This window comes from Stegodyphus dumicola, chromosome X2 (genome assembly GCF_044657685.1).
Source record: "Stegodyphus dumicola isolate Sdum_Otavi_A_Nest chromosome X2, ASM4465768v1".
Lineage (NCBI taxonomy): Eukaryota > Metazoa > Arthropoda > Arachnida > Araneae > Eresidae > Stegodyphus > Stegodyphus dumicola.
The window spans coordinates 117110460-117254638 of record NC_140781.1 but is presented as its reverse complement, the minus strand read 5'-3'; the positions used below and the strand labels follow the sequence as shown (position 1 = coordinate 117254638).

The 144179-nt window shown below is 35.4% G+C and overlaps 2 protein-coding genes across 2 annotated transcripts; both read left to right on the top strand.

The window, feature by feature from the left end:
• Positions 1-14373: 14373 nt before the first annotated feature.
• On the top strand, positions 14374-14733 carry LOC146992893 (protein GVQW3-like). The gene has a single exon (XM_085808823.1). The coding sequence runs from the start codon at positions 14374-14376 to the stop codon at positions 14731-14733; it is 360 nt and encodes a 119-aa protein (XP_085664949.1).
• A 60279-nt stretch (positions 14734-75012) lies between these two features.
• LOC118181704 (agrin-like) lies at positions 75013-139619 on the top strand. The gene is made up of 3 exons (XM_085809145.1): positions 75013-75538; positions 105793-105828; positions 138561-139619. The coding sequence occupies exons 1-3, from the start codon at positions 75124-75126 to the stop codon at positions 138776-138778; spliced, it is 669 nt and encodes a 222-aa protein (XP_085665271.1). The 5' UTR covers positions 75013-75123; the 3' UTR covers positions 138779-139619.
• The last annotated feature ends 4560 nt before the right edge of the window (positions 139620-144179 follow it).

The following is a 144179-nucleotide window of genomic DNA, read 5'->3' as shown; positions in this document are numbered from 1 at the left end:
CATTTAACTTTCTCATAAGCAAGATGAGACAATGAAGAAAGTAGTGCAAAATTAAGGAGTTGCTGAAGTGTCTATAACAGGTTGGAAGAAGATATAATAATGAGTATAAATTTTCACTCGTTAGTTAACTTATTACACCAATAAAAATTAGAGAGTGTTAGAAAGATTAAAAATTATGATCAGATATTTCATAAACACAATTTAAAAAATTCGAAACGAGATACAAATGATAGAAAAAAGGTAAAGCCAATGAAATATTAACTATATTTTAACATACAATACATTAATTTTTACATACAAGTCAGCTAAACAAATACACAATCGCAAGATTAGGTTAGGTTAGGTTATTTAATTACGACAATACCTCGAGGGCTATCTGCTTAAGGGGAGGGATGCCTTCGTGGAGGACTTTCTAAGGGGAACTGGCTCGTATACACGTTACACATGGGGAAAACCACGAAAACACCCATGCAGCCAGCCCGTTCGCGGGATTCGAACCTCGGACCGAACTACCAGTGTTTAGCGACTTTACCGCTCGGCCGTTGGTGGGCCAATCGCAAGGAAACAGTGAGTAAAGAAACACAGCTAAATGTATCACCAAAAACAGGAAAGGTTCGAGTAACTCAATTTTTACTGAATAAATTACCTACAGTTATGAAGATGAATTTAAAGATACCAATAATTATCATTATATTAAAAAAAATTAAATCAAACGGGTACAAAACTGAGTCCATTTAATGAACATAAAGCAAATATTTCATAAGGCAAAAGACATTGGAACAGATAATTATGTCAATATGATTTTGAGTTTTATTGATTTTTTTATCAGACAATATTTCTGTAAAAAGTATAAAAAATAGAATCAAATACACAAAATACGACGGTTTCGAAGACCCAACTTACGCGCAGAAACACTGAACGCAGCTGATAAACAACTGATTTAAACGAAGCCAAATTTGGCTAAGTAAGATATGGTTGCCATTTACATTTCTTTTATCAATTATGTACAAAACTTAAAAAAACAAAGTAGAAAGCTAGCTCCCCTCTCTCTCTCATGGAGGTAGGAAATATGAAGGGAGAGGCCCTAACCGGTTTTCCCCAATCGGGTCCGTGATACTTAGCCGACGGGACACTTAGCCGACAGGACATTTAGCCGACAGGTCATTTAGCCGACACGGACAGTTAGTCGACAAGAGATTTAGCCGACAAGGAACGCAGCTGATAAACAATTGATTTGTTGATAAACGACGCCAAATATGGCTAAGTACGATGGTTGTCATTTACTTTTCTTTTATCTATTATGTACAAAACTTAAAAAAAAAAAAGTAGAAAGTTAACCCCTCTCTTTTTTTTTCGGGGGGGGGGAGGGTCTGGTTGCACTATTCTAATGAGGTTAGGCTGAGAATATTTTCAGGTGCGGATGGCAGGAGTGTCCATCCGAAGGATATATGTATATGTTCTCATTTGTGTCTGTAATTTCTGTTAACAGAAGCAAGGCTAACTGCAACTCAAGACTGGACGAAACTGCGGTTCCCAGTTTTCAAAAGGTTTTGCAAAATTTATCAGTAGGTGGCGCTCGTGACCCTCTATACTTTTGCTATACATTCACCATCTGTAACATAGCTTATTAATAACAAAAAGTGTATTTTATTAAAAAAGTATCGCTGTTTGCTAATAGTAATACAGGACGGTATAGTGTTGCATGCCATACTGCAAAGTTTTCTTCCTTTTAATAAAATTTTAGGGTTGCATTTAAATAATTATTCGCAACATATAACTGATGGAAATCCTATGCATAACACAAAATTTCTTAAACAAAAACTATCATCACGTACAATTTTAAAGCTTTAAAATTCTTTTGAAATGTTCCCCCCCCCCTCAGCTTTTCTACATGAAGAAGCTTAATATGTGTTGTATGTGTTCAGCTCTCATCTTAAAGTTTTATTGTACTGACATTAGGTTATTTCCAAACAGGAGAAATGAAAATGTGAAATGCCCTCGCCGGGACTTGAACCGCGGTCTTCTCGAATACGTGTTGAGTGTGCTGACCACTACACCACGAAGGCATGCTTAAGAAGGCGGGAGAAATATATAACTATTCATCATATTACGAATTTGTATTAAATATTCGTATATCATCTCCTCGAAACCTCAGTTTATACTATTTATCATTTAATAATAATAATACTAAAATCCAGTAGCATAAAAAATGTATGTACATAAGGATACTTCTGTATGTACATAAGGATTTCAATTGTCTTGTGAAACATAGTCTTCCTCGATATGCTTCAATAAAATGTTATCATATGTAAAAGCGTTTTAAATTCTAAAAATGCATAACATTGGTTAAAAACTAATTAAACAAAATGTCAGATTTGAAAACAATTAAGCTGCCTTATTTTAGTTGACATGAAATTTTTAGAAGACATACAGAAGTTCTCATAGTAGGGATCTGGGTAATTTCACTCAAGAAAAATCCCGGGAAACTTTAACCTTTCAGAAGAGTTTTATGACCCTAATTTATAGAAAGAAAATAAAAAGTTTCCATTTCATTTACAGAAGTTACATTTTTTTTTCCTGAAAACTGTTATTGTAATTTTTCCTTAATTTAAAAATGCCAAACTTTGGTTTGGGATTAACATTAACTATGCAGTGAATTAATTATTAAATAAAATTCTCTAAATATTCATGAAAATTACCCAAACTAAACTATGCTGATTTCTTCTAAACTATTGTATCTCACGTATGCCAAACTTCTAAAGTCACGAAAATATTGCATGCTCATGAATTATTCGATTTAAAAAAAACTTTTTTTCAGTCTTTTAATGTTTTAGGAAACTTATGGAGTTTATCCAAATAGTTGAATGTTGAACGTTTCACTTTTCTCTAATTTTGGAAGGGGTATATCTGTGCAGCTTCTAAAATAGGCATGCTATAAGTATTGCTGCAGTCGATAATTATTATTATAAAGAATACTGCATTACAATGACCGATACAAAATGCCCAATGACGTATTAAAGCAATTTTTGCTATAATGGCCACACGTTACAAAGTTAAGCCACACGTTAGACATGGAATGAATTACAGAGGGCCCTAATGTTCCATCCTTCCTTTCCTTTTCCCACTATTGCCATGTGTAGCTTGCAGATAGCAAGCTGTATACTGGCTGTAATGAATTAATAAGTACACTGCAGGTATAGCAAATGCGTGAGTGTGTTCGGAGGACAGGATGCAAGTGAAAGAGAGCTGACTACTTTTTCACGAGTAGCGGCATCTGGTAGGGTGGAGAGATGCTGGTCCAAGTTTCAAGAACATTGTGCATTTTTACAAATATTGAGTGCATAAACTCATCATTTCTCAGACTTGGCTGAGCTAGTTATATTCATCAAGAGCGCTGGATTTCTCCAGCTTACAGAACAGGTTAGAGAACTCAATAAAAACAATCACGAAAACACCTCAATAAATTCTAATAATGGGTCCAAGCAAAATTAATAGGTATACAGATTACGACGTGGAATGCACGAAGTGTGCATAACAAAATTCAGGAACTTCACAATTTTCTACTAGTACACGATATTGATATAGCACTAATTACGGAGACGTAAGCCCTTGTCTAAATATTAGGATCGCAATATAAGTGTCATCGCGGCGATAGGTTGAGTCACATAGGTGGGGGGGGGTCGCCATTTACGTGAAAAACTGCTTACAATCGTGTCTGATTAAAGAGGACCGACGCAACGGGCACGAGTCCTTCACTATTTCGGTTCTACTCCCACTGTACGGCATTGTGTATTTTGTCGCACTTTATAATCCGTCCACTAATAAGTTGGACGAAAATGTGCTTACAGACTTACTTCCAAGTAACAAGCACATTATTATGGCTGGCGATCTTAACGCCAAGAACGCAGAATGGGGATGTTGAAGAACAAATCGCAATGGAGATATACTTCTGGATTATATTAACAAAAATCCAATTTATTTCTACGTCCCAAATGAATATACTTATCTCTCTGACAACTTCAAGAATGCGGAGATATTCTCGATGTTTTTCTAACTACTACTTCTATCCCTATGTACCTGGAACTAAAAGTTGAGATGACATCCGACCATGTACCCGTAATTGCCACTTTGGGTACTAACAAAAGCAAGGGTACGAAGCATAGAAAATGTACGAACAGGAACGTTTTTAATGACGTCATCCTCCAAAACGCACCGGACTTTAAAAATCTAAAGACTACCTATGATATTGACTATACTAATCGGAAATCTTACGAACTGCATACTTAGCGCATATAATGCCGCCACTAAGAAAATCCTCTAGGATCAAAATTCTGATAGATTGCCGCAGAACTTTCGTAATAAAATTAAAGAAAGGAATAAGCTCCGCAAAAGGTTCAGCATCTCATGGGATCCCAATATTAAAAGAAACATGAACAATTTCAATAAGGAGATCAAAAGCTGTATCAGCGCCTATAGAACTGAGAGATGAAACGAGAGAATTACTAGTTTTAACGAACCGAATAACTTATTCTGGTCATCTGCTAAAAACCTCAAACGTAAACAGACGTGCAATAAACTCCTCTACGGTAACAACGCTATTGCTCTGACTAATAAAGACAAAGCTGATGTCATGGCACAGCACCTCGAAAAGCAGTTTATGCCCAATTTTGATACATGAGATCTCGCCTTCTCATATGATACTCGTTATTTTATCATAGACTGGGTTAGCGGCCCAAGAGCGAAAAATAAGATTGAGTACATTACTCCTAAAGAGGTATAGGAAATTATCCGCAGATTGAAGAACAGAAAAGCCCCGGGCTTCGATGAGATTAATAACGTCACAATTAAGAACTTACCTCTTAAAATTATTATCAAGTTTACTAGCATATTAAACGCATGTCTAGAGAATAATTACTTTCCTAGCAGATGGAAAACGGCTAAAGTTATACTCTTCCCAAGCCAGAAAAGAATATCACCAAACCAGACGAGTTCAGACGCATTAGATTTCTCCCTGGTTTTGGAAAAATCTTCGAGCGAGTCATAATAAAGAGAATAGAGCCGTACCTAAGTAAGATTCCTCCCGAGCAATTCGGGTTCATAAAAAAACTCAGTACTACTAAGCAACTGGTCAGACTAACAGAATTCGTCGGCGCGGCGCTCCATAACAATCAAATTGTAGCCTTACTCATGCTAGACGTGGCGAAAGCTTTCGACCGCGTCTGGCATGAGGGGCGAATTTTCAAGCTCATCTCCCTCGATTTCAATCATGACCTAATTCTGCTCATCTACTCTTTTACTAAGAATAGAAAATTCTTCATTAACATCGGGAATGACAAGTCAGATTACAAGAGGCTTAACGCCGGAGTAACGCAAGGTTCGATTTTAGAACCAATTCTTTATATTTTCTACATTGCAGACTTCCCCAGAATTTGTACCGACATGAATTCATTTTTAGGATGCTATACGGATGATACGGCCCTGGCGAACAACTCATTAAACTGAGAACGCTATGAAAAATTTACAGAAAGTTATACCCGAAATAGAAGATTGGTGAACGAAATGGCGTATTGCAATTAACGCACAAAAATTCCAACTTATAATCATTAGTAAAAAACAATCTAAGACTCCTCTTCGAAATAAACTGAAAATCTTTGACGTTGTAGTTCCGATAGTAAAAAAAAGCTACCTATCTTGGTATTGTAATAAACAGCAAATTTAAGTGGAAGGATCATGTATTAAAAGTTCGAAGCAAGGCGCACACAGCAATCACCAGTCTTTTGCCTCTAATTGGCAAATCCTCTAAGTTGGATTTACTTCGCAAAAGACACTTGTATATTGCTATCATACGTCCAATCTTTTCCTACGCCTCCTTAAGACCTTAAGCTCGATACTGATACCAGAGACCTTAAGCTCGATACTGTAGAAAAATTTACCGACTTCTTCGATAAGGCTCTTAACTGCGAGCATCTCTAACATTTTAAAGTTTTCGATTATGTTCCTCTTAGAGAAGATTGTAAACTCCGACCATATGTGGCTCACCTCACCCGTGACTCAATCTTTCGGACTTAAATTCGCAGCATTTTACTGTTTCTCGTATGTATTGTATATATTTTCTTATTTATGTATTTATATTTATATTTTGTGTATTTATATTATTTTATGTATACTTATCTGACGTTTAATTAATAAAATATTGTCACTGTAATGTTTCATGTACCCTTTACCACCAATACATCACGAACACAACTAATCACATTCTCACTTCCTCTGAGACTCTCCTGGTTTTTCACTTCTTACCATCGCTTAGCTTTCGCCTTCTGACGCCGGTCACTCCTCTCTTCCCACTTCTGACATCCTGTTACTCAGCCCAGACTTTCTATGTTATGCGCCCTTATGTCTTATCTGTCATGGAGCTGGCAACGTCGTGTTAAAAACAGCGACAGCCCGGCATAAATGGTATTGATCGATTGAAACTCATCAAAGTGCATTTTACTTACAATTAGAAAGACTATATACAAAAATAAAATAAGTATTTATAAGGTAAAAGTATGCAGAGAGTCCAGCAGAAGAAGTCAAAGATATGTCCTAGTAGTGGTTTTCTGATTGGCTTGAGACGAGTATGCGAAAATCATGGAAAATTTGCTATTTACAAAATATTCATTGAATACGCCATTGAAGTTTTCGAAAGAACTTGATTATCGAAGACACACATAAGAAGAAGATGAAAGATTACAAAAACGAGTACAAAGTACAATTAGAAATTCAAGAACGCTAAAAACGAATACAGTCAGAAGTTGAAGATCGGGAAAAAACAAAAGAATTTTTAATTACAAAAACTAAAACATTTAAACGAAAATAAATTAATATCTGGAATATCAACGGGAAGTAATATAACCCACACGAAAGGAAAAAAAATGTATCGATTTGAGTCTTACGCAAAAACTCGATTTAAAGGGTGGAGATGTATCTTCATTCTTAATAATATTTGAATATCAAGCCAAACGGGTGGGGTTAAATGAAGAAGATTACGCTTTTCATTTATTAAGGCTTCTATCTTTCGAGATCCCACAAATGATCGCCAAAGAATCTGAAGAACAAGCTAATGAGTACGTATTTGTTAAGAATTTATTATTAAAACGTTTTAAGCCCAAAAAAATTTCGCCGTAAATTTGTTAATCATATTAGGGATTCAAAAAATGCATGGACAGATTTCGTTTTCGAAATTCGTAACCTTTTAACGAATGGTTAGCAGGATTAAACATCGAAATCAACAAGCAAACCTACAAAAACTCAGCCAAATTACAGAAGACCCTTGATTGTGACAGAAGTCCTCCCCAATGATACTTACAGAGTGACCCAACTGGAGGAAAAAGAACGTGGTAGACTGAATACAACAGCCCACGTAAGTGAGCTGAAGTTTTGGCATACTAATAACCTAGATGAGTTGGATGAAAAGGAACCAGGTAACTCGGTTATTAACTCGTGAAGCAACAGGTAATGTGACTTTTTTTCTTCCTGAACCTACAAAGAATTTTACTGGAAAATCTTCGTTAAGATTTTCTAGAGCTTTTCACTTCTTCTAGAACTTTAAATTATGATGATACTGTATGCAAAAAAGTGGGTTCTTATGGAGTTTGCACAATTATGTACAGCAAACGCGGAATGTGTACGGGAAAGTGTACTTTGCTGTGATTGGTTGGAGGGTTATCATTTTCACGCCAAACTGGACACTGGCGCCAAATACGTAAATGTAGTAAAAACAATATGTAACGAATCGTATTCCGCCATATTCGTCGATGAGTGTGTTTATTTGACGTGCTAATTCTTTAATTTGATTTTGTTATTTGTATTATTTTTATTATGTTTTTGTCTAAGCAAACAGGAAAAATGAAGATACTTATAATCGGAGATTCGATGATAAAATATTTAAAAGAATATTTATTGTTGAATTTACTGGATTACGAAGTTCATTTTCATTGTTTTCCGAGTGCTACGATTGAAAGGTTGACACGCAAGATAATCTTGATAGACAATCAATTTGAGATAGTTTTGGTTCACGTTGGTACTAATAACTCTTGTGACGCCTTGGATGATATTCATCATAAATATGATTGTCTGTATAAGGTTATTCAGCGCTTAAACCCGAACATCATTCTCTTTTCAGGTATCCTCCCGCGGGAATGAAATTTATTCGAGAATAGTTTCAACCGGTACAGTTTAAAGAAGCTTAACAGAAAACTAGCTCGGATAAACACTAATCTTTTCGAAGCATTCAAAGGCCGAGAAGCTTTTTTTTTTTTTTTTTTTTTTTTTTTTGCAGATCTGGTATTACTATTGGAATACTTGTCTGTCAAGAGACGGATTGCATCTGAACCGTAAGGGTAATGCACAGCTTGGGAGAAATTTTGTGAAAGATATAAAGAGATTTTCGAATGTGAAATACCTTCCAAAGGTATGTGCTACATCTTTTTCCTCTGTATCTGCTATTATTGAGTTTCCAGCTTTATCCACTGTTTCAAGAAAACATCCTTCTGTACCTATCACGGTTTTGGATAATTATCCTCGTGCTTCTGTCATGTCAGATACTTCAAGTACTCACTCTAAACCTCTTTATTCATATGTTTTGAAACGGGTGTCTCCTGTTACTTTAGTCTTATCGGATTCTAGTGTTTCCGTTTTGTGTGTTCCTTCGAAACTACTTTATTCAAGTGTTTTAAAACGGGTTTCGCATGTCTGCACTACATTGAATAGTCGTCCTAATGCAGCATTACCAGGTGTTTTGACTGATTTGGATAACCATCCCAGTATTTCAGTACTGTTGGATTCTCCTGATGTTCTTTCTAAATCTCTTTATTCAAATGTTTTAAAATATGGTTCTACCAACACGTTCTTTGAATAATCATCCCGGTGGTTTCTTGTTATCGGATTTCACAGTTCTTGAGCCTATAGCCAACACTGTTTCGAGTATTCTTGACATCACTGCACTTGTTTCTCAGGAGTTCAGTACTCCATCTGTTTCTCATTTTTCTGTTGATCCAAGTGTATCTGTTTCTCAGCTTTCTGGTTCTTTGTATCCGGTTACAGTTGCTTCTGATCTTGCAAGTAATTCCATTTCATCTGCTTTATCAGATTTTCCATTTCTTGAAAGTGCTGTTTACACTGGTCCAAATAATGTTGATGCTATTGCATCTGTTCCTCAATTTTCTGTTGCTTCTGTGCTCAATTCTGAATCTTCTGGTTATTTAGGTTCTGCTTTTCAGGTTCTTACCTATTCTAGCTCTCCTCCTGTTTCAGGCTCGGCTTCCTTCATCTCATCAGATCTTACAGTTGTTGATCTTCGATCTGTCGGCTGTATTTCATGCAGTTTTAATACCATTGCATCGATTTCACTTTTTGAAGATGATAATGAATGTTCTAACTTTAAGTTTGAGGGTGCTAACAGTTCAAATAAATCTGAAGATAACAATAAAAGTGAACTCATGAGTAATTATGATAAAGAAAATTGTGTTTAAAATGGGAAATCTAAGATTTGCCCTAGCTGCCCTTTTTCTTCTAAACAGTCCTTATCTAATCATAAACGTAACTGTAAAGGTATTGTAGAAATGAAATATCCCAGAGTGTGTGAAGTTTGCATGAAGTTGTACTCCACTAGATAATCATTTTCCAATCATAAAAAATGTTGCAAAGCACCATCAACTGAATGTATTCTAAAGGCATATATTTGTGACCGGTGCGTCCGTCCCAAATTTCACAAATGGTATGAGTTGTGGAGTATTTATATGCTATTTTGTGCATCAAATTAGCCGACATTTGGATATTTATCAGCTTTTAATTTCAAAAGGTTTATTTATACTACTTTAGGTGGGAAGATAAATGAAGGAAAGTAAGTTCAGGAAATAATTTTGCATGTTTTAATGATAATAGAAATAGAAGACCAGGCTTTTTGCGTTTTTATTCCTGCTCCAAAGTATTTGAGTAAGGTTATACAGTCAAAAGAAGTTAATTCGGACACCCATAATCCGGAATGATCTATAATCCGGACCTCAGAGCTACAAACGTTCTGCGCATGCATCGCGTTGACGCGTGCGCGTAAGACCTTTACCGCTGCGAATATGCGTGTGCGCATGCGCATAATACGTTCACGCATGCGCGTTAAATGTATAACGGACGGTTAAGCTAAGCTAAAGTTATCTAATTCAGTTAATGTTTCAGATTGCGTTGTTCCTTAATCTTCGAATTGGATCCGGCTTATTATTTTTTGCAGACTGTTAGAGCAATTTTATAAAAGTAAGCTTGAACTTTCGATTATGTCAAATAGAATTTCCGATATATATTTACTAATATGTAAAGGATCTACAAAGTGAAAGTATGTTTCGAAGTCCATTAATCAAAAAGTGGAATTGCTGCAAAAAATGGATAAAGGCATATCCTTTGTTTGTCTAGCCATTCCGAAATCTGTTTATCAATTTCACGCTGCTCTGCGGCGGGAGGGGGGAAAACGCCGCGTCGCGCAATGAATTGGAAGTTGATCTGTCAGCACTATCCTTACCTTCAGAGCAGATGTTTTTATTTTATTTTGGCTTATAATTCCTTACTAAATGTAGTATTTCATCTCGATGTACTCCGTCTTTGATATGATTTAAATCAAATTCCTCATCATTATAATTCGCTTCCGATAGTGAAGAAAGTGACAGAGAGGTTATTGAAAATGAAAAAATTTCGATTGACAAATTAGTCGGTATTCTCGACACAGCAATTCTAAGACTTGAACAGCGGAACTTTGTAACTAAACAAGAAATTATATCTGTTTAATAGAATTAAAGAGAAAGTATTATCACATGAAACGAAGCAACTTAAACAACTTACATTGAAAGAAATGTTTAATAAAGTAAACAAATAAATACTAAGCTTTTTCTTTTTGTAAATTTTGATACCCTTTAGATCATAATTGTTCTTTATTTCTTAAATTACGGTTTCATATTTTTAATTTTACAATTTCTGCATGCCATCTTACCAGATTTAAACTCATGATCGATAATCGGGAATCGCCGAAGTCCCGACGAGTCCGGATTAACGACTGTACCAGGTTGTTCAATAAGTTCGTGGAACGGAAATGAAGAAACCAATTTTTATTTGTAAAAATGACTTTATTTTTCAGCGTAGTTTCCCTCAACTTCAATACACTTATTCCAACGGTCTTCTAATTTATAGATCCCTTGACTGTAGTGGTTTTTCAGCAGCTCTGCAAAATATCCCTCTACGGCAACTATTACCTTTTCGTTTGAAGAAAATCGTTTTCTATGGAGATATTGTTTGAGGTGTGGGAAGAGCCAGAAGTCGGAGGGAGCTAAATCTGGCGAATAGGCTGGATATTGCAACAATTCGTACTTCAATTCAGTTATTTTAGCAATGGCTTTTTGAGCTGTGTGCGCAGGAGCATTATCTTGATGGAAAATGATTTTCTTCTTCTGTAATCCGGGTCTTCTTTCACGAATTTTTTCGTCTAATTGATTCAAAAGGTTACAATAATAATCCGAATTAATTGTTTTGCCAGTCTGAAGGTAATCTATAAACAAAATTCCGTTCGCATCCCAAAAAACTGATGCTAACACATTCTTGGCTGATTTTTGCATACGAAATCGCTTCGGTGCCGAAGAGCCGCGTTCACACCACTCTTTAGCCTCCTGTTTTGATTCAGGATCATGATGGTAGACCAAAGTCTCATCCATTGTGATAAATCGATGGATAAAGTCGCTTTTATTCTTAAAACGCTCCAAATGTTGCTGGCAAAGTCGCATCCGAATGTGTTTTTGCTCCATCGTAAGAGAATGAGGCACCCATTTTGCACAGAGTTGCTCACTGTGCCCAATGAAATGCCTAAAGCCTCTGTTAAATCTCTTTCAGTCAATCGACGGTCTTCCAATACCATATCTTGTATTTTAACGATCATTTCCTGTGTTGATGCAGTTTTTGGACGTCCCTCTCGCGGATCGTCTTCAAGGTTGGTACGACCACTTTTGAATAAACTAGCCCACTTGCAAACCATTGTTTTTGAAGGAGCACATTCACCCAACACGTTCACCATTTCGGTATGAATTTCCATTGCCTTTAAACCTTTCTTTACAAAGAATTTGATAACTGCACGTTACTCAATTTTATCCATATCTGGAAAAACCCACAACACGTTAGATATAAAGGGCGATTAAACAATGAATAAATTAACAGATCGAAATGAAACTTTTGACGTGTTCCTAAGAAAGAACAAATATGAAAATGGAGTAGAAGTTTTAGGTCTAATGTTGACGAATAGATGGCGCTCCGCGAACTTATTGAACAACCTTGTATGGTTCCATCTTATACAGTTTTAAGCACAATTTGATATTCATGTAATAAAGTTTGTTTTAAGAAAATTTATTTTTGCTTTATTTGTATAAAAATACTGTGTCTGTATAAAAAACCATGAATCTGTTTAATCGTAGTTCTATTGTTTGTATCCTTTGTTTATAAGATTTTAGTTTTTTGTAATTTTTTGTTAAGCCATTGGAAATGATAAAAAAGAATTTAAAGAATGAAAACTCAAGTAAATGGATGTGTCTGAGATAATGACAGCTAAAGTTTTAACTAGTCTGGTTTTGAATGGTATATATAGTATATTTGTTTTTTAAAAATTTTAATTCTCTTGTAGTATTAAATATAGGTAAGTGATGTATTTTATTCTGTATTTCATATTCAAAATAATTAATATGTCCTGAACTTATTTTTTCGATCAGTATTTTGTATCATTTAAGTAAACACTTTAAAAAAAATTTAAACGGCTTAAATTTTTTTTTCTGAAACTTGCATCGTAACCTATCTCATGAATTAGTTTATTATATTCCTTTCACGAACATTTTTACTTTGACTAGCTACAAACTTTACTTTTAAAACCTAAATTATAGTAATTATGTAGAACTGAATGTAAAAATGCAAGTTTTGGGGAACCATTTTGGTAACGAGCTGACACACTACCTCCTGGGTGGCATGGAAACCTGTGTATTTTTATGCTATGCTATTTCTAAACATTAAATTTTGTAAAAGCTATCTCTACTTTTCCACGTACACTGACATAGATCCTATAATGAACCTGGCGAATTCTCGCTCAGGTGTGAAATAAATACCAGCATAGAGGAAGGGTGCAAAATAACCCTTTATTAACTCGAACTAAAATAACAGACAGCACAGGCTTCGTGCGTTACATAAACACCGTTCACTTGCAGCGATAACTTAAATGTAGACAAGAATACAAATCAAATCTTAAAAATAAATGAGTGCAAGAACGCACTTCAAAATTACTCCTAAGAGATGGACTCGCAGAAATCTAATCGGCGTGATGCTAAACAGATAAGGCCAAAAGGCTTACTCGAGTGACCGTGAAATAACAACGAAACGTGCGCTAGGCTAGCGAAACACGCTCTGAATAAACTGATATGATCACACGTTTAAATTGCACTTTATATTTACATCCTGATGAGAGAATGTGAGGGGAACTTTGGGAAGTTGAGAACAGGAAAACTTAAAACATGTTTGTTATGCAAATTAAGAAAACCCTACAATTTGATACATTCAAATTTTTATATATTGAAATTTAATAATTTAATTGCTGTGATGAAATCTTAATTTCTTTTTCTTTGTTAGCCATTAAAATCTCTGCTGAATTTTTTTTTATTATTAATATTGAAATAAAAGCTTACATGATGTTTTTGTGTCTGTTTAAAGATATAAATGTAAATTAATTTATGTAGGTTTCAATATAGTTTTGACCATATTTCATGAAGTCCCAATGGCACTTGTTTTTATGCATGTCTATGTAGTACATTTGGATAGCTTTCAGAAAATAAGTGCTTTTAGGATATTTTCAGATTCCCTTTTCTGAAAATTAGGACATCTTAGTTCTATGTGGGTTGTATACCCTCCTTATGATAGCAAGTTCACCTATGCTATCCTAAGGTTTTGCTTTATTATAGTTTTTCTTGAGTGTTATTTTATCATCTGTTGATTATTATATGAAATAAAAATACTTTTTTTAATATAATGATATTTGTCAAAACATCAGTTACACATGTGCATTTATTAGTAACAGCTGTGTTTTATACAGAAATTTTAGTACTGTTCTGGTATCGGGACTGGATTCAGAATTGTACATGTATACACACATAAATTCATGTGTACATATACGTAGGTTGATCCAAAAAAGTTTACAAGCAGAAACATTTGAAACGTAATAATTGTGGAGCGAATATTTCCACCCAGGGTGGTTGACAGATGGCGCTAGTTGTCCTACAGCGGTTCTACGAGTAAGTAGCGTCAGTACGCAGACACTTAAGAGCGACAGTAATGGCACGACATCTAGAAAAGTGGTCTAGCATAGAGGTGCGAGCCGTAATTCGATTCTTATGGGCGAAGAATGTGGCCGCATCCGAAATTCACAGACAAATCGTTGAGGTATACGGGAACAAAGCAATGAGTAGACAACAGGTAGCAAAATGGTGTCGTTCTTATCAAGCGGGCAGGGAGCATGTGGAAAACCGCAATATGGAAGCGAGCGGCCGTCCAAGTTCTTCAAGGACGGATATCAACACAGCACGTGTTGAAGAAATCATCCAAAGGGATCGACGAGTGACCGTGCGTGAGATTGCCTCAGAGTTGGACCTGAGTTATGGTAACGTTCAGCGTATCGTAACCGATGAGTTGTGATATTCCAAAGTTTGTGCCCGCTGGGTTCCACGTGCGTTGTCCGCGGAGCATAAGGCCACTCGAATGATGTGCAGCCTCACATTTCTTCAGCGATACCATTCAGACGGTCAACACTTCATTGATCGCATCGTTACCGGTGATGAAACATGGCTTCATCACTTCGCCGCCACATCCAAAAGAGCCACGATGGAGTGGAAACACGCTGGATCACCGACGAGGAAGAAGTTTAAGGTCACACCCTCTGCCGGTAAAGTGACGGCTACCGTTTTCTGGGATACGACTGGTGTTATCCTAATCGAGTATTTGGAGCGTGGCCATACCATTAAGGCCGATCGTTATTGTGCCACCTTAACGAAATTGCGTAAAGCCATCCGACGCAAACGGCCTGGATTACTGAGCAAAGGCGTCATTCTTCTGCATGACAATGCCGGGCCCCATACAGCTCGCCAGACTCAGGAATTGCTGCAAAGGTTCAAGTAGGAGGTCTGGAATCCCACCCCATACAGCCCCGATTTGGCTTCAAGTGACTATTTCATTTTTCCGGCGTTGAAGCGATACTTATCCGGAAAACGGTTCACCTCAGACGAAGCAGTGAAAACAGCTGCCGAGAAATGGCTCAATGAGCAGGGCCCTAATTACTACCAAAACGGGATAAAACCAAGTTGGTCGAACGTTCTGACAAATGCCTAAACAGGTTTGGCGACTATGTGGAAAAGTGAATTCCAGATGTGTCTCTTGATTCCCATTTGTATCTCGTTTCTATTGTTAATAAATACTTTTTCATTTGCTTTGTAAACTTTTTTTTGGATTACCCCTCGTATATACGCATACATGAACACATACATCCATGCATACATTTCTGAATTTGGTCCTGATAACAACACAGTATCGAAATTTTTGAAGGAATTGAGTTTAACAGGTAGGATGATAGACAAATAAGTATGTTATTTTTTGCATGGGGCGAAAACAATTCTTTGAAACAATCTCTTTGAATATTTTATACCCTAAATTAATTAATTTTCTTATTTTTAGAGTAGAAAATACCTTAACTAACTACTCATTTTCCTATGCTATTATTTTTTGAAAGAACTGTTAGTTTTCCATCATTTGTTGAAAATCGTGAATATTTTTTTATTGGCTTAACAAAACTGCATTCTTCTGAGGCTTTATATATTGGGATGCACTGATTCGCACTAGAGGAAAAGTTTCCCAAATTATTTTCATATTTGTAATGTAGTACTGTTAGACAGCTGCTGATAATTTATTGAAATATTGGGGAAAACAGTCTTAATTCATCTGCAAAATCTGATACATTTTGGTGCTATGTTTTTGTTTTTTGTCTTTTATGACCAGAATTTAGTTTCTAAAATTTCTAATGGAAATGTGTAATCACTACTTTCAATTAAACTAGCACAAGGGAAACACTACATTTCAAGACATAAAAGAAATGGTAAGTAAGATTCATTTTATAATTATAATATGTTTTGAAAATTACATAATGCATTATTTTTTGACATTCTGCCAAGGAATTGCAGATATTCCATTTTAAGTGAAGACAGTTTTTTTAAGATTGCTTGGATGTTATTTGCTGTGTATCTTTGAAAACCCATTGTTAACAGCTGTTCTGACATGAGAGACTGGATTGCTGTGATGGTGCTAAGACTTTTGGTGTAATGAAATGAATGGCTCAGGACATTATTAACTAAGGAATAATTTTTGCTGTACTAAACAATAGTTGCAATGTCAGAGTCTAGTTATGAAGAAAAAGTGAATCCTGTTGCAACTGTCCAATGTATTGGTGATCAATATGATATTAATAGCCAGTCATCTAATTCATGTAAAAAGTACAAGATGGCATACTGGTATGTGGCTGAAAAGCTGCATCTAATCACATTTCCCTGCTTTCCAGTTGCAAATTGCTGTTGTGCAACAAGGTAGTGAAATAGCATCTAATGGAAAATATTTGTAGCAATTAATAAATCTCAAAATGTCTGGCATACTTTTTGTATAATCTAGCAAATCACAATACATGCTTTTGATCAATTTGCATTAAAATCTGTCTTGTTCATTCACAAATGCTACATAGTTTTTTTCTTTCTTTTCTCTTTGAATATTTTATACCCTAAATTAATTAATTTTCTTATTTTTAGAGTAGAAAATACCTTAACTAACTACTCATTTTCCTATGCTATTATTTTTTGAAAGAACTGTTAGTTTTCCATCATTTGTTGAAAATCGTGAATATTTTTTTATTGGCTTAACAAAACTGCATTCTTCTGAGGCTTTATATATTGGGATGCACTGATTCGCACTAGAGGAAAAGTTTCCCAAATTATTTTCATATTTGTAATGTAGTACTGTTAGACAGCTGCTGATAATTTATTGAAATATTGGGGAAAACAGTCTTAATTCATCTGCAAAATCTGATACATTTTGGTGCTATGTTTTTGTTTTTTGTCTTTTATGACCAGAATTTAGTTTCTAAAATTCCGGAGCCCTATGCAAGACCATCAGGAAAAAGGAACAAAAGTAAATAAATAAATAAAATGGCTATGAGAATCATTAATAATTTAAAAACTAAGTAGTTATAATAATAATATAAAATAAATAACTAAATATCTCGGATAAGCTGGACCCAACTAGAATTTCTAGTTATAAATTTCGATAGAAAAGCTGTAAATAGTTTTGTGGAAATAATCCACGCCTCTCACCTGCACGTCCATATTCATATTGTCTGTCTATATCAAATTTGCGGCTCCCTTTGGTAAGAGTGGGATGACAACTATAATGAGTGTTACATCAGGAAGCAGGCAGATGAATTAGACTACAGACAGTAACTTACCAAATATGTAACACGATACAAACATTATAAATAAATAATGCAGTGTGGACTGCCAGACAAACAAAACGATAGATTATAGTACTGGTTTGCAGGATAGCAGATAGTAGTGAATAAGGTAAATTATTAGTAGTAGTACAGTCAAAATCTTTAATCCGGACCTCAAAGCTACAAACTTTCTGCGTTTGCGCATGCGCACAATACCTCTACGCATGCGTATAATACGTTTACAAATGCGCTTTTAATGTATAATGGACGGTATAAGCTAAGATAAAATTATCTATTTCATTTAATGTTGCAGATTACGTTGTTCCTTAATCTTCGAATTGGATCCGGCTTATTATTTTTTGCAGACTGTTAGAGCAATTTTATAAAAGCTTGAACTTTCGATTACGTCAAATAGAATTTCAGATTCTGGAGATGCCAAAGGATCTACAAAGCGAAAGCATGTTTCGATGTCCATTAAACAAAAGTGGAATTGCTGCAAAAAATGGATGAAGGCATGAAGAAAGTGACAGAGAAGTGATTTGTTTCTTAAACCATTCCGAAATCTTTTTATCAATTTCACGCTGCTCTGCGGGGGGGGGGGGAAGTGAACGTCGCGGCGCACAATGAACTGGAAGTTGATCTGTCAGCACTATCCTCATCTTCAGTGCAGATGTTTTGATTTTATTCGGCTTATAATTCCTTACTAAATGTAGTGTTTCATCTCGATGAACTCCGATATGATTTAAATCAATTTCCTCGTCATTATAAATATCACGAATACACATCAAATAGTTTTCTGGTTGCAATTTTCTAATTTCGACTATGCGTAATGTATGCTTTAGGCATACACGCGTTGCAAGAAATGTTTAATAAAATAAACAAATAAATATTAAGCTTTTTTTTTTTGTAAATTTTGATACCCTTTAGATTTACATTTAATCTTTATTTCATAAATTGCGATTTCATATTTTTAATTGTATAATTTCTGCATGCCATCTTACCAGATTTAAACTGATGATCTATAATCCGGAAAAACCGATAATCCAGAATCGCCGAAGTCCCGACGAGTCCGGATTAAAGACTTTTCACTGTACTAGCACGGGATTTTACAGTATTTATCTTAAAAAGTTTTTTTAAGTATATATATATTTCATAAAAGTATTGCTTCCTTTAATCTGGTTACAATAACTCCTTATAAACTACATTTGTAATATGTCCTTTTGAATCTACGGGCAACGCGATTTTTAAATTCTCTCTATTTCTTACTCTACTTAATGCGACAAAAGGTTCAGGTAAGTATATACCTACACTTTTTTGAATGATTGTCCTTGTGCTTTATATGTAGTCATAGCGAATACTGGTATAATTATTTTATTTATTGGTTTTTATTTTTCATATTTTTTATAAGAGTACTGTTTTTTTGAATGATTGTCCTTGTGCTTTATATGTAGTCATAGCGAATACTGGTATAATTATTTTATTTATTGGTTTTTATTTTTCATATTTTTTATAAGAGTACTGTTTATTTTTATATATATTTTTACTATAAAAATTTAAATTTTGTTTCATTTGTTATTGCTCCTCCTTGGTTCCGCCAGTGCCAAGGCCCCCCCCCCAGATCTTCTGCGCCCAGGGCCGGAAATGAGCTTAAACCAGCACTGAAGTGTACAGAGATTAATTAAAATTTAATAAGCGTTTTTTAATATAATTTTATTGCTAACAATAAAATTTTCGAGATCATACTTCTACTGAAATTGTTGTTCAGTTACATAGAAGTGCCGGAGCGTTCTTATTTATTACACCGGTGCGCTCCGTCCAGAATTATGATTTATCTCAAAAACCAAGCTCACGCGCAATTTTAGATCTGTTTATGACCATATGCTGTTGGTTAATTGGTGGATATTTTGGCACATGACCATAATGCGCCAAAAGCATGATAATCTATTCTCTCCCTTAGAATTGGTATGAAATTATAAAAATCAACTATAACGTGTTGAAAATGCATTATGTAATGAGAAAAATGCGAAACAACATAAAAGCAACAAAATAATGAAACGCCTTGTAGTAAAACCGTGATGTGAAGGGATGCATAAAATTTACAAGATCAAATAAAATATAAAACCAAGTAAAATCTCTAATTATTAAAGTACATTAAAATGCTTTACAACCACCTCAGATTACGGAATAAAACCCAGTCTTCCTTAAAAACTGAAATGGATTAATATCTGGTAAACGTTTTCAATAAAGTTAGGGGGGAAACATGAAAGCAGTACCTTTAGTTCGGGCAGTAATCACCTCCGAAATCTATGATTTTCTGCCAAATTTTAGGTAGTTTTTCGGCACAGAAACTTGTTGGCCGCGAGTGCAAAAAACATCACCCTCATTTCAGACGTCCTGTGCAGAATGAAAGATAGCACCAGGAAGATGCAACTGCAGATGTGAAAAAAGGTAGAAATCCGAAGGAGCTATATGGGGGATGTGGCAAAAGATTCCATTCGAATCCTTACAGAGTCCAGTCAGTGAAAGCAAACACATGTGGTCTTGCATTATCTTGATGGAACATTACCTCTTTGCACCGGAACTCAATTCGACGTTTGCCCTTAATAGCAGCGTCAACACAGACTAGCATCTCGCTCTTTATCTTTTTCCAGATACATATTGTAGATAATACCCCGGCAATCCCATCAGATGCAAAGCATTATCTTTTTGTTAGTCAAATTGCCCTTTGCGACGCTGCCGATGTGCTCGTCGGGTGCAGAGCAACCCCTCTTTTTGGCCTGTGTTGTTGAAGTAAATCCACTTTTCATGACAAGTGACGATCCGGTCCAGAATTTTATCCTTGCGTTGATATTCGAGCAGATTAGTGCAGGCCCAAACACGTCCGTCCTTATCTGCTTGAATCATCTCATGCGGCACCCAGCGATTCAACTTTTACGTCAAGTGTATGAGATGCATGCGACCAATGGACATGGCACGAACTCCTTCACAAGCTCTCGATTGGTTGCATACTGATCTTCTTGCACATAATCTCGCAGGCGGACCTCATCAAAATCAGTAGGCCGGCTCGAATGCTCTGTCTCTTAAATGTCGTAGTGCGACGACAGCCTAAGCTATTTGAGATATGGGGCCCTTTATGAGGAATATCAGTCAGTTTTTTTTTAATATGGGATATGCTACAATATTTCAGAGGGCCCTAAGCTATGTTGAGCTTATACATAAATCCAGCACTGACCTTTACAATGACAAACATTAGTAGTACCTAAAGCTATACACACGATTTGGTGACATACTGTAGCTGACACTTTTTAATAAAACTAGAAGTAAATGATAGTTTGAATCTGGTAGCTTGATAGTTCCATTTCAGACACCTTGTACTTAAAAATAACGATATTTTTTTTTACAAACTTCACAATACAGTTTTCTAAAGCAAGTCTCTTTCTTTCAAATGCCAAAAATCGTTTGACAAAATATGATTCAACACGCCAACGCGAACTATTTGCTCAAACGACATTTGCGGTGGCAGGAAATTTTTGTGAGACCCGATTGGTTTTCCAATTAAAAGTCGAGAGAAGTACCTGAAAAACTGAAATAGTATTTCCTAGTCTATCAAAACGTGAGCATTTCTAACAAAATCTGTCATATAGGACAGATTAACATTACAACTGGAATATACTGGTTCACTATCCGCTTTTAAGATATAATTGTGCCTAACTCGGAAGTGACCGTTTGTCAGACGGGTTCAAATGACTTTCTCCTACTTTGATTTCCAATATTTAATTCTAGGCATTATGCTTCTCATTTTATTATTCACCTGCACGTCCTTGCCATAGACTCAGGATTTTACCCTTGATAATCACTTTAATATTTCTCAAAGTAACAAGCTGATTTAAACAGTCTCACGGCAGATTTTGCTGTGATGTCTGCCAGCTCGTTACCCGTTATCTGTATGTGTCCAAGAACCCAGCAGTAAAGGATCTCGTACTCACGGCTTATTAAGTTTTAAGGTAGTCAATAACACTTCTGTCACCATCGGTTTCTGGGTCTCAGAGAAACTTTAAAAAGCTATTTGTGCACTAAACAAATCGGTGTAAGTTGTACAGACATTAGGTTCTTTCGAAGCAAGAGACATGAAAAATGAGCAATGCTCTAGCCGGGACTCGAACCAAGGAATGCTAGAAAGGCCGGAGAAATAACTTTATAAACTTTTTCTCGCTTAGATGAATATTTAACAGCGTAATACACCGAATTGTTCAAGTTCCTAATACCGATACGTAAGTATCGAAATAAGTGTACGAAGTAATTTAAATGTATCGTAATACCGATACATTCAAGTTACTTCAGCTTTAAATAGTCAGCAAGCACATTTCAGCCTTCTTTCCTCTACATGACCTCGAATTGCAAATGATACTTCCACATGACCTGCTGTTTTTGAGCCATTAATGTATATTGGAATCTAATTACAGTGTTCGTTCCTGTTTCATAGAAAAGCTACTTGTAAGCTAACTCGTTTGTTTTTCTCTTATCATAATGTTAAAAGCTTCTAGGAACCGAATTTCTGGACCAGCTCGCGTTAGGCTATCACGTCATTATGCTCAGTGCACGGTTATTCACATCAAGCACAGAATATTTTTCTATCAAAGGCTCAGCTGTTGCAGGAAACGTAGGAATGCAGAGAGGCCGTGTTACACATGATAAGCTATAGCAGTCATCAAGAGTGCTGAGACAATGATGTTTAGGTTGCGACATTATACGAAACTAGTGATGAAGGGTCAATTGTTCACATTTTAATTTAAACGATGATTCTAAGCAATAAATGTACTGTTTTTATACAGGAGATATTCTAAAGGCTCTAGGGCAAATCCGCAGAGCTCAATGATGAATCGGATCAAGTTTCAATAATACAGAAGACTGTACCGAATCATTAACTTCTGAGCCTATAGTCCAGTCTAGACATCGGACATCGCTGGTGGCTCTTGAGGCATTAACCACTAGGAGTTTTGACCTCTAGTTAGCGTTGCGCTCTGAGGCCTTTGGCTGGAAATAGAAGAATAAACGCTTTTGCGCAACTTAAATTAGTATCTAAGTTAAACAAACATGAAAATGTTATTTGCTATATGGAAAATGAAAAATAAAGTTGAAACATAATAAACATAGATGAAGTAGATTAAAACACTGTATTCTAGCGATGAGGATTGGAAATTATTTGCAAAGTATATAAATGCGCTAACACTAGAATAATAAAATGTGTTGAGAGTAATAATATGGGTTGAAGTAAGGTACAACTCGTTGCGACAGGGAGGCTCCCGTCCAGGCATCAAAGGCCTTTCGGAATTGGATACCAACTCCGCGCTTCTTACAATCTACCATGTTGCGACCCCACAGAGCAAGTGCAGACAAAGCAGTACCAGTAAGGTCCCTGCCGAGCCTTACTCTGTCCCGAGAGCCCTCAGGCCTTCTGTGAAGTCTGTTAGTATACCCCCGTGGTTGAGACTGCCTAGGTACAGATCCTAACCAGTACTTCCCAGGCATTCGCCTGAGTCAACCCCGGGGGGATGAAGTAAGGTACAAACAAAGACCTAATACCGTTTTATCGGGAGTCCAGTCTAGAGCGGATGAGTGCCCTATATATGCGGAACAATGATCCCATCATCTGCACCCCAAAAGGTGTTCGCCAGGACCTTTGAGAAGGTAAGAGTTCTGAAACATTTCTTCCTCAGGTACATCATTCGTGGAAGGAAAGTAAGTTTCCGATTGAACAATCACTCCCAGGAATTTCCCTTCGGGCGCAGTTGGAATTAATGACCCTTCAAGTTAAAGCTCAGGATGCAGATTTCCTTTTCTGCAAAAGTGCTTGTGACAGCCTTCCGTTTTGAAGACGCAAATCCATTTTTCTTTGACTATATCTGGATCTTATTAATAGCGATCCGTAATTGCCTCTCCACATATCTCATATCTGCACCTTGGTAACTTGAAGATTGTCAATGTACAATTATCCTGAAACAGTAAGAGGAAGTTCCTTTAAGATATGGCTTATTTTTAGCGTGATTAAAGTAACACTCAAAACACACCCATGAGCAAACCTCGTCTTGTTCAAAGTTATATATATATATATATATATATATATATATATATATAAAACAGAGCCAATTCTAACTTGAAAACTTCTAGCCTTAAAAAAATTTTGAGTGAAAATTGGAATTTTTTTCACGTCACAGAGCATTTATTTAATTAGGGATAAAAGTTAACAGACTAAATAGAGGTATAACAGTTGTTCAGCGGCTCCTCGCGCTAGATAAACACAAGGATATTTTTCATATTTTTATACAGTCACTTCTTGCCCTCACGGAATCAGAACAAAATCGGAAGTCGATAGCCTCCACCTTCGCGTAGTGTCTATCCTTGTCTGTCTCAGGTACGCAGGCGATGATCTGCCTCTCAGGTCGTGCCCTTTGTTGGCTTCAGAACTTCGCGTTCTTGCACACACACATATATATATATATTAAAAATGGTGTCACTTTCTGAAGATTTCCTGATGGATTACTAATTATCAGAAACTGTAGTTTATTTTTATTCTTGTCAGAATTTGCATTTGTCTTAACTTTTATAGAAATAGGACAATTTTCATTTTGTTCATTTGTTTATGTATTAGAAGCCATATTTAGTGAAATAAAAGATTCAGACCCGGCAGCAGCCCAGCCCACCACAGAGTCCAACATAGGGATGCACTTTCCTGCAACAGGGTGAACTGGGTTTATACGCAATCTGAAGCCCCACAGTAAGCTTTCCAGAAAGCGGAAACACCCGAAATCACTGATACCAAGGACTAGTGACCAGCCGACTGACACTACAGGAGACAGCTAAAAGCCTCCTGTTTTAATCTCAATCAAAGGACAAAGTAGTGTGTTGAGGACAGTACCTCCCCATCAACTACCAGGATCCTCCTCTCCAGCCTTATGTGTGACAAGGCACGGCAAACGCGTAAGCGGTTTTCTGTTGTAGGGTTTATATTTATTTTAACTAACATTTATTTTAAGTTTAAACTATCTTTCCTGTCAAGCCTTACTTTCCCCAGGAACTGCCAATGCCAGAGTATGTAAATTTTAGTAGAACGCGCAAGGATTCAAATTATCAGCGGAAGTATTCTGAGTTAAATAGAAAGGAAACGAGTTCGAGGTGTGCTGTTCTTACTTCACGAGCGCGGATGTAGTTAGCCAGAAATTGAAGAACCCCGCGTTTCGGCCTGTGTGCTTGCCTGGAAGAATTGTTAATCGTTCAAGTGATCTTCAAGTTTGCTGAATTAGCAGCGGTATTGTAAGACGCGGTGAGGTTAATTACTTTTAGAGAGCCTCGTATTTAGAGTCTTGTCATTAGTTTCTTTTCAGGTTATTATTTTTATTTTACCGCCGAGTTGGCGTAGTTTGTGAGCGTCAAGAGCACGCACTTGTAATTTATTACGTTGAATAAAAAGGGACTTAAACCCTTAGCAAGACTCTGTCATTTATCCAGTTTCAACAGTCACGTCTTGGTTGCGTGCAAGTTGGAGGCGCGCAACGCTACATTGGCGCCCGAGCACTTATCGAACTGAAATGGCCGAAAATTGGATGGAAACCGCTGGACAACACCAAGAAATGACAAGCCAATTGGAAGGATTTGGATACCTGGTCCAGACTTTGAGAGCGTCAATCAAGCCAAACGTCAATTTCGACGGAAAAAATTCGGTGGCGATATTTCTAGAAGGCCTAGAAAATCACTTTCAGCTCTACCCTGTGCCTGAAAGACAAAAAGTTGCCATCGCCACATCCGCATTAAGAGGACAGGCCGCGCTATGGTGGAAAAATATAGGCAAATTTTTATTAGGAGAATTTGGAAGCCAGACATATACATTTGAAAATTTCAAAAAATCGTTAGTAAAGGCCTTCCCCATAGTGAAAGATCGAGCAAGGCTGGAAGCCGAACTATATAGTTTCTATCAACGGGATATAGAAGAATTGACGGACTTTATTCTACGAAAAATTAAGATGACGGATATGCTGTATGGGAAGAAACCCGATGCGGAGATTATTGAAATAATCTTACCAAGATTGTTACCCGCTGTTCAAGACTACTTCGAAATTAGAAACCCAAGCACATTGCAGGAGCTCTTCGAATTGGCGGTGACGTTTCAAAATCGCAGAATAGCGGAAAAAGCTAGAGGGGCAACTTATTCTCAAAGTACCCGAAGGAAATCTTCAAATGAGGAAACCAGAAAAGGAAATCGCTCTTATGGGGGAAAGAGCTATCAAGCTAACTCATCGAACCTCGAAGGTCAAGGCCCAAAAAGAAAATTCGAAAATAAACATCCGCGTACCCAGAAGGCACAAATTGAAAGGAAAGCTTTAAACGAGTAGAGGGGCTTGTGAAAGGGAGAGTCCAGACCCCGGAAGTTTTAAAAAAACCCTCAAAAAGACATTTAAATACGGTCATCGTAAAAAACTCACATCTACCAATTATACGAGTCCTGGTTGGCGATGTACCAGTAGAAGCCCTCATCGATACAGGAGCAGAAGGAAATTTTATGAGCGAAAATTTCTTCAAAAAGAATTTTTATAGGGTACGATTATTTAAAACCAAAAATACAGAAATTATAGCGGCGCAAGGAAAAACATGTCACTGCATCGGGAAATTATCATTAAACATACAGGTAAAAGAGGAAAGCCTCAAAGTATTAATTTTTGTAGTGAAGAATCTGCAAAATCCTCTTATTTTAGGTATGGAGTTTTTAAGTGCCGCGAGGGCCAAATTGAATTTTCAAGACAGTTCCGTGGTGCTGGAGATGGACCAGAGGGTGGTGGAACCTGTGGAGAAACCGCAAGTGGACCTTAGCCATCTGAATGACCATGAAAGGCAAGCCATCCAGCAAGTGGTGAGTAATTTTTCTAACTTGTTTTCAGAAAAGCTGGGAAATTGTCAAATAGTTACGCATAAGATACAATTAACTGCCGAAAAACCTTGTAGGACTAAACCTTATCGGTACGACAAACAAAAAGACGTAATCATCGAAGAACATATTCAGGAGATGTTAAAGAATAAAATAATAACGCCCATAAATAGTGAGTACGCGAGTCCAGTCGTACTATGTAGGAAAAAGAACGAGTTTCCTCCTTCGGATAAAAGGGCTTGGAGGTTTGCTATTGATTACAGAAAACTAAATAGTATTACTAAATTCCCAGTTTACCCTTTGCCGGTTATAGAGGAAATTATTAGACAGATCAAATCGACAAGATACATGTCTACTTTGGAGTTAACGTGTGGCTACTATCAAATAGCTATGAGACCCGAAGACATACATAAAACCGCGTTTATAACAAAATCGGGCACTTATGCATTTTTACGCATGCCCTTTGGACTGTGTGGGGCCCCATCAACATTCCAGAGAGCTATGGACATTGTTCTAAAGCCTGTCCTAGGAAAATCAACTTTAATTTATCTAGATGATATAATTATAACGAGTAGTACGTTGGAACAACACATTAATGATCTAGAACAAGTTTTTAAATTATTAAAAGAGGCCGGTCTTACAATTAACGCATTACAGATCAAATCGACAAGATACATGTCTACTTTGCACTTAACGTCTGGCTACTATCAAATAGCTATGAGACCCGAAGACATACATAAAACCGCGTTTATAACAAAATCGGGCACTTATGCATTTTTACGCATGCCCTTTGGGCTGTGTGGGGCCCCATCAACATTCCAGAGAGCTATGGACATTGTTCTAAAGCCTGTCCTAGGAAAATCAACTTTAATTTATCTAGATGATATAATTATAACGAGTAGTACGTTGGAACAACACATTAATGATCTAGAACAAGTTTTTAAATTATTAAAAGAGGCCGGTCTTACAATTAACGCCTCAAAATGCAAGTTCGCAACTAAAGAACTTAAATATCTCGGTTATAAAATTTCGCAAAAGGGTATAGAAACGCAAGATTCAAAAATAAAAGCCATCAAGAATTTCCCACCGCCCAACACCGCCAAGAAACTTTCTTCTTTCCTTGGGTTATGTTCTTACTATCGGTCTTTCATAAAAGATTTCGCTAATATTGTTGAACCACTCTTAGTAATCAAAAGAAAGAGAGGTAAATTTACGTGGACAGCGGAAGAAAATACAGCTTTTGAAAGATTAAAAGAAGCGCTCATCAATGCCCCTGTTTTAAAATTCCCGGAGGGGGACGAAAACCTGGAAATTGCAGCAGATGCGTCAGACTATGCGGTGGGTGCGGTTCTTATGCAAAATAGCCATCCTCTGGCATTTTTCAGTAAAACGTTGAATCAGACACAAAGGAATTATACAGCTACAGAAAGAGAAACATTAGCCGTATTAATGGCTGTACACAAATTTCGAGTTTATTTCGGCAAAGCGCCAGTAACAGTCTTTTCGGATCATGCGTCTGTTGGTAGACTTTACTCGGGGAAAAACCTAACGCCCAGGTTAATAAGATGGGCTTTAAAACTCCAAGAATATAATATCAGAATAAGATATAAACCGGGTAAGGAAAACAATGTAGCTAACGCACTTTCTCGTATAAAACTGGACGATGAAGGAAATGAACTTAAATGCGCTGTGTTGACTTCAAAAATTTTAGATTCTAGAGATACGATTATTACTGAACTGAAAGCTGATCATGAATTTGGAAATATCTATGCATATTTGAAATACCCCGAAAGCTTTGAGCACACAGATATCGATGCGATAAGAAATAGAGCAGAAAACTATGAAATAATAGATAATTTATTATTTTATACGAAAACAACAAACGAAAATCTTGAGTACAAACCAGTCATCCCAGCCTCGCTTCGATTAAGCATTTTGAAGGAATTACACGACGCGAAAATAGCGGGTCATTTAGGGGTCAGAAAGACTTTAAAAAGGGTACGCGAGGCGGTATATTTCCCGCAATTATACAAAATAGTAACGGCGTATGTCAGGACCTGTAATCAATGTCAGTTAATAAATGATATTAATTACAGCCCGGCCGGGTACTTAAATAGCATTCGCGCTACATTTCCGAATGAAATTTTAGGCATAGATCTTCTTGGTCCCTTCCCCCAGAGCGAGTTAAATAAAAATCGTTTTCTTTTAGTAATAGTAGATCATTTTTCAAAATGGACAGAAATTGTTCCACTTAAACGCGCGTCAGCCAAAATAGTCGCAGATGCATTCTTACACAGATACATTTTAAAATACGGTGCACCGATAAAAGTCATTAGCGATAACGGAAAACAATTCATTAGTCACATATTTGAAAACATATGCAATGGACTTGGCATACGCCATATCAAAATGGTTCCGTATAGACCACAGGCAAACATAGCAGAAAGAGTGAATAAAAACATAGTAAAAATAATTTGCAGTTACGTGAGCACACATCACAAGCGCTGGGATGGCTACATAAATGAATTAGCTTATGCTTTAAGAACGGCAAATCACGATACTACGGGAAAAACCCCAGCAGAATTATTTTTAGGCCGAAAGTTAATTACGCCTTTAGATAAATTATTCTTTGTTCAACAAAGAGAGCAAGAGTTTAAACAGAAAGATGTGCAAAAACTTATTGATCAGGCGCTTAAAAGCTCGGATACGGCAAGAAATAAGCAAAAAGCATATTATGATAGAAAACGCCGTGAAGCAGATTTTAAAGTTGGGGATAAAGTAATGAAGAGGAAATTTTCTTTATCAAGTGCCCCAGACAATTTTACGGCAAAACTAGCTCCAAAATTTGAAGGCCCCTATGTAATTCAGGAAATCAAAGGAGTCGTATTATATCTTAAAAACGAGAGAGGGGAGGTCTGTAAAGCAAGTCCCGACCAGGTGAAAAAATACTATAATCCAAATGATTTTGAAATCCTTAAAAGTTTCTTGCAGGACTCAAGTCTAAACGAAGTAGAAGGTCCAGAAATAACAACAACTGTTCCACCACCCAAGAAGCAGAGAACTGAAGAGAGACCTAGCCCTTCTACAACCCGGACGACGGTACCAAAAAGAAAAAATAAAAACTTTCAAACTCCAGCATTTAAGAAAAACAAGAATACAGATGCATCGCGTAAAGAAACCGTGGTAAAGAGCAAAACACCACCTACAACAGATCGCAGGAGAAATTATATATCAAGGAGAACGCGCCCAGGGCCAGAGAGTCAGGTGCCAGCAAGGCCGCCGTTCCGGAAACTGAAACGGCAGCAGGAGGAACAAAAATACCAGGAACAACAGAAGAAATTCAAGAAGGACTCCAGACCGGAGGACGTCAAGACCAGCCGTCCCATGGAAAAACGGAAACGACAACAACCCGACGATTACTCCGCCAAGAGGCCAGCATGCAGAGGACGCAAAAGAAAAAGTAATGTGGACGACACTCGGAGGTCAGTAAGGAGAAGATTGACGTCCATGAAACCGATAACTTGGGAACAATATTGCCAGAAAAGAATGACGGAGTTTCAATCATCGAAAACTCAAAGATAAGTTAAAATCTTCTATAATTTTTTTTTTTTCTCTTTTGTTCCGAAATGTTATGCATAAGTACGAAGTTCTATGTTTTGACGAAAGTCAATATGTCTCGGTTGACACTTAGTTTTGTTTTACTTTATTTAGCTAAGGCAAAAGTATTATATTCTTTAAGTATAAAAGCTAAGAAAAAGCATTTTCTGTTGGTCGAAAGACTAATTCTGTTATGTTAAAGCCAAAAATGTGGCCGAAGGCAAAAATAACTTCGTATTCTTGTATTAATAAGAATTTTAGTTTCAGTGCCGCCAGCTTGGCGAAGAATGAGTAAAGTAAAAATTTATTTTCTCTTATTCATTTTATGGTAAATTGTAAAAATCATATGTATTAAAATTTTGTAAATGTACGTAAATACTTGAATGTTATGTAAAAGTAGAATTTAGTCTAGAAGCATAAAATTTTAGATGCTAAAAGTAAAATGCTCAAAAGCAATGAATTTAAAATTAAGTATTAAACTGTAGATAAAGTCATGCTTTAGAGCGAAAGCCTGCATGTTTAAAGATGAATGAGGGGGAAGTTAGAATGAATGTGTTTTGTAGGGTTCTCCACCTACACTTGAATTTTTAAGAATGTTAAAAGTAGCTCATCGAGTTGTAGAATGTCGAGTAAGGTGTGTCTATTTGGTCGTTGAATTCTAACAAATCATGGTGGTTAGGGGAAGTGTTGTAAAACTAAAACACGAATATTCCCGTTTGACACCACACATGGTGGAGAGCCAGGGCAAAGTTAAATTAATGTTTGAAAAATTGAATGAATGTGAATTAAGCAATAACTAAGGAAAACGAATCGTTTAAAAACAAAAATTTATTGTGTCAAGAAAGTGTAAATTATAATGTATTTAGAAAGATACTGATACTTATTCCTTCCAGATGCTGGAAGGAAAAGACCAAGATTGATTGATGAAGTCCAGGAAAAGTTGCTGTAAGAAGAGTTATAAGTATCCACAGAAATTTAGTATACAATTTGTTACATAAGATTTTTTTTTTTTTTTGTGTAAACGAGGTTCTCGAGAGTTAGTTCAGAATTATAGAAACTTACAACAGGTCGTTTGTAGGACCTGCTTCCAAGTTTTCCAAATTCTGGCAGCGGCAAATGTAGGGTTTATATTTATTTTAACTAACATTTATTTTAAGTTTAAACTATCTTTCCTGTCAAGCCTTACTTTCCCCTGGAACTGCCAATGCCAGAGTATGTAAATTTTAGTAGATTCAAATTATCAGCGGAAGTATTCTGAGTTAAATAGAAAGGAAACGAGTTCGAGGTGTGCTGTTCTTACTTCACGAGCGCGGAGGTAGTTAGCCAGAAATTGAAGAACCCCGCGTTTCGGCCTGTGTGCTTGCCTGGAAGAATTGTTAATCGTTCAAGTGATCTTCAAGTTTGCTGAATTAGCAGCGGTATTGTAAGACGCGGTGAGGTTAGTTACTTTTAGAGAGCCTCGTATTTAGAGTCTTGTCATTAGTTTCTTTTCAGGTTATTATTTTTATTTTACCGCCGAGTTGGCGTAGTTTGTGAGCGTCATGAGCACGCACTTGTAATTTATTACGTTTAATAAAAAGGGACTTAAACCCTTAGCAAGACTCTGTCATTTATCCAGTTTCAACAGTCACCTCTTGGTTGCGTGCAAGTTGGAGGCGCGCAACGCTACACTGTTCATGAGAAACTGGAAAGAAGGTGACGTAACAGAATCACACGTTCAGTACCAACACCCGAAAAGGAAACCCACAAAGGTGCAAGAAACGAAAATAGAACAGAAAAGCAAAGACGAAAAAGAAAGGAAGAAAGATCACTAGGGCTCCAGGATCGCGACTCCCATCTCACCAAGAGGGTGATCTTCTGAAGGATTAGGATACTTTGGGATTGCCACACTCATACTCACAACAAGCCCTGAGGGTGCTGTTCAGCTGTTATCATTGTTAAATTTATAAGGTATTTCTCCCGCTTTCCTAGCGTGCCTTCGTGATGTAGTGGTTCTGCACGCTGGGCTGGTATTCCAGAGGTCCGTGGCTCGATTCCCGGCGAAGACGGTTGCTAATTTTTCATCTCTCCGGCCTCCAAAAAATACCTAATGTCTCTACAAATTGATTAAGACAAAGCACAAGAGGCTATTTCTCCAAAAGATTTAACTTTGTGGAGGACTTTAAAAGGGATTCTGGTGACACATGGGAAAACACGAAAATCATAAACATCCAAACCAGTTCAAACTACTGGTATTCGGTGGTCCTATCCATCCAGCCATTAGTGTGTGTCAACTGCTGTTCATAGCTTGTTCACTGTGAATTTCTTATTGTCTCAAATGATTCCCAGCACAACACAGGATGACTTATATTGTTCAAGCTTCTATCTCCAAGATATAAAAGGTAAAACCGTTTACTCATTGATGATTTTCTTGCCTAAAATAGGCACATCTCTGCTTTTCTTAAAGAAATGCTTTTAGAGAGTTCTACACGTCATATATGTAGAATCTCAAAATTAAGTTACACTATGGTATTTCTCCCGCCTTCCTAGCGTGCCTTCGTGGTGTAGTGTTTCTGCACGCTGGGCCGGTATTCCAGAGGTCCGCGATTCGATTCCCGGCGAAGGCGATTGCTAATTTTTCATTTCTCCGGCCTCCAAAAAAAATCCTAATGTCTCTACAGTGGCGCCCGAACTAAAAGGGTTTTGGATGATGACTCTCCATACCCAGGATTTGACGATTGTCCCCTAAAACCCCAGTCGCCCTTTAAAAGAGGGGAGTATATAAGGTACAGAAAGAGGCGCAGCCCCCCATCCACCTAATCGATTTGATTTTGTGACTTTTCCAGGGGGGCGCCAAGTTAAAAACCACATAATAAAATACGCCCATTAGGATATAACCTAATGGACCTTAACGGCACAATAATAATTAAAATAAATAGAATGGTTAGAAACTAACTAAACAAAAGGACAAAACACAAGACACAGACCATGCTCTATCATAAAAACACTAAACACATGTTAAATCAAAATTCCGACATTAACACGATTATTATTAATAAAATTCATTAATTCCCTAGCAAATTCAAATTCAGTGTTTTTTCCAGTAAATGTATTAATATGTCCAAACTTTTGTCTTATATCATAAGTTAAATCACATTCATTTACAAAATGTTTAACTGAACCCGTAACTCCACAATTATAACATAACTCATTTTCTTGTAGACCGAATCTCTTTAGGGAGTATATAAGGTATTTCTCCCGCCTTCCTAGCGTGCCTTTGTGGTTCTGCACGCTGGGCCGGTATTCCAGAGGTCCGCGGTCCGATTCCCGACGGAGGCGTTTGTCATTTTTCATCTTGCCTGCTTCCAAAAAAATCCTAATGTCTCTACAACACCTGCGAAAAGTGTTATCGATCATACGCTCTTTTTTTTGGGGGGGGGGCGCCAAACTATTGATCTAGAAATTTTCAGTTCTATCTATCATTGTACAGTCTTAATGTAGAGTCATTAGGATATTTTCAAGCAGGAGACGTGAAAAATAAGCACTGCTCTCACCAGGGACTCGAATCTGGACTTCTCAATGCACCGACTGTGCTAACAGTTACACCAGAAAGGCATGCTGGAAGGATGGAGAAAATACAAATGATTCATTAGGTTGTAAGATTCTGTAAGTAATCAAGAATATGTGATCGATGACTCACACATTCTTGATATTCAAGTAATGAGAAAAAAAAGTCTTAAACTTCAAAATTTGTGCATGGAAACTTTCTTGTGATATGTAGCAAAAATATATGCTCTATTTTGAAAATGTGAAGTTACAGTAGAGAAAAGCTTTTGTTTTAGTAAAAGCAAAATGTCTACGAATTTTTACTATGCAACACATAGTCAAAGACAAGCATGATTGATATGCACAAAGCATCCTATGATTCTACGCCTGCAGAGTATCCTATGATGGTATTGACAGTTCAAGAACACTGGCTACTTACAAAAAGGCAAGAACCCCAGATGGCCAGTCATTTCCAATGAAACAGTGCAAAAATTTAGAACTGAGCTATAGAAAACTTGCATTAGCTTCTTATTAAATTTGTATCTAAGCTATGATAAATACAACTTATTATTTTTGTCTAGACTCAGAAAATGCTGCTGCTGAATCTACACATGCATGTATAATGAATGGTTAACATTCATACCTATTTTTTTAAAACTATTTGAAGAAAGATTTAATTGCAGTTTATTCACATACAGCTGGTGTGATATTAAGAAAAAAAAAGTAGCTGTAATGAAACTTTTACATATTTTTCTTAATATTGTAATTTATCACTGTATACTGCTTAGCTTCTTATTTACAGTAGTATCACAAGATTCAGTAAGTAAAACCATTAAAGGAATCATTTTGAAATATTTCTTGATACATTATATGCATTTTATCACCAAATCCTCCAAAATCAATGAGATTAACCTGAGACTGGTAATGGTAAATGTATTGATATATTTAAAAATTGATATTTTGTGATTTATTGGTAAAAGATATTAAGTTTTTCTCATTCATATACAAATATTAGTATTTTCTGTTTTAGTAAAAAATATAACAGTTCATTAGAATTGCATAAGTTGTTTTTATAGAATAAAATGCAAACTCTTTGTCAAGTTTTTCATAGCTCACCACTGCATGTAATCCACAAACAGGATAGGTCTGCAAATTACATTAGTAGCAAATATGTATTCTATAACCAAACATACGGAAGATTTTGCAATGTCGATTACAACTAAAACCATATTATTTACAGACGCTGCAATATAAATTTTGCAATCATATGCATGGAAGACAATTCTTCCACTATCTAGTGGTGAAGCATTTGTTGGATAGGTACGTTTGTATACTGGACATGGAAAATTGTCATGCTGTTACTGAATAGAAATTATATTTACTTGAACATTTTATATGCCATTTCACTGATAAAGATATATGGGTCCTTTTTTTCTACAGAAACACTGTAAAAGGTATGTCAGATTTTAATACGTTATAGTTTTTGTTATTTCTCTAAATGAAATATGATTCAGAAAAATACACGTTTCCTCTCTGAAAGATTGTTGTACATCATTACCAAATAATAAATTTCTATCTTTTTTTTGAATTGATCAGTATCAGAAGATGACTCAATGTTGTTCAGATGACCATGAGATCATTGACCATACACCCCGTAATCTTTTGCTTTTGGAATGTGCTTTAGACTATATTTATATGCTCCTACTGCTAATAATATTAAAACTCCAAGACTGCTTTATAGCTCCTTTGGTGACCATCAGCAGGGAAATTTTACTATGTTTATGGATAGAATTGGGATACCCGGTGGATATGTGTCCTGTACCAACAGGAACACACAATGACTTTTATGATATTATGTCAAATTTGATGAACTTTTATTTCATTTCACGTAGTAATAATTTTTTATCTGTAATATGTTACAGAATAAAACATTTTGAAATTTACAAATCATGTAATATCTGTGTATTTGCTAATTTCATTGTACAATAGCTCACTGTATGACTCCCTCTTGAATTGTTGTAGTAATTTAATTGATTTGATTAAAAAACTGCACCAAATCACAAGGCAAAAATAAAATCTAAATATTGCAATCTGTTTTAGCAGAGTGAATGTACCAAGAAAACAGATAATTCACCCATTTAAAATTTTCATTCAACTCATTTAAGAAATGAAATACGCTCTTAAGTTTGTGTATGATAATTTTAATATTCAATCCTCATAGCTTACCTGATTTCACAAAGCAGTTTCAATTTGAAGTATGCATGACTAATCAGAATTTATCAACAGTTTATATAAAAGAAAATAAAAATAGCAAATTATGTATCATATTAAATACATTTAGTGCAACTTTTGAGTGACATCTCGTTGTGTAATTACTCATCCGTTTCCAATTCATCAGATCTGTTTTACATGTTTCGTTTCGGAACCAGACGGCAAATTTCATTTTGTGAAACCACCAAGTCATTTATCTGAACATGATCAATCATTGACTACTTTTTGAAAATAAGTAAATAAATAAATAAATAAATAAAAAAACACAGAAAGCTTTCAGATTTTATATTACGCCCTGAGGGTTTTTTTTTTAAGATTTTGTGTGTTATCTTTATTTATTAAATATCATGTTCTTCACACTTAAACACTTATAACTGCATTACAAGATATGAAATAGATAATAAAACAAATTCCAAATTCGGGCTTCCAGATGCCCATATTCTGGTGGAGACATACATTATTCAAAATTTGATGGCTCTAGGAACAGTTGTTTTATCCCAATGTGAGAAACATACGTACATTTATGCAGATTCTTCATTATTTAACTTCTTTAAATATAATACTCTAATATTTGGTGGCAACAATTGAAAAAGTGATTCACCGTTTATAATGAATCAACGCAAAATGCCAAAACAAAATTAATAGCCCTTCTGGGCAAATTGTCCCTTTGGGCTAAAAAGATTATCTGCAAGAAAGCTGAAAATAAAAAAGCAGGAAGAAAAAATAAAAAAAGCAGGAGAAAAAGATTGGCCCACTTTGAGAACAGTACATGACACTTTAGGAGACATTAATTTTTCCTCCCAAAGACCCATCCTTTAAGGAGTTGGGAAAAAAAAAAAAAAAGGAGGAAAAATATTTAAAATAGAAAGCAGATATAAAAATGTCAAATAAAGCATAGCAACGCATACCATAAAGATGAGGTAAATAAAGGTACAGTGAGGACTATACATGCTCTTAATAGAAAAGAAAATAATTATTGATAAAATATTGTGAGAGGAAGCTACAGTATCACTTCATCAGAAGTACAAGCAATTATATAAAGCATCGGTTAGAGTAGACTGAAGGGTACCCCTTGTATTATTGCGAAGATGTTTCATTTATTGCCAAGTTGTTGTTTTGTTTATCTCCAAGTTGTTGTTTTATTTATGTTGATTAGTTCAATGTTCTGTACATCCGTAAATATACTCAATAGTAAATAAAGTCAAGGGAGTGAACAATGCCAAGTTTCTGAAATTCTCTCATGATTTTTTAAGTGAAAATAGGTCAACGTGTACATGGATAAAGTCAAGGGAGTGCACAATGTCTAGTTTGTGCAATTCTGTGATGTCTTTTTTCTAATAACAAATGTATTTGTTATACCAATATTTTATTATAACTCTCTTGTTCTGATCATAATTTGTAATTTTTCATGTCGCATTTATGTAGGTCAATGTGCACAAACTTGGTATCCATGTGCCGCCAAAAATCAGCAATGGGTACTCGTAAATATACTTTTACCAAAACATTCACTGTGCAAGTAGTAATACTTTATTGATTATAATATACTTTACAATACACACACTGATTATAATATGCTTTGTAATACTTTATTGTATAATGGAGAGAAAATTTATGTGAAGAGGTGAAATTTTATGAAAATTTATGATTAGCATACTTGATATAAAATATAATAATGGCTGATAATAGAACATCACTAATAGCATGTTTTCTTAGATAACCACTCCCATAAAACAAATCTATTTAAGTAAAAGGTTATTCTCTTTGGGAAGTCCGATTGCATTTTCTACATAAAAGCACACACTGTTTTGCATATCATTACATTCTTCCGTATCTGTGTTGATAGAAAAAACTAAATCATAATATTAAATGATGAGAAATATGCCCAAGGAAATTGCAATACAGTTTAACTAATTAAATGGATGTATAATAGAAATATAAAATTGCATGTTTCCACAGGACTTTCATTAAGAAATAAGAGCTAAAAATTCAATAATAGTGGACAGCATGCAGTTGTCATGAAAATTTTCATTCATACACAGTTTATGAGCACTCGGTGAGACAGTTTTGAGGAATAATAAGTAAGAAAGTTTTCTCAGCATCATATTCGAAGACATTTTTTTCATATTTTGTACTTGGATCTGTTTGGGGAAGTGACTGATTTTGCCATCAGTAAAAGTTATCCTGCTTAAAACAGTTTATTATTGTGTTTTCTGAAACATGGTTTCAAGATGCAGAAAATGCACCAAGGAGGTTAGTCCTTATTAATTCATTTGCACTTTCATCCAAATTTTCCACATTATGAAGAATACAGCTCACCTCACGAAGATCATATTCTTTCATCGCTCTATAAAAATTCCTTAATCACATATCATGTTTTCTGCAAGGAATAAAACTCAAAATTTTACTCATTATGAAGATTACAGCTCACCTCACGAATATCATATTCTTTCATCGCTCTATAATAATTCCCCGATAACAAACATGAATAATAGATATCATATTTTCTGCAAGGAATAAAACTTCGGCATACTTTATGGAGTACGTTTTGTGACATGCAGTTGTGAATCAGATCAAAGGTAAAATTCTTTTCATCTTACAGTTTCTAAATTCATTCATTAAAAATTGCTGTCATAATCTACACCATATGTTATTTTTTCCCAATTTCAAATTCATCAAGGAAAAAATCAAATACATTGCAACATTTTGCTCACATTAAATGACATAATAATTACAGCAAACGATGAGTCAATTTCCCATGTTTCTGCACAAGTGCCGATGGAACATTGACATTTTGATACACTTAAAAACCCGCAAAGCATTAAAATAAATTTTTATTTCAGAGGCAGAAACAATTTAAAACATTATCACATCTGAAATTTGGTGTCATTCACTTCACAAATGATGTTAAATTATGCGAATACACAGTCATTTTACGATTAACTAAATTATCAACAGAAAAAATGAGTTCAAAATTCAGTATTAAAATAGTATATTTAAATTCGTATGTATTTTTATAATTAAACATAATTAAACAGTTTCAGTGCTTTCCTTAAAAAAAAAAAAAAAAAAAAAAAAAAAAAAAAAAAAAAAAAACCTCAATTTTGTATTTTATTTTAATAGTTTTAAATCAATATGCACAAAATTTTTTCATACCACTAAAAAAATTATATGAAGTGCTAACACTAACAGAGATATCAAAAATTGAGATTATTTTATTCTTTTATTTGTAATATGTTTAGCAGGAAATAAATGTTAATTCAAAGAACACTGCAATGGAAGTTCTCACATGTTCTATCAAACTTTTGTCAGTGATTTTAACTGAATTATTACCAGAAGAAATTTATTAATAAGCGAACACTACAACAACGTTTGCACCCTAACACGAAACCTTCGATGTCTGTTTACATCGCATAATAAATTGTTAATCTTTGCCATAATTCACCGCGAAATATGATAAAAAGCCAAATATAGTAACGCAGCCAGAAGCCCGTGACGTCACGGTACACTTTTCCGTACACATTTGGCGTTTGTCTGTACATAATTGTGACGGACTAGGGTTCTTATGGTATTGCCAACAATGCTTATATAAAAAAAAAGATGAAGACAATTTAGGGTAATTGTTTAGTCAGGATGCCCGAATGTTAGCTGTTTCCACAGTTTACCGCCAGATGGCGTCATGACCATTCAAAGCATTTGTAGTAATAAAAAACGAGAGATAAAGGATGTAATAATGCAACAGACGATGTTAGTTACTCGTGCATGTGCAAGGATAGAATGAGGTGTTTTGATGCTGTTAGTTGTGAACGTGTGTCCTGATAAATAACTAATATATATCTATATCTATATCTATATATATATATACATAGTGGATAGTGGATATAAATGTAACAGAGAAATTATACGGTCAACAGATGCAACATCGTAAAGTAACTGATGTTTTATGTCAGGCTATTCTGTCGTTCAGTAGCTCTGAACATTTTCATTGAATTATCACTGTAGAGATTTTGCCCGTAATTAAATGTAACTTGTGGCAAATCCTCAAATAGACGTGTATGCGACTTGTCGCTAAGATGAAACAGAATTTAAGAAAGGTGTAAAAGACCCTTTTATTTAAAGATTAGAAAGCTGAACTTGCTTACAAGGCGAAGGCACACCTGCTCACAAAGTGGCCAGCATTTATGGCGTGAATTCAAAAGTAAAATTTTAAATTAGAACTAAATCTAAGTATTTATTAGCCAAAGGCTAAGCATAGAAATTTAAACACGGAAGTTGGCTCTTTAACCTACACCGGCGTGGCAGCACTATCGGCAAGAATAAAGCAACGCTTATCTTAGAATAATAAAACATAGCCTTCAGAAGAAGAACACGTTCTGGTTAAACAATCTATAACTGGTTAGACAAATAAAATTTACAAAGTAAAAAAGTTGCATTAAACATAAAATATTAAGGAAGGAAAGTTTATAGGTCGATGTAATACTGCAAGGGACTGATAGCTGCATAATCATATTAGTAGTAACCCCAGGACCTCAGCCGGCGGAAGTGACGTCATAGAAAAGGGGCGTGGCCTCCGACATCTTGATTTTCTCCGGAAGTGACAACACCAGCGCCATCTTGTATCACGCGTTGGCATGACATCATCAAAGTTTCGTTTTGATTCTGTGGCAACGATCTTTTCAAAGTTTTTATTTTTCTGGCAACGACGATTTTTTCCGGCAACGACATCATCACGTGGTTGGTGACATCAATTTTAATTCATTTTCCTTCATTTTTAATTATTTAACACATTATTACTTAATCCGTTATTATTTTTAATTACGCTCTTATTTTAAATTAATTTCAGTATTGATTTGAACAGTAGAGATCCGTTTTAATTTATTTTCCTTTATTTTTAATTATTTAATTCACTTTCCTTTATTATTTTTAATTATTTAATCTATTACATTTTTAATCCACCATTAATTTTAATTATTTGTCATTATTTTTAAATTTATCAATTATTTTAATACCTATTGCATCAATTATAAAAAAACCCAGGATCGAACCCGGTACCTCTTGCATGAGAGGCGAACGCCGAAACCACTACGCCAGCCATAGCTTTCGAAAGAAACCCGCTTATCGCGTTGAGTAGAAAAACAACCATGACGTCACTAGGCTGGGGGGGAACACGCAAACGTCATACACGACGGCTAGAATATTTCTTTTGGCTTCTTAATCATTACTTTATTTATTACTGTTTTAAATGTAAGATTTTCCCACAGTTTAATTTTTTTAATTGTTTTCATATTTTCATCTCATTCTTACTATTTTTTAAGTCATTAATTAATTTATTAAGTTTTTATTTCATTTTTTTCCCTTTCCCAAACATAAATTTTATTTTTAACTTTCGCAAATTGACGTTTACTTCCACAAAAGTGAATTTAAATTTTCTTTTTACTTTTTATCTTGCAAAGTTTTCTTTTTTTTTTTTCAAATTTATACCTTTTTCGTATTTTTATTTTTTTTTTATTTACTATTCTTTTTTTTTTTTTTTTTTTTACAAAAGTAATATTTCTTTTTACAAATTTAATTTTTCCATTTCGCTTTTTATTTTAAAAAAAAGGTGTTACTACATTTTTAACTTTATTTTTTTTCAAAAGTAATATTTAGTTTCATAAGTTTAATTTTTTTCAGTTTTTTTGTTTACACAAATGCAGTTTTTTGTTTTTCCCCTTATGCATTTTACTTCTAAAAGTAAATTTTATTTTTTCCCCTTAAATTTTTTTTTTGCTACATTTTTATTTTACCCTTAACTTTTTTCCCTTGTTTTATATACAATATGATGTTACATTTCCAGTTCTCAAAAAGTAAACTTACCTACTTCCTTACTCGGCCTTCGAAATTTTAAGGTGGAATTTACATGCGTATAACTTCACTAGATAATATTTTTTGTAACTTTAAGCCAATATGACCAATGTTCATTCTATATAGTTTAACTGGAATATTACATTTCTTACTTTTTATACTACTACGTTGGAGATACTCAGAACGTTTCCTTCTAATGTATTGTACTAACTATTAATGACTGTGTTAACTTTTTGGACAACTATACAAAACTTCGCTGATTTTCTTTTACACGTCTTGCTTTTATTCAAAGGATTCACCAAACTATGTCTGACAAATGTAATTTTTACACTTTCCATTTACACATTTACCCTTATATTTAACTTCTAAAACAAATTCATGCTGTACTTCTGATTCCTTTTCCCCAAAAAATTAAATATAGTCTTATACAAATTTCGTTATTTCAAGACCTACTGACTTTATACAAATCTTAAAAGGAGCAATAAATTTTCATGGTATGAAGTCCACTCAAACCAATGCATAGGGCATTTCTACCCAGTTAAGTTTAGATACATACCAATAGTACTTCATTTCTTCTTATTTTACTCTACAGACATTTATACATATATATATATATTTAGAAACTCCCTTTTATTCAGTAAGATTCAATTATACTACTGACACAAATTTTGCTAACTCTTTGAAATATTTTACAAAAATATCTTGTATTTTCTTGCACACATCCTACTTAAATCACCAAACATACACTGAACCTTGATTTTTCCTTCATATGAAAACGTCACTCGGATTCTTAATATGAATCCACCATTTACCGCAGAACTTTATAAACACTACTATATTTGAACTTATCACAGCCTTACTCTCTTAACAAGGTACAGAAGATTGAATTATATTTTAACTACAGAGAAGAATATCCACATTGTAACGTATTATTTCAAATTTGAATTATAGTCACATTTTGTGAAGGAGAACTTAGTCTATAATACACATGGAATTAATATTTAGCCATGGAAATGAAACTTTATCGCCTTTTTCCCAACTTGGAATATAAAAATTTGTTAACTTGGAATATTTTTAACGTATTCATTGTAACTTAACTGAAAGATACCCATATTTTACATTATCATAAACTTATTTAGCAAACTTACTGAACTCTTACAGCCTTTTGAGAACGAAATTTAATTTATCATACCTGACAAATAACTCCTACATAGTTATGATACATTACACGAAATATTGAGCAGACTTCCAAATAATGATCCAACATAGTAATTAACTTAAAAGACCTAACACAAATAATTTTAAGATAGAAATTTCAAACTGACAGTGCTTAATAATGAACTTTTACAGTTTTTTTGAAATTTAACTTCTCATAGATAGTAAATAAAATTACACACAAATAATTATAAAAAATATGTAATAATGACAGAAACTCCATATAATGATCTGTTACAATCAGCAATTTCAAAAAGCATTATTTTAATTAAACATTGGAGCCACACAATCCTGCTCACATGTATAACATTTTATTTATCACGAACATGGCACATAATAAGTAAATAAAATACATTTCACAAAGTATGAAACGCATTTTCTCTTTTAACCGGCTGTACTCTTAAGAAAAGATGCAGTATGGAATGCTTAGAACCACTCGATGCCACAGTTCCTCGTTTCCCCACGCATTGATCAAAATATACGTGTATTTTAAAAATCAGTTAAACAAATTCAAATGCAAGTATTCAAACAGGAATACTTCACAAATTAGATAAAAGAGAGGTACACAATGAACTTAACTGATAAACACAGAAAAGCATGTAAGGACCGAAAAAAAAAGATGTATTCGTGGAGAACTTTTAAGTTAACTTGCTCTATTTTTTGCAAAACATTCAAGATAATTACTGTATAGCTAGGGATTTATTCACACTTGTTAGTAATGTAATTTATTAGAACAGTCGCAAGCATATAGGAGAAGTATGCCATATCCATGGAAAAAAAAAATTCCCAAGCCAGACTGTAATAGTGAAATATAAAAGGGAATAAGAAAATGCCATATTTCCAACAAAATTAGTATTTGAGTATGCAAAAACATGAACAAGAAACGAATATTTTTCTGAAAAGTTTTCGAATGGGATAAGTCAGGAATAAGAATCTTGACTAGTTTCATGAACAGAGCATGAAAAATAATGAAGAATTTTTAATTTTATTTTGTCTGTAGTACATTTATTTATACTAAATTCTTCCACTTGGTTGACTGTACTTTACATTTAGACGCAAGTTGATAAATCAGACTGATTTTGTGTTTTAAAGCTTCAAATTCAGAAATCATACAACTCAAAAGGAAAAAGATTAAAACAAGAGAATATATTGTAAACAACCGAACGTGATAAATGACTTTTTGGGCTGAATTTCATGAATTCATAGATGGGGTGCAAAATTTTAATGCACTGTATATGAACTATTTTTCAAATGTATTACGATCACTGTTTTCCAACTTTACATAGACTTTAAGTGAACATTTCATGTTAATTTACCATTTTTTCCTGAGATTTATCTACGTATTTACTAAATTTTTGCATTTTGCTTATAAATATAATACCAAAAGGACATAAGAGAACATTTGTTTCTTGAAAATGCCCATAATTTTACCCAACTGTTATTTCTTTCATAGCTTTGAAGTAACCTATTAAACCTTTGAACATAACCCTTGAAGTATTAAACACATAGTTATCTTGTATTGACCAGACAGCCGTTGGTGTTGCCTATGTCTGAGGGAAGTCACAAAGCTAGAGAATTTAAGTAATATTTTACCAGTACGGAGAACTTCTTACGGCGTTTTTAATGAAAATTGACCGAATTTAGTAGTTCATTACTAACCTAGGAGCCTTTAACCTTTTGAGACCGGGGCTTTGGTAGCAGTAAGAGCTACCAAAAGACGGGAAATCTTGAACCGAATGCTTTCCCCCCTTTAAGAAATCACCTCCTATTTGCAACAAAGATTCTTGTGTAGTTTAATGGATTCTCAAAGGGGTGCATCTATGTCGCAAAAGAGAGATCTTTGAAAGAGATAAGTGGTTGAAAACCCAGGGACGTCAAATTTGACATTTCACCCCACTTTTCAGCCTGTAAAATGGGGGAAAAAGACATGGCCATTAAAGTGGACAACCCCGTCCATTCAAACAGGGAATGCAACTGCCAATATATTGGCCATCCGTCCACAAAAGGTTAACTATTCTTTTTATTCGAAAAAAACACACCAGAAATTATCATCAAGATTTTCCATACAGATATATTGTATTACTTTTCATGCCATTACATTTCCAATGAAATTTGATTCATTGTCAAATAGTTAAATGTTTGTTATTTTTTCGCATCTGAATGCATTTCGTGTCTCACATACGCTCATTACATATGATTTAACAAAATTACAAACAAGTTAAATGAATATTTCCTGGTGTGTTTGGTGTATTTAATTTATGGCAAAGCACACTAGGGCTATCTGCCTAAGGGTAGGGATGCCTTCGTGGAGGACTTTCTAAGGGAAACTGACTCGTATACACGTTACACATGGGGAAAACCACGAAAACACCCATGCAGCCAGCCCGTTTGCGGAATTCGAACCTCGGACCGAACTACCAGTGTTCAGCGACTTTACCGCTCTGCCGCTGGTGGGCTGAATATTTCCTGAAATACTGTACATATCATTCCGGAAAGTTTACATGAGTACCTTCATATCGAAACCCCTAATGTTTCTTTTCCTGCATTCAAGTTAAATTTTGAGTTAGAATTTTCAGTTTTGACGGAAGTTAATTGCGGATGGCTGTGATGTGTTCGTGTTTTCATAAACAGTTTTTGTGAAGTACCTTTTCGATAAACTTTTGAACACTTTGAAGATTAATACTTACATTACTGCCACTGCAAATCATTGAGTTTTCAAATATTTTCCTATTTATCGTTTACAACGCTTCGTAAAGACTTGGGAACAAATTTTTACTAAATAGTTATATTATTTGATTTAATAATTGTGTTACATATTTAGAAGATTTAACAACACTACTACGCTGAACCAGAAATTAAGAAAAGAAATGGAATTTTTATCTTAGTATACTATAGGAATAGATTAACTTTCTCTGACTTAGATGTATTCGAATGTAGATAATGGAGACTTTTAACTCAGCTCATACAGACTTCGAATATTTTCTCTAAGTCACCACGATTCCTGACTTGCATTGTCATAGATTTTTCTCGTAAAGAGTATTTCTTAAAAGAAGTTTATATACTAATTTCATTAGAAACATGTCTAAAAAAATATCTCATCTTCATAAGAAACATCAACGCTTTAATTTGAATTACTAGGAAAACAAGAACCATTGTTTTGTAAACATGGTTTCTCTCTGACTCAAAAGTTTCTGTTCTGTCATATTCGAAATAAACAATTAACCGTACATACCTAATATATTGCATTGATGAGTTATATTTTAACTTACTGCATTACATTTCAAGTGAATGTGTTTATTGCATCTTTTAATAAAATCTTAAAGGCTGAAATGAGTGTTTCATTACCAAATTTGTACTTTCTAACTTAATTCTACTGAAACGAAAACATTCATAACTTATTGCGAAGAAAAATATTATACTTTTTGATTAATTTTCATACCACAGTATTATCTTTGAAAATTTTTTCCCTCGTCCACTGCTAATATATTGCTAATTTTCGTACGTGACAAAAAAAATTACTTTAGAAACTTTTTTACTTAAAACCTTGTATTGCATTGCTGCACCGGGGCCATGCTTTCATTTTTATTACATATCATGCGAATACTTAAAAAAAAGAATATTTTTTCCTTCTGTTAGCACAATTTTAACCAACATTTTACTATTACAGAGACTTCTTTAGTAAAATCTCAAGTATTAAATTGAACGTTTCATTACTAATTTTGAAGATTCTGGATATATCATACTTAAAAGTTCATAACCGATTAGCAAAATAATTTATATATGTACTTCGTTGTGCTCTTGGTTAAGTTTTAAACCGTTTTTTCAACACTTGATTTCTAGTGAAGTATCGAAATTCCGCTTTTTCCAAAGAATTTCGTAGACTACATATGTTCAGTACAGAAAATTTTCCTAACTTACCAGTATCATTACCAAAATAGAAAACAAGCAAAATTTTCCTAAAAATTTATATATTTATTTTTTTACAAACATGTACACGAATACTCACATTTAATTACTTAATATGTATTTTCCTATATCAGAACTAAAATTTCGAACGAAAATTTTTAACTAATGTTAGGTTCCGTAAAATTTTTGTATTTGTGATGTCATCTTTTTTTCGAAAAAGTTTTGAGAGTAGACTTTAGACATTTCGAAACTGTTTTCTCTTTTGCTATTGGAAACTATTTTATCTTTGCTGTTGATATATGCCAATGAATATACTTTTTCTTTTGGTTTATCTTCAACTTATGAGTTATTTAAATACTTAAAAATATATTTGTAGATCGTTTATGTTGACACTTGTGATAGATTTCTTGGATGTGTTTTTGGAAAATGTATTTATTTCATTCACGTGAATGAAACTGATGTTTTCTTAAAATTTTATTATTCAGAGATTGACTCAATTATGACAGAATGCCGGATTTGTTCCCAGTATTCAACATTCATATGAACTTCAGTATTCTAAATCTCTCACATAACTTTAATTTTTCCTATCAATAATAAGAAGACGAATGGAATAAATACAGGTTATGCAGACATAAGGTAAAAATCTGGATGTAAAAGAAATTCTTCATATCTAGGCAATTGAGTAGAATGTGTAAATATTCATCCTATTAGAAGCTTATTTTTTGAATTACATAGCATATAAAATGTAAACTTAATAAAAAGAGATATAATGAAGATCAAGTATTCTGCAAAATCTGGACGGATTAAACTAATATATACAAAATCATAACCATTATTTTCTAAAAAAAATATTAAAAAAAACTTACCTTTTATGAAATCCTTTTCAAGAAAGAACAACACCATAATTTTTAAACTTCTGTTTATTTTTTTTTTCTAAATAAGTTTTTACACACATATGCATGATATTGTGCATATGATCTTTTTACATACAAACCTTTTTTGTACATACAATACATTTTTACAAAAGTCGTTTTCAAAAACCAAATGGTAATGTGGTAAAGTCTGATTGAATCACTCTTTTGTCCAACACAACTTTGTACATTTTTGTTTCGGGTTTATTCACAACTTTTCTTCTTTTTGGTTCTCGGGTGATTTTGGAAGGGTTGTGCAGAGCTATGACATCCTTTTGGTCCAGACTACATACCAGACTTTTGGTGGCTTCAAAATTTAAGAACTGGGAATTTCGGAAGTTCAACGAAAATCCTCTGACTTTGCAACAAGTTTTCCCTGTGGCCGTCTGGTACGCATAGTTTTTCGGACCTCTTGAAAAAAAAAATAAATAAAACATGATGAGAAAAAGACATAACAGAAAAAATATGCATTAAATGTTTTTTGGTACATATTAAATAAGGAACTCTTTAAAGGCCCTAACCTGACACGAAGGTTTTGATAATATTTCCATCCAGTTCGTCGGTAAATTCCCCTAAGAAGTTACCCAAGGGAGGATCATTGCGACCATTGATAGCGTAGATGATGGAGTCTGTGTCATGATACAGGACGTCTCGACCCAGCTTCTCCATTTCACTGTACAGCTTGAGAAGAGCCCAAGCTGTCGTAAACGTCGCTAGAAAAATGTTGGTCGAGGCATCTTGCGGCACAAACTCCTTGGCAGACTCCCATTGTATTGCAGTCACCTCAGGCGTGGGCAGAAAGACATCTTTGATCTGAAAAGAATAGAAGAGTCATGAGTTCACAGCTCAAAATACATGAATAATAGGTCGAAGTTTATAGATGAATAAAATTGATCAGAAAACTTACTTTTTTGGTAGGATCAGCCATCATCTTATTAAAGTCCGGCACCGTATGTACATAGGTAAGCTGTCCTTTGTTTATGTTCATACCCCATCTGAAAAACAAAATCCAACATAAATCATAACGAATTAAAAAAATAAAAATGTTTACAAAAAATTCAAGTACAAAAGAAATCATCTTACCTGCCCCAGAAACTGTTTAGGGCCAACTTGGCAACTTGGAGAGGCCCAGGGCTTTTCGATATTTTTTCGGCCTCCAACTTGACGCCCTCTCTTTCTTCATACTGGCGAATGTACTTCAGTCTGGCTTCATCCGTCACACACTCCGAAGGCCATCCGCTACTTTCCTGTTTGATCTTCAGAAAAAGATCAATGTAGGAACGAAACAGGGAAGTAGACGATTCTTTGAAATGATACACTTCGTAAATCTAGAAAATAAAGAATAAATTTCAGTTATGACAAAAGATTTGAAATAAATTTGTGTTATGACAAACAATTTAAATAATCTTTGAATACTTACATGTGTGACGCGGTAACCTTTCTTTATCGCCAGCTTGACTTCTTCCGATACCCACGTTCCGACAAAAGCTCTTTCGTTGTCTGTGTGGGTACAGGAAGACTGACATTGTAGAAGGGTGCAAGTCCGACACAGGGGAAACATCAGTTTCTTTCGGCACCGATATGGAAGAACTGGAAGATATAGGTTCCGGGGAGGAATGACACGGCATTGAATGATGCCAAAGTAGTGTTCTAGATCCCCGAAGCTTTCTGTGATGATTTCCGGATGTCCCACGGGGTAGACGCATTATTTGTTCACCTGTGAAATAAAACAAAAAGTAGAAAAACACATCACAAAAAACATACATAAAAATCAGAAAAACACATCATCCATGAAAAAGTTTTAAAATAATAAAAAAGTACGAACCCATGGATAGAGGGATGTGAAATCCACATATTTAGGGTTTCCCTCGTGGAACAATTTGAGGGCATTAGTCCGTCCTCCGAAAAATGACTCGCGAGGATTGAGTCGGTCCCACAAATGGTGTTGATCCAGGAAAGCTTGGAGACCTGGATTTTCCTCTTTTTCTCTCTGAAACTCATGCTCCCACATTTCTATGACGTGGAAACCCTGGGCTCGAAGTTTTCGTGTGGCCTCTTCTGTCTTTTCTCTTGACGTTGCCATGGAAACTCCTTTTAAGGAGTGAATGGTATCCCCGTCATAGCACGAACTACACCCATGGAAAAAACAGCCCTAAAAAAAACGAATACATTATTAGTATTCAACATGTAAATTAAACATTAAAAGGGTAAAATCATTCAAAAGAATCACATAGAAAAAGAATGGTTATATTTTCTTACCTGAAACTGATAGACGGTTTGTGTTTCTTGGCAGAAACCGTCTACCGAGATTCCGGCGATTCTGTGCTCTCCGGAACCGTTCAACGCATGTTGAATGGCAATGCCTTCCGAAGCAGCAACAAAGTCCAACCACAGGATCGAATCAGGGCTGTAATTCGTGGAGTTCACATATCCGTGTGTGGGTACCATGGCAATCGTGTTGGGCTGAATGTGGAAACTCCGATATGTTGCCATACACGCTGACGCAATGGTCACGTATCTGAAAAGAAAAAAGAACAACTTCATGAGCATGATTATTCCATAAGAACATAACTGTAAACATGATCATTATTGTATAAAAGAAATTAGAAAATAACTTACTGGAATGGATCCACACCCGCCACATCCAAAAACTGGGCTCGAAATTCCAGGCAACATTGACGAAGAATTTCCACGTCCGATCTATTAAAAGAAAAAATGTTAAAAAATACGAAATATAAAATATAAGAATAAAACAAAATATTAAATAAATAAGAATAAAGGAGGGAAAAAATATACCTGCAATAAGCCAGCATCTCTGCTTGAAAATTGAACACATCCCCCCTTATGTTCTTCGTGCCAGGATAGAAATGCCTTTCGGGCTGGAGTGCTCATAGTATCCGGGCTGTAATAGTGGGGCTCCGCACTCCTGGATACCGGCGCGCAGTGTTCCTGTGTGGCAGAACAGTTTTTTAAGAAGTATTTTCGCAAATACCGCATATATAATGCGGATAATACAACAGTGTTAGCGGCGCAAGGAGAAAAATGTAAGTGCGTAGGTAAAGTACCTTTGTATATCCGTATCAAGGACGAACAAATAAAGGTGATGTTTTTTATAGTAAAGAATCTGCAAGCACATTTAATCTTAGGGATAGATTTTCTTTCAGACGGACAAGCAACACTGGATTTTAATGAAGCGTCCCTTAAGCTGACAATGAGACCAGTTCGTACTGAAAAGGCTGAACCGCCGATGGTAAATCTTGACCACCTGCCTAATGACGAGCAGGATAGAATCCGACAAGTGGTAAGTGAATTTGCTTCGTTATTTAGTGATATTCGTTATTTAGTGATAACGGTCCGACATAACTCTAGTTTTCTCGGGAGTTGAAAAGATGGGGAAAGTATCCCTTTTTCAGCTCGCTGAGACCGAAGCATCCCGGCAGTTTGGCCAACGCCATCGGTTGAAAATTTAACGAGTCTATGACCCGAATGTTCATACTAGGGTGTCTTACACTCATGATCATAGACCCGTTAGGGATCACCTCCGGCACTGTGCCTTGCTCCAGGAGACAGGCCATCACGAACTGACCGTCGAACCTGTAAGTAAAAAAATTATGAATAATATTGAAAAAAACAGCCATGAAAACTAGAGCATGCAAACTATGGTATTTTTAACTTGTAAGGATCTTAAGTTTTACTAACGTTTATTTTATTTTAAATCTTTACTATCACTTCTTATTTTCTACTTCCGGCCAGAATTATAAGCGTGAAGGATTTTATGCAAAGTTTGTCTGGCGAACGCCAAGTATTTAAGTGTGGCCTTTTTGCCAAGCGAAAAAGAGAGAGAGGAAGCAGTAAGTCAACGCAGGCCGCTTACCTTAGAAGTTACGCAGTTGCTGTTTGCCTTCCAGGCCAGAGGTTTTAATCCTCTTGATAAATTAAACGTATTGTAGTGTTCACAGTCTCTGTGCTACATACGCTTCCTGTTATTATAAGGCCAAACTTCCACGTGTATTATTCTAAAGTTAAATTAGAGTTTAGTTTTATTTTTATACTTTACGTTAGACCCCGAGTGGCGGGTCAGTGTATTCCGAAGTACGGAAGTTATTGTATATAGAGAAAAATAAAGGGTTTTGTATACCCTTCGTCTGTATCCTGTCTACGTACCACAATTAGTGAACATAGCTTTAGTAAGCTCTCTGTTCCGAGTCAGGTCCTTGTATGTTCCCGAAGAAGGTTAGAAGGAACGTTGAACCTGATAGTGGCGCCCAACGAAGAAGAATAACCATGGCCGAGTTTCAAGAAGAACCTGTGCTGCCTGCAGAAACGGCTCAGAATCCAGAAATGCCAGCTGCCGCCCTGGAAGGATTCGGTTACATCGTCCAGACCATGCGCGCTTCGATGAAACCAGAAGCAACGTTTAACGGAAACTCACCGGTAACCAGTTTTTTGGGAAAATTGGATGACCACTTCATGCTATACCCCGTGCACGAGTTTCAAAAAGTTACCTTAGCTACCAGCGCTTTGAGGGGCCAAGCGCTTAACTGGTTCAAATGTATAGGCAGAAGTCTCTTGGGTCAAGCAGGAAATCCCACCTATACTTACGAAAATTTCAAGACTGCCCTACTAAAAGCCTTCGCTGTTGTAAGGGATCGTGCGAAATTAGAAACGGAACTTTTCAGCATATATCAACAAAGAATCGAAAACCTCTCGAGCTTTATTTTAAGAAAAATTCACGTTTTCAAGCTCTTGTATGGAAACCGTCCGGATCCTGAAATAATTCAAGTGATTTTGCCGAGGTTACTGCCCCAAGTGCAAGACTTTATTGAATTAAGAAATCCGACTACACTGGAAAAGTTATTTGAGCTAGCAATCCAGTTTGAAAGTAGAAGAACGGCGGACGTCGAAAGAAGACGCCAATATCAACAGCGAAACCAATTTGGTACGCCAAGACTACAGCAAACTCAAGCACATGGCTACGGAGAAAAAGCGAATCAGTGGGCAAGGAAACCCGAGCATTCAAAAAACAGCCGGCGAACGTCGACAGTTCAATAGCAACCCAGGAAAAAAGTCTCAAGGCCAGTGGAAAAAGAAGGAAAGCACGGAAAAGAAAAATAATTTAAACTAAAACGGATTTCTGCTGACGAGAGGGTGCGGAAATCCGAAGGCCACGAAAACCCCTCTTCCTACAAGTTAAATACAGTAATGGTGAAAAATTTGACTCTTCCGAAGATTGAAGTCTTGGTGAATAATATCCCAGCCACCGCACTCCTGGATACCGGCGCGCAGTGTTCCTGTGTGGCAGAACAGTTTTTTAAGAAGTAATTTCGCAAATACCGCATATATAATGCGGATAATACAACAGTGTTAGCGGCGCAAGGAGAAAAATGTAAGTGCGTAGGTAAAGTACCTTTGTATATCCGTATCAAGGACGAACAAATAAAGGTGATGTTTTTTATAGTAAAGAATCTGCAAGCACATTTAATCTTAGGGATAGATTTTCTTTCAGACGGACAAGCAACACTGGATTTTAATGAAGCGTCCCTTAAGCTGACAATGAGACCAGTTCGTACTGAAAAGGCTGAACCGCCGATGGTAAATCTTGACCACCTGCCTAATGACGAACAGGATAGAATCCGACAAGTGGTAAGTGAATTTGCTTCGTTATTTAGTGATATTCCAGGATTTACTCAGGTTACTAACCATAGTATTGACACCGGAGATGCATTGCCAGTTCATCAAAAACCATACCGGTATGATAAGAATAAGGAAAAAATTATAGAATGGCATATTACCGATATGCTACGTAAAAAGATCATAACGCCCATCTCAAGTAGTTATGCTAGCCCGGTGGTTTTATGTAAGAAAAATAATGCTATCCTTTGGAGCATCCAAAAACGTGGAGATTCGCTATTGATTACCGTAAATTAAATTCCATAACGAAATATCCGGTATATCCGTTACCGATCATAGAAGAAATTTTAAGGAACATAAAATCAACCAAATTTATGACGACTTTAGACTTAACGACTGGTTATTTTCAAATAGGGGTTAGGCCTGAAGACGTGCCTAAGACTGCTTTTATAACCAAGTCTGGCACTTATGCATTTTTGCGTATGCCGTTTGGCCTTTCAGGGGCCCCAGCAACATTTCAGCGATGCATGGACATTGTGTTAAGACCTGTTCTTGGAAAGTCCACATTTATCTATTTAGACGATATCATTATTACTAGTGATAATCTAGACCAACATGTACAGGATTTAAGACAGGTGTTTTCTTTATTAAATGAGGCCGGTCTAAAAGTTAATGTCGAAAAGTGCAAATTTGCAGCCCCTGAATTAAAATATTTAGGTTACAAAATATCGCAAAAAGGGATCGAGACAGATGAATCAAAAATAATCGCTGTACAAAAGTATCCGACTCCAAACACGGCAAAAAAGCTGTCTTCTTTTCTAGGACTTTGTTCATATTATAGGTCCTTTATAAAAGATTTTGCGGCTATCGCTGAGCCATTGTTAAAATTAAAAAGGAAAAAGGCAAGATTCTCGTGGACGGCCGAAGCCAATAGTGCTTTCGAAAAATTAAAGCATTAACGCAAGCCCCTGTGTTGAAATTTCCTGAAAAGGATGAAAATTTAGAAATTTCAGCGGGTGCTTCGGATTATGCGGTAGGAGCGGTACTTTCGCAAAATCAGCTGCCCGTGGCATTTTTTAGCCGAACTTTAAATCAAACACAAAGAAACTATTCCGCGACCGAGAAAGAGGCACTTGCAGTTCTGTTAGCAGTGCAAAAGTTTCGAGTCTATTTTGGAAAGGCGCCGATAACAGTATACTCTGATCATGCGGCGGTAACTAGATTGTACTCAGGGAAATATTTATCCCCAAGGTTAATAAGATGGGCACTTAAGCTGCAAGAATATAATCTGGTAATCAAGCATACCCCTGGAAAGGAAAATATCGTAGCAGATGCCCTATCAAGGATTAAAATAGACGAACAAGGCAATACCGTAAAGATGGCAATGCTTACAGCGTGTACAATAAAGTCCCGAGAAACTGTAATAACCGAACTGGGTAAGGATCCTGAGTTTGGAAGCATTTATGAGTATTTGAAGGATCCTGAAAATTTTAGCCACCAAGATATTGTGGCGATAAGAAATAGGGCGGCCCATTACGAACTAATAGATGGTCTCTTATTTTATACAAAAACTACGAATTCCAACAACGAATTTCGACCTGTTATCCCAGCTAGTCTTAGATTAAATATCCTGCAGGAGCTCCATGACAGCCCTTTAGCTTCTCATGCTGGTATTCGAAAAACTATCCAACGCGTACGCGAGGCAGTCTACTTTCCTGAACTGCAAAAGTTAACAAGGGCGTATGTCCAGTCCTGCCTAACATGTCAAGCAGTTAATTATATTAATTTCCGCCCGGCCGTGTTTCTAAATAGTATTAAATCCGAATTTCCAAATGAAATAATTGGCATCGATTTATTGGGCCCTTTCCCAAAAAGTCAGTTAAATAAAAGTCGCTATCTCCTTGTTATGGTTGATCATTTTAGTAAATGGACCGAAATTGTTCCCTTAAAACGAGCCTCCGTGAAATTAGTTACCGATTCTATTTTAAATAAATATATTTTAAAATACGGGGCGCCCCTAAAAGTTATATCGGATAATGGTCCTCAATTTGTAAGTAATATATTTGAAGACATGTGCCAAAAACTGGCACACGTCATTTAAAAATGGTCCCGTATCGGCCGCAATCAAATATAGCGGAACGGGTCAACAGAAATATAGTGAAAATTATCCGTAGTTATGTTAAAAATGTTCATAAAAGCTGGGATAAATATGTCAATGAATTTGCTTTCGCCTTTAGGACCGCAAAACATGATACAACGGGCAAACCTCCTGCTGAGTTATTTCTAGGCAGAAAGATTATAACACCGTTAGATAAATTATTTTATGTGCAACAAAGAGCCCCAGAATTTAAAATGGGTGATATAGAAAAACTAATAAAAGAAGCAAAAAAGTATACGGAAGTAGCACAAAGAAAACAGAAGCTATATTATGATTTGAAACAACAGGGAGTAACTTATAAAGTAGGGGATGAAGTTTTAAAAATTAAGCATTCACTTTCTTCAGCACCAGAAGATAAAACTGCTAAAATGTTTTCCACGATTTGAAGGACCATATGTTATAGAAAAAATAACTCACGCTGTTGTAGTGTTAAAAGCCAGAAATGGTGAAACCTGTTCCGCAAACATTGATCAAATCAAGCCCTACTTCGATCGTAATAAAATGCAAATCTTTTAAGATCTTTTGCAGGATCCGGCACGGCAGACACCGCAGGTACAAGTTCCAGAGGTGGAAAAACGACAAGTACAAGGGCAAGCCAATGAGAGACAGAAGCAAGTGAAAAGAAAATTGCCCCGCGGAAAAATTGAAGGTAACAAGAAAAAGAAGCCGTTCCACCGTCCAGAAAACAGAGTTCACGAACACCCCCAGAATGAAGAAGGGAGAAGGACGACGTATGTGAAGAGGACCAGGAGAAATGACGGCAACTATAACCCGGCTTTAAAACGGAAGATCTACTCATCCGACAGAACTCTCCGCAGCAAAAGTCGCCGAACTGCGGAAGGGCCATCAGCGGCGGAGGAAAAAGTACAAGGAAAGTTTGAACGGCCAGCAACGAGGTCCAAGCAGGATCACGACAGAAGTTTTCCGGTTCCGCCAATACCAGCTGCCTTCAAACGGCCAAGACCACAAGCAGAGGAGAAAAGGAAGGTGTTCAAGGGTGGCCGAACTGGTGAAAAACGGAAGCTTCCAGAGGAAAGCACTGAAGGGCGAGCCCGTACAAGAAGGAGGATAAATCAAGCTACTATCTGCAGTACCTTTAAAGACTGGGCCCAGAAAAGGATGTCCGAATATTACAAAGATAAGTAAAATTTTATGTTACTTTGCAAACTTAAGTTAATCTTTCATTCTTACTGCAAGTGGCAGATTTCAAGAAGTTTTACCTCATGCGAGGTCTACCTTTATCGCCAAAAGGGCGAGAAATGAGTTGTGACCGATTTTCGTATTATGTTTTTCAATTACTCGTGCGTAAAACTAAAGTTGATGTATAATAGCGTTGTGTAAAAAACTTAAATATTGTAAAAAGTTATTGTATAAATTTTATTTAAAACATTCTAGCAAGAAAGAAGTTTTAGTCTGAAAGACTTTTTTTGAAATGTATTCTTTCAATGTAGAAAGAATTGGCACTTGCTTTGAAAAGAATAGAAGTTAACAATGTACTACTAATGTATGTTTTCAAATCTGTAAAATTAACGGCATGTTGATATTTTCTGTTATTTTAAATGTTAAGAAATACCGTGATATGGTAAAAGTGAAAGTAATGTTAAAAATTTGTTATTCGTGTGACTGTAAAGACTAAATCATGGCGAATATGTGTTAAAGGTTGAATGATGTAGTTAGGCTCTCTGACGCTACACTTTAGAGTTAGCCACTTTTAGAATAGTACCTCAGGGTTTAGAGTTGAAATTAGGGTGTGTTAAGAGGTCTCGTTATGTTGAATTTTAACACGTTAGTGTTTTGATTGTAGGAGGAAGTGTGGCACACGTAGACAGAAACACATTCGTGTTTGGTGTTCTTTTACAACACATGTCAGAGAGCACGGGGAGAGATAATTAAAATAGTCATGAATGAAATAAGAATGTTAAGAGCAGTATAATTGTATATGTTACTTGCCATGTCATTGTGTAACATTTCATTAAACTAGTTTTCCTTCCAGATCTCTGGAAGGAACCAGAATTGAATAAAAGCTCCTGTTTAGATGCAGTACAGATGAAAAAAAAGATTGTTGTATATCCTGGGAGCTGCTATTGTAACAAATTTTTTTCTTTTAAATTTTCTAGTTTCTAGCGAAGTGTGTTTGTAAAAGGTTGGCCTCGCGTTAGATTCTAGAGCTAAAAGTTTTCAACAAGGTCGTTTTAGACCTCAGTTTCAAACTAATTAACTCTGGCGGGAAGTATGTAAGGATCTTAAGTTTTACTAACGTTTAATTTATTTTAAATCTTTACTGTCACTTCTTATTTTCTACTTCCGGCCAGAATTATAAGCGTGAAGGATTTTATGCAAAGTTTGTCTGGCGAACGCCAAGTATTTAAGTGTGGCCTTTTTGCCAAGCGAAAAAGAGAGAGAGGAAGCAGTGAGTTCGAAGCAGGCCGCTTACCTTAGAAGTTACGCAGTTGCTGTTTGCCTTCCAGGCCAGAGGTTTTAATCCTCTTGATAAATTAAACGTATTGTAGTGTTCACAGTCTCTGTGCTACATACGCTTCCTGTTATTATAAGGCCAATCTTCCACGTGTATTATTCTAAAGTTAAATTAGAGTTTAGTTTTATTTTTATACTTTTACGTTAGACCCCGAGTGGCGGGTCAGTGTATTCCGAAGTACGGAAGTTATTGTATATAGAGAAAAATAAAGGGTTTTGTATACCCTTCGTCTGTATCCTGTCTACGTACCACAATTAGTGAACATAGCTTTAGTAAGCTCTCTGTTCCGAGTCAGGTCCTTGTATGTTCCCGAAGAAGGTTAGAAGGAACGTTGAACCTGATAAACTTACCCTTTCATGTTATGAGCCACGGCGGTGAAACCCTTGTGCTGTGTGGTAAACAGCCAGGCGCAGAAGTTTTGGCAAGCCGCATAGCCCGAAAACGCTGTCTCTGTGCCGTCGGCATACTGAGCCACCGCGAAATTCACAAGATGCTCCCCCGAAGACTGGTCCGTTTCAAAGTCAAAAAAGATGAGCTTATCCTCGGACTTCTTCAGGGCAACACGTCGCAAATAGCAACGGGGCTCATCAGCTACGACAAACTGGTTGCAAGAAGGGCATTTCGTGGTGCCACACCTATGCAGGTCCTTAGGGCAATCGCGTCTCCGAATCACTTGGCAGCATTCCCTGCACTGGTATACCTGTAATGACAATATTTTTTTTAAACATAACCATTTCGAGAAAATTACATGATAATTAACTTATTTCATTAAGATACATTTTCAAAAAACACTTACCCTGTCGCAGAGTGAAAACTCTTGTTTTCCAGTCAGGGCTTTGTGTGCTTCAAAGCAGGCATCGGAGCGGCAGAGACGGTCGCAATCCTGACATCGTTGGGGCACGCCTGGAATGCAGTCGGTCCTCAAACAAATGGGCAGGCGTTGGCACAATGGTGGTTTTCCGGATGTTCATAGGCTTTTTCACAGGATTTGCAGTAATGGTCGCTACCGAAAAATCCTTTCAGGGATTTGATGACGTCATAATGCCCATCGTGAAGCCACAAATTGATCCGTTGTGCCCTCTCTTTCCCTTTAACTGCCAAGACATTTAGTCAACAGGTTACTAAGCCGACAGTGACGTTTAACTGACACGTACCCCAAAATTACTTAAACTATCAATTACAAAATTTCTCGACTACTCCATAAGTTCAATATTTAAGTCATTTTTTTCACTTATCAGTAAAATTCATTTTTCGATTCTTAAAGATCTCATATGTGCTATTAATTATTGTGTTAATTTAGCATTGTTTGATATGTATCATTCTGTTTGGTGTATATTGGCCAAATTGGAAAACGCTGAAATTTCTCGTCAGAGAATATGAATTAAAGTTCGAAAGGAAAAAAGAATTTTTTTAGCTAAGTACGGCGGTCACTTAATTACATTTTAATATGTTCTTTAAAAAATATCCGTACAGCTAAGCCAAAAACGAGAAATAGAAGGAATGAAAGATAAATAAATAAATAAATAAATAAAATTAATGAAAAATGAAATGAAAATTTATACATTTTTAACAGATATTGCGAAAAGTTATATATTATTAGAAAACATTAATATAACATTGTGTCTTGTCGGCTAAGTGTCTTGTCGGCTAACTGTCCACGTCGGCTAAATGTCCTGTCGGTTAAGTGTCCGTGTCGGCTAAGTGTCCATGTCGGTTAAATGTCCTGTCGGCTAAATGTCCTGTTGGCTAAGTATCCCTGTCGGCTAAGTATCCTTATCGGCTAAGTGTCCCTGTCGGCTAAGTGTCCCTGTCGGCTAAATGTCTTGTCGGCTAACTGATGTCGGTTAACTAGTTACTACTGGTTTTACTTCAGAAAATTTATACCTAATTATTCATTAATTGCAAAACCGCTTAGTGATTTACTGAAGAAAGATTCTAAATTTAAATTCGAAAATAAAGAACTTTATACTTTTAACGAATTGAAACACATCTTGACATCTGAACCTGTTTTGTGTATTTATAATCCGAAAGCAGAAACCGAAATACAAACTGACGGTTATGGTGCGGTTCTGTTATAGAAATCCTTAATTGGTAATCAGATGCATCTGGTTTATTATATGAGTAAGAAGACGACAGACATTGAACGAGCTAGAGAACGAGTAAGAACGAGTAAGAAGACGACAGACATTGAAGACATTGAATTCGAGCTACGAATTAGAGGTTAAATCAATCGTAGAAGCTCTTAAAAACTTCAGGGTGTACATATTAGGCATACCGTTTCAAATCGTGACAGATTGTAATGCATTCAAACAAAGTGTGAGCAAGAAAGACATTTGTACTAAAATATCTAGATGGGCATTAATGTTACAAGATTATGATTACACAATCGAACACAGATCTGGCACCCGTATGAAGACATGTGGATGCTCTTAGTCGAAATCCTATATGTATGGTAATTCAAGATGGTATAACATTTAAGATGATTCGAGCTCAAGAAACTGATGAAAACATAAAAATTATAAAAGAAGTTTTGAAGTCTAGGCCATGTAGAGATTATTGTTTACAAAATGACTTGCTTTACAGAGTGGTGAATGAAAGTGACGCTGTGAACCATGAATTAGTGGAAGAAGAAGCTCAAGAAGACACAATACACTCAGATTCGAAGCCAATGAGGAGAAATGCCACTGCAGAAGGAGATTCTGAAGAGAAGCGTTTTCCCGAGGAAGAATCAGTTGCTAAAGGTGACGAATCAAATGCGAATTCCACTAGAACAATTTCAGTAAAATACCTTACAACAGAGAACCAAAAGATGCTACTGGAGTCGAAGAAACTATTGAGACCATCGAAGAACAGGAGAAGATTGAAGAGCAGAAGTCGATGAGAAAACCTGATGACAACGACGCTGATACAGAAAGCAAAGACGGAGCAAAAGAAACTAAAGAAGGTGATAAAAAGAGGAGGAAAAGCAAATTCAGAAGATCCAGGAAGAAAACCAAAAGGCTTTGATAATGAAATACCGATTTTGATGATTCCTGATTTAGACTTTTTTCCCAAATTGACAAATTTCTCCCGATTTGACTAATGGACTATTGTTTTAAAGATGTGAACTATTTTAAAAAGAATAAAAATGTCTAAGAATGAATTGTATGAAGAAAGACGGCTTAAAGAAGATGGTATCTAAGAAGACGCATTCAGAAGACTTATCCAGATGATGTTTAAAAAGACGTGTATACGAAGATAAATCCAGACGAATTGTTCCAGACAACATCAAAGAAGACGTGCTTGTGAAATACATGTATTCAGATAGACTGTTCAAGATGAATGAACACTGAAAGAGCATTGAAGAGGAGCTAAAGCCGTTATTTCTGAAGATGTTAGGATGATGAGGGAAGATGGCTGAAATAAAGCATTTAAAATGACTTTTTCCTCAATACTAACTAAAATCTTTTTTTTTTTTTTTTTTTTTTTTAATTTTATTTTTCAGATCCTTGGATGTGGATGGTGGTCCTACGATAATGCGATGCCTCATCCTATCAGGATGGAAAGAGCAGTTATGGGAATGCGTCATCCAGTAGATGTAGCCCCAAGGCCGTACAGAAAGGACCTTTGGATCCCGAGTGCTACGACAGAGTGAACTGCGCAATCATTCGCAGAAGGACGTTAGTGAGAGCATGACGACGATGACGGCATTTAAAGACGTGTATATATAAAGGACGTTATTCTCTATTCCATCTGTAAATAACCTCATTTATTTCCTCCTCCCACATATGTAATCACCTTATAGATTGTAGCAGCTATTCGTGTTTCTATTAAATATTCGTGTTTTCCGTAAATTGGATTCGTCATTTCAAGCTCATAGCCAGTAAATTCACATTCATCATATTTCTGGATAGAACAAAGCTTCCTACAATATTAAGTGTCTATTACAACTTGTTGCTTAAGCTACAATACATCAACGGTTATCATCACATACAGTAGAAAAATATTTCGAAAAAATTTCTTTAATACAGAAATATTTTCATAAATAATCAATGAATACATGATTTACTCTTTAATGATGGTAGTTTTGTTATTGTTTTAATTAATAATTTTGTATAATCTTAGGACAGTTTAGTAAATAATTTACCAAAGTATCGTGCTATCACATTATATGAATATTATCCCTTACACTACCTACTTTTCTTACTATTAAGAAAAATTTATTTTGCCTTAAATGCTTTAATATTTCACGAAGGTATCTTTATCGTTTAACAAAATAATGAAAACTTGAATTACAGATATTACTTCAAATTTCAAAATGATTAAACACAATTAACCATCTTTTGAAGAAGTATTAAATCTTGAATTATTTTTACTCCATTAAATGGGAAGCTAGTTTGCTCCAATACCTGAGGACACTAAATAAATCAATAAAGTGTGGTTCTAAAAAGCCAAAACTGTGTAATTATAACTTTTATATATTATAAGGCATTTTTTCCCTCCTTTCTGCGTGTATTCGTGGTGCAACGGTAGCACAGGTGACAGGTGACGGAGGACGGGGACGCCTGATGTTTAACAGAGGTAAACAGGCATATGTCCCGTGCCTTTCCCTATCTAGTGGCAGCAACTCCCAGGAGCCTCATGAGGCCACCTCGGGAGTTTATTGAAGAATTTTACGTAATTGTACATGGCCATACAGAGGCGTCTTAGGAATACATTAGTTTTGATCGATAGGCGGATGATTTGTTACATCTTGGTTTGTTAGACACTGTTAGACACTAATTACAGCATATACATACACATACAAGTACATACACTTGCACATATAAAGATACATACAAAACGCTTGTAAAACACATATAAAAGCACATATATAACACATATAAAACATGTAAGCACATTATATAAAAATAGAAATTAGGTACTAGTTTGCACACACTTATACAAGTAAAACACATACTTATAATGAAACATATTTAAGCTAATATATAGTATACACTTACACTAAAGACACATTTAGATCACATATCATATGTAAAATGCACATATAAACATACATAAAGCATGCAGGCACACTGTAGAATATTAAATTTTGTTATTAGATGATATAGTAATTACAGATGAAACTTTACTCTGGAGAATACATTATGCAATACATTATATCAGGTACACAATACTTATTTAATTTGAATAGATATGCAGTGCTTTTTATATACATAATGCTTACAGAATTGATACACAATGTAAAAACAGATACACTATGCTTGTAAAGCATTAGATATTAGAATTTATACTGCGCACAATTGTACAAACGAAATAAGACACTATACTACTATATACAACACAGTTATGGTGTACAATTATGCAAACACAATTATACTAACGTATTAAAACACAGAATAAAACACTATACTACGGTATATAACACAATTGTGCACAATTATATAAACACAATTATACTTACAGATTAAAAGAAACTATACTATTGTATACACACAATTATAGTACGCAGCACCATGCATGCTATGTTGCCAAGCTATATATTTCTAGGCGAAGCTATGAGATTATACAGGTAATGCAGATACAATATTGATAGATATAGATGAATTATACACTATGCATATGTCAGATACAGTGCAGATATAATACAGATAGTTTGAGTAATACAGATATGATGTGCAGGCAATAACTGTAGTGGAGACACTATGTTATAGAATGCGCTGAGCTTATTTTATATTATATTAGGTGCACAGTGTTTATTGGATTAAAGTAGGTACACAGTACTTTTTATATACACATTGCTCACAGAACAAATGCACAGTGCAAAGTCAGATATACAACAGGTTGTAAGGTATTGCTGGTAATGCACACGCAATGTAGATAGTTGCATAGTAATTATATGCTTTATATACAGTAGATACTGTGCAGAATTTGACAAATTCAGTGCAGAATGAGGTGCATATTTATTGCAGATAGTTTGTATAACGCGTTTGTGTAATACAGTTCTGGCAATGACTGTAGGAGAAACACTATGTTGTAGAATACACAGTGCATATTAGTATTGTAATAGATACATGATGCTTGTTGTATACACGATGCTTACAGAATGGTTACACAATGCAAAGTCGGATACACATTTGTTTTACACTGTTCAGTTAAGCATGGACTAGCATGGACATGCAAGTAGTAGCCTGTGATTAGTCACTGTTGAGCTCTGTACACTGTTGATAAGTTCTGTACACGATTTGTCAGGGCGTTCCAATTACTCTGCGCACAGTACCTTATACACTGATATATAACTTGCAGTTGTTGTAATAACTGTGGTTATTCCAGGAAATACTTCTATAGATATTTCAGTCGTTGTAACTACTACAGAAACACAATGCAGGTAGCAGTCTGTTCATAGTCAGTAGTTTGCTCTATACGCCGTAAGTGAGTACTGTACGCAGTAAGCAGCTATGTCTGCAGTTATGTTACAGTGCAATTATGTTATAAGCGCAGCACATAATTTAAACACATTGTAAGTTGCATTCAGCTGATTGTCAGTATAAGAGACTGTCAGAATTCTGTTGATGATTTGGTAGTGAAAGCTGACTGTGGTTGCTTTATGAGACGCCTTAATTGACGCTAGTTTGGTTGGCAGATATCTTGCCCTAGGGCGTTGACCTGCCTAATTATTTGGCAGATCTTTTTGACCGCTGGTGGGTGCTTAATGATGAATCGTTTATAGGATTCTATATTTGTGGCTGGGAGTGCTAGGTGTAAGTTGGATGTAAGGCTACATTCAAATATGTAGTGGTCGGGGGAGCCAGTTGCCCTGCAGACGCATATATCTGTCATCGAAATTGCATGTCTCTGAAAATAGGATGGAAATGGGCCGTGCACCGTGATATAGTTTGTCAAGGGTGCAATGGCCTGGAGACGTTCGTTATCTACTATTGGGTAGAATATATGTGTCCTTCTTCCTGTATCACAGTTATCCCACTCCTGTTGCCACTGTTCTTTACTAAGTTCTCTTAGCGTTCGCTTTAAATACGAAGTCGGGATTGGAGTTGTCACCTGTTGCGCGTCGTTGTTGAGTGCCGCCTCGTTTGCTAACTGGTCTGCCATCTCGTTACCCTCTATGCCATCATTTTCTTTCACCCAGATTAGTTTGATGTGTGTTTGCATATTGTTACGCAGGAGCTGTTGGATTGCTATAATTGTGGGTGAGGTATGGTGGTGATTCATGATTGCCTGTAGCACTGACATGCTGTCTGTGTGAATTTCGGTTGCTGCTAGATTAATATCCTGAGCATACTGAATTGCAGCTGCTATTGCCACAGCTTCTGCTTGGAAAATGCTGTTGTGGGTAGCGAGATGGCCTTTCCATTTGCTTTCCACTCGGTCATTTTTGAAGTGAATGAAGGCGCATCCCACTCCATTATCATGCTTTGATCCGTCGGTGTAGAATCGTGAGTTCACATGTGGAGTTTCTCTGAGAGGCGTTGGGTGTTGTGCTGTCACAACATGGATGCCTTTACTTTTGTGTGCCGGGTGCACATACTGCACACTCCCTGGTAATTCATACTGTGTTGTATGGAAGGCGGTGCCAGCAAAATTGGCATCTTGTTTTAGCCTAATTAGGCGCTCATATGCAGCTTCTATGCTGGCCTTTATGTGCAGGGGTGTTAGTCCCGCAAGGACCGTTATTGCACTTGATGCCGTTGTCCAATATGCCCTACTTATGTTTAGAGCAAATGGCCGTTGTATTGTTGTCAGGAGTTTGATCTTGCGACTGCTCATTGGTTGCGCCCATATAGCCGATGCGTAAAGAACAATTCTCTCCGCTACCGTTAGATATAGCAGTTTCTGGATGTGAGGGTTTTGCCCCCAGTTGCTTCCCTGGAATTGTCTGGCTTTCTTAGCTATATTTGCTGTCTTGACTCTGATGTCTTGAAGGCGGGGCAGCCATGTGAGACCCTGATCCCATGTAACTCCGAGATACTTTATGGTTTTTGAGATCTTTAGATTTCGTCCCATCAATTTTATACACGGCCGTCGCGTTGGATTAGTTCTCGGTCGTGGGATGACTACTGCCGTTGACTTCTGTGCGGAAATGATCAATTTAAGTCTACTGCATTTATCTGAAAATATGGAACAGGTTTCCGTACCATTTCGTTCGAGTTCTTCTCTTGCGCGGCCAGAGACTAGCAATGCCGCATCATCTGCATATGCTATCACTCTGGTATGGGTAGGCCATTTGATTTGTAATAAGGAATTAAACGTGATTATCCACAGTAGAGGCCCGGCACATGAGCCCTGTGGGCATCCTCTTTCCTGCTGTTTAGTGACGACACCGTTATTATTGACTATAATTAAACTTTTAGAGTGGAGATAGTCAGTGAAGATATTAAAAAGGTTCCTTGGACACTTTGCCTCCCTGAGGGCCTGCTTTATTGCAGGCCACCAGAGAGTATCAAAGGCACTTTGAAGATCTAAAGAGATAAATGCAGTATGTAGATTGTTGATTCTCTTGTCATTTATATGTTTTCGAATGTGTTCTAGAGCATGGATGGTAGATGTGCCTGTCCTGAATCCATATTGATGTGGGCTAAGAAAGTTTTGTCGGTATAGATGGTGCATCAGCCTGTTGACTAGCAGTTTTTCGTAGATCTTACCCAATGCAGATAACAGACATATGGGTCTAAAGGATCTTGTATCTTTCGGGGATTTATGCTTTTTTAAAAACAGGACGACCTGTGCTTTTTTGAATGCAGTAGGGAAGATTTGACATCGTAGAAGCTTGTTAAACAGAGCTTTAAAGTAAGTGGGTCGAGCGTTGTAGGCGACCTTGATTATTGCATAATCCAGGCCGCCAGGACCTGGTGCCTTTTTGACTGGAAGCTGTCGAAAGATTTGCTTGATCTCTTCCATTTCAAATGGTTCGTCTTCTGAAGTCTCTGGGATAGTGGTGTTTCCCCTTGTCCCCTTGTGTGCCTTTGTTCTGGCGTGTCATCGTCCGGGTCATCTGCTGGGAAGACTGTGTTTAAGGTTGTGGCTGCCGTGGATTCTGCTATGTTGGTTGGCCATTTGGGCATAGAGTTGATCCGGCTTAAAGACCTTGTTGGTGGCAACAAGCTTGTGTAGAATTCCATATGAGTTGTTATTTTCTGTGCAGAACTTACGCCAGCTGGTTATTTTGGCTTTAAGGATATTATTTTTATAATGCGCTCTTTCCTCCCTAAAGGTTGCTAGTATTGCATTCTTGGTGGCTTCGTTAATGTTGGTGCGAAGGCGACGTCGTAAAGCCCTGCACTTTTGCCGTTGCTGTCGCAGTTCCTTTGTCCACCAGGGAATTCCTTGCAAACGTTTTGCTGCTCTGGTGGGCAGGTGCTGATCGCAAATGCTCCGTAGAGTGTCAAGCAGCCGCTCGGTATAAGTGTTCAGATCACTGAGGCTCTTGTATTGACTTAGCTCCTGCTCTTCTTGCTGTAATGTTAGAGAGAAAGCTTTGTTAAGTATTCGCAATTTGTTACCCGAAAGTTTGTATCTTTTAAAGATGCTGATCCTTGTGTCGCTTGCAATATTGAAGTGTATGTAGCGATGGTCCGAGCAGCTCTCCTCATCTGCTACCATCCAGTCTTGTAGGTTATTGGCTATATCATTAGTAGTTACTGTAATATCTGGCCATCCGTGGTGGTAAGTGTTGTCAAATGTGGGTGGCGCGTTGGGGGTGTTTATGATTTGCAGATTGCTGGCCAATATGTAGTCTTCCAAGACTTGCCCTTTTGAAGTGGTAGCTGGGTAGCACAATCGGCGCGTATTCGAGAGGTCCAAGGTTCTAGCCCCGACTAGGGCATTGTACATTTTCTACGTGTTTCCTACTTCAAAAAAAGGCCCACCAGCGCCCGAGCGGTAAAGTCGCTGAACACTGGTAGTTCGGTTCGAGGTTCGAATCCCGCGAACGGGCTGGCTGCATGGGCGTTTTCGTGGTTTTCCCCATGTGTAACGTGTATATGAGCCAGTTTCCCTTAAAAGTCCTCCACGAAGGCTATCCATCCCTTTAGGCGGATAGCCCTCGTGTGCTTTGCCATAATTAAATAATTCAATCCATCTTTTTTGGCATCGCGATCGGAGCACCATTAGAACGCAATCGGAGCGCCAGTAACTCTATAATTTATGAAAATACAACTAAATTAATTTAAAATGCAATTTATATACACGATCAAATGGTTAAAAGAAGAAAAGAAATCACCTATTCTGCTGAACGGTTTTAAATAAAATGTTTTGTGGCTGTTAAAATTTCAAAGTTTGCTTTTTGAAAAATTGAATAAAACGGCAAATTAATATTATTAATATTAATTATAAATGATTAATTATTGATTTTAAATGTTTTAGAAAATATATTATTATAATTAATTCATATATTAAAATTATTTTGTACGTGTTTTACGAAGATTTTAAATAAAAGCTTGTAATTTATTTTTATATTAACCAGTTGAATAGCACTAGGGTTTATTATATATATATATATCACCACGATATTCAAGAAGATAGCATATGTCATTGCCAACTTCCTATTTACAATAAATATGTATATCCTTATCACCAACATGTTGTTACTGGAGATCTCAATATCATTGAAGATGTACAATTGTGTGACCTTATGCAACTTGGCACTAAATTTCGTTCTACTTTCAGTATTAATAAGCACCTTAGCCTTAAACAATTCAACAATGATATTGATAAATTTATCATTTTAGCTAGTAATAGATCCAATTTACCTACTACTACTTTTCTAGAATGGAAAGCTGCACTAATTAAAGAATTCCAGCTTATACTTTTCAAGTTACCCAATTTCAATTATTTGCACAATAAGAAGCATCTAGAAATTCTTATTCAGAAACAGCAAGATAACTTTATCATCACAAAGATTGACAAAGCTAGCAACAATTTTAGTGTTATTTGAAAAAAAGTTTTATTTCCACCTTCTGCATAATGAATTGAATAACACTTGCACCTACCAAAAGATTACTACCAGCACTAAGATTCTTCTCAATAAATTTAATGCACTACATAAAAAACTTAAAATCCTTCCCCGGAAATATAATAACAGATTTGCAAATCTATATGCACTACCAAAACTTCATAAGACTCCGATCAAATTTAGGTTTATTGTCAATAGTACCAAAAGTTATCTTAAAGAAATAGATTATCTCTTTGCGCAAAAACTACGTCTAATACGTGACCTCATTAATAACTATGATTTTAAAGATCTACATTGCAACTGGATGATTTCAAGTAACGAACAGGTTCTAAATACTGTAAATACACTTAAAATAGAACATATCCAATGCTACGACTTTGAAAACCTCTATACTACTTTGCCACTTGAAGAAATTCATAAAAGTTTACTTGCTCTTCCTGAATTATTCTCACAAATTTCTACAATGATAAATACTGAAAAATGGTATCTTTTTCTTTCATGCGTACTTTTCAATAATTTTATTCAATTTAACAGCAACATCTTTAAACAAATATAGGGAATTCCAATGGGAGGTAATTTTTCAAGTTCTGTCTGTTAATTATTCCTTTTTACAAAAGAATTAACTTTTATACGATCACTCAGTAAGGAAGATCATAAATTTTACCAACACATCTTTCGATATATTGATGATATAATAGCCTTCAACAAATTCAACAAGATAGAAAATGCTAATATCGACCCTTCATGCCTAAAACTTAATAATACAAATACCGTGCAACATAATATAGTCTACCTTGATTTACATATTATAGATTACAATTTATTAAAATATATGACAAAAAAAAAAGAATTCAACTTTTCAACACTTAAATTAACCAACTGGAATTCAAATATTTCCAAAAGAGTCATCCTCAACACAATTTACTCACAGATGTTTAGAATTAAAAGAATCTGCAATACAGCAAAACACCTTCAAGAAGAAGTACTATACTTCGTGACAATTTTGAAAAATAACTTCATTCCTAAAAAAGTAATTAAAAATACCTTAAAAAAGCTGGCATTAGCCTTACCAATTTTTAAATTTTTTTGAGTTAGATAATGAAATTTTATACTTAAAGCCCAATGGGACGGTATAAAGTGGATGGCTGATTCTGAAAATATAATGTATAAATGTACAGATAATTCTTGTCACTACGTCTTCTTTCCTCTAAAAATTTGGCACAATACTTTTAATAGTATTTTTAAATAGTTTTGAAATTACTTTGATGGCCAATTCTACTATTATTAACAAACGGGCCTTTTCGTTTCTGGCAGATTGATAGCCCTCTAGCTTGAAGAATTACGACTTTAATTAACAAATTACTACTTTTTCATTATTTTTCTTACTTTAGAGGCCATTTTAGGTATTGTTTTGCTGAATTATCCATTTTCACTTTTACCCAGTCCTTTTTCCTCGAACTACTATGACAGACGCCATTTTGAACTTTTCCACGTCTTTCACCCCCCTTTTGCTGTAAATCTGGTTGCCGCCAACGGACAGTCACTTGACATTGGTTATTTCCCAGTGACATTGTTTTCCCCCTTTTTACGTCATACGACAAGTTGGAGGGCATTGGAAGCGTAAGGGGAAGTGCAAGCCCTTTTCGAGTTTCCTCGTCACCAGAGAAAACAGCATTGTTACAGGTCTGATTTTTATAATTTTTCTCTAAAAGTGTTTCTAGGTCTTAGCAAGACCCACACTGCTAGTCATCTTGTTTATTATTTTCCCCCCTTTTTAATTTAAATTTTCGTTTGTAAAGTTTTAATTCTTTAAGCTCGCAGGTCCAGCCCATAAGTTCTTGCATATTTTGACTAATAGCATACCGCTATTTATTTTTTTTTTTTTGTACAGCGGAATTGCCTTTACGTTTCTTACACCTTAATGTGTCAATATATGCGGACGCGTCGGGAAATTGGAACAGAGAATTGAGACTAAAGTTTTTAGACAGTTTATTTAATTCATTAAAAAATTTGTAGCGCAAAGTTTCAATTGTCTGTTTTGGCGAAAAGCGTAATGGGGTTAGCTTGGTTCGAGATTCATTTTAAAAATTTCCCTTGAAAAGCTGAAATGAACTTCGAATTGGGTTAATTAACCATTTTCCGCTTCTTATTTTTTGCATTTTACCTTGTTCAATCGATTAGTATTTTACTGTGTTTTATAATTTACTTTTTATTTAGCATATAGCCTATTATTTTACCTCATTCAATTGATTTGTTTTTTTAATGTGTTAAAATTTCTTAAAATGTTTAGAATGTAGCTTTTTTATTAATTTAACTTGTAAATATACAAATATTTTTTCCATTTTCACAGCAACTGTTGTTGCTTATGTTGGAGTTTTCTTGGAGCCACAGCTCTTGGTAACTTTTTGGCGAGCTTACTAAAATTTATCTTCTAATTCCCTTAATTTTGCAGCACAATGCGCAAAATTTTGACCTAAATTGGTCTTTTTAGTTTTGTTCTTACAATCTTACTTATAATAATAATAATAATAATAATAATAATATATATTCAGTACTGAAATTCAGTAATAAAATTTTTAAGAAATTTGAAAGGATTTTCTGTTCATTTAGACAGTTTATATTCTTTAAACTGCGTTTTCTTAGTTTGCATTTCTTCGATAAATTCTTTTACTTAAGGTCCTAAACTTAATTGATATGGACTAAAATATTTAATATTTTTACAGCTTATCTAAAATAATATACTTTATAGATACAAGAATGGGTTTTGCAAAATACTGAAAAGAAAAATTATTTGAAGTGAAAATGATATTGAGATCATATTTGTTTTTACATAAAAATATGTTTTTAATTTTTCTCAAAAACTAATTCATTAATTGCGAAATCGATCCTTAAGGTTATTAAGAACACTATAATAAATACAATAAGAAAACCTTGTGGAAAAACATTGAAAATTGTAGGAGAAGAAAGACATTTTAATTATTAAACATTTCTTCCAAAAATTTAAATTAAAAAAATTACTGGCAAAAAAATTTTTTCCAGCTTGAAATCATTTTGTTTTACAAAACCATTTAATAATATTCATAAAAGGTACATAAAATTTCTTAAATAAAAAATCATTCAAAAGATACCGCGTTCCCTGTTCGCGTTGAAGCCGGTATGCAGGTCTTTAGTTTTAATTTGAACGGCATTTCTGGAATACCCAGCATCAGATAACTTTGTATTTGTTTACAAATTTCCGTATTTCGTAAACTTTCATCTAATTTGTTTCGATGATATTGCATCCCCAGATATCTTTCAAAGCTATTGTTTCGCTGAATGTCCAGAGAGCAGTCAGTTACACGTCAGCCATGTTGTTTGCTAAAAGTAAGTGCGAGCGCAATCGCGCAATGCAGTATGGGAAATATCCCCATCTCACCTGCTCCGGAGAGGTAGGAACATTTAACAAAATTCTACCTCCAATTCTGAGAGGCAGTTAATGCTTGTTCGCTCTGAGAATGGAACACTTTGGAAGAACCGGTTTTCGCTGCTGGTCGAATCGGTGTATATAAGGTATTTTCGTCCTCCTTTCTGCGTGCCTTCGTGGTGCGATGGTACTTGGCGCGAATACGAGAGGTCCAGGTTCGAGTCCCGGCAAGGGCATTGCACATTTTTCACGTCTGACGTCACCTGACGTCAGAGATCACGTGATTTTGATGGCGTCATAGTTATGCATGTTCACCTGACCTCGGACATTATCACATACTCAATCTCTATTGATTCTATAAGTTACGGACTGTAAGCTGATTCTTAGACGTTTTAAAACATATTTTAGCTCTGACCAAAATTTTAAAATCGTGCATCTAACTATTCAGTGCTTAAACATTCATTTTTTTCTTTTAATTAATTATCAATTAATTTAGATTTTTGATTTTTAAATTAATTTGTTCACATCAAGTCCGTGGTTCGATTCCCGGAGAGGGCGTTGAACATTTTTCATCTCTTCTGCTTCCAATTAATCTAATGTCTCTACACTGGCATTCGAAATAAAAAGGGTGGTGGAAGATGATTCTCCACACCCAGGATTTGGCGATTAGGTCCCCTAAAACCCCAGTCGCCCTTTAAAAGGGAGAGTACATAAGGTATTTTCTTCCTCCTTTCTGCATGTCCCCGTTGTGTAACGGTAGTACACTCAACGCTTATTTGAGAAGTCCAGGTTCGAGTCCCGGTGAAGGCATTTTTCACTTTTGGTGTTTCCTTCTTTCAAAATCCTAATGAATCTACAGTGGCGCCAGAACTAAAAGGTGATGGATGAGGATTTTTCACCACGAGGATTCGGCGATTGGGTCCTCTAATACCCAGTCGCACTTTAAATAGGGGTATATAAGGTATTTTCTCCCTTCTTTCTGCGTGCCTTCGTGGTGCGATGGTAACACACTCGGCGCGAATTCGAGAGGTCGAGGTTCGAGTCCCGGCAAGGGCATTGAACATTTGTAACATTTCCTGCTTCAAAATAATCTAATGATTCTAATGTATGTCTGAAGTAATGCAGGATTTATTTAGTTCAGTTAACACCGCTGATACAAAACAAAATTTGCATAACAGTTCGCGAATTCAATGCAGCACTCATATTATCTAAAGCAGCTTGAAGAGCAAAAATAAAAATTTATTCTTTGGAAGAGAGACTTTAAAAATATAATTTTTTGTTTACTTGAAAAAAAGTTGACGCCTTGTTTATAAATCAAGTTTCTAGTTTTATTTTTGTAAAATGATAGCACTGTTTTTGCAAAATATTAGGGAATTTTAGAGGGGAAAAATTTAATTTTGAAAAAGCTTGTAGAGTCATTAGCTTATTTCGAAGCAAGAGACTTGAAAAATGAGCAACGTCTTCGCCAGGAATCGAATTGCGGACCTCTGGAATACGCGCCCAGCGTGCAGACCACTACACCACGCAGACACGCTAAGAAGGCGGGAGAAATACTTTATATACTCCCTTTTTTAGTGGGCGACTGGGGTTTTATGGGGCCCAGTTGCCAAAACCTGGGTGTGAAGAATCCTCATCCACTACCCTTTTAGTTCAGGCGCCACTGTAGAGACATTAGGTTTTTTGGAAGCAGGAAAGATAAAAAATTAGCAATTGCCATCGCCGGGAATCGAACCACGGACCTCTGGAACACTGTCCCAGTGTGCAGACCACTACATCACGAAGGCACGCTAGGAAAGCGAGAGAAATACCTTATAAGGTTATTTCGAAGCAAGAGACTTGAAAAATGAGGAACGCCTTCGCGGGGAATCGAACCGTTGTCCTCTGGAATAGGCGCCCAGCGTGCCGATACTACACCACAAAGGCACGGTAAGAAGGCGTGAGAAATGCCTTATAGGCTTTCCTTTCCTTTTTTTCTTCAAAGACTGAAGTTTTATATTAAAAGAAACAAAACAAGTTAGAGGAGATGTAATTTCTAGATATAGCGAAAAATATCTTTTACCAGTCTAAGTAAGGAAGGGAGATAAATAAGTTGCTATCTACAAAGACAGAATTTTCTTTCGTGTTGTTATTTTGTAATAAAAATTCGCAGAACCAGATAAACTGTCTAAAAGTTATAGCACTGTAAAATATAAGCTATATTTCATTTTGTGGAAGCTTCCTTAAGAAATAAAAATAAGAAGTGCTAAGAATTTAGTGTAATAATTTGATAGTTTTAAACGTTTATTAAAATGTCAGACACTGGTTATGATAGTGGCGATAAAACGGGTGCATAACATTTCACGACAAAATTTAATTTCTCCGTAAATATTTTAGGTACTCCTCAATCGCATTTTATTGAATTTCACGGTTACTATGATATAAAATTTCCTGTAAGAGTTTTTTCTTTAATTTACATTGAATTTCTGCTTTGTTTAACAAACACAGTTTAAGAAAAATTTTACTTCCTTTATTAAAATAAAGATTCAAAGATAGAATGAGGAAGCATTACAAACAGGTGCACATGAAGAGTGAAACGCCATATTCAGTAAGCACTGAAGTCGATAGAATTCGTAGGTGGGAACCGGTGTTGTCCTTGCGTAATAACGACCCACATTTGTGTCGTTCATCCAGACTGGCACGAATACCAATAACTGCGCTTTGAAGCGCTCATCAGACAGTTTCAGCTAGATATGGAAATACGTTTCGTGTGAACATATGTGGAAATATGTTTTCAAGTAGATTGTGTTTTCTTTTGCTATGTGCATTAAATTTGTACGATTACGGAGCTGAAGCTCGAAGACGACGATACCGAGAATGTCCAGAAGAAAGGTTAAAAATTCGGGAAAGTATGGCTGACGTGGTACTGACAGGTACAGTGAAACGCTTGTACGGTGGTCAGGATGACCAGTACAGTGGGGAAGTACTTGTGAAAAGAGTGGTAAAGGGCGATCATCTGAGAGCCGGGGAATCACTTATCGTTGAAGGATTCGGAAATGAAGATATATGTGTCAGTAATGTTTTAATGAAAGATTCAAAAATATTTCTTCTCAGTCAGCTGCAGACGGGACGTTTTAAGTTAAATTCAAGTATGCTGCAAATCAACATCCCTAACTTGGATAAAGTAACAGCAACTGTTAAAGGTAAACAAATTATATATCCTCTTCATTGGTTTGCGTGATGTTTTGCTCAGTGATTTGGTTTATTCTATTATTATAGAAAGAAAATAGTTATACTCTTGCATAATATAATGTATAGCAACATAATATAATGTAAATTTAAGAGATGCCAAATTGCTAATAATGATGCGTAAATAATAGACATGCTAAACAAATTAAGGTTCTTAATATATGTTATTTCAATAATTCATCGTCTTTTACCAAACATCCAAAGTTGCAAAAATATTCAGTAATTGTTTCAAAGTTTCGATCTCAGTAAAATTTCCTTTTATAGAATAGATATATATCTAAGACAATTGCATATATTATAAGTAAATTGCATTTTTCGTAGATAAAATATTTGTGCCAAAATTTTATTCAAGAAAGAACTGGGGGGGCACTCATTGCATTTTTAGGAATACAAAATCTTTGCGAAAAGGTAACAAATTTCGTTCGAAGGGCGTTTTCCAAAATGTTTGTTACATTTCTTAATTTATGCGATTTTCTGATGAATTTTACTCAAAATTAATCATAAATAAAGTGAGTCAGAATTAATTATTTTAGAGTTACTTATTTTGAAAAACTTGTGAAAAAAAATAACATTTTTCTTCTAAATTAACGTTTAAATTAACAAACGTCCAAGTTTTACGTTTAAATTAACAAAAACCTCAACTATTCTGAGAAGAAAATGCTGTAATGAATTTTTTTTGACTTCATGTTAGGTATACTAACCATAAACATGCAGTGAAATGGAATAATTAGAAGCTGTTGATTCGCTAATAATATATTGCCAAACATAATTGTCAATACTCAAAATGTTTAAAAAATGCACATGGTATTAAGGAAAAAAAGGTATAATTCAAAGACTATACAGATATGTTTTTAACTTCCATTTCATTGCATGTATAGTAATGTACAAAATATGTGTGCAGAATTTCAAGGGATTTTATGCTTAGCTTTTAGAGTTATTATGGTTGCTATGAACACAAAGCATAAAAAAATTATTGAACAGGATGCAAAACAAAAAGATTGATAGTAAAAAAAAAACGGTATGTTAGGTATCTTGTTGCCAAACGAAACGAAAAACTACATAACGAAAATATTTTGTCAGATTTTTCAAACATATTAAAATGATTAAAATTAGTTAATTCAGAAACAACACAGAAAAAGATGAAAACTGAACCTTTAATTTACCTTTAAGCTTTGATTTCTGGTGTGACAGACAATTAATTCTGGTTTGTCGTCTCTAAGAAAAGTTGTTATTATGTCCGCTTGTAATCAGCATATCAAGAAAAAAAAAGTTGAAAAAAAAAGTCTTCCCACTCCTTTCTGATAGCTAAGAATAAGGCTTTTAAAAATATGAAATTATAAAAACATTGAGTTTCCTAGCCAAAATCATGCTTTCGAACGAGTTCCTCTACTTTAGTACGAAAACGAAAGAATGTTTTAATAAAATTTCTGGCTAAGAAGACTAAATTTTTCGTTAGCATAACTTAAAAGTATTCTGTTAATAAATTCATCCATTCAGAAATCTTTGTTGAGCCGCAACCAATAATAAATAATGCTAAAAAAATGCTATCAAAATGTATTAATCATTATACAGAAAAATTTTTACATTTCCTATTACAGTAGAGTCCCGCAAACTTGACTCCCGATATCTCAAAACATTTTAAGAACTTTTTAAAAATATCTCTATGACAAACAGAGCAAATATCGCATACAGTACGAATAATTATTACTTATGTGTATGTTTTTCCTGTTCTGATTAAGGATTTGAGTGTTCTTTTTGTGTAACTTTTGCCGTTTTCGCATTGTGTCATTAATTCTTGAAACTGCCTAACAAATTTCAAGATGTGTTATAATACTTGGCAACGCTGTGCGCTTCTTTCGAGGATCTGAACAAAGTCTAGTAGCGAATGGCCTCTGGCTCACTGTCCTTTCTATTGTTGCGAACGTTAGGAGACTTGTCTGAAGTTTTGTGACTGCATCTTATTGCAACCTAAACTCACACCAGTTCATTGCGGGTATCTATCCTCAATTCACATCCAGGCGTATAAGTTTTAGCATATTTTTGGAATTGTTGATATTCTGTGAGGTGAAAATGTCATTCGAAAAGAAAAGAAAACAAACTAACGTGACAATGGAAATGAAACTAAATGCCTTAAAGAGACTGGGCAAAGGGTGAGTTTAATCAAAAATACCATGGATTTAAAAGGTGTTGGACAGGCTACTTTCATAGGGTTGGAAAAGAAGAGGTCTGAAATCGAGCCTTGGTGTGTGAAAAGAGCATGTACTGATAGTTTAAAGGAAAGAAAAGTATGAAGGTGGTGAATATGAAAAAGTGAGTGAGGCGCTTTATTTGTGGTTCAGGCAAGAAATGGAACAACGAACACCCATTTCAGGTCCAATTTTACAAGAGAAAGCGCTGAAATTTTATAATTAATTTTCAAGAAGGATAGCCTGGATTTACTACTAGTTCTGGCTGGCTCGACACAGGGATAAATAGAAGGGCTAGGTCATTCCTTTGTTCGACTCCTCGCCGACGCGAGCCTCATGGAGGGGGTTAACTGGAAGTAATCTGACGTGTCTGTGCTGCACCTGCTTTGATTTCGCGCTTTTAAAACTGTAGTTTCATTCAGTTGTGACACGATTTTCTGGAGGTCGCATATCCCAAATAAATTTTAATCATACATATTTGTTTTCTAATAATGCAAATATTTTAAATAATTTGTGTATATAAATATATAGTTTTAGTTAGCTTTCCTTTTAAATACTATATTTAAAGTATCTGTTGCGATGTAATGTGAATGAACTCAAAACACGTCCTCGTTTTAAACACAAAACTTATATTAAATAATTGCACAATACAAGTATAAAGAAGAAAATGACATATAAAGCTTATAAATACGAGAAAAGAACAAAAATAGTGAAAAAATAGACAGCATTCCAGCTGCCTTGCGAATGCGTTCGTCTCAGTCTGACTGTTCAACTGAATTCAATGTTCTTTGGCATAGCTCCAAAAGCGAAAGAGTCAGGTTGAGTTGTTCTGTTCCGGCGCACCGGAACATACTCCCACCCTATCATGCATTAGTCCTGATATATGGGCAAAGGAGCTAATTTATGAATGTTTCTTTTGAAAATAGAGTTTTTAGTTTTAACCGTGGCCACACGAACCAGTCCGTCAGCACCATGATGAAGTTCGACCACTGGTCCTAGTGGCCAAGAATCTGCAAGATGACCATCATCTAGTAACAGGACGATGTCTCCAATTTTCATATTCGGCTGAGTGTCCTTCCATTTCTTTCTGGTTTGAAGAGAAGATAGATATGCTTTGGTCCATGATTTGCAGAAGTCCTTCCGCATCTTTTGAAGGAGATCCCATCTATTCCGTATATTAGCAGGACTAGTAAGAAATAGTTCAGGAGGGGATAGGATCACGTCTCCTGTAAGAAAATGTTAAGGAGTGAGAATATTAATGCAATCAATGTCAGCATTCTTTACACTACATAACGGACGAGAATTTAAAATGGCTTCTATCTGAGCCAATAGAGTTGTCAATTCTTCGAAAGTAAGTAGAGTTTCATCGATTACTCTTTCACGGCGATATTTGGTTGATTTAATTGCGGCCTCCCAAATTCCTCCGAAATGAGGAGATGCTGGAGGTATAAAGTGCCATTCTGTTGATGCTTGAGTTTGATGAGCAACGGCTTCGTTCTTAGGAAGTGAAGCCCACAATCGTTGTATTTCGCTGAGCTTTCGATTAGCCCCAACGAAGTTTGTTGCATTGTCGCTGTAAATGTGACTTGGAGCTCCTCGTCTAGCACTGAAGCGACGCAAAGCAGCTAAAAGTGCATCAGCGGTTAAATCGCTCACTGCCTCGATGTGTAGTGCCTCAGTAGCGAGACAAATAAATAGAGCAATATAACCCTTGGTTGATTTTGCTCCACGACCCTTGTTGAATTTGATTGAAATAGGACCGGCATAGTCCACTCCGCAGTTGAAGAAAGGCCTCTCGAGTGTTACACGATGCTTACCCATAAGCTGAGATGCGGTGGATGCTTTAAATTTGAAGCATTTGTGAACACATTTATTAATGAGTTTTTTCCGCCTAAGATTCAATATGATTGTTTGATAATGTGGGACAGTAATGAAGCACCAGCATGTAAATAAGTCACATACTTTTCTTTTACGATGAGCTCACTTATCTTGTGCTTAGCAGGTAGAATCACTGGGTGCTTTTGATTAAAAGACAATTCTGAATTTTGTAAACACCCTCCCACCCGTAAAAGACTGTTTTCATCTATAAACGGATGGAGGGAGTGTAGCTGACTTTTCTTAGGCAACGATCTTTGATATTTAATGCATTTTAGGTCTTCATTAAAATAATCTTTCTGAACCCACCGAATTATGATTATTTCTGCATTTTTAGTTTCCGTGTAAGTGAGTGGAGAAAAGGAATCAGTTATAAGTTGACATTTGTTATTGGTTTTGCACTTATTGATGAATCTTAAACAATATGCTAAAATGCGTATAATCTTAGAATATGATGAATATTTTTCAAAATAATCACTATATAATTCACTTGACATAGCACTATGAAATAAAAATATAGGATCAAATCTTTGTTCAGCTTTAATTAGATCCTTGATTTCTTTGGAAGCGGGTTCCTCTTTCGGCCAGTGAGACGAATGCAAAAAAAAAAGGCCAACTTGGGCCATTCCACCGCAAGTTGCAATTAGGAAGACATTTGGGATCAATACCACGCGAAGCGAGATCTGCTGGGTTCTCTTTGGAAGGGACATGCCTCCAGTATTTTGTTGGAAGTACTTCGATTATTTGAGACGTCCGGTTTGCAACAAAAGTCTTCCATTTACGGGGATGTGCCGAAAGTCAGGAAAGTACGACTTTGGAGTCAGTCCAAGCGTAAACATCAAACTTATATTTTTTTAGAGTGTTCATGACTGCACGATATAACTTTGAAAGCAAATGAGCACTGCGTAATTCCAATTTAGGAACAGATACTTGTTTGATAGGTGCGACTTTAGTTTTAGAAACTAAGAGAGAAACTTTGATTTCATTTCCGTGTATTTGTTTGCAATACATTGCAGCAGCGTAAGCAAGTGTTAAAGCGTCGCAAAAGCCGTGCAATTCAAATGTGTCAGAGGAAATAAGCGTGACACCTCTAGGAACGGTAAAATGTTCAACTGCATTGAAAGATTTCTGAAATTTAAACAAATCTTCAGCAAGACTTTGTGGAATAAGAGAATCCCAGTTCCCTTTTGTAAGCCAGAGCTTTTGATAAAACATTTTCAGTACAACAGTACATGGTGAAATTAATCCTAATGGATCAAAAATGTGTGCCGCTTGGGACAAAATGCGTCTTTCTTTTTGTCAGCGTTTAGAGAGGAGAGTTTAAGTACGGGTTTGAAAATGAATGTGTCTGTTGAAGAGTGCGAAAATAATCCTAAGACTTTCGTGCTTTCCTTATCATTAGGAATTATTTCTAAATTAGTGTCCGTTGAGCAATGTTCTTGAAATTCTGCAAGAAATGCATTTGAATTAGAATTCCACTTTCGTAGGTGGAAACCGTGCGTTTGTAAAATATTGGTAATTTCCTTACAAAGTGATATTGCATCACTATTGGTACTTGAACCCGATAGCAAAACATCCATGTATACATAGTGTAGTAAAGTATGAGAAACAGCAATATTTAGTGAATAATCTAGTGCAATTTGCTTAATGCACCTAGTGGCTAGAAAAGAAGCTGGAGCTAAACCATATGTTACGGTGTTTAACTTGTAAGTGCGTATTTCTTTGTTAGGATTAAACCTCCAAAGAATTTGTTGGTAATTCCGATCCTCATCGGACATTAAAACTTGACGGTACATTTTCTCTATGTCTGCTGAAAAGACTATTTCCGGAAATCGAAAATTAAGTAAAATTTCGAAAATGTCTCGTTGCAATTTAGGACCAACACCCAAGATTGAATTCAATGATTTACCGTTGGAAGTTTTACTTGAAGCGTCGAAAACGACTCTTAATTTGGTAGTTGTACTAGACGGCTTGATCACTGCATGATGGGGAAGGAAATATTGCTCATTCTGAAATCTATTTAAGCAGTTTTGTGTGACCAATTCCATATGACCTAAATTTTCATATTCATGCATAAAATCCTTGTATTGGTTTTCAAATTCCGAGTTTTCCTTAAATTTACGTTCCATAGCATATAATCGAGAAAGTGCAGATGGTTTTGAATTACCTAATTCAGATTTAGATTTTAAAAATGGCAACTTCACCACAAAACGACCATCTGAATTAATTGAGTAATTTTCCTGAAAATGCGTTTCAACAAATTGTTCTTCAGGTGAGAATATAGTGTCACTTGAATTTGGTACTTCTTCTAACTCCCAAAACCGTTTCAATTCGCTATCAATATTTATTTCATAAATATGCAAGTTTGAAAGTGAATTTGATTTCGTTTGAGATTCCGGTAGTTTTCCGGATATAAGGAAACCAAAAATTGAGTTGTGAGCAATTAAATCACTTTGAGAACAAGTTATTTGTCCAGGAAGTAAAATAGAAAACAAGTAGTCAGATCCTAGAATAATATCTGTCTTATCCGGAATGTGAAAATATGGATCAGCTAACTTTACATTTTTCGAATGCGAAAAGTCTTTCTCATTTATTTTTTGGCTTGGAAGCGCAGCAGTTAGTTTATCTAATACAAATGCCTTAATTGGAATTGTCACTGATGTATCATGGATTGACATCAACTCAATTTCAACGCAACCTTTTGTAACTGCGACTTTTGACTCAGCTAAACCCTTGACAGGAAAACGCGCACTTTTTCTTTTAAATCCCAATAAATTAATACAAGATTCAGATAATAATGTTGATTCGGAACCACTATCACAAATTATTCTAATATTACGTTTTTGACCCATAGAATCAATTACATTTACATACGCAGTTGGCAATAAGCCAAAAGTTGTTTGAACGCTATTATTTCGAATCACATTTCCGTTTTTGTTTTCATTCGTAGACGCAATGTCTGATATTTCATTCGCGATTGGATTCGTTCTTTGCTGTTCTGACTGACAACTGCTCTCAGAAAGAGACGCAGATGTGGAATAACTTTTAAACTGATTTTCACACAGAGTACTATGATGCAATAACTGGCAATAATGACAACGATGTTGAGACATACATTCAGATTTTTTGTGTTGACTAGAAAAACAATTTAAACAAAGATTATTTTCCCTAACAAATTGATTTCTTTCTATGACAGTTAGTGCTTTAAATTTGGGGCATTTGAAAAGAAAATGATCTTATTTACACATAATACATTTGATACTTTTGTTAACAGAAAATCTTTTAACACTAGGTTGAGTTTTTTCCCTTTCTTTTCCGTGGAAAATTTCTAAAGAGGAACATCTATCATTTATAAATTGAATAAACATTTCAAAAGTAGGAAATTTCCCTTTTGCTGAAAACTCAGACCATTGCTTACATGTTTCGTTGTCAACCTTCTGTAATAAAATATAAATTAGCCAGAGTTTCCTTTCATTAGCTTTTAGATTTTAAACCTCTGATAATTTCATCAGATGTATCGGCAATTTTTCGCAAATTAATTGCATTCGCATTAATTACACAAGACTGTTCCATAAAAGTTTTTATTAGTGATGTGACGATTTGTTTTTTCTTATCATACCTAGATAATAATTTTCCCCAGGCTTCCAAATAACTATTTTCTGAAATAGGAATATGTTTAATAATAGAAGATGGTTCATCAGTTAATAAAATTTTCATTGTTATGCACTAATGATACATAAAAGTCCTTGAAAGACATCCAGTTTCTGTAATTACCGTTAAAAGACTGCATATTTATTCTCGGTAATTTAAAATTATTAGCAGTATTTGTAGTACTATAACCTGGTATTTGACGTTCATTAACATTAGTCACTTGCATATTAACAGTAACATTTAATTTCTCAAGTTCTTGTTGTAGTTTGGCTTTGGTTTCATACAGTGTCTCACAAAAGTGATGGGACACTTGTGCTTTACAAAAGGAAACTGTAATAAAATTAATTTAAAAAACATGTAAACATTTTTTGTGGGTGTGTTTCATACTTAAATTTAGTAACAATTATTACATAACATACATTTTCTCAAAATATTAAAATATTAATTTAATAAAAATACAATTGTTTAGAACGGAGCAAAAAATGGCTCACATAAGTGATGGAACACCATTAGATACTACTACGTACTACAATAAAAATAATTTTTTGGTTTTTATTTTTACAATTGGCAATAATTTATAAAATCGTCTGCAGTATTTCTCTCCAGTTTGTTTTAGAATTTTTGTGTTTTTGGGCTCTGTGCAGCCATGAATGCTAAACGAAAAGAAACTTTGCCTGAAGTTCGAAAATTAGTTATTAATTTGCATATTGAACGTGGAAAATCTATAAGAGAAACTGCTGAAACAGTTAACTTGAGTCATTCAACAGTTTTCAATATCATTAAACGATATAAAAGGAATCACATGATTCAGGATAAAAGAAGACCTGGCCGACCATCAAAGCTATCCAATGGAATAAAGCGAATTATCGTTCGAAATATTAAAAAAAAATCCAAGAATGAGTGCTCCTAAAGTTGCTGCTGATTTAAAAGCATTATATGGAGTAATTGTTGATCCTAAGACTATTAGAAGAGTAATTCGATCTTTTGATATCACGGTAGAACAGCCGGGAAAAAATTCTTCGTAAGTGAAAAGAATAGAAAACTCAGACTGGCTTTCTCAAAATCCAACATAAATAAGAATTCTGATTACTGGAATGAAGTTATATTTGCTGATGAGAGTAAATTTAATATATTTGGTTCTGACGGTAGAATCTTGGTGTGGAGAAAACCCAGGGAAGAGTTTCGTAAACAGAACTTGGTGCCAACAGTAAAAACATGGTGGAGGAGGAGTTATGGTATGGGGGTGTATGTCGTCCGCTGGAGTTGGTAATCTTGTTTTTATTGACAGTATAATGGATCGGTACAAGTATATTGACATTTTAAATCAAAATTTGAAATCTTCAGCAGAAAATTGAACCTTCATAACGATTTTAAATTCTACCGGGACAATGACCCCAAGCACATTGCTTTGAACGTTAGACTCTGGCTGCTGTATAACTATCCTGAAATAATAAAAACACCACCACAATCTCCAGACTTAAATTCCATAGAGAATATTTGGCAAGAATTGGAATCAAGAATTCGCAAACACACCATTTCTTCAAAACAACAATTAAAATCGGTGCTTCAAGAAGAATGGGGTAAAATCACTCCAGAAATCACAACAAAATTAGTCGAATCCATTCCGAGAAGATTAAATCATGTTTTAAAAGTAAAAGGAAATCCAACAAAATATTAAAACCTTTTAAAAAGTAAAATTTTTGGATAAATATTTGATGGAAAAGTAAGTGTCCCATCTCTCATGTGAGCCATTTTTTGCTCCGTTCTAAACAATTATATTTTTATTAAATTAATATTTTGAGAAAATGTATGTTATGTAATAATTGTTACTAAATTTAAGTATGAAACACACCCACAAAAACTTTTTACATGTTTTTTTTAATTAATTTTACTACAGTTTCCTTTTGTAAAGCACAAGTGTCCCATCACTTTTGTGAGACACTGTAATATTTTTTCTCAAATTCTTCCATTTCAGAACTTTCCGGCGGAAGTTCTGCGTCTGCCTTGTCAAAATCAGAATAAATGCTTTCAATTTTTTGAAGTTTATTCATCAAATCATGTTTTTCGAATAATTGCTTATCATCATTAATGAAATTTGAAATTCTAGTAAGAGCAGCTTTCGCTCTACCTCTACTATTTATTGCAATCTTAACCTTATCTTCCATTACGACGTAATGGTTCAATGAGGAAAACCACCTAACCATTGACATCTAGAAAGAAGTCAAACTTGTAAAAAAGAAAAAAATACTTATCTTGCTTGGTCTTCAAATGAAGTTCGAAGCTAAAAGTATCCAGTAATATCCAGTACTGTACCGAATGTAGAGTTGCAGTGCTGACGTACCCGAAATCAAAATTCCTTTAATCTCGCCGGTGCCTCCAAAATTTATGTTGCGATGTAATGTGAATGAACTCAAAACACGTCCTTGTTTTAAACACAAAACTTATATTAAATAATTGCACAATACAAGTATAAACTAGAAAATGACATATAAAGCTTATAAATACGAGAAAAGACCAAAAATAGTGAAAAATAGACAGCATTCCAGCTACCTTGCGAATGCGTTCGTCTGAGTCTGACTGTTCAACTGAATTCAATGTTCTTTGGCATAGTTCCAAAAGCGAAAGAGTCAGGTTGAGTTGTTCTGTTCCGGCGCACCGGAACAGTATCCTTTATGTGATATGGCTTCTTGTGCTGTAGCAATGTGCCGTAACACTTATAGAAATACGAAAGGAAGAGATATTGTATTTCATGCTTTCCCAAAGAACAATTTGCTTTTGACGAAAGAATAGATACATAAACGTCGAAGACAGGATTCTATTAATGTGAAAAACGGAAGAATTTGCAGTGAACATTTTCTGTGCAGTGATTATGAAGATGACATGAGAAATCGCTTGCTTGGATTGCTTCAAAAGAAACTATTGAAATGCAATACTGTGCCGAAAGTAAATTTATCGTGTGCAGTAAACGAAATAACACCAAGAAATCCTAGACATTTGAAAAGAAAACTAATGTAGAGTGCTTTTGAAAGACTACACGAATTAAGCACAAAGAAAATTTATTTTGAGGCCGAGAACGAAATGGTAGCTGACAATAATAAATCAAATGTGAATGATTTTGAAATAAAACTCACAAGTGACAATGCCGTAAGTGACAATATCCCTGAATGCCCTAAGTGTAAAGATAAACAAGAATGTATTGATAATTTGAAGAACAAAATAATATCCTTAAATTGTAATAAAATATTGAGAAATAGAAAAAAGAAAAATTTTAGAACGTTTGCTCAGGGACGAAGAAAGTGGACGACATCTAGAAAGAAATTTGTATCGGAAATTCAGAAATTAAAATCCCAAACAGCGAAATTTAGGAAAAAACAGCACACATCGGAGAATTTGGAAAAACGTCTAAAGCATATTTTTACAAAGACGCAGATTAACGCATTGCTAGAAAAGAAGGAAAAAAATCAGTGAAGATATTTCACGTTGCATTTTCATAAGAGCTCTATCATCTAAAAGCTACGATTTTTGGAAGAAAAAATGGGATTTCCTTTACCTAACACTAGCATATTAAAAGCAGGCGAAAAAGAAGCATTAACATATGTTGCAGGTTATATTGCCTACCGTGTGCGAGACGAAGACCCATCATTGGGAACAATATCTAAAAATAGTGTTGATGAGCCAATATTTTAATTCAGAATGGATTCAATTATTGTCCTGAGGAGGTCTGACTACACCTTCCCATTCATGGATGAATACAGTTTACGAGTTCGAAAACATATTTTGTGCAGTTCATGATACAACTTACTATAAAGGGAAGCATGTAATTGGCTCTTTAATTAATAAACTGGAGAACCATTATCCTGAAGTTAACAGAGAAACAATTCGTTTATTTTGCAGAGTGCAAACTTTTATTAGAATACATTTCTTAAATAGAAATGCATATGTTTTTTCCAAAGAAAAGCAACTCAAAAGGCAAAAAAGTGTATTGCTTCGAATGTGGATGCCAATAAATAATATTTTAACAACTTTGTGACTGTACAAGTAAGCATATATAATATGTTTTGATTTGAAATATTCCTAGATGACATTTTAGAAGTTAATAGCGTAAAGCATATTTCAAATGAGAACTAATTTTGTTAAGTTATTGTTAAAGTTATTTTTTTTTTTTGTATCCTGTGTTATTATTGATTCAATTTTGTGCTAGCTTATTCTAAGTATTGCTAATTATTCTAGATAAAATATAATAGTATAACATTAAAGTAATTGGCATAAGAAGACCTGCCTCCTTAACCCCCCTTTTGAAAAATTAAAGAATTTTTTAGGTACTGTGAGTAAGGTTGTTTTGTCTAAATTAAGATAACAATCTTACATGTATTTATTTAAATGTAATATTGATGTAATCCTAAGTTACAAAATTATTTAAAAAAAATATATGCTATTATATTGAATCGGGAGAAAAATATGCCAATGTAAAATTTACAATTAGGCTGAAACTCAATCTTATATTAGCAGAAATTTTGCCATATACGTATAACCATACATGTTTAAAACTATGAAATTTTAAGGTTGTTTATTGATTAATTTTAAATAGCTTCTATTACAGTTATCTTAGAAGCAGTAGTAGAGTTCTCTTAGTTACCATGCAGACAAAGAAATGATTAGAAATAAACAGGAATTTAAAGAAAAAAAATCCCTGCAACTTAAAAAAAAGGAACTTTATGCTAAGAGTAGAGCATTTTATCTCTTATTTTAAAATTGAGTAAGTACTATTAAATTTTTTAATGTTCAGTGTAAAATGCATACTGCAATAACATTGTCTCTTCTAAATTATAGCTATCTTTCACACTCAGCTCATTTTAAACGCTGGTTCTTCAAATTTAAAACGCTAATTTCTATGTCAATTGTATCTCTGCGCTCAGTTTCATCATGGCTATGTCATCACTCCCCACTGCCTGTTTCAGGGAAAAAAGCTCTATGAGCTAGCCCTTTGACTCGACAGATGGAAAAAGCGGTTCCACCACTCACAGATCAAAGGGCAAAAGTAGATTCTTTTTAATTCATATATTATTTGTCTCTAAAATCATAATATTCGATTTCTAGAGTATTTTTAGTTAAAATGTTATAAAAATAATATCGCGCTCATGAAAGGGTAAATATTAGGAGTTCTGAAAAACCCACCTCTTATTCCGTAAAACACGACTTTTCGGAAACTCGACAGTCTGTCAGTCCACATTATGACGAGTTTGCGGGACTCTACTGTATCAATAAAACTAAATTATATGCATGAACAACATGTATTTCACGTGTTTTGTTAAAATTATTAATATATGTGAATCTGTAAAAAAGAAAGGCGGTGGCAGAAAATAAAGTAACTCTATAAAACGTAGGTATTCCATGTAAATTTTTATAATAAAAGTGTTGAGATATTTGTAATCGCATTCTTACTGGTTAAAAGGAAGTATAGCTTTCTGTCAAGTCCGAAACATTCATTAGCTTTCAGCCAGGTTCGAGTTATTCTGAAACTTAGATCTCATTCTGTATGTTACTTTTGATTGGTTATTTATTGTGTCTTGTTTATGATTTGTTAAACCATGATCTGTTGTAAAGTTATATATATGACCTCTGTAACTGCTTATCGCCGCTTAGTATTATTCTGCTTGCTTAGTATTATTCTGCCTGTACTTATTTATCTGTGCTATTGCTTGTGCTTAGTATTATTCAGCTTGCATGTAACTCTGCGTATTACTCTGCATATCTCAGTAATAAATATTTGTTTTGCGAACCACGGCATTTTCTATGTTTAACAGCAGAGCGTGGTTCCTTCAAAAGTTAGAATTCGCTGATAGTTTGTAATTATTTAAAAAAAAATATATGCTATTATATTGAATCGGGAGAAAAATATGCCAATGTAAAATTTACAATTAGGCTGAAACTCAATCTTATATTAGCAGAAATTTTGCCATATACGTATAACCATACATGTTTAAAACTATGAAATTTTAAGGTTGTTTATTGATTAATTTTAAATAGCTTCTATTACAGTTATCTTAGAAGCAGTAGTAGAGTTCTCTTAGTTACCATGCAGACAAAGAAATGATTAGAAATAAACAGGAATTTAAAGAAAAAAAATCCCTGCAACTTAAAAAAAAGGAACTTTATGCTAAGAGTAGAGCATTTTATCTCTTATTTTAAAATTGAGTAAGTACTATTAAATTTTTTAATGTTCAGTGTAAAATGCATACTGCAATAACATTGTCTCTTCTAAATTATAGCTATCTTTCACACTCAGCTCATTTTAAACGCTGGTTCTTCAAATTTAAAACGCTAATTTCTATGTCAATTGTATCTCTGCGCTCAGTTTTACTAACGTTTATTTTATTTTATTTTAAATCTTTACTATCACTTCTTATTTTCTACTTCCGGCCAGAATTATAAGCGTGAAGGATTTTTATGCAAAGTTTGTCTGCGAACGCCAAGTACTTAAGCTGTGGCTTTTTGCCAAGCAAGAGAGAGAGGAAGCAGTAAGTCAACGCAGGCCGCTTACCTTAGAAGTTACGCAGTTGCTGTTTGCCTTCCAGGCCAGAGGTTTTAATCCTCTTGATAAATTAAACGTATTGTAGTGTTCACAGTCTCTGTGCTACATACGCTTCCTGTTATTATAAGGCCAATCTTCCACGTGTATTATTCTAAAGTTAAATTAGAGTTTAGTTTTATTTTTATACTTTTACGTTAGATCCCGAGTTGCGGGTCAGTGTATTCCGAAGTACGGAAGTTATTGTATATAGAGAAAAATAAAGGGTTTTGTATACCCTTCGTCTGTATCCTGTCTACTTACCACAATTAGTGAACATAGCTTTAGTAAGCTCTCTGTTCCGAGTCAGGTCCTTGTATGTTCCCGAAGAAGGTTAGAAGGAACATTGAACCTGATAGTGGCGCCCAACGAAGAAGAATAACCATGGCCGAGTTTCAAGAAGAACCTGTGCTGCCTGCAGAAACGGCTCAGAATCCAGAAATGCCAGCTGCCGCCCTGGAAGGATTCGGTTACATCGTCCAGACCATGCGCGCTTCGATGAAACCAGAAGCAACGTTTAACGGAAACTCACCGGTAACCAGTTTTTTGGGAAAATTGGATGACCACTTCATGCTCTACCCCGTGCACGAGTTTCAAAAAGTTACCTTAGCTACCAGCGCTTTGAGGGGCCAAGCGCTTAACTGGTTCAAATGTATAGGCAGAAGTCTCTTGGGTCAAGCAGGAAATCCCACCTATACTTACGAAAATTTCAAGACTGCCCTACTAAAAGCCTTCGCTGTTGTAAGGGATCGTGCGAAATTAGAAACGGAACTTTTCAGTATATATCAACAAAGAATCGAAAACCTCTCGAGCTTTATTTTAAGAAAAATTCACGTTTTCAAGCTCTTGTATGGAAACCGTCCGGATCCTGAAATAATTCAAGTGATTTTGCCGAGGTTACTGCCCCAAGTACAAGACTTTATTGAATTAAGAAATCCGACTACACTGGAAAAGTTATTTGAGCTAGCAATCCAGTTTGAAAGTAGAAGAACGGCGGACGTCGAAAGAAGACGCCAATATCAACAGCGAAACCAATTTGGTACGCCAAGACTACAGCAAACTCAAGCACATGACTACGGAGAAAAAGCGAATCAGTGTGCAAGGAAACCCGAGCATTCAAAAACAGGAAAAAAGTCTCAAGGCCAGGGGAAGAAGAAGGAAAGCACGGAAAGGAAAAATAATTTAAACTAAAACGGATTTCTGCTGACGAGAGTGTGCGGAAATCCGAAGGCCACGAAAACCCCTCTTCCTACAAGTTAAATACAGTAATGGTGAAAAGTTTGACTCTTCCTAAGATTGAAGTCTTGGTGAATAATATCCCAGCCACCGCACTCCTGGATACCGGCGCGCAGTGTTCCTGTGTGGCAGAACAGTTTTTTAGGAAGTATTTTCGCAAATACCGCATATATAATGCGGATAATACGACAGTATTAGCGGCGCAAGGAGAAAAATGTAAGTGCGTAGGTAAAGTACCTTTGTATATCCGTATCAAGGACGAACAAATAAAGGTGATGTTTTTTATAGTAAAGAATCTGCAAGCACATTTAATCTTGGGGATAGATTTTCTTTCAGACGCACAAGCTACACTGGATTTTAATGAAGCGTCCCTTAAGCTGACAATGAAACCAGTGCGTGTAGAAAAGGCTGAACCGCCAAGGTTAAATCTTGACCACCTGCCTAATGACGAGCAAGATAGAATCCGACAAGTGGTAAGTGAATTTGCTTTATTTAGTGATATTCCAGGATTTACTCAGGTTACTAACCATAGTATTGACACCGGAGATGCATTGCCAGTTCGTCAAAAAACCATACCGGTATGATAAGAATAAGGAAAAAATTATAGAATGGCATATTACCGATATTCTACGTAAAAAAATCATAACGCCCATCTCAAGTAGTTACGCTAGCCCGGTGGTTTTATGTAAGAAAAATAATGATTATCCTTTGGAGCATGCAAAAAGGTGGAGATTCGCTATTGATTACCGTAAATTAAATTCCATAACGAAATATCCGGTATATCCGTTACCGATCATAGAAGAAATTTTAAGGAACATAAAATCAACCAAATTTATGACGACTTTAGACTTAACGACTGGTTATTTTCAAATAGGGGTGAGGCCTGAGGACGTGCCTAAGACTGCTTTTATAACCAAGTCTGGCACTTATGCATTTTTGCGTATGCCGTTTGGCCTTTCAGGGGCCCCAGCAACATTTCAGCGATGCATGGACATTGTGTTAAGACCTGTTCTTGGAAAGTCCACATTTATCTATTTAGACGATATCATTATTACTAGTGATAATCTAGACCAACATGTACAGGGTTTAAGACAGGTGTTTTCTTTATTAAATGAGGCCGGTCTAAAAGTTAATGTCGAAAAGTGCAAATTTGCAGCCCCTGAATTAAAATATTTAGGTTACAAAATATCTCAAAAAGGGATCGAGACAGATGAATAAAAAATAATCGCTGTACAAAAGTATCCGACTCCAAACACGGCAAAGAAGCTCTCTTCTTTTCTAGGACTTTGTTCATATTATAGGTCCTTTATAAAAGATTTTGCGGCTATCGCTGAGCCATTGTTAAAATTAAAAAGGAAAAAGGCAAGATTCTCGTGGACGGCCGAAGCCAATAATGCTTTCGAAAAATTAAAACAAGCATTAACGCAAGCCCCTGTGTTGAAATTTCCTGAAAAGGATGAAAATTTAGAAATTTCAGCGGATGCTTCGGATTATGCGGTAGGAGCGGTACTTTCGCAAAATCAGCAGCCCGTGGCATTTTTTAGCCGAACTTTAAATCAAACACAAGGAAACTATTCCGCGACCGAGAGAGAGGCACTTGCAGTTCTGTTAGCAGTGCAAAAGTTCCGAGTCTATTTTGGAAAGGCACCGATAACAGTATACTCTGATCATGCGGCGGTAACTAGATTGTACTCAGGAAAAAAATTATCCCCAAGGTTAATAAGATGGGCACTCAAGCTGCAAGAATATAATCTGGTAATCAAGCATACCCCTGGAAAGGAAAATATCGTAGCAGATGCCCTATCAAGAATTAAAATAGACGTACAAGGCAATACCGTAAAGATGGCAATGCTTACAGCGTGTACAATAAATTCCCGAGAAACTGTAATAACCGAACTGGGTAAGGATCCTGAGTTTGGAAGCATTTATGAGTATTTGAAGGATCCTGAAAATTTTAGCCAACAAGATATTGTGGCGATAAGAAATAGGGCGGCCCATTACGAACTAATAGATGGTCTATTATTTTATACAAAAACTACGAATTCCAACAACGAATTTCGACCTGTTATCCCAGCTAGTCTTAGATTAAATATCCTGCAGGAGCTCCATGACAGCCCTCTAGCTTCTCATGCTGGTATTCGAAAAACTATCCAACGCGTACGCGAGGCAGTCTACTTTCCTGAACTGCAAAAGTTAACAAGGGCGTATGTCCAGTCCTGCCCAACATGTCAAGCAGTTAATTATATTAATTTCCGCCCGGCCGGGTTTCTAAATAGTATTAAATCCGAATTTCCAAATGAAATAATTGGCATCGATTTATTGGGCCCTTTCCCAAAAAGTCAGTTAAATAAAAGTCGCTATCTCCTTGTTATGGTTGATCATTTTAGTAAATGGACCGAAATTGTTCCCTTAAAACCAGCCTCCGCGAAATTAGTTACCGATTCGATTTTAAATAAATATATTTTAAAATACGGGGCGCCCCTAAAAGTTATATCGGATAATGGTCCTCAATTTGTAAGTAATATATTTGAAGACATGTGCCAAAAACTGGGCATACGCCATTTAAAAATGGTCCCGTATCGGCCGCAATCAAATATAGCGGAACGGGTCAACAGAAATATAGTGAAAATTATCCGTTGTTATGTTAAAAATGTTCATAAAAGCTGGGATAACTATGTCAATGAATTTGCTTTCGCCCTTACGACCGCAAAACATGATACAACGGGCAAAACTCCTGCTGAGTTATTTCTAGGCAGAAAGATTATAACACCGTTAGATAAATTATTTTATGTGCAACAAAGAGCCCCAGAATTTAAAATGGGTGATATAGAAAAACTAATAAAAGAAGCAAAAAAGAATACGGAAGTAGCACAAAGAAAACAGAAGCTATATTATGATTTGAAACGACGGGGAGTAACTTATAAAGTAGGGGATGAAGTTTTAAAAATTAAGCATTCACTTTCTTCAGCACCAGAAGATAAAACTGCCAAATTTTTTTCCACGATTTGAAGGACCATATTATATAGGAAAAATAACTCACGCTGCTGTAGTGTTAAAAGCCAGAAATGATGAAACCTGTTCCGCAAACATTGATCAAATCAAGCCCTACTTCGATCGTAATAAAATGCAAATCTTTTCAGATCTTTTGCAGGATCCGGCACGGCAGACACCGCAGGTACAAGTTCCAGAGGTGGAAAAACGACAAGTACAAGGGCAAGCCAATGAGAGACAGAAGCAAGTGAAAAGAAAATTGCCCCGCGGAAAAATTGAAGGTAACAAGAAAAAGAAGCCGTTCCACCGTCCAGAAAACAGAGTTCACGAACACCCCCAGAATGAAGAAGGGAGAAGGACGACGTATGTGAAGAGGACCAGGAGAAATGACGGCAACTATAACCCGGCTTTAAAACGGAAGATCTACTCATCCGACAGAACTCTCCGCAGCAAAAGTCGCCGAACTGCGGAAGGGCCATCAGCGGCGGAGGAAAAAGTACAAGGAAAATTTGAACGGCCAACAACGAGGTCCAAGCAGGATCACGACAGAAGTTTCCCGGTTCCGCCAAGACCAGCTGCCATCAAACGGCAAAGACCACAAGCAGAGGAGAAAAGGAAAGTATTGAAGGGTGGCCGTACTGGTGAAAAAAGGAAGCTTCCAGAGGAAAGCACTGAAGGGCGAGCCCGTACAAGAAGGAGGATAAACCAAACTACTATCTGCAGTACCTTTAAAGACTGGGCCCAGAAAAGGATGTCCGAATATTACAAAGATAAGTAAAATTTTATGTTACTTTGCAAACTTAAGTTAATCTTTCATTCTTACTGCAAGTGGCAGATTTCAAGAAGTTTTACCTCATGCGAGGTCTACCTTTATCGCCAAAAGGGCGAGAAATGAGTTGTGACCGATTTTCTTATTATGTTTTTCAATTACTCGCGCGTAAAACTAAAGTTGATGTATAATAGCGTTGTGTAAAGACTTAAATATTGTAAAAAGTTATTGTATAAATTTTATTTAAAACATTCTAGCAAGAAAGAAGTTTTAGTCTGAAAGACTTTTTTTGAAATGTATTATTTCAATGTAGAAAGAATTGGCACTTGCTTTGAAAAGAATAGAAGTTAACAATGTACTACTAATGTATGTTTTCAAATCTGTAAAATTAACGGCATGTTGATATGTTCTGTTATTTTAAATGTTAAGAAATACCGTGATATGGTAAAAGTGAAAGTAATGTTAAAAATTTGTTATTCGTGTGACTGTAAAGACTAAATCATGGCGAATATGTGTTAAAGGTTGAATGATGTAGTTAGGCTCTCTGACGCTACACTTTAGAGTTAGCCACTTTTAGAATAGTACCTCAGGGTTTAGAGTTGAAATTAGGGTGTGTTAAGAGGTCTCGTTATGTTGAATTTTAACACGTTAGTGTTTTGATTGTAGGAGGAAGTGTGGCACACGTAGACAGAAACACATTCGTGTTTGGTGTTCTTTTACAACACATGTCAGAGAGCACGGGGAGAGATAATTAAAATAGTCATGAATGAAATAAGAATGTTAAGAGAAGTATATTGTATATGTTACTTGCCATGTCATTGTGTAACATTTCATTAAACTAGTTTTCCTTCCAGATCTCTGGAAGGAACCAGAATTGAATAAAAGCTCCTGTTTAGATGCAGTACAGATGAAAAAAGATTGTTGTATATCCTGGGAGTTGCTATTGTAACAAATTTCTTTCTTTTAAATTTTCTAGTTTCTAGCGAAGTTATGTTTGTAAAAGATTGGCCTCGCGTTAGATTCTAGAGCTAAAAGTTTTCAACAAGGTCGTTTTAGACCTCAGTTTCAAACTAATTAACTCTGGCGGGAAGTATGTAAGGATCTTAAGTTTTACTAACGTTTATTTTATTTTATTTTAAATCTTTACTATCACTTCTTATTTTCTACTTCCGGCCAGAATTATAAGCGTGAAGGATTTTTATGCAAAGTTTGTCTGGCGAACGCCAAGTACTTAAGTTGTGGGTTTTTGCCAAGCAAGAGAGAGAGGAAGCAGTAAGTCAACGCAGGCCGCTTACCTTAGAAGTTACGCAGTTGCTGTTTGCCTTCCAGGCCAGAGGTTTTAATCCTCTTGATAAATTAAACGTATTGTAGTGTTCACAGTCTCTGTGCTACATACGCTTCCTGTTATTATAAGGCCAATCTTCCACGTGTATTATTCTAAAGTTAAATTAGAGTTTAGTTTTATTTTTATACTTTTACGTTAGACCCCGAGTTTCGGGTCAGTGTATTCCGAAGTACGGAAGTTATTGTATATAGAGAAAAATAAAGGGTTTTGTATACCCTTCGTCTGTATCGTGTCTACTTACCACAATTAGTGAACATAGCTTTAGTAAGCTCTCTGTTCCGAGTCAGGTCCTTGTATGTTCCCGAAGAAGGTTAGAAGGAACATTGAACCTGATAAGTTCCCTAATTGAACCTTCAGTGTACTAATTTATCGTTCGCGTGATTTTGATTTGGTATATTGTGAATGATGGCTTTTTCCGGAGGTGAAAGGGAAGCTTTTGGTGTAGCGCCATTTGACGGTGTTAATAACTTTACTGTTTGGTGTCGAAGAGTTCGAGCAGTATTTACGGCAAGAGAATTGGATACGTTTTTGGAAACAGAAGCAGTTGCGGAAAGAGTTGCAGATGTTTTGAAATCAAAAAAGGCTTATGCCTTAATACTTACCCTTCTAAGTGACAATGTTATTGCTTCTCTTCAACGTGAAGACACTGCATGTAAAATATGGAAGAAACTACAAGCTACGTATAGCGCTAAAGGTGCAGTGAGCCAAATTTTAACGCGTAAACGTCTAGCTACCATAAGGAAATCCAACTATGTGTCAATGAGACAACATATCGACAGCATAATGAACCTGGTGAGTAGTCTACGCGTCTCTGGCTCTGAAGTAAGCGATTTTGATATTATTATTTACATTTTAATGTCTTTGCCAAAAGAATATGAAAATATTAAGGCATCTCTAGAGAATCAGCCAAGCAATAATTTGAGTTTAGATTTTGTTACAAGTAGACTTATTGATTGTGAATTTCTTATGTTTGATTATAAAAATGAAAATAAGTATTCTAAACCAAATACAGATAACTCTGTTTTTATTAGTGCTCGTAAAGAATTGTTTTGTACTTATTGTAAAAGAAAAGGACATTCTGTTAAATTTTGTAGGAAAAAGAACTGCGTCTGTCATAACTGTGGGAAAACTGGTCATTTTAAAAATGAATGTTTTGATAATTCTAAAAAGCAGGCAAATTCAAATAGTAATAAGTATGCTTCCCCTGCAATATCTTTTATGGCTGGAAATCTTGTTCATGATCAATTTATTATTGATTCTGGTGCAACTTCTCATATGTGTTCTCACAAGGAATGTTTTACCTCAATTAAGCCTAAGACTGGAACTGTTAAGTGCGCGTCTAAGTCGGCGGTTTTACAAGTGGAAGGAATTGGTGATATTTGCGGTAAAACTAAGAATGGTGTTGAAATAATGTTAAAAGATGTTCTTTACGTTCCAAAATTAAACGGACAATTAATTTCTGTTAAAAATATTGAAGCAGCAGGTTTAAGCGTAATTTTTAAAAATGAAATAGTTTATATTGAAAACAAAAACAAGCGTTTTAGGTTTGGATACTTGGATAAATGCGGACAATATTTTAGTGATTTTTCACCAAATTTATTTACAGCTTTAGCAGTAAAGAATGATGATTTATGGCACAGAAGGTTAGGACACTGCTGTAATCAAAAATTAAAACTGATGAATCTTCCTGCAAAAGAATCCTTTTGTGAAGTATGTGTTCGTGCCAAACAAAGTGCTTTGCCTATAGGAAAGAGTCCTCGCATAAAAGAATCCAAACCGCTTATAACTATACACACTGATATATGTGGTCCAATAGAACCTCAAACACTCCATGGGGAAAGGTATTTCATGACTATAATTGATGACTATTCGAGATTTATGGAAATCAGACTGCTCAAAAGAAAAAGTGACATTGCTGATGAACTCAAGCTATTCTTTAAATGGAATCCAACTGTTGCAAAACTGCGCTGTGACAATGCCAAAGAATATGTCAGTGGAGAATTGCATGAAGTTGCTAAAAGAGCAGGTGTAAAAATAGATCCTGCACCTCCCTATACACCTTTTCTAAATGGTGTTGCTGAACGAGCAAATAGAACTGTACTGGACAAAGCTAGAGCAATGATACTTGAGGCAAAATTACCAAAATTTCTTTGGGGTGAAGCAGTACTTACGGCTGCTTACATAAATAATCGACTCCCAAATAGTTCAATTGACAATCATGTTCCTTATTTTCTGAAGTATGGTGAAAATCCTGATTTAAAAAACATGCGTGTATTTGGCTGTGATGCTTATACTCTAGTGCCACCATCGCAAAGAAAGAAACTAGATGAAAATTCTGTCAGAATGATATTTGTAGGTTATTCCACAATGGGATATCGTTTAATGATTCCAGAAACAAGACGCATCATTGTTTCCAGAAATGTTAAATTTAATGAAGAAAAGAAGAAAGTAAAAAATCAAAAATATATTTGCGATAGTTCTGATTTGAGTGAAAATGACAATGATGACATTAAAAATGAAGACAAATCAATTTCAGACACTGATAACGGCGAATTAAATGCTGCAAATAAGAAGGAGGAACAAAGAAAATCCTCAAGAGAAAAGAAACAGCCAGTTAGGTATCCTGATCCTGAGATTTACCAAGTAATGTTTGCACAAGACACTCTGACATTTGAAGATATTGCAAATCTACCACAAGTAGAACAAGAACCATGGAAAAGAGCTATGGACGAGGAAATGAAATCTATGGAAGATAACGACGTCTGGGACCTACAAAGTTTACCCCCTGATAAAAGAGCCATTTCCTGCAAATGGGTTCTACGTAAAAAACGAGATGGAACTTACAAAGCGAGGCTTGTTGCTCGTGGCTTTATGCAAAAAGAAGGCATAGATTATACAGAAACGTTTTCTCCAGGGATTAGTATGTGCTCTTTACGTTTAATCCTGGTAATTATCAATAATGAAGGTCTGCAAACTTTTACTTTAGATGTCAAGACAGCTTTCTTGAACGGTAAGTTAGATGAAATCATCTACATGGACCAGCCAAAGGGATATGATGATATGAGTGGTAAGAAATGTAAACTTAAAAAGAGTTTATATGGTCTTAAACAGTCTCCTCGACAATGGTATCAGAAATTTCTTAATTTTGTTATTAAATTAGATTTTAAGCAATTGGACTCTGAACCATGTATTTTTATCAGAAATTTAAATTGTAAGAAAGTAATTATGGCTCTTTATGTAGATGACTTATTAATTGCAGGTTCAGATGTAAAAGAAACAAATATTATAATATCATTGTTATCAAATGAATTTAAAATGTCAAAATCTGAAAGTGTTTCGGAATTTTTGGGTATTAGACTGAAATTTGAGTCTGGTTGTTTGTATTTAGATCAGAAACCATATATTGAAAAATTACTTGATAAATTTAAAATGTCTGATTGTAAAACAGCCCAAACTCCCATTCAACCAAAATCTACAGCAGCTGATTTTCAGAAAGGAAATGCATTTCATGGCCCATACAAAGAATTAATTGGGTCTTTACTTTACTTAGCATATATCACAAGGCCAGATATTATTTTTGCAGTAAATTGCTTGAGCCAACTGCAGGAGCATCCTACTGATGTTGCCTGGTGTGCTCTAAAAAGAATTCTTAGGTACTTGAAAAACACCTTAAATTTAAAATTGGTATACAAAAAGGGTGATTTGGAAAGGGCAAACTTGTGTTTGTATGTAGATGCAGATTGGGGGGGGAGATACTCAAGATAGGAAATCAATTACTGGTTATTTTGTAATGTTTTCAAACTGTCCTATTATGTGGTGCTGTAATAAGCAAAAGTGTATTGCACTTTCATCAACAGAAGCTGAAATAATTGCTTTATGTAAAGGTATTCAAGATGTTTTATGGATAAAAAATATAGTAAATGAAATTTCCAGTGTTAAAAATGTTTATATTTTTGAGGATAACCAGTCATGTATCAAAAGTATTGTTAATGAAAACTTTTCAGGTAGGTTGAAACATATAGATATAAAATTAAAGTTCACTCGTAAGACTGTTAAGGAAAATAATATTAAAATTGAATATGTACAATCAGGTTTACAAATTGCAGATATGTTAACTAAGGCTTTGTCCAAAACAAAATTCTATGAACTGTTATCTTTGAGTTGTTTAAAAATTGTGTAATTCTTTTATGTTTTGTATAATGTGCGATTAAGGGGGAGTGTTGAGATATTTGTAATCGCATTCTTACTGGTTAAAAGGAAGTATAGCTTTCTGTCAAGTCCGAAACATTCATTAGCTTTCAGCCAGGTCCGAGTTATTCTAAAACTTAGATCTCATTCTGTATGTTACTTTTGATTGGTTATTTATTGTGTCTTGTTTATGATTTGTTAAACCATGATCTGTTGTAAAGTTATATATATGACCTCTGTAACTGCTTATCGCCGCTTAGTATTATTCTGCTTGCTTAGTATTATTCTGCCTGTACTTATTTATCTGTGCTATTGCTTGTGCTTAGTATTATTCAGCTTGCATGTAACTCTGCGTATTACTCTGCATATCTCAGTAATAAATATTTGTTTTGCGAACCACGGCATTTTCTATGTTTAAGAAAAAGCTTTCTTAATATGATATGAAAATGGGCGTTAAAGCAAGCATATGCGCATAAATACGACGAAGGAATTTTTCTCTTCTTTTTTGTTTTTCAAATGGCCGGATACTTCTTCCGAAACAGCTCAATCCATCGGCCATTTAGCTGTCTCATTACCAAAACTGTTAACCAAAGTGCTCAGGCGCCTGATACTGACCTGTAAAAAAAGGGGGAAAGAACACATACACAGCCAAGTCTTAGCGGGTTTCCAGTCAGCAATTAGCCTCGGCTAACTATTGTACCATCCAAGGCGACATAGAAAAGAAATTAATGTACCAGAATAACTTATACAAAACATGGGTATATATGAAAACATGATTACGTAATGATAAAACCATGATTACATTCTCAGATGTAAGTATATTTTGCGATTAGGAAGAAATCGAAAGGTTTCAATTGGAGGAAAATAATCGTAAGCATTTCATCTAAATTTTTTATTTGCCTTCGAATTTTTTCCTCGAAACTGTATTCTCGAGTTGTAAAACATACCTTTAATATCCAAATTAAGATCAAAATGTTGTATTAAGTATGATCTAGCTTGATTGTGATACGATCTTAACAATAAAATCAATTTGAATGACTGTGTTTCTACTGACGAGAGGAAATGGGATGAGCCTTTTGTTTCAACAATAGAAAACTGTTATTTAAAGGAAACCTACCATGCTGAAATGAGTTGTAAGGAATTAAATACATTCCCTCTCATACACTCATTACCGAACACAGTCATTCCCCTCCCATACATTTTTTGGTGTAGCACTCTTAATTAGCAGTGAAACAGTTTCTCCCGCTGATTGTACGATTAATATTTCAAGATAATTTGCCACGAAAGTGTAATAACTTAAATAATAAGTGTAACTCATTTTACTGGCATCATAGAAGAAGAATATCCGTTGCTTGTTTAAATTGATAGTAATAAATACACGTAATTTGCAGATATTATTTTTCTATACTGCACAGTAGTTCTTCGGATATCGCACAGTAAGAAAAAAAAAAGTACAGAAAATTAGTTGCTGCAGAAAATTTTAGTCGTAAATTAGCTTCTAGGATGAACATCATAAGATGCGCAAAATGAAGGAAAACTCTTGCTCCTCAAAAATAAGGGACAGTCTTTCATAATATGTAAAAATGTGTTTTCAAAAAATATTTCAAAAGCGAAATGTGAAAGAATTATTGTTAAAGTGTTTGCTCCCTTTACGTCCCGCAAAGTGAAACTTGTGAAGAAGGAATGCGTTTGAGTAGGAATTCGTAGAATCATCCTGACGTTAATATCTGTTTTTGGCGAGATATTTTGAACATAGGTCAGGCAGGAGTACCAGATATCCCTAGGAAAGAAAATTAAGACGCCTCTATATATTGTCTGCTTACATTATACACAGTAAAACGTCCATGGAATGTTTATGCCTAGTTCTACGTGATTTTGATGTTCTGTGCAGGTGATCGGCTTAGAGATCCCAATTATCTGTGATTTTTTACATTAACGTTCACAGAAAACTTAGTCTCTTTTAGAAGGGACTGCCATAGCAAGTTTCAATCCGAAATATTGGTCTCTTTTAGAAGAGACCGCCGTAGGAGGTTTCACTGGATGTGCTCATATAATGCTGAAATGAAACAATATTCTTCTAGAATTAAAATATCAAAAAGATTTGACTATTCACCTTTTCTTGCTTGAGTGAAACAAACTCTCCTAAGCTATCATCAAACGGTAAAATCAGTTCTGTTTTAAAGTAAGAGAGTTACAGAATATAACAGAGAAAACTTTTAAAATATTAGCAAGCCGTATCCTGTTTGTTCTAGAAAAATATAAAATAACTAAAAAGGCAACAAAATTTTGCAGAAAATTGCAACAAGCTCGGAGGCTTTTCAATGCGTTAAAATTTGCGATTTGCTCTCACAAAAGGAATAGCTTCTCTGTTGAATATAATAACGGGGATATTGATTTCAAAGTGTAACTGAATAGACTTTTACACTTTTTAGAAGGAAACCCTAATCCTTCTGGAAAAAATCTAACTATAAAAATTATAACATCAAAGAGAAAGTGAATATTCCTAATCCTGGTTCTTGTTAAAAGATAATGTAAAATCAATGTAAAAGGTAATGGATATTTTCTTGAATTGATTCTGTCGATAAATATACAGATAAATACATTATAGAATAAAAGCAATAACTCTATGAAATGTACTATGTTTATTTTACTATAGCGACACTCAGGCACTACACTCAAAACGCATGTAACTTCCCAATTACATTGCAGAAAAAGAATGCACTATATATATATAATTAAAGACATAAAATAAGAAATTTAGAACTAATATTTCACAAAGACCAAAAATTGAAATTCATAATAAATTTCAAATAATTGAAACAAAAACAATTTAAAATTATTTAAACCAAAACACTTTAAACAAGCAAAACCCTATTTAAAAAATTAATTTAAAAATTAATGAAAAAGAAAAATGAACAAAAACAGAAGAGGAATTCAATCAACTTCAATGCTACTTCATCCGGGGGGGGGAACCATTGAAATCAATTAAATTCTGTCTTCCACAAAAATCCTTGCTTTTTTATATCCAGAATTAGCCGATGAACCATTTCAATGTATTTTAATTATAACAGTTCATCCGCAAATTTTGACCCTTCCCCAAAGCAAGGAAAACAACAAAATAATTTCTAATTAGAATAATTAGAAATTAGAATTATTAGAATAATTAGAAAAGCCTTAAAAAAAGAGTCGTTGCCACATCCTCGATGCAAATACCCTAATAAAACTGAAACGATGTTTACAATTACTGCCCATGCGCCGCTTCTAAATGTTCTCTGTCTGTGTCAGAATGGCGACAGTATTTTTCTGCTATTTTGTAACACACTGCATTAAATAATTAAATTAATGTTAAAGTTAAACGAATTAAAATCTAGTTACTTTAAAAAGCTAGATAATTTTGATCATTACTAAAAGTAACAATACAACATTTAATGTACCCTGGCAGAATATAAATTATGCCAGTTTGCTGTTAGTGTCCCTTTATTTATTTTCTATACCTGGACCCGCTATTGTATAGTTAAGATTTGTTAACGTATGTTTAGGAACAAAATTTATGAAATACAACTTAATGTTACCTTTTTCAAATACCCTTTACATTTTTTTTTGTTCAACACAGCATTAAATATTTACATATTCATTTTATTTGAAGAAGTAACCTACAAAGTGTCTCATTAAGGAATAGCCATTTCCATTCTATCTCTTTTCCTTCTGTCATTCGTTAATCATTCAAAATGTTCCAATAATTTAAATTACGCACAATTTTTATTCTGTCTGTTTGAGATGCGGACAATTTTCGAATGATTCATGAACAGCCACAATGTGGACCACTGTCTAGTTCGGAATTTAGGCTGTCGAAGTGATTGGATCATACATGAAGAAGAACGTGCCAGCAGAATTGTGAGGGGACTTTTGGAATGTACTGCATTTCTCACTCAATTGCAATATGGTTTCATTGTATTAAAATAAAAATGTCAGAGATTTTCAAGTGATTTGTTGCAAATGCTTTTGTTGAAAAACTGTTTTTGACTTTTGAGTAATCCCTGATATATACTGGTACAAGGAAAAAATAAATAAAATGTCTGAATTTCACTGTAATGTGGTACAAACAGCCGTTTCTGAGTACATGGCCCTTTCAAAGCAGCCAATTACAAATTTTTAAATAGGTTTAGAAGTGATTGTTGTGCAAGCTGTGAAAATGGAACTAAACTTATCGAGCTATTTAGCATTTTTGGAACAAGAAAACGATACCTTTACCGGGATTCGAATTCCGGATCTCCGCACTATGAGCCAGACATAATAATAAATGCATCATGAGGGCAGGCAATGAGAAAGGCAAAAACTCTTTATAAGCTTGTAGAAACTATTAGGTTTTCATAGCGGAGGAACGGGAAAAATCAGCTGTACCCTCACCAGTAAGCGAACCACAAATTTTCTTGTTGTTATCTGGATGCGCTGACCACCACATATAAGTTGCACACATAGTGGAATACCATTATTCTTAATGAGTTATCGTATAAGGTATTTCTGCCGCCTTCTTAGTGTGCCTTCGTGATGTAGTGGTCTGCACGCTGGGCGTGTATTCCAGAGATCCGTGGTTCGATTCCCGGCGAAGGCGTTGCTCATTTTTCACTTCTCTTGCTAAAAAAAAATACCTAATAGCTCTACAATCTGATCATTACATAAACGTAGGTAGTATGCTCGGAACCTTGAACTGCGCTTCCCTTTAATTGCTGTGTTCAGGGTTAATTTTATACTTTGAAATAAGATCCTCCTAAAGAGATTCACGGTACATTGCAAATGGAAAATTTTGTGCAATGTCTTGTTTCAGAAAGAATGCAGTTTTAATTTTGATTTACAAGCGCCTCATCATGAGCAGATAGAACGAGTAGCCTGATATTTTAACCTATTGAAATCTAAAAAAAGTGTTTTTTAGATTTTTCAGTATGTTTAGTATTCTGAAATTTAAAAAAAGATACATTTTGTTGGACTGTTGCTAGGACCATTAAAATGAGTGTTCGCTCTTCTGGAGCAGCCGATTTTAAATATGATATACAGCTTCCTTAGGGAAAGTTGGCATAGTGTTTACAGTAAAAGCTACAGTTTTGCTTATAAATGTTAGCAAGCATTACTTTTTTATGCAATTTGTTTTTTTATTAATTTACGGGGAAAAATAAAAATTAAAGTTCTTTACGTATGCAATCAACAGCCTAGCAGCATGATTAAATGTTTCTCATGAGATTATAAGGTAAAATATTTATTTCCCATTCAGTAATTTTAACTTCTGTTTCCATAGAAAATATATTAAAATTTTTCTGCACATTGTTATGAATAACTAGGAGTCCATTTTCAGCATGTAAGTCTCCTTTGTATGTTACAATATTAATAAATTTAATGTATTTTAGGAGTTCCATATAGAAGAAAGCCACCAATACCAGAAGGTAAGTTCAAAATATTTTTTTTGAGTATTGTTATTTAAACAGTTAATTATGAAAATTCACTTTACGGCTTGATAATTATGTGTAGTTTCTAGTGCAAAGGTGAGCATGAAAAAGCAAGCAGGGGAAAGCGTGCATCAGCAAACACTTTTGTTTGTTATTTCAAGGGAAATTTCGATTTTCGAAGGTTCCCGAGCTCATTATTCAGATCAATTTTGAGTACAGCGTTTGAGAAAGCTTACTTCCCTGTTAGCAGCAGCAGTCTGAGTTTAAAGCGAAGAAAAATATATTTACTTATTAAATTCTTTAGAAATTGCTTTATTTGAAGACATGCAAACAAGCAAAAACTTAATTTAGTCGTTAATGGTTTAGGGGGAAAATAAATTAAGAAATATCTCTAGCTGATTCTGACATGATCTCTAGCTGATTCTGACATGCGATGACCAGTATATGCCGTAAACATTACTGGTCGAACGTTATCACCAAATAATAGAACCAGGTCTCAGAGAAATTATTATCAGCAGCATATGTATGCTACTGTGACACACGACAAATCCTTCATAACATTGATTTAAATTTATTGCAGTAGTCGTCTTTCCTATAGTAGCATAAATATTCTGCTTATTAACAGTTCAACCCTTATATAAACATTCTCAAAAGTTGATACTAAATTTGAGTTCATTTTAATATAAAAAGCTCAAAAATGATGCAAAAAAATTTAAATAATTATGAAAACAACAATTTTTAAACATTTTTATACCTAAAAAATGAAAATAAAAAAAATCAAATGACACTAAAAAATATCAAAATATTATATATTTAGTAAGGAATCAGGGGGTACACATTTATCCCTCCCTGAAAAAGCATAAAATTCTCATACACAATTAAAGATATTGTAGCGTCGTGCATTCTTAGCTATCATAAAACGTACGCGACGTTGAAGACAGTTTGGTGAATTGTCACCATATCCTTTAAAGTAAAAGTAACCCTCTTACAACACGGCATCCTGTAACACAGTTTCGCTATAACACGAATCATGAATTGCGACAACCCTTTCTAAAACACGGTTTCGCTCTAACACGATAAGAAAATTCCAAGAAATTTAACGAAAGCAATCCAAGCAATTCCAAGAAATTTAACGAAACTCCGCACGAAGTTTTCCCAAATATTGAGCAAAGCACCAACATAGTCCACTTTGAAGACGGCAGCCGAAATATAGACCAGATTTGCAATGTCTAAAAAAAAAAAAAAAAAAAAAAAGGCTATGACCCAAATATCGAACAGAGAAATTCTGTCTGCCTCACCCTTCAGGGTATGAAGATAGTCATTGTCCGACAACCTTCTCTGCCCCTCTTATTTGGAGGTGACGAAGCACTTCGTTTGCAGGCTCCTGGGCTTCACCAAAGAACGTCGATGTAAAGAAGGGAAGGCTCCATAGAACAGATCAGTTGCGTGGCTAGGTGGCATGTAACAGCCTCCGCTGCTTTAACCACCGCTTTTGAGTAATTGCCCTTAGGCGGTAGTAAAAATTTTTATTAAAGGTGATTAACGCCGCGCCTACTAGGCGAAGACGGCGCAGATACATTACGTATGTGAAGTAGAAGCATCTCGAAGCCGTTCAAGCTGTGACAAATCGTACCGAACAATCTGGTTGGCGGAAGCCAGTCACGTGGGTGGTCATCCACCCGCGTACTGACCCGGAGATATGCAGCTAAGTAGCGCGCAATGAAAAATTTAAGTTATCTCACTTGATAAATTTTGACGCTAGTTTTGAAACAAGTTCAAATTAAATCTTTATATACATTAATTATTCTAGAGCTATTAAATGGCACGGTGAGGAATTATCAGCTGAAATACTAACTCACTTGCACTGAGTATCTGAAGAACATCACACTGATTGGACGGCGGCAGTCACGTGGGGGGGTCACCCTCCCGGGAACTAATCACGGCGAATGCTGCTTGAAAAGTAAGATTTCTCAACTGAGAAGTGATGAAGAGTACACACTTTAAAAATTTAACAGTTTTGAAGAAACACACTGTACACACTAAACAGAAGCACATAAAGTTCGGGAGTGGAACACACGTTAAGAGTACACTTGCAAAGTAAATCTAATCTCACAACATCGTGGCATATGATACATTTTGCAGTAAGGGTAACGAAATGGTGAAAACACATACACATAAATCATTATACACAAGTGTAACCAAAAGAGCTTTTCAAGTCCTACCAAAAGGTTCAATTCTAAACAACGTCTCTTGAAAAGAAACACAAATAAAATACTTTGAAGTATTGATAAGATAGTACTTGAAAAAAATAATAAGAAGATAAACCACTTGAGCTTTTACAGCCCTAATCAAGTCCATATAAATACACAAAGTCTCTAGAGGTGCTATTTACAATATGTACACTATACACAACGCTTTCACCATTTTTGGGTTATGAAAAATGCTCCTATTTGGCTGCATTTTCCTATGTTGGAAGGTACGTTAATTAATCAGTTCTTTAATATGATTGTATTGGGACTGTTCAATTTTCCCGTAGAAGTTATGACTTGTTGAAATAATCTGGTCTGCAATAGATCTAATCTTTATTTCCTTGTGGATTTGCAAATTCCTAACGAACTAAGGAGAATTAACGATTTCTCACAACATTTTGTTTTGGAAGACTTGAAGTTTATGTCTGTAGGTTTTAAAAACCGTAGTCCAAATTGGATAGCATAAAGCAGGTCATAGCATATAGCATAATTGCGGTCGAATTAGCGTCGTATAAATTATTTTCTTTATGTTGATATTTAATTAAGAGGGTATAAAGCCATTTTCGCAGCAGTTGCTTTCCGCAGAGCATGATTAATATGGTCTTTAAAACTAAGCTGTGAATCAAAAATAACGCCCAGGTACTTCGTACTATTAACAACTGGGAGTGGCTGATCATTTATCTTGATGTTAACGTTAACTGGGATAATTCTTTTATGTCTTCTGAAGAACAAAATTTGGCACTTAGCAGGGTTTACCTTAAGCTTCCAGGAATTATAGTAATGAGCAATATTAACTGCTTCTTGCAGCTTGTCCACGGCGAGTTGCGGCTTTAAGGATCTTGTTAGAATAGTAGTGTCATCTGCATATTTCACAATTTTTGTATTTAGAGGGATAGGCATATCATTTGTAAAAATATTAAAAAGAAGCGGGCCGAGGACACTTTTGATTCTTTTTCTGGAGGAGAGAGTATCTTGACATGATCTTGACATGAAAAGTGCGTTTCTATAAGTAGCTTTACATGAGTTTGATAAAATTTATAGGCAAATGAGCAAGGTGCAGCTTATAGAGGAGACCCTCATGCCACACCTTGTCAAATGCCTTTTCTAAGTCCAGAAAAAAGCTTGAAATGGTATTTTTCTTCGAGAAGAAATCTGCTATGAATTGAGTAACATTAAGTAATTGATGTTCTGTCCTATGCCCGGGGCGAAAGCCGAACTGCTCGTTCCGAATTATTTCTTTATCTTCCAAATGTTTAGTTAGTCTTTTCCGAAGAACACGCTCGAAAACTTTACTTAGGCTAGGTAGTAGGCTTATTGGGCGATAAGAGGTAACATTTTTTGGATCCTTACCCGGTTTTACAAAAGTTATGATGTGTGTCGTCTTCCATTGCTGCGGAAAATAATTTAATCTCATGCAGGCATTAATTATATTTTTAATCAAAACAATATAGCCTTTGGGGAGAGTTTTGAGTACACTGTTTGTGATCCCGTCTAGCCGGGGGCCTTTCTATTCTTTAAATTCTTGCTAATAGTTTCAACTTCTAAGGAAGAGGTGAAACTGAAGTGTTGAGCATGAGTTCTGTCATGTAGATGGGTAATGAAGTTAAGTACCTCCTCTTCAGTGTCATCATTCTGGGAATTATTATTCGTAAAAGTGTTTTCTAAATGCTTAGCGAGAGTATCAGCCATATCGTTTTCGGAATAGGCAATACCTAAATCTGTTTCTAACGGTCCGATGTTATCACTATGAGTTTTTCTCAGCCCTTTACCGATACTCCACACGCTGTTTATCCATTGAGTCTAAAAGGTTATTCCAGCTATCCGATCTGTATTCTCCCAGAAGATTTTTAATATTTCTATTTTTCCTATTTAAATTTCTTTTGATAACTGGATCAGCAGTTCTGCACCAGATTATTGCGGTGCGGTTCTTGTCTTTTAATGTTATCTATAATGTTGTCCGGGAGTTTAGCTTTTTTGAAATCCTCATCTCTTGTAAACTCATCGAGGGCACTTTTAATACATCTGTTAATTTTGGTAATCTGGTGTTCGACGTCTGCAATATCTGATAGTGCCGGATGCGCGGGAAGTTTTTCCAAGGAAAGACTGAACCTATCCCAGTTAGTAATTTTTCTAAGTGGGAGATTTTTCTCGAAGCCATAGTACGTAAACCTGACAGGCAGATGATCAGAGGTTAACTGATGAGAAACTTGTATGAAAGGAGTCTGCAGTATATTTTTAGTGATAACTATATCAAGTACATCAGCACAAGTGGTGGTATCTGGTGGGATCCGTAGGACCAAAGATATTTCACCCTTTGCGGCACAGTGTGTCCAGTCTGGACAGACCTAAAAATTTTCTTCTGTACGCACAGAAAAATAGAATGAAAAAGGATTTATAGTTTACTATAGGTTACTCTGAACCTTCTTTATTTATAGTAGATGGCAGCTCAACACAAACCAGTTCATATATTTTAGCCATGTTTAGTTTTTTAAAACCCTCATTTTTCAAAGAAATCTTCCAAATATTTTTAGGGTATTAAAGGAATTGTTTGAAAAGAAATTTCTATGTTATTTTTTTGGCTGTATGCTAATCTCCTTATTCTATATTAGTTTTAAATTTTTACCTTCAAATCTTCCCTAAAATCAAACGGAGAACCCTAGGTGTTACTAGACCGAGCTCACCGATAATCTAGGACAACTGAGAGTCTGTATTCTTTGTTTCTCCGCATCTCATCCATCAGTTCATTGACAACGATGCTCGTTTCAGCACTCTTTTCGAAGCTCTATTCAATCAGGGCACAGCCACAGAAATAAACGATAAGTGCTATCTTCACAAAATTTTACTTGTGTACTCCTCCTGACCTAATTAGACTGCCTACCTTGGTTTTTTATTATTTTTTTTTTATCGAAATTCCGACTTTAAAAGGTAGCGTGCAAGAAAGGGTTAAGTCATTTGTGAGAGCATAATTGTGCAGGAAATTACCATTAACATTAGTACGGCGAGAGTTCCAGGAATGATGCTTTGTATTTAGATCACCAGCGATAATTGTGGGAAGCGTAATGCCGCTAAAGATACCTCATGTCATTGCTGCTAATATAATAACCCGGAGGGTTATAGGCAGAAATAATCACAATTGGTTCGTTAGTGCGAGAATGGATGATGATGGCGGTAATCTCAATGCTACTATTTCGTGTGAGATCAAAATTCGTAGCCTGCAAGTGTCTTCTGATAAAAATAAGGGTGCCGCCGCTACTGTTGTGTCCTCTGTCTTTCCTAAAAGTCCTGTACCCTTGAATGTTAACTTGTCACTAGCACGTAGGTGCGTCTTGTTGACTAGAAAAACATCAATATCGTGATGATTAAGAAAGTTGATGATTTCTGTGTTCTTACCACGAACTCCTTTGGCATTAAAAAAAGCGAAGTTTAAACTGCTGGAGGCAGTAATTTGAATTCTTGGCGTTATTAATGGATTACTGCCCATAATTTAAACTAGATAAAAGTTCAAAGGCTTCCCAGTCAATTTGGAGCTTTTCCATTATTGATTTTGCTTTAAAAAAGCGCTTTGCCTTGGGTGAATAATTTTTTAATCCATTGCAAAAAATCCGGGGCGGAGCCTGTTTGCTCCTTTTCACTCTCAGTGCTCTGATTGGCCAGAGTGGTGCTTACTTCATTAACATTTTCGTTAGTATTTTGAGTGTTATTTCTAATCGGTAAGGGAGGGAAATTCTCCATGTTGACTTAGGGTGAGTTATTTTTGGATTTTTCCCAAGCTTCTCTTTAATTTTCTTTAGATGCTATTTTACGTTGAATATTATCTGGATGCATTTCGCAAACGCTGAAAGAGCTCACATGGGGGCCTCCACAAAGGCAACACTTCCTTAGAAGATTTTTATCTTTTTTGCATTGGGTGGTAATATGATTTTGCCCACATTTTAGGCCTCTTGGATTGTGCTTGCAGTGAGGGCGGCTATGGCATATTGCTGGCAATTGTGGCATTGCTTGTGCCCAGGAGTTTGTTTGAAAGAAGTAACTTTTTGACCGCAAGGTCCAATATGTGGGTAACTTGATAAATATTTTTTTCTTCTGAAGTCCGCGGAACTTCTACGAGGAAAGTAGGCAATTTAATGATTTCGTTATCTATCTTTTTGGTTATTTGTCGGATAGATTTAACTGAGATTTTCCTTTCCTGAAGCTCTTCCAGTATTTCTTCCGGTTTGGTGTGCACAGAGGGTTTCTTTATCACTATTGTCAAAGGCTTGTCCCTAGGAAGGGGAAAGTTGTGTAACGGTATTTCTTTATTATCCAGAAGTTTTGTAACCATGCGATAGTCGTCATCACATTTAACTTTAATATGAATATCGCCTCCTTTTGGTGCCCATTCCATAGCGGTGGTAATCTTTTTAATTTCATCTCTGAGGGGTTTCCACTCTGTGACGTTCGAAATAATGATCGGCCGAACACGACTAATAGTTTTGCGAGGAGTGATAAATTCTTCTTCTTCTGTTTATCCATTTCTTGGGGGTTAGGGGGGGAGTTTGATTAACTTCCATTCTATCATCTATGCTTAGGTTAGTGTATCTATTTTTGACTGAAGTAACTGATGAATTACTAATATCACCTAAGGTGCGTTTATGAGTCTTTTTGGGCTTTATCCATCCTTCATTCTGATTAGGGGTGTTATTAACTTGAGGTTTTTCACTATCCATGTTTTGTTGAGTCAGAATCTGACCTATTCCTACACGTTCGTCAAATTCTTTTGCAATGTGTACATCCTTTACCTGTCTTGCATGGAAAAGTTTAGCTACCATTAATTCTAACAATCTAGCAGCTTCTGGTTCCACTACTTTCTGATCATTGGTAATTAGATTTCTCTGAATATGTAAATAGCTAGTTACAGCGTCTAATTCCTCATCCGAGCCAGTTTCAATAAGGTTTTCAATGACATTCCTATCATTAATTATATTTAAAGACTGAATATACTCTAAATTTTGATTCATCTTTACAGCCTAAAAACCTAACGTCCCAACCATCTAGGCAAGTCCTTCGTGAAAACATGCATACAAAAATCAAAGCAATACTTACTTACTCGAACAATCAGGATCTCTGCACCAAGCAACCAGCTCGCAGTAACTCCAAAGCTCGAAGGAATGAATATGAGGCTCCAAGTAGAGAAACGTCTCCGTTCTGCGGGGCTAACGCTTCACGCATGCGCAGTGATATGATTCGCTAGAGTAATAAGGCTGCATCAGTTATACACTATTGGCGATGTATCATAAAACTGGCGATTAATTTTGTTCCGTTAAATATTGTCACACTAGAGTTAACCCTGACAAAGAATATGTATTCTTTGACCCTATGAACGCACAGAGCATTGTAAAAATGATGCATCTGAACTTGCAGAAGATAGTAAAAGTTACAAATGCAAGCATAGCAAGCGGAAGGGCCCGTTATATGATTTTGCATCTATAAAAGCGGAATTCAAATTTTATTTCACAAGAACATTTTTAAGCAATGATAAAAATTGTATTGAAATGTACTATTTATGGTTTGTACGAGGGCAACTCACATTATTTAACAAAGCTATGTTGATTATGGAAAGTACAAAAGCAACTGATATTGTCAATGAAATTAAAAAAAAAACTGTGAAGAAAAATGGACACAAAATTTCAGTCATTTCAAAGAAAATACATTTCATTGCACAGTGCCATTTAAATGATAGAATACATTTTCAAGCATGCGAGACACACTGGCAGCAATTAAAAGAATATTGTCAATTATGAGCATCATAAAAAAATTGTTTGAAGAAAGAAGTAAACTGACTGAATCAACAGTAAAAGCTTTACTAAGCTGCATAATTAATAGCCAACTAAATTGCAGTGAATTTTTCGATACTGTTAAAAGTAACAAAGAATTTTTAAACAAAGTTCACACTAGTTATAAAAACACTAGTGTGTGAACACTAGACACTAATGATAAATACTAATGAATAATATATTGAGTTACTAAAAATTTATTTTAACTCATTGTTATTTTTTGTTAATAACTTCTTTATTTAGGCTTTTCAATCCTTCTTTATTTTCCTTTTTTCTTAGTAGTTGCTTTTCAGGTTTTATATTCTGAGCGAGTATTTTCTCAAAATTCTTCTGGTTTGAGCAAAAAATATTAGGTTAAGCCTATTCATTACAGGATCGATGAAAAATAAAGTGTATGTCTTTTAATACACAACAAGAAAATATAGATATATAATATAGAAGAAAATATAGACATAAGTAGCTATAAAAACTGCATCAGAAAAAATTGAAAAATGATTTTCAATTAATTGATTATGGCAAAGCACTTAACAGTTATTTGGATGAGAGATGCCTTTGTGGAAAATATGAATTCAAATAAATTTCAAAAGGAATTTTATAACAGTAAATATAGGATGGAATATCAAACAAAAATACATTGGGAAATAAATATGAAATAAGGTTAAGTGAATTGATTATTAAGCGTTACAGAAACCTACAGTTTAAAGCAATTAAGAAACATCAACACGTCAACAAAGAACAACGCCTGTTTTGAAGAAAGAACAACGTAGGTTTCCACATAAGCTTTTAAATCCTCAGTTAATAAATTCCATATTTCTGGGTTTATCTGAATAACAAATCAGTAATTCTTAATTCAAATGGTACTGAATATTTATCTCTTGGAAAATGAATACATTTAAAAATTTATTTTTTGTATATGGATAAAAAACACAGCACACACAATTCGCAGCAATTTACAATGCGTGCCTGAAGTCTGTATTCGTCACCAATCGATGAAGGCTGCCGTGCTAAAAAAATGCGTATTGCGCATGCGTGCCCGCAGAACAGAGACGCTACTCTACGCCGTAGAAAGAAGACGATTGAATTGGATTATTTAATTACGGCAAAGCACACGAGGGCTATCTGCCTAAGGGGAGGGATGCCTTCATGGAGGACTTTCTAAGGGAAACTGGCTCGTATACACGTTACACATGGGGAAAACCACGAAAACGCCTATGCAGTCAGCCCGTTCGCGGGATTCGAGCCTCGGACCGAGCTACCAGTGTTCAGCGTCTTTACCGCTCGGCCGCTGTGCGCCCCTAGAAAGAAGAGGGAAAATTCGCCAAGGTATTTGGTAATGGAACCTGTTGGAGTTTCTCCCTCTGTGATGTACCAGACCTGGCCGAATTTTCCTCCTCCGCCACGTGTACAAGAAATTGAGGAACACGGGTTAAGATGAATAAGAAAATTAGGTGAAGTTTCACTTTCACTGACTGTTGAACTTGCATTATCCATATCGCAGTTTGATGTCTGATTTTATATCAGTCAATATGGAGGGGAAAATCTGAGTCACACAGCTTTAAACTCGATAAACGTGGCCTTCGAACCTGTTCGAACTTCGGCATCAGCTTCAAGCTTTGACGCTTTTTGGCGACAGATGTTTCACGCATGCGCAGCTGTTTCCCTTTTCGTTGGAAGGGAGCCACTCCTGCTGCTGCGAAGTTTTCCTTCTTAACAGTACATATTCTTTGGTATCACCCTATCCTGTGTTTAGCACGTGAAATAAATTTAAGGCATATCTTTTGTGAGCATAACATTTGATTTCCCTACGACTCTTCTGATGACCTTCGGGCCTTCGCCCTAGTCGAAATCTGAAAATTAACAAAGGTGACACCCTAAAGGAAAGGTTTCAAAAGAGTAGTAAGTTTCACATTGAAATGGCATTTGAAGGGGGTGGAAGTAACATTCCTATTTCCCGTCTTTTCAAGTTAACCTTTCGAAACTCTTCAGTTTTTTAAAGGTAAACACATAAGAATCCTTGTTTCGTAAGTCCTGTCAATTGTCTTCCAAGAGCCGGTTCTCGTAAGAACAAAAATTCTCAGGAAGACCAGTCCTGCCGTCACCATCAAAATAGATAAGGCCTACGCTCTGAGCTACTACGTCACTGCTAGGGGACCGGTCTTCGCGTGGTTTAGCTTCCTTTCTAAACACCCGTTTTCCTAAACGTATTCTATGAAATTAGCATCTCATACTATAAAATAAGTCTAAAACAAAATTGCAAGCGGCTATATAATGTTTTACAAAGCTTATACGAATATCAAATATTTTCATTTTCTTTTGTTGGTATTTATTTTCAAAACAAAATTATTTGAGAATGGTATAATGCTTTTAAAAGAAAATCATTTCTTTGAAGGAAAAATAGGTTTTAAAATTCAAGTAGCAAACATTTTTACTTTGATTTTTCTGTACCGTCTTTGTGTCTGTCGCTGATTCTCACACCCCGCATCAAATTTTTTGTTTCACACTCACTACTTTAACAAAATGTTTGAGAGTGGGAACACATATTATCTCTCATTCCATAACTATTGCATATATTTATTTATATCTATCAAATTAATGTAGCAGGATTATAAAACATCAAACGAATGAAAGAGGTTGCTTAATATTTAGACTAAAATTTAAATGCCTTATATCAGTCAGAAACTTTTTCTGAATGTAATAAAATACTAAATAGTCTATTTTTAAAATTATTTGTTACTGTATGTTAATTTGTTTTACAGTTAATCTTTTCCCCTTAAAGCTACGTAATTATTCGACAGAATTTATAGTTAAATTGATATAATGTTTATTACATAGCTCTGAAGACTATCAATATTAAAATCCCAAATAAGACACAAAAAACGTTCTTTAAATAAACTTATGCACAATTTTTTTGAAAATATTGTAAAAATGTATGAAAAACTAAAAAATACTTTAGAAACTGAAATTTCTTGCAAATATTTATATCTATTTAACTATAACCTTAACCTTTATTCTGAAAATATCTTTTCTCTTCAAAACTTTTATTTATAATGTAAGCTATATTTCTTAACTTACCTTACATAGTTTTTTGGTGGTGTCACATACTCAAATTATAAAAATGTAATTAAAAAAAATTAGAAAATGTTTTTTTTAAAAAATTGCATTGAATTGAAATACACTGGTGTGCAAAAATTAAGGACGAAGTCGAAAAATTATCATATCAGCTGAACGAAGAGGCAGAGCGGACAGAAAGACCAATCAGGAGATTAAGTAAGGTGATGTACGGTTGCACATGCGCAGATATGCAGGTAGACGTAATGGGGGAGTGTCTGAGTAGTATAAAGCATGTTGTCGGTGTAAGATCAGTATCTCTGACAAAGAGATTGCACGCCGTATAGCAGTTAAAATCACACCGAGTTGCTGCCTCAGCGAGAAATGGCGAATAATCAATCTGTTAGACGACATCTGAATGCTTTTACCCGAGGTCCAATCATTGGGAAGTTGGAGGAAGGCCTCAGTGTGACACGTGTGGCTGCAGAGTTCGGAATTGCTCACAGCATCGTTTCACGACTTTGGAGACAATTTCAAACTACAGGAACAGCTATCCGGGGGTTTAGTAGTGATCGTCCACGAGGAACCACACCCGCAGATGACCGGTATATTGCCTTACAGGCCAGAAGAAACAGGTGGCAGACAGCGGGAGAAATCGCTAGACACACGACACAGGCGACTGGACGACCGATATCGCGTTTTACCGTGGCTAGAAGACTGCACGGCGGTGGTCTGTTTGCACGACGCCCTGTACGGTGTGTACCTCTAACGCCTGCCCATCGGAGAAGGCGTTCTCTGTGGTGCCGGGAACACCGGAACTGGAGAGACAATGAATGGGGACGAGTACTCTTTACAGATGAGAGCAGATTCAGTCTGAGTAGCGATTCTCATCGCATACTCATCTGGAGACAGCGGGGAAGCCGCAATCATCCCTCGAACATCATTGAAAGGGACAGGTATGGAGGTGGCGGTGTTCTCGTGTGGGGAGGCATCATGCTTGGTAGTCGTACAGACCTTCACATCTTCGACGCAGGTTCAGTCAACGGGACCCGTTATTGTAACGAGATTCTTCTTCCATATGTGCGTCTTTTTAGAGGCGCTATGGGTCCGCAGTTCCTTTTCATGGACGACAATGCACCATGTCATCGCACAGTAGCTGCCGAACAGCTCTTAGAGAGTGAGGATATTGAACGTATGGATTGGCCGGCACGATCTCCGGATCTCAATTCCATCGAGCATGTATGGGATTTTCTAGGCAGACGCTTGGCAGCTCGTACCTTACCACCAGTAACGATTCCGGAGCTTCGATTGGCGCTGCAAGACGAATGGGCAGCAATGCCTCAACAACTCATTGACACCCTCATTCTCAGCATGGGCAGACGCTGTGAAATCTGCCTAGCAGTCAAGGGAGATCATATACCCTATTAAAGACTGCTGGACCCCCATCACGGGGATGACGGGATCATCAAGGATCACGGGGGGACCCCCATTACGGGATATCTTGCTGGACACCCATCACGGGGATGTTTCGGCCTTCAGTCGCATTGCGCTCCATGCTACTTTTTCAATAAAGCTTCTTTTTATCCCTCTGATTTCTCTTTTAGTAAGTGTTGCTTACATTACTCATGTCCTTACGTATTGGGGATCTTACGGTATTAAATGTGTTGATTTGGAAAGCTTTTGTACAAAGTTATATTGAAAAAACCGTCTCGTCCTTAATTTTTGCACACCAGTGTACAATAAAAACGAGTATGTCTACATATGAACTCAATTACTACTGCTTTTTCAATAACTGTAAATTTTTAAAATTTCATTTTGCAGTTCCACAATTTAATTAACTTAATATGAATCTTACATACATTACTTTAGAAACTTATACATTTTAATATATGTACTGCATCAATTACATAAAATAAGGGTAGGTCTGTTTTCCCTGGATGAGGATAAACGATACTCAGATTCGGTGGATTTGAGAAATAACACATAGCTTTACGATTGGGTGAATTACTGTCGCTTTAGTACACAAACAGCGAAAAATCCTGTATTCTCTAATCCTATTACAATCTTTTTAAATATAAAGTGCAATATATCCGCTGTTATGGTTTTCCCAAGTAAAATATGCACAACATTTTTATACTAGGAGAGTAAGCTCTGATTCATAAAAACATGAGCATTTGTTGCTACATCCTTAGTGTTAAAGAAGAGCCAACAACATTACCTCCTCTGAAATCTAAATATGGTTTAATATGAATTTCATCCATCATTAGAGAAAAAAATTCTTTCATGAGGTTGAAGGTTTTTTTCACAAATTTCTCTCTCGCGTAACGAAGGAAGTTTACTTCAAATTGCTCTTTAAAGGAACCTGCATTAAATTGAGTAAAAAATGTTCTAACTGTTGCTGGATGGGGAAGAATTATATTTCCAGAATGTCGTAAAAACTTATACGCGTGTGGAGATTTGGAATGCAATAAAGGTGAAAAATATTAATATTTCTGGTGAGTATCTACGTTTAACTTTATTGCCGAAGAAAAGTGAAACTTGTTCAGAAAAAAAAAAAAAAAAAAAAAAAATGAATAACAGTTTCTTCGACTTCATCATTCAGTTTAAGAAGGCCTAATAATTCCAAAAGTGTATCCAAAATTGACTGAACATCATTTTGAGCTACAATTATTAACAGAGACTGTATACCATCTAGTATTTCTTGGAGGTTTCTGATACCTCTAATTTTCACCGGAAAGTTGCCTCCTTTGTATGATTTTATTGCAGCATTACCAATAAATGCTGAGACACTTAATCATATTTAAGAACAACAGAAGCTTCAATAACTGTCAATAATAAATATCTATCTCTTGGGGACGGCCCTGATCCTGTGGATTGGTGTTTGAGACCCCAGGGTGCGTGGCCTAAGGCTCTACCTCTTGTAGAGCAGTTTGATAATTTCGAAAGGTGATATACAATAACCGAAAGATAAAATCGAATAGTTTTCTTTTTAATAATTAAGGTCAGATAGGAATACTCGTTAACGTATTAATAACAATTGAGTTGCTGTTAAGGCTGGTATAAATTAGTGCGAGCAGAAAAATCGACGAACTGCTGACTGTGACAAGAATGAGTAGTGCAAACATAGGCAGATTGAATCCATTAAGAATTATTAAATGCAAAATTTCAAATACTAAGTCATGAACATGGAATAATTCTATACGTATACCTATAACATACACAAAAGTGAAAATGCAGACAGAAAGTTCGAAGACCAGCAGATAAGAAGAATGAAAATAAATACATAAATAAACACATATGTCAAATTATTAGAGTTGTATATTTACATGCTCCATACATTTAGTTGGGTCATAGGCCTATCCATATTTTCCGAACTATTATAGTCGTAATCGCAGATATTAATACCGGGATTAGCAATATTTTGCTGCCTTTCATGAAATTTTTTTGGCTAACTTATAATAATGTATGCTCAGTAACTCAATGCATAACTCCCTATTAGTTTTCTTGGTATATGCCCAAACTGGACTTGCATAACACAAAAGTGGACGTTGAATGGGCTTGTAAATGAGTAACTTGTCTTTAATAGATACACTGTTTCGAGCACTTAAGGGGTATAGTTTGGCTTTACGAACTCAAAACTTCTGGATAATAGATGTAATGTTTGGGGACCATGTAAGTGACTTATTCTTATTGAGCATCACAGGAAGACGAGCCACATGGTGGAAACCGACCGTTAAATTTTTAACTGGTAACAAGGAAAAATCGTTACCTTTCATAACCGTCAAAGTATAGCACAATGCAAACAATACTCAGCCACAAAAGACCACAGTCACCAGATAACAATGAAGGAGCCTCACTATCGTAGAAGATGACCGACATGAGGTCACAATAAGAGCTCTAAAACGCACAACCTGAACGTTCGGCTTCCGAAATTCGAATCCTCATCAACGAGGCCTGAAAACAAAAACGTCTCACGCCGCTGGTTGTCAGTCTTCGTGGAGCCACGATGTATGAACGAATAACATTTTTTTACATTAAGTTTCAGTCCCAAAATATGTCCGATAAAGATAAAAAAGCAACGTTTAAGAGAAAATTTATTTCTTTAGAAGTAAAGATACAAATATTGAATCCTCTTTTAAAAGGAGAAAAGGCATCTCACATTGGAGAAAAGTGTTAATTTGAATGAAGCAACAGTCCCGACTATCAAGAAAAATAAAAAAGAAATAAGAAGTGCAGTTACTGCAGGATCTTCGACATCCGCAAAACGTGCAGCTCGCCCCTGGGCGCCAGTAATTGAGAAGATGGAAAAGGCACTCAGCATTTGAATTGATGATAGTTGTCAAAAGATATTTTGTTGGATGGTAACATCATTAAACAAAAGGCATTCAAAATTCACAAACACCTTAAAGAACATGGAGAATCCTCTGTCAACCCAGATTTTGTGGCAAGTAAAGGTTGGTTCGAAAATTTCAAAAAGCTTTTTGACATTCATAGCACAGGAATTCAAGGTGAATCTGAATCGGCTGATTATGATGCTGCTTGGACCTTTCCTGAAAATTCAAAATATTATAGAAGAGCAGGGATACACAGCAGATCAAGTTTTCAATGCCAACGAAACTGGGCGGTGGTGGAAAAAAATGCCCAGTAGAGCCTTTATATATATAAAAGAAATAAAAAAACTGCACCTGGATTTAAGGTGTTAATCGTCTAACACTACGTTTGTACAGTAACGCGTCGGGGGACTTTATGACAAAACCCTTGTTAGTTTAGATCTTTAAATCCTCGTGCCCTTAAAGACGTAAATAAAAACACCTTACCCGTATATCGGAAATCGAATTCAAGAGCTTGGGTAACTGGAAGTTAATTTAAAGACTGGTTTTTAAATTGTTTTGTGCCAGGCAATGAACGTTAATTAAGGCAGAAAAATTTGAGCGTTATTACTATTAGATAATGCTCCATGTGGCTCACAAGATTTGAATCATCCCAACGTCAAAATACTGTTCCTACCACCTAACGCTATTTCGTTACTCCAACCTTTGGACAAAGGTATTATTTATACCTTTGAAACGTATTCCATAAGAAGAGCATTACAATGAATTTTAGACGTAACCGATTCAAAATAAATTAATGTAATAGAAGCTTGGAAGAACTTTTCAATCAAGCACTGTATCGACATCATATCTTTGTCGCTGAAAGAACTGACAACATCAACGTTACATGCCTATTGGAAAAAGGTATGGCCCTCTTCAGTTGAAATAGAAAGAAAATAAAAACAAAAAAATCGTCAAAAAGAATATCATCATAGCTTTTAAAACAAATCTAAAATGTCGAACAAATAATATTCCCATCCTTCACAAACTTTAATATTCTTAAAATTCATTTGTAAATAAAAAGAAATTATCTTCGTTTAAATTTTTAATTTTATATTTTACAATAGAATATTTATCATCTACGTTTTTTGAATACTGAATATTATATTTTGCCAGTAGTGTATCCATTAGTTCCATTTATTAGTAAGCATTTTTTAAGTTCGTTACATATATTAACTGATAAATTAGAAATAATTCTATACTAATTCCTTTTAAGGAAATCCTCTGATACTTGTTTATATAAATCTAAATAACACAAATGCACACCGCAAAAAAAAAAAAAAAAATGGACAGTTCTATATTTTCCGTTCTACTGAGCCGTTGACAAAATTCAACTTGAGTTTTTCATGTCTCGAAAGCGCGACTTAGGATATGTATTAGATCTATATATAGCACTGCTCTAATATAGGTAATTTGACACGAAATTGGAACTTTTTCTAAAATGGCATACAATTTTTCTCCCGATATTTCGATTATACGATTCAAATTATGTCAAACTGCCAAGTTTTGTAAAAATCACCCGAGTAGTTTTTAAAAAATTAGCTCTCATAATTTTAGCTCCTCAATGTTGATTGAATTTGATATATATTTATTAATATCTCTTGTTTTATTAAACTTACTTGATTCTTCCTTTCATATTTCTAAACTTAGGTTCATTCCAAATAAAATTTGCCAATTTTTTATGATTTATTTTTAAAATTTGTATTTTGAAATAATTTTTATAAATTTTTCGAAAACCTTTTGAATCATAACCTATAAACTTTTTGCCATTATCTTAAAGTAGATGTATTTATAAGCATATTTGTAAAAAAATAGAGTTTTTTATTCACAATTTCCTAACATGTACGTGAATTTACTTTTTGGCGCCTTTTTGAAATTTGCGAACTTATTATAAGCAAAAATCACGAAAATGTGGTGTACACACTTTCTTAAAATTATTGAAACTATGAGGGATGACATTTTTTTCCCGCTCATGCACACAGAAAAAACGCAAAGGAAAATAGGTTGCTATAAATTAAGAAGTTCGCTAAATGAATTATTCTTGGCGCAAACAAAAAAACTTTCGCCAAGATAAATTTTAAATTTCTCCACAAATTTCTCACAAGAAATTACAAAATTGAATATCTAGGCATACACTGGTGTGCAAAAATTAAGGACGAGACGGTTTTTTCAATATAACTTTGTACAAAAGCTTTCCAAATCAACACATTTAATACCGTAAGATCCCCAATACCTAAGGACATGAGTAATGTAAGCAACACTTACTAAAAGAGAAATCAGAGGGATAAAAAGAAGCTTTATTGAAAAAGTAGCATGGAGCGCAATGCGACTGAAGGCCGAAACATCCCTGTGATGGGTGTCCAGCAAGAAACATCCGGTCTTTAATAGGAGATATGATCTCCCCTGACTGCTAGGCAGGTTTCACAGCGTCTGCTCATGCTGAGAATGAGGGTGTCAATGAGTTGTTGAGGCATTGCTGCCCATTCGTCTTGCAGCGCCAAGCGAAGCTCCGGAATCGTTACTGGCGGTAAGGTACGAGCTGCCAAGCGTCTGCCTAGAAAACTCCATACATGCTCGATGGGATTGAAATCCGGAGATCGTGGCGGCCAATCCATACGTTCAATATCCTCACTCTCTAAGAGCTGTTCGGCAGCTACTGTGAGATGACATGGTGCATTGTCGACCATGAAAAGGAACTGCGGACCCATGGCGCTTCTAAAAAGACGCACATATGGAAGAAGAATCTCGTTACAATAACGGGTCCCGTTGACTGAACCTGCGTCGAAGATGTGAAGGTCTGTACGACTTACCAAGCATGATGCCTCCCCAAACGAGAACACCGCCACCTCCATACCTGTCCCTTTCAATGATGTTCGAGGGATGATTGCGGCTTCCCCGCTGTCTCCAGATGAGTATGCGATGAGAATCGCTACTCAGACTGAATCTGCTCTCATCTGTAAAGAGTACTCGTCCCCATTCATTGTCTCTCCAGTTCCGGTGTTCCCGGCACCACAGAGAACGCCTTCTCCGATGGGCAGGCGTTAGAGGTACACACCGTACAGGGCGTCGTGCAAACAGACCACCGCCGTGCAGTCTTCTGGCCACGGTAAAACGCGATATCGGTCGTCCAGTCGCCTGTGTCGTGTGTCTAGCGATTTCTCCCGCTGTCTGCCACCTGTTTCTTCTGGCCTGTAAGGCAATATACCGGTTATCTGCGGGTGTGGTTCCTCGTGGACGACCACTACTAAACCCCCGGATAGCTGTTCCTGTAGTTCGAAATTGTCTCCAAAGTCATGAAACGATGCTGTGAGCAATTCCGAACTCTGCAGCCACACTTGTCACACTGCGGCCTTCCTCCAACTTCCCAATGATTAGACCTCGGGTAAAGGCATCCAGATGTCGTCTAACAGATTGATTATTCGCCATTTCTCGCTGAGGCAGCAACTCGGTGTGATTTTAACTGCTATACGGCGTGCAATCTCTTTGTCAGAAATACTGATCTTACACCGACAACATGCTTTATACTACTCAGACACTCCCCCATTACGTCTACCTGCATATCTGCGCATGTGCTACCGTACATCACCTTACTTAATCTCCTGATTGGTCTTTCTGTCCGCTCTGCCTCTTCGTTCAGCTTGTAAGGATCCTAAGTTTTACTAACGTTTATTTTATTTTAAATCTTTACTATCACTTCTTATTTTCTACTTCCGGCCAGAATTAAAAGCTTTTAACTTATTTATGCAAATTTGTCTTGCTAACGCCAAGTACTTAAGTTGTGGCTTTTTGCCAAGCAAGAGAGAGGAAGGAGTTATTAGAAGCAGGCGGCTTGCCATAGTAGTTTTACTCGGTTGCTGGTTGCCTTCAAGGCCAGAGGTTTAATCCTCTTGATAATTTTAAACGTATCGTAGTTTTAGCAGCTCTCTGTACTACATACGGCTTTTTGTTAATTTACGGCCAATCTTAAAGTAGGCACTTGTATATTAATCCAAAGCTAGTTTAGTTAGAGTTTTAGTTAGTATTTTTATATTCTTACGTTCAGACCACACGTGGTTGGTCTCTGTATTCCGAAGTTCCGGAAAGCTCTGTAAAGATAGAAAAATAAAGGGTTTCGTATACCCTTCCTGTGTGTATTGTCTACTTCACAATTTATGGAACATAGCTTGAGTAAGCTCCCTGTTCCGAGTCAGGACAGTTAATGTTTCCAAAGCAAGTAAAGAGGAATACCAGTCCTGATAAGGTGATATGCTAATTTTTCGACTTTGTCCTTAATTTTTGCACACCAGTGTAATTTGAGTCGTAGAAACAAAATCAGGAAAAAATTTGGTATGTTATTTCAGAAAAAGGTCCGATTTTGTGTTAAAATACCTATGTTAGAAAAATTACAATTGAAGTCGCTCTTTCGATACATGGAAAACGCAAGTTGAATTTCGTCAGTCGGTCCAGTAGAACAAGAGATATATAACTGCCCCCTTTTTTTTTCGCAGTGTACTTTATCTTCATGCTTATTTATAAAATTTTCTCTCAATTTTTGATTTTTAATTATTTCAGTCCAATCTACTTTATCTTTTAACACTTCATTTGTATTTTCCGATCATTTCTGATATCTAGAAACTAATTTTATATTTAATTTTCTAAAATTTTGTAAACTGAAAGTATTACCTAAAGTGTGAGATTTTGAAGTTTTATCCCAATTAACTTTCTCTTTGTTACCTAAAATGAATTTTTCGTATAATCCTTGATATACAGATATAATATCCCAATTAATGAAATTTTCATGCTTAATCATAAATGATTTTGATAATTTTTTATAAGCTGAAATATTAACCCTATCCATTTTATATTTATATTCAATGATAAAAGACTCAGATAATATATGACATCTAGAAATCAAATCCCGGAGAAGACATGGATATTTGTAAATGTATAATGCCTTTTCGGGAAGGCGGCACTCTACATATATGGCGAGCCGAAAGTCCTTTCGTGTGGTTTGGCGGTAGAGGAAAGGGGTGAGAGACCTTCAGACCACCCCCGGGGTTCCCTTCCTCAATATTGGGGTAGGAAGTAGGAGTCCGACTTCCTTGAGGCTCTGGCAGCCATTCTTTCATGTAATACATGGGCAAGACAACAATAACAAAGATTTATATTGCAAATAATCATGCTTTTTTTATAACATCCTGTTTCAGTAAAATGGGGTTTATATTGCGTGAAACATATAACTAAACCCACATAGCACAAAAACATCCATAGGATATCCTGAGGATGTTGCTTGCGGGATATGCGCACATCCTCAGGACATCCTGGAATATCCCCCGAACATCTTCCCGAGCGCTTAATGTCACATCCAAGTATATCCTCAGGACATCCTAACTAAATCCCATCGACAGCGTACGGGATGTTATTAGGATCTGAACTCTTACTTACTACATCCTCAGGACATCCCGGGATATCCCACTAACCTCCTAAACACATCCCATTATATCCTAAGAATATCCTAACTATGTCCCATCGACAGCGTATGGGATGTTTACTCCTCTAAACACTTACTACATCCTCAGGACATCCCGTAATATTCCAGTTTCCTCCTAAACTCATCCTCCTGAGTGCTTAATGTCTCATCCCAGTATATCCTTAGACATCCTATCTAGGTCCCACAAACAGCGTATAGGATGTTATCAGGATTTGAAATACTAGTTACAATATCCCTTTAACCTCATACTTTCAACTGCTTAATGTCACATCCCAGTATATACCCAGGAAACTTCTTTACATTCCAGTGAAAGTAGTATGTGTGATGATCTAAAACCAACTTATTTTACACAGATAGTCTCAAATTCTTCTCCTATGGTTACTATGGAAAAATCAGAAATGTTGAGAATTAAATACAACTTATTTTTTTAAAAATCTGAATTTTAATTTATATAATAATTTGTAAATACATTAAAACTGAGCAAGGAACTTAAAATGAATTAATACAAAATATTATAACAGAAAATTTTGCTTTTAAGATATTAAAAATCTTTCGATCATATTCATAATTAAATTATTTTATAAAATCAGTTTCTAATTTCAGTTCATTTGTATTAAAGATTCAATAATAAAATTAGCCATTTAATAATCTTTACAGATTAAATTTAAAGAAGTTTTAGTGTTTTGATGAGACTGTTAGGAAATTGTTAAAAGAAAATTTTATTCTTAAAACTAAATTAATTCATAGCCACAAAATAAGTGATATGTTTTCGTAACATGAAACTAGATGAATTTTATTACGATTTTAATATATTTTAAAAGAGCGATATAATAAAAGAACATTTTCATTTAATGAAATTAAAAGAAAAAAAGATATTACTTTAACTCAAGAGGCAGAGGAGATTTTTTTAATTTCATCGATAAAAACCTTTATGAAAGAATTAATAATAATTAATTTCTTTGTAAGGATCTTAAGTTTTACTAACGTTTATTTTATTTTATTTTAAATCTTTACTATCACTTCTTATTTTCTACTTCCGGCCAGAATTATAAGCGTGAAGGATTTTTATGCAAAGTTTGTCTGGCGAACGCCAAGTACTTAAGTTGTGGCTTTTTGCCAAGCAAGAGAGAGAGGAAGCAGTAAGTCAACGCAGGCCGCTTACCTTAGAAGTTACGCAGTTGTTGTTTGCCTTCCAGGCCTGAGGTTTTAATCCTCTTGATAAATTAAAACGTATTGTAGTGTTCACAGTCTCTGTGCTACATACGCTTCCTGTTATTATAAGGCCAATCTTCCACGTGTATTATTCTAAAGTTAAATTAGAGTTTAGTTTTATTTTTATACTTTTACGTTAGACCCCGAGTTGCGGGTCAGTGTATTCCGAAGTACGGAAGTTATTGTATATAGAGAAAAATAAAGGGTTTTGTATACCCTTCGTCTGTATCCTGTCTACTTACCACAATTAGTGAACATAGCTTTAGTAAGCTCTCTGTTCCGAGTCAGGTCCTTGTATGTTCCCGAAGAAAGTTAGAAGGAACATTGAACCTGATATCTTATAAAAAAAGAAGATTGTGATAAGTTATAATATTGCAAACGAAATAAATTAACTTAAAAAAGAAAATAAAAAATAAATAGGAAAATATATGGAATAATTTCTCCCTTTTAAAAAATAAATCTCAATAAATGGAAACCAAGACAGTGGAGCTGACACTCCTAAAAATACGGTGTCATTGTAAAGTTGAAAAATACCTTTAAATAGATTTTGTTCTCAATTCTGCAATGGGAAATTTGAATACTGCAGTATTTGTAAAATTTGAAGATAAAAAATTAATAATACATCCAGATCCTCCATTTACTGTGTCAGAAATTAATAGTGTTATAGAAAACCTTAAATGCAATAAAGCTCCTGGTCTTGATTCTATTTCAAACGAAATTTTGAAGCAAGTTCATAGAATGTTTCCAAATTTATTCTCCAAAATCTTCAATACTTGTCTGAAGCTTGGTTCATTTCCTCGTTGCTGGAAAAGAGCGAATGTTGTTTTAATTCCTAAGAATAGTGGTCCTCATATTCCGCATTTAGATAACTTGAGATGCATTAGTCTTCTTCCCAGTTTAGGAAAAGGCCTAGAAAAGCTGTTTGTTAATAGAATTACTTGGTTCTTGCACAATAAAAAACTGCTAAACAAAGCACAGTTTGGTTTTACCCCTCATAAGAGTTGTGAAGATGCACTTTTGTACTTAAAAGACATAGTGGACGAAGGTAAAATGAGAAATTTACACACAGTTTTAGTGTTCCTTTATATCAAAGGTACTTTTGACTACGCCTGGTGGCCTGGGATACTTGTTTTTTTAAGGAAAGCTGGTATTCCGTGTAATATTTTCCGCCTTATTAAAGATTTTCTGCATGACAGATCTGCATTGCTCTCCCTTGGCCACGTTTCTTCCTCCCGCATTTTGGAAAGAGGTTGCCCTGAAAGCTCGGTTTCCGGACCTTTACGGTGGAATTTAATTATGAATGATCTACTCAATAGACTCTCACATTGTCCGAGTTGTAAAACAATTGCTTTTGATGATGATCTACTAATTTGCTTTCAAGAGAAGTATCCCACTACTCTCTTTAATACGGCTCAGAACATCCTTAATATTATTTCCAATTGGTCCAAAGAACAGAAATTGGAATTCAATCCTAATAAATCTAAAATTATGATAATTAAAAGAAAGCATGTCAGCTATACAAACCAAAAATTGTACTTGGATAAACCCTTACTCGAAACGGTGAATGAAATTAAATATTTAGGCGTTATTCTTGTTCATAAGTTCTGTTGGAAAAATCATATTATGTATTTATCCAATAAGTGTGAAAATATACTTAGAGGACTGAATCTTGTCCCTTGCAATACTTTTGGTTTAAAATCTAATATTATTGATATGATTTATAAGTAGGGTATTGCCCCCTTTATTTGCTATGCTTCTAGAGTGTGGGGAACAGCTTTAGAAAAGAAGATTAATTCCCGTATACCCAGAATTCAAAGAAGAATTTTACTAAGAGTTGTGCGTGGCTACAAAACAGTTAGCTATGAAGCCTGTTTCGCAATTTCAGGATTTCCTCCGATTGACTTTCATGTTTTAAATGACAAAAAGTTTAAAGATACCATCAGTAAATTTATGTTCGATACCAAGGTGTTGTTTGAAGATCTTCCTCATCCTGCCAATCGTTTGCCAGTTCAAACTATCATTTATGACAATTCTGTTGATGATAATTTCCCTGCTGTGTGTTATACAGATGGCAGTAAAATTAATAATCGAGTTGGATTAGCTTATGTCGTTTTCCATCATGGTTCTGAACTGGAATACAAACTTTTTAGAATTCCCAATAAATGCAGTGTTTTCCAAGCCGAATTACTGTGCATTATAGTGAGTTAAATAAGTGGATATCTAACAACTGTTCACTAAGTGCTAAATTTCTTATTCGCACTGATTCTCGTTCATCCTTATATTCTCTTAGGAATATCTTCTCATGTAATAAATTAATTGTCCCTTCTCATGCCCTTCTTAAAGACCTTAATAATAAAGGTGTTGATGTTATTTTTTCTCATTTACGTGGCCAGACGGGCAATCTAGGAAATAAAAGGACTGATTGGTTGGCAAAACAAGCTACACATCTTCAAGTAATTACTCCAATGATACTTCTTAAGTCATTTTACAAGAACAAAAATAAGGATGATATAATAATATAAGTGGAATGAACTGTACAGGAAATCTACTACTGCATCTTTGACTAAACTACACTGGTGTGCAAAAATTAAGGACGAAGTCGAAAAATTAGCATATCAGCTCAACGAAGAGGCAGAGCGGACAGAAAGACCAATCAGGCGATTAAGTAAGGTGATGTACGGTAGCACATGCGCAGATATACAGGTAGACGTAATGGGGAGTGTCTGAGTAGTATAAAGCATGTTGTCGGTGTAAGATCAGTATCTCTGACAAAGAGATTGCACGCCGTATAGCAGTTAAAATCACACCGAGTTGCTGCCTCAGCGAGAAATGGCGAATAATCAATCTGTTAGACGACATCTGGATGCTTTTACCCGAGGTCTAATCATTGGGAGGTTGGAGGAAGGCCTCAGTGTGACAAGTGTGGCTGCAGAGTTCGGAATTGCTCACAGCATCGTTTCATGACTTTGGAGACAATTTCAAACTACAGAAACAGCTATCCGGGGGTTTAGTAGTGGTCGTCCACGAGGAACCACACCCGCAGATGAATGGTATATTGCCTTACAGGCCAGAAGAAACAGGTGGCAGACAGCGGGAGAAATCGCTAGACACACGACACAGGCGACTGGACGACCGATATCGCGTTTTACCGTGGCCAGAAGACTGCACGGTGGTGCTCTGTTTGCACGACGCCCTGTACTGTGTGTACCTCTAACGCCTGCCCATCGGAGAAGGCGTTCTCTGTGGTGCCGGGAACACCGGAATTGGAGAGACAATGAATGGGGACGAGTACTCTTTACGGATGAGAGCAGATTCAGTCTGAGTAGCGATTCTCATCGCATACTCATCTGGAGAGAGCGGGGAAGACGCAATCATCACTCTAACATCATTGAAAGGGACAGGTATGGAGGTGGCGGAGTTCTGGTTTGGGGAGGCATCATGCTTGGTAAGTCGTACAGACCTTCACATCTTCGAAGCAGGTTCAGTCAACGGGACCCGTTATTGTAACGACATTCTTCTTCCATATGTGCGTCTTTTTAAAAGGCGCTATGGGTCCGCAGTTCCTTTTCATGGACGACAATGCACCATGTCATCGCACAGTAGCTGCCGAACAGCTCTTAGAGAGTGAGGATATTGAACGTATGGATTGGCCGCCACGATCTCCGGATTTCAATCCCATCGAGCATGTATGGAGTTTTCTAGGCAGACGCTTGGCAGCTCGTACCTTACCACCAGTAACGATTCCGGAGCTTCGATTGGCGCTGCAAGACGAATGGGCAGCAATGCCTCAACAACTCATTGACACCCTCATTCTCAGCATGGGCAGACGCTGTGAAACCTGCCTAGCAGTCAGGGGAGATCATATCTCCTATTAAAGACCGGATGTTTCTTGCTGGACACCCACCACAGGGATGTTTCGGTTTTCAGTCGCATTGCGCTCCATGCTACTTTTTTAAATAAAGCTTCTTTTTATCCCTCTGATTTCTCTTTTAGTAAGTGTTGCTTACATTACTCATGTCCTTACGTATTGGGGATCTTACGGTATTAAATGTGTTGATTTGGAAAGCTTTTGTACAAAGTTATATTGAAAAAACCGTCTCGTCCTTAATTTTTGCACACCAGTGTATATTTTCCTTCCATTCCTCACAAATTGAATAATAAACACTTTTTCTGCAATTTTGAAGTTACTCAATTTCTAACAGGACATGGTAAATTCAATTCATATCTGAAGAGATTTAGATTATCTAGTGCAGTTTTGTGTTCATGCAGGTTCGGGGGAGTGCAAAATGTAGAACATTTGTTGTTCTATTGTTCAAAGTTCAAGGAAGAACGAACGGAACTCATTTCTAGGTTAAACTCTGTGAATATTACATTTCTTCCCCCTCTTCACGTATTTGTCCAACATAAAATTTCCTTCTATTTCTTCTGTAAATTTATCTCTTACGTGTCATCTGTGAATTTGTGAGTTTATTTTATTTTGCGTTGTGTTGTTGTATTTTTTTTTTTTTTACTTACCTCTGTAAGCCTTGTGTAATACTATGTGGTGCACAAGGAATTTAAAATTTTCAATTTAAAAAAATTATAATTGCGAATGTGGAAAATAAAAAAAGAACATTTAAAGAGCCCATAAAGAAGGACATTTAAAGAGTAATTATCATATCAAACCCGTATCCGAAATTTTAATATAGAGTTTGCATAAATATGGAATTTAAAGAGTGAGTCAGCGACCTCTGTCTGGAATTTTTTTAATCAGTTTAGCCTTAGACTGTAATCAATTTCATATAGTTTTTTATTCGTCCAAATAATTCTAGGCCCGAAAATATTCTCTTTAAAAAATGCTTCCTGAATAAAAGGAGAACCCACCGAGATCAGACTATAAATGAGCTGAAAAACGCTTTAAAACATTTAATTATTAAACAACCTGGGAGTTATAAAAAAGGTGATTTAGTTAAATTATTAGTTAAATTTATCAGAAAAACAGGTAACTACAGATATGTTTTGGAAGATTTATTGAATTTAGATTTAACTGACTATCTAAATAAAATTAAGAAAGAATTTATTAAAAAACCAGAAAAGAGTAATAAAATTAAGAAGATATTTGATTCTTTTAATTTCATATGTAATAAAATACGAAAGATATTGTATCTAAAGACGAAGGATTTCGTCCTAAAAAAGATAAATAAATTAAAGGTATCTGAAGAAAAAGAATGGAAAAGCTATTTGATACAGCTTTCAAATCCTAGAGATGCTTTTTCAGGTGGTAGATACGAACCTATCAAATTACAATATGAAACGAAAAAAAAAATGAAAAAAGGTAGATGCATTGATGTTGTTTTACTAATTGATGTGCAAGCCAACTGTTAACTTCTAGCGATGATTATCCAATTGGACATCCTTACAAAATTTACAATCCTCTGAAATATGATAAAAAATTGTATGGTTTCATCAAACGTGAAGTGTTAGATCCTGGAAAATTACGCAGTCCTGAATTACATTTTAAAGACGATAAATTGTTATTTTCCTTATGTAAATCATGTTCAAAAAGTATTCAATGCAAACATTTTAAACTATTGTCGAGAAGAGAAAGAGTAAAGTTATTGAAAGCAATTAGCTATTGAAAAAGGATACAAAATTTTAAATATATATGAAGTATGCCATTTTTAAAGGAAACAAAAAAAATATTCAAAGAATATGCTAGTGTTTTTAAAATCAAATTAGGAACATTTGATAAATGGTTTAATCATTTTAAAAATAAAGAGTATGAAAGAGCTATTAAAGAAAAACTAGGTATCGATTTAGAAAAAATAAAAATAAATCCAGGTATGAAACATATAGCTAAAATTTGCTTAAATTCCTTGTAGTTACCCTACAAGGAATTTAAGCAAATTTTAGCCCAAGAAAAAATATGAAACAAACTGAATATGTTACAGAATTGGAACATTTTTATAAAATTATATTAAATGATAAGATAAAGAATTTAAATATTATTTTTAAGAAAGGTAATTGTATGAAAATCAGTTATGACAAATGAACATATGCAAGATAATTTTAATGCAAATGTATGTATGTATATATCAGCTTTTACTACCAGTTCTGCTTTATAAATATTAGATAAATTAAGATATAACGTTTTATATTATGATACAAGTTCTATTATTATATTGACAATAAAATAGAAACAGGATGTATGTCAGGTTAATGAGCAGATGAATTGAAAGAAAATGAATGAAAATATCATGGATATCTGTTGCTTTTGAGAACTATAACTATATTTTAAATACTAATTACGAAAAAGGAAAAAGATTTAAAATGTGCAATGAAAATGTAACCAAACTCAGTTTTACAGAAACAATTAAAATAATAAGAGAAACTAAACACATATATGTAAAAATTAATCAATTTTAGATTAAATAAGTCAACGGAGCTGACGCTTCTAAATGTATTGCTAAATAAATGGCAGAAGAATATCAGGAAAGAACAAAAATTTTATTCAACAGTTTCATGATCCAGAAGATTTATAGAAAAGGTTCAAAATAAGGTTCTTTGGAAACGTATATTTCTGAAAATTATCGGAAAAATTTATTGAAAACTTTAAAGATAAAGTTGATTGGAAATGTGTTTTTGAATATCAGGAAACAGTAGAACTTATAGAAAAACTTTAAGATAAAGTTGATTGGAAATGTATTTTTGAAAATCAATAATTAACTTAAGAATTTATTGAAAATTTTCAAGATAAGGTTGATTGGAAATGTATTTGTAAATGTCAAAATCTATCAGAAGAATTAATGGAAAAATTTCAAAATTTTTATATTCTTGAAGATCAGCAGTTAGCAGAATATCTGAGAAAAAGTTTTATGATACGTTACCTTTTGAGTTCCTAAAAGTAATTCTAAGCAAATGTCAGAAATATTAAATATTAGAGCTTTAAATTTTACAAATAAAAACTTGTCATAAACTTAATCTTTGACTTATTTTCTTAATGATTTGCATGAAAAATATAATTCTGAAGCGTCAGCTCAGAAAATATCTGTTTTGTTCATGGATATTAAACCAAAAGGGTATTTAAAAGAATTTATATTGTTGCTAAAAATAAACTGAAATTGAGAAAAACTTTGAAATTTTAATTTTATACATTTTCAGGGGAAGGTAACTTTTCACCCTGGTTCTTTACAAAATATGCAATATTTTTACATTTTTCAGAGTGAGAAAATATTCTGAATTCTTTACAAAATATGTAACATTTTGATATTTTTAGTGTTGTATTATTTTTTTATTTTTTGGGGTATAAGAAAATATTTAAAAATTGTCCTGTTTTAATAATTATTTTAACCTTTTTTTGGGGGGCCGCGGAGGCGGTGTAGTAGTTAGGGAAGCCTAATACGATACCGGTAAGGGCCCGGGTTCGAATCCCGGAGAAGGCATGGATGTTTGTAAATGCATAGAGTCTTTGCTGCATGAAGGCACTTTAAATACATGGTCAATCGAAAGTCCTTTCGAGAGATTGTGGTAGAGAAAGAGGGGTGGGTGTCCCTCGGACCGGTCCCCCCCCCGAGTCTGGCCAACAACAGGCCCAGTCTTACTCTCCTTTCCACGATGAATTTCGTGGGATTATTCTGATGTTACTGTCAGACAAGTGAGGTAAGTCGCAACAACAACAACACAACACACCTTTTTTGTATCATTTTAAGCTTTTTATATTAAAATGAACTTAAATTTAGTGGCAACTTTCGAGAATGCTTCATAAGGGTTGAAATGTTTATAATGAGCAGCATATGTACGCTATTATAAGAAACTCGACGAATTTAACATAATGTTGATTTAAGTGTAATTTAAATCAATATTATGAAGGATTTATCATGCGTTCTACAGTAGCATACATATGCTGCTATTATATCGGTTGTAAAAGGCTTGATATGCAAAAATACTGCAGGACGACGAAGGCTATATGCAAGAAGTCTGTACGCATCGGTACCAAAACTGTGTGCCCGTTTGAAAGTCTTAGCCTGAGAAGCACGATTAAAATGGCACAGTTAACATATAACTTTGACACAAGCATAAATTCTAAGTTCTTTTCATAGATAAATTAGGATGATTCCTAGATTCGGATAGTAAATATATGATGCCCTGAAGAAAAATAGTAACAAGCAATTAGTCTACAACGAGCAATTAGCTGAATACGAAGTGTTTGAATTTATTAGTGTACTATTTGTTTGTTCATATTGTAAGGCAATTCTCCCGCTTTCCTAGCGTGCCTTCGTGGTGTAGTGGTTCTGCACGCTGGGCCGGTATTCCAGAGGTCCGTGGTTCGATTCCCGGCGAAGGCGGTTGCTATTTTTCATCTTTCCTGCTTCCCAAAAAAAATCCTAATGTCTCTACAATATGAATGCAACAAAGCACACTAGGGCAACTAGTCCAAGGGAGGCAAAACTTGGCTTAAGCTACGCACGGCAAAATCGATGTAATATAATGGTATGGACTTGCTTTTCCTTGGCATACCACACCGACTATTATAAGCAGCACTATGGAGTGTTAAAGATATCGGGACTAAGTCGTTTAAAACCTTGTGTGTGGCTTTATGCTGAAATAGTCAGTCCATATTTTTTTTTTAAAATAAATGACTAGGCTTATCCGTATAAAGCGAACTGAAGAGACTAAACGGATCCAAATTGGAAAAGAAACATGTAATGCGAAATTTTAAAATTAAGCAAAAAGGCAATCTTAGTTCGGAGAAGATTTTGGCGTTCAACCAAAAACAAGGAACCAGAAGAAAAGGTTTTTTTCTTTAAAGGAACAAGAGACCTGTGTTTGATCACCCCCCCCCAAAAAAAAGAAATCTGCTGAGTTTTATTCAAAATCTACTCCGAGCTAAATTGCATTTTTGGCCTAATTTCAAAATTAATTTGGATGTTGAGGCTAACATATTCTCTTCCATCCAAAATATTTGCTACTTTCTCCAAGAATTATCTCTGCTCCTGTATCCCTGTCTGTTACTCCTTAGAGCTACAGACATTTTTACAAGGATGTCAGTTCTTTACACTATGCTGGGCTGATTTACGGAAGAAATGGAACTTGCGTCAAAATCAGATTTCATAATATGTTCTAATTAGTGCCCTCTGCCAAATTTATTAAGAAGCATTAGTAAGCATTTATAGATTACAAAAATCCTAAATGTATGTAAATGTTCTTATTTTCTAATAATACTTCATTAATAAACAGTTAACAGTTAAGCTCGATTAACTGTTTTCTTGTGAAATTTGGAGGTAATTGTTATAGAATTTTACGAATTATGTCTGATCTATTTTCCCGTGGTGACATTGTGAGTGCATATAAAAAAATGAAAAATCAAGTATAAATTAATAATCAAGTATAAAGTAAGCTAATAAAGTGGCTTAATTTCAAAATCTAAATTACGGAAACAGCAAGCGCTAGAGCGCAAGTAGTTGAAGAAAACGGTGACAAATAAAACTCCTAGATGAAGGTTGTGGAAATTCGTAATAAAAATGCAAGCGTAAAAACGCGTTTGAAATCGGTAGTAAAAGCAAATATAAAAATATAAAACAATTTTTTGATAAATTACTAGGAAAATAGCAAAAAGGTAGAGCTCTTAAATGCATTTCGGATTCAATTTCAGATGAGCGAGAAAAAGTATTGAAAATATTCACCAACATCTAGCCTCAGTATATTTTATTGTTCAGCCTAGATGTTATCTGAAAAACTCCCGCTTAAATTCTTTCGAAAATGGAAACAGTTCATCATTTAATGAAGTAAACAGGCAGTCTCAGTCTGTAAGAAAAATAAATCTTATCATTTTAATCTAAATAAAAAGGATAGAGATTAAGGTAATATAAAGCAACTCAACGCAAAGAAGAAAGAAACAGGAATACTAAATTATACATAGCAAATATTTGTTACATTATTATCAAAATATCAAATTCTGGATGTATTTTAATTGCTGTCTGTGAGGAAGGAGACATAGGTTTCTTTCTTCGTGGATAAATTTATGTTTTTTCATGAAGCTAGTACTTTCTTGTCAAGTTTTTTAATTGTTGATAGCAAAGAGAAATGTCTGTTTTAATTACTTTTCAGTGCTTTCATAAGATAAAATTCTGCGCTTAATATTGAGTCCTGCATGTTTCTTATCGCTTATAATTTAGTTTTCCTACACTTTTGAATCTATTAACAAAGGTGAAAAGTATGATATGAATTGGCAAGAAAATAGATTTTGAGACGCACAAACTTATATGTCCCCCAGCAGGAGATTAGTAAAACATGCATGGCATGGAAAATTAATAAATGATAAAAAAAGTTATATAAGCTAGTGGTATACGATTTTGAGTGATTTAAAAATGTAAGTTCTATGAATTTGCTGAGAAGAAATAAAGTAAATTTATCAATTTAGTCTGGATTTCAAAAATGAAGTCCAAAGTAAATTTTTCAATCAAGCTTCAGTGAGTACCCAGTTTTAATATTATGTAATATCTTTGTGCTTCCTCATTCAATTATAATTTCTACATTTTAAGATAAGACTATATTTTATTTACATTAATTTCTTTTTTACTTTTCGTAGCACCTTGCGAGAAAAAATATTGCCGTTTCAATGGAGATTGTTATGAAGAAAACAATCGATCTTCGTGTCGATGTCCAACAAGCTGCAAGGAGCATTACAGTCCTGTCTGCGGAAGTGATGGATTTACTTACAACACAGAATGCCAAATGAGAGTTGATTCTTGTCGTAAGAAAAAGAAGGTCTATGTTCGGCATGAGGGCTTGTGCTCAACAGCCTAAATGACGTAACTTCAGAATATAAATCCAGAATCATTTATTTAATATCTATGTAGAACTTAACAAGAATTTTACAGTACTAGTATCACATTTTATGTTTTGATTTGGGGGTTGTGAGTAGTCGTTATTAAAATGAGTTCAAATTGCATCGCTTATGGTTCTGTTCAAAGTCTTGGATCACTTAGAAAAATTATTCACGATAACGAGTAAATATCTGTTTTTGTTGACTTCACTATGTAGGTGTGTACCTAATAAGTGAATTTCTATTAATTCATTTGCGAAAGTGACTTTTATGTTATTTAGATTCTCGGACGGGCTATACTTAACGTCGTTACTAACTGATAAATATGGTATTTCGTTAACTAAATGACAAATATGGCATGACTTGACATACTAACTAACAAATTGCTCCAGCGGTGGAAAATAAAACAGTCTCGCGAACTCGCTGTACTGTTTTCCTTATTCCAAGGTTGACGGCAATTGGCTAATCATGCAATGTCTCCAAAATGCTTTGGATAACCGGTCTGAATTCATCATTCTCATTGGCAGTTTTTGCTTAAAATAAAGGTTGTCGATGATTTCATAATTTTCAGCTCTAATCCTAATTTCCGTAATGTGTTGATGCTTAGTATGGTTAGGATCTTTAAAATAAGACTTTGAACAGAACCATAAGGTATGAAAAATGACTGTTATGAATGATAAAAATAACTGTTTCAAATGCTTTATCAAATGTTACTTAAATATGATGAGAAAATCTTTGAAGAAGTTGAAGAGGAGTTGCACTTGGTATAACTCACTACCATTCATTTAAAATAATAGAATAATAAAAGTATTTAATTCATAATGCTCATTTTCATTTATTTATAATAGAATAGAGTGAGTTGGGGAACTGGTGCACCGAAAGACCTGAGTTTGAATCTCACAGACTGCATGGATGTAAATTATCTGTTCCTTCATAGGAAGTAACGGTGGTCGCCTGTTAGGTGCTTCCGTAATAAAATGACCGCTGTTCGGGCCTTAGTAGTGGCAAAAGCCCTAAAATGGCTAGGGCCCGCAATACAAAAATAGCGTTTTACTTTTTACATCGATGAAATAAAAGTTTCTAACGTCTAAAACTGGTGCAAGTAATTAAACCCAGCATTTTCGCCTGGTTTACCGGACTCGCCCCTAGATTTCATTAGCGAAACACGGTTTTATTTGTAAAAAATCAAGAAATATTTATAGCATTCCTTCTCTGAAACGAACTTCTTTCGTGTCTATTTTGTTACTACGAATCATTTTGTCATTAATTAAGGCAACAGCATTTTATTTGATATTAATGAAACTTCATTACTTTATACAGATGTGAGAAGTTATCAATATAAATGCTAATTTATTAACGCAGTCGTCTTAGCGCTTATAATAGTTTTTTTACATACTAACATATAATCTTAACTATATTTTTGTTCACCCACTCGGCTATCTTTGACTGCGGCCGATAAGGTATTATTTTTAAATGCCGTATGACAAGGCCTGCGCATAATCCCCCAAATATTTTAATAACGAATTGTTTTCCTTTACCCGAAATTACTTTTAATAGAGCTTCATATTTCAAATATATTTATTTAGAAAAGAATCTGAAACAATTTTTCGGAGACTCTTTTGAAGGGGACTACTTAAAAATCACTTAGAAAAATTATTCACGATAACGAGTAAATATCTGTTTTTGTTGACTTCACTATGTAGGTGTGTACCTAATAAGTGAATTTCTATTAATTCATTTGCGAAAGTGACTTTTATGTTATTTAGATTCTCGGACGGGCTATACTTAACGTCGTTACTAACTGATAAATATGGTATTTCGTTAACTAAATGACAAATATGGCATGACTTGACATACTAACTAACAAATTGCTCCAGCGGTGGAAAATAAAACAGTCTCGCGAACTCGCTGTACTGTTTTCCTTATTCCAAGGTTGACGGCAATTGGCTAATCATGCAATGTCTCCAAAATGCTTTGGATAACCGGTCTGAATTCATCATTCTCATTGGCAGTTTTTGCTTAAAATAAAGGTTGTCGATGATTTCATAATTTTCAGCTCTAATCCTAATTTCCGTAATGTGTTGATGCTTAGTATGGTTAGGATCTTTAAAATAAGCATAAATGTTGTTAAATTCGGCGTTTGTTTGTAATTCAGCAATAATAATTTCGCGAGAATCAAGGCAGTAAGAATAGCATACTTTAGCGTATTTCCCTCCTCATCTAATTTTATTCTTGACAACGCATCGGCCACTATATTTTCCTTCACAGATTTATGTTTAATAATTAGGTTGAACTTTTAAAATTCAAGGGCCCATCTAATTAGCCTTGGAGGAAACTTCTTTCCTGAGTACAAACGACTCAGAGCCGCGCGATCCAAATATATTGTAATGGGAGCTTTTCCAAAACATATTCTAAATTGCTGTCAAATTGAACTGTTGTCAAAACTGTTAGCGTTTCCCTTTCTGTAGCCGCATAATTTCTCTGTGTGGGAATGAGAGTTTTACTAAAATATGCAACCGGTTGACGTTTTTGAGTTAGAACAGTATCCACTGCGTAGTGGCATTAGCAGCGATTTCCAAGTGTTTTATCGCCTTATGAATGTTTAATACCGGGGCTTGAATTAATGCTTGTTTAAGTTGTTCGAATGCAGCATTTGCTTCGGCTGACCAAGTAAATCTGATTTTCTTTCTTTTTAACTTCAACAAGTGCTCAACAATTTTAGCGAAATCTTTGATAAAAGTCCTATAATCTGAACACATGCCTGAAAATGAAGATAATTTCACTGCAGTCTTAGGCAGAAAATAATTTTTCATAGCCATTAGTTTTGAGTTTTCTGTTTCAGTTCCCTTTTTTGATATTTTATATCGCAATCAACGAAGTTCCGTGGCCGCACATTTACATTTTGAGGCATTTACTTGTAGTTCTGCTTCGTTCAGAAGCGAAAATATTTCAGGTAAGTCCTTAATGGGTTAGAAAATCGTATCATTAGTAATTAATATGTTATCTAAATAAATAAACATGCTTCTACCTAGGACCAGTCTCAAAATCATGTCCATGGCTCTTTGAAGCTCCGCATAAGGCAAACGGCATTCTTGAAAGGCATAAAAGCTTGACCTTTATGATAAATGTGGTTTTCGGAGGATCTTCTGGCTTTACGCAAATTTGAAAGTAGCCTGAAGTCAGATCTAATGTAGTCATGTGCTTTATAGATTGAAATTTAAATTATTATTTCTTCAATTATGGGAGGGATAGACAGGATATTTATTAACACTGTTAAGTTTCCTAACAACTGCCAGTTCAACTGCGAATCGCGACGCTTTGTAATCTGTAGGTAGAAGATTTTTTTTTTCGGCATAGAAACACTGGGCTAGCGATTAAGGGCTACTTATCGGAATTATAATTGTATTTTTTAACATCTCCTGTGTATGATCTTCTATTATTTGCTCTTTATAGTTTAAAGATAAGGCTTTGCTCTTATAGGGAAGGCGTTTCTAGTGTCAGTACTGTGGCTCACAATCTGAGTATGTCCTAGATTATTATTAAATAATACAGAAAGTTGGCTTATCACTTTCTCCAATATATGTTCTGTTCTCTGCTGATAGATGCTTAATTTCAATCTCCGGAGGTTATGCTTCCTCTTCCTCCATGTTCTTCATATCCAGCTGCAATGAGGCAGCTTGAAAATTTATTTTAGCCTCCGCCAATATCCCTAAAATTATTTGTGCTTGGAGATTTTTGCAATAAAAACACTACTTTTTGTTCTTCATCCTTAATTTGAATATGCAATGTTCCCTAAGCAAGTACATTGTTTGCCTCGAGCGGCTCCTATAACGCTAAACAATGTATACCTTCAAAAGTACTCCCAGAAAAAATGTTTCGATAGAAAGCTGAACGGAGCTTCATTGTCTAACAATGCATCCGCAGGGACACTATTCAGCAATACTTGCACTAATGGTAGCGCCAAAGTTTTGACAGTTACTTAGTTGAATTTTAGAGGAATTTTCTTGCTTCCGGGATAACTACACCCTTTATCTTCAGTACCTCTGCGTAGTTTAAATTTTACTTAGTTCCTCCCTCATGTCTTCTCTTTTGCCTTTCATTCTGGCCTTTCATTTTGCCCATTTCCAAAATGCTTATTCTGGTCAAACTGTGGCATTCACTGTGGTGCAGGCCTAGAAATTTGTCCATTCGGCCTTTGGCCATATCCTGCTATTCGAGTATTTTCCGTAATACCTGTATAGCAACTTTCATTCTTCTGCTTTCAGATTCCATAGCGCGTTCAAACAGATGCTCGAGTGTCGTTGGGTTTCTTAATTCAAAGAAATGGTGTATTTGAGGCAGCAACTTAGGCAATATAACTTGCATTATCTCTTCGTCAGGCCTCTTGCCGTACAACAAATTAAAGCTTTGGTTTTTCCATAATATAAACTCAGCCAGGTTTTCAACTTTAAACTGAAATTTAGTCAAAAGTTCTGCTTCTAACCTGGCCCTATCTTTTACAAGGGGGAAAGGTTTGACGAGTGCATTTTTAAATATTTCGAATTTGTAGATGTCGCTTTCTGGGTCACCCAACACCAATTTTCCAATGCATTTGTACCACTTTAAAGCATGACCTATTAACATGGTGATTGCTATTATGAACTTTTCACTTCTGGTATTGATATACTGCAAAATGCGAATTTAAATGTTCAAGAAAATAACTTAGCGAACGTTTTTCATTAAAAGCCGCTATGGGTTTCATGGCTGCCTGCATTAGTGTCTACAATGAAGCTAAATTCCTCTATCAGACTAACTGGTGCCGGTGAGGCTTGCGGCATTGAGGAAGCCAGCCTAAACGTAGAATTTCCTTGAGACATGTTCCTTATTTTAGTTCGGGCGTCAGTATATAATCTCACTCGTTTTGACAACATACGCTAAGTCAAAACTCCTACATAGACTTATCGCTATGTCTAGATAAGCAAAGAGAAACGTACTAGAGTGTAAAAGACCCGTTTATTAAGAATTCGATAAGTTGAACAGAAGACATTCCCGTTGCTTATAAATCAGCCGGCATTTATGGCGAGACCGCAAAAGCAGAATTTTAAATTAAAGCTAAATCTAAATCTTGTTTAGCCAAAGGCTACGCAGATATATTTGAAGGTGCAAGTTGACCCTTAATCTACACCGGCGTGACAGCACTATCTGCAAGAATAAAGCAACGCCATAAACAGGAATGCTTATCGTAGAATTAACGCCCAATAAAATGGCCTTCAGCAGGCAGAACACACTGTGACTAAAACAGTCTCAAACCCTCACTTAAATACACGCGAGTTAATTTTGCATTCTGACAGGAAAACGGAAAGGGAGACGTGGCAGCATAAATTAGGAACATAAAATAACTGG

Excerpts from the sequence above, each read along its gene's own strand:
- LOC146992893 (XM_085808823.1), top strand. The coding sequence starts at position 14,374 with ATGGCACGACATCTAGAAAAGTGGTCTAGCATAGAGGTGCGAGCCGTA.
- LOC118181704 (XM_085809145.1), top strand. The coding sequence starts at position 75,124 with ATGTTTTCAAGTAGATTGTGTTTTCTTTTGCTATGTGCATTAAATTTG. Across the intron at positions 75,539-105,792 it reads AGTAACAGCAACTGTTAAAG|GAGTTCCATATAGAAGAAAG; the intron begins GTAAACAAATTA and ends AATGTATTTTAG. Across the intron at positions 105,829-138,560 it reads AAAGCCACCAATACCAGAAG|CACCTTGCGAGAAAAAATAT; the intron begins GTAAGTTCAAAA and ends TACTTTTCGTAG.